At 43.6% G+C, this 142,864-nt stretch overlaps 5 protein-coding genes across 16 annotated transcripts; 2 read left to right on the top strand and 3 right to left on the bottom strand.

Moving 5' to 3' along the window:
- Window positions 1–9,702: 9,702 nt before the first annotated feature.
- Window positions 9,703–15,353, bottom strand: OLFML3 (olfactomedin like 3). The gene is made up of 3 exons (XM_028734544.2): window positions 15,132–15,353; window positions 13,733–14,018; window positions 9,703–11,190 (listed from the first exon to the last, which is right to left on the bottom strand). The coding sequence occupies exons 1-3, from the start codon at window positions 15,237–15,239 to the stop codon at window positions 10,406–10,408; spliced, it is 1,179 nt and encodes a 392-aa protein (XP_028590377.1). The 5' UTR covers window positions 15,240–15,353; the 3' UTR covers window positions 9,703–10,405.
- Window positions 15,354–24,407: 9,054 nt separating this feature from the next.
- Window positions 24,408–68,816, bottom strand: HIPK1 (homeodomain interacting protein kinase 1). 6 transcript variants are annotated; one of them, XM_028734540.2, is made up of 16 exons: window positions 68,643–68,816; window positions 58,680–59,757; window positions 56,147–56,270; window positions 54,545–54,664; window positions 53,487–53,573; window positions 52,870–53,054; window positions 52,063–52,225; window positions 51,330–51,552; window positions 49,981–50,102; window positions 42,417–42,551; window positions 36,369–36,511; window positions 34,817–34,999; window positions 34,173–34,388; window positions 32,934–33,166; window positions 31,760–31,896; window positions 24,408–30,627 (listed from the first exon to the last, which is right to left on the bottom strand). In XM_028734540.2, exons 1-16 carry the CDS (start codon window positions 68,710–68,712, stop codon window positions 30,157–30,159), a joined length of 3,690 nt encoding a protein of 1,229 aa, XP_028590373.2. In that variant the 5' UTR covers window positions 68,713–68,816; the 3' UTR covers window positions 24,408–30,156. The 6 variants fall into 6 exon arrangements, with proteins under 6 accessions (XP_028590373.2, XP_028590371.2, XP_028590370.2 ...); XM_028734538.2 differs by lacking the exon at window positions 68,643–68,816 and adding an exon at window positions 68,448–68,553 and having other exon boundaries at window positions 36,369–36,508; XM_028734537.2 differs by lacking the exon at window positions 68,643–68,816 and adding an exon at window positions 68,448–68,552.
- Window positions 68,817–83,485: 14,669 nt separating this feature from the next.
- DCLRE1B (DNA cross-link repair 1B) lies at window positions 83,486–104,162 on the bottom strand. The gene is made up of 5 exons (XM_028734534.2): window positions 104,027–104,162; window positions 102,737–102,936; window positions 102,479–102,644; window positions 100,744–100,926; window positions 83,486–99,608 (listed from the first exon to the last, which is right to left on the bottom strand). Exons 2-5 carry the CDS (start codon window positions 102,923–102,925, stop codon window positions 98,365–98,367), a joined length of 1,782 nt encoding a protein of 593 aa, XP_028590367.2. The 5' UTR covers window positions 102,926–102,936; window positions 104,027–104,162; the 3' UTR covers window positions 83,486–98,364.
- Window positions 104,128–118,852, top strand: AP4B1 (adaptor related protein complex 4 subunit beta 1). 6 transcript variants are annotated; one of them, XM_028734532.2, is made up of 11 exons: window positions 104,128–104,264; window positions 106,092–106,239; window positions 108,004–108,228; window positions 109,479–109,609; window positions 109,989–110,136; window positions 111,459–111,955; window positions 114,304–114,387; window positions 115,138–115,241; window positions 116,058–116,265; window positions 116,603–116,887; window positions 117,123–118,852. In XM_028734532.2, exons 2-11 carry the CDS (start codon window positions 106,127–106,129, stop codon window positions 117,548–117,550), a joined length of 2,223 nt encoding a protein of 740 aa, XP_028590365.2. In that variant the 5' UTR covers window positions 104,128–104,264; window positions 106,092–106,126; the 3' UTR covers window positions 117,551–118,852. The 6 variants fall into 6 exon arrangements, with proteins under 6 accessions (XP_028590365.2, XP_028590362.2, XP_028590360.2 ...); XM_028734529.2 differs by lacking the exon at window positions 104,128–104,264 and adding an exon at window positions 104,303–104,430; XM_028734527.2 differs by lacking the exon at window positions 104,128–104,264 and adding an exon at window positions 104,803–104,976 and having other exon boundaries at window positions 106,106–106,239.
- A 130-nt stretch (window positions 118,853–118,982) lies between these two features.
- Window positions 118,983–133,720, top strand: BCL2L15 (BCL2 like 15). Of its 2 annotated transcripts, XM_028734535.2 has the most exons (5): window positions 118,983–119,526; window positions 127,939–128,034; window positions 130,728–130,846; window positions 131,115–131,330; window positions 133,532–133,720. In XM_028734535.2, the coding sequence occupies exons 1-5, from the start codon at window positions 119,400–119,402 to the stop codon at window positions 133,568–133,570; spliced, it is 597 nt and encodes a 198-aa protein (XP_028590368.2). In that variant the 5' UTR covers window positions 118,983–119,399; the 3' UTR covers window positions 133,571–133,720. The 2 variants fall into 2 exon arrangements, with proteins under 2 accessions (XP_028590368.2, XP_028590369.2); XM_028734536.2 differs by lacking the exon at window positions 127,939–128,034.
- Window positions 133,721–142,864: the final 9,144 nt, after the last annotated feature.

The following is a 142,864-nucleotide window of genomic DNA, read 5'->3' as shown; positions in this document are numbered from 1 at the left end:
ACCTTTACCTATGCTTCCCTGGCAGTTACCAAATGCTGAAAGAAACCACCACCCATGTTTCTGTCACATCGATCAGTAGCAAAGGGTGCAAGCACAACTCATGGCCTTTTATTGTAGCAATAAAGTCTTGTGCATTTTGCTTACTCATGGGCTCATCAGGTTCAGCTTCAGAAAATGCTGAGGAGCAGGAGGCGGGAGGGACGGCAACCAGACCATTCAAACCATTGCTTCCTGTGTTGTCCGTCTGCTGCTCTTCCAGAGTGAGCAGGAGAAGGTGGGGGGGGGGAGAGCAAAGATGCAGATAATTGCTTACTTGTGCACATTTATTCCTTTAAAATAGCATGCAAATTTTAAATTGCCCAGTGCAATTGATGGGACTGTGTGCAAGCGCCTAGTTTGAGGAGCAAATGGCTCTCTCCTGCTGCTGACTTCTGTAGGTCCAGTTAATTTAAATGTTAATATCACGTGATTAGTTCCCCTGCTGCGTGTTAAGATATTCATGAGAAAGATCTAAATAGGTTGCAATTCCCTCCCCAATCACACCCACCCTCCCTCACCCACTCATGCCTTTGATTGCTTAGCTAGGATTGCTGGATGAAAGTGTGAGCAATTTACTAAGCAAAGATTTCTTTGGAAGTCACTGGCAGCACAGCTCTTTTCTTCCCTGTCCCATCCCCACCCACCCTATTTCACACTTCTGCAGCAATGCCCACAGACAGCCATTTATGATTTATATGGTTTTGAAGACTACAAGGGAAATGTTTCAAAGACAGGATGCTAGTAACCCAAGGCGATCCTTCAGAGCCAGACCTGAGCCTATGTACACAAGACTGGCTAGGGTTGACATCATTCAAAAAGTAAAATTCCTGACACCTGCAAAGTCGTTGTTGATATATATATTTTTAGGGAACCACTCAAATTGTTGAAATCAAGGAGGGGGCTAGGCCCCCTCAAAATTCCATGGTTGCCGTGCACGTGTGTCGTGCTGATGTTTGGAAAGTGATGGGGAAATGCACTGTAAGGTATGAGATGAACAAACAATTAATGGGAAGATGTGTTAACAAATCAGGATGCAAGCTAACCAGAATGAATGCAGGATAAATGCTCATTGTCATATAACCACCCAGAAAACAATTGGAACGATTGTTGAACAAAGACTAGGCACGGTCTAACCGCTACATAAGCTTTGTGCAAGCAAATCAGGAAAAAATACTGAATAAACAAGTCAACTGGAGAAGCCCTGTGTGCACACAGTATTATTAGTACTTCCTAGAATGACATTGTTTGGCAACTTCCAGAAGGGAGGCCATGTACCCTATCCCTCTGAAGCCATTCCTTAACATTTCCTCCACTACTGTGATATATATATATATATATATATATATATATATATATATATATGCTTTCGTAGATTTTCACGGGTACAGGAATGCAGGTTTTGGTGTCCTCGGGATACCCGAGGACACCAAAACCTGCATATATATATATATATATATATATATGCTTTCGTAGATTTTCACGGGTACAGGAATGCAGGTTTTGGTGTCCTCGGGTGTCTTCCCGTGTAAAAGTTGGGGTGTCTAGGCGACGTTTCGACGAGGTCTCACTCGTCATCTTCAGGCTGGTGCTTTCGGCTTCTTGTTACTGGAACAGAGCAGGATCTCAGTGTTTGAGTTCCTATAAATACTGTTGAGGAGGTGTGGTGTATAGCCTCCAATGTTCTGGGCAGAGAGGAAGTTCCCAGGCTAGTGTGCCTTTTCTTCTTTTGTTCCTTAATTGCTTGAGGGATATCTTGAGTGATTTCTTGAGTGATATCCTGAGTACCACTTAGGTGGGTCATTAGGTGTGGATTAGTTGCTAAAGCCTTTGTGTCTTGACCTCTTGAACTTTGTGAAGAGTTTTTCTGAGAAGATGGCTGTACTGCACTTAGTTGTGCTCTGGTTTGGCTTCGTGTATAGGGGCGAGCTGTGGTTTTGTGGCCTGTGCCAGCCAGATCTGTGTAGGGATTGCAGGGGGGTGCAGCATCCGGAGGTGCCACCATGGTTTGGCTACTGGATGGTATCTGTAATTTATCTGTGGAGAGGGTCTGGGTTTGGGTCTGGTGTGGTTGATTGGTGATGGCGTTCTGTGTGCCTCTGGATCTGGTGTCAGTTTTTGTGGGGAGGGCTAATTTCCAGATGTCTGGCAAGCGGGATGTGTCGTCACGCTTGTTCATGTTGTGAGGGTGTTTCTCTATCTGGAAGCCATAGAGATAGAGAAACACCCTCACAACATGAACAAGCGTGACGACACATCCCGCTTGCCAGACATCTGGAAATTAGCCCTCCCCACAAAAACTGACACCAGATCCAGAGGCACACAGAACGCCATCACCAATCAACCACACCAGACCCAAACCCAGACCCTCTCCACAGATAAATTACAGATACCATCCAGTAGCCAAACCATGGTGGCACCTCCGGATGCTGCACCCCCCTGCAATCCCTACACAGATCTGGCTGGCACAGGCCACAAAACCACAGCTCGCCCCTATACACGAAGCCAAACCAGAGCACAACTAAGTGCAGTACAGCCATCTTCTCAGAAAAACTCTTCACAAAGTTCAAGAGGTCAAGACACAAAGGCTTTAGCAACTAATCCACACCTAATGACCCACCTAAGTGGTACTCAGGATATCACTCAAGAAATCACTCAAGATATCCCTCAAGCAATTAAGGAACAAAAGAAGAAAAGGCACACTAGCCTGGGAACTTCCTCTCTGCCCAGAACATTGGAGGCTATACACCACACCTCCTCAACAGTATTTATAGGAACTCAAACACTGAGATCCTGCTCTGTTCCAGTAACAAGAAGCCGAAAGCACCAGCCTGAAGATGACGAGTGAGACCTCGTCGAAACGTCGCCTAGACACCCCAACTTTTACACGGGAAGACACCCGAGGACACCAAAACCTGCATATATATATATATATATATATATATATATAAGCTTCAGGATTACATTTCAAGCATCCGATGAAGTAGACTGCATTCACAAAAGCTAACGTCACAAAAAGGTAATGTTAGTCTTTTAAGGTGCCGCAGGGATTCCTGTTATTTTCCAGCAAAGCTATGGGAAATATTAGTATAAATGAACTATAAGTTGTTCATGTCACATATGGTTATATATTTATTTTTTAAATGTATACCCTACTCTCCGAGGAACACAAGCCGGTGAAAAAGTCACAGTCCCAAAACAATATTTCAAATTAAAACAGCCCCCATGTTAATCCCAACCATGAAAGCCACAAGAAGAAACAGCATAGTAATAATTCTAATGCAGCTCAGCACTAGACAGAAAAACAGACTCTTTTTTTTTAAGCCACCTCTTTACCAGCTGCCTAGAACCATAAAGTGATTGAGCATGGTGCACCTTGCTTGGCAAGATATCTGCAGGTGGGCAGTAATTCAGAAAATACCCTATCCCTGGTTGTATGAACCATGGCTCATGAGATGAAGAGAACTGGAATGAGGTCAGGGATGCTAAATGGAGCATACAAGAAGGAACACATAGAAGAAGGCAGCCCTTGGGCTATCCAGGACTGAAGCCATTAAGACTACCAGCCATGCCTGAATGATGGTTTATGCTTCCAACAATGCCATTGCTCCAAGAATTAAAAGATAAAAGTAATCAAACTCCTAAAGTCATCAGCCACAAGAGGTCACTGTAGACATGTTTCAGAAGTCCAGTCAATATGTGCTACACTTATGGCAGCTTGCTAAATTCTGAACTTTAAGGGGAAACTTTTCATTGCGACAGGCTTTATCACAGTTCAAGGACACATTCCAGACAGGCAAAAAACATTCAAGGAAGGTGCTAAAGATGGCCGAAGATGGCTGTGGCTTGGAGAGAGTCCCAAGGGCGAGACAGAGAGGCTTTGAGGGCTACATTTGACCCCTGGAGCTGAGGTTCTCCAGACCATCTGATTAAAATCTGCCATAACTGAATTATGGTGAATCTATGCTGCTTCGTGTCCCATTTTCTTTTTTCCTTGTTAATTCCATCTCCCCTTGCCCCGCATTGCAAAGTCATGCCCTAGTTGCTTGTGTCAGTATTCCTGCATGTAGGGAGCTCAATTAGCAATTTCCAACTACATGGAGGGTGCCAGCAGTAGACCAATTATTTCCATCATAATGGGTCACAAGAACCTTAGAGTGTGGGTGCCAACAACTCAGAAGTGGCAGTGTAGCACACAGTGCTAATGAACGGCTGACTTCTACTGGGAACTGACAGAAGAAAAGAAACACCAGCCTTTTTTTCATTTTCTGTCTATCCATATTAAAAGCATTTTGAACCACTGCATTAGCCACCAGCTCATCACTGAAGAGAACAACCCCACAAACAGCAGCCTTTTCCTGGCCAAGCAGAAGGTAACTTGCTAAAAAATTCATTTGAAGGGATAGAGCTTTGCAGCAGTTCTAATAAGCAGGCTGGATTAAGCTGCAGAGCAATGAGTCTGGATCCCTGACTGGGAGCGAAACCAGCTCTTTTATCTAAACATTTTCTCCCCTGATCGACAAAATGCTGAGCTCAGCAATTAAGAAGCTCCGAGGTTGGGGAGGGAGGTGGTAGATGTTGCTCTTCTTTCCCTCTGTGCCTCAAGGCTGGAAGCGCAGAAATTATTTGGCCTCAGGCCACTTGCCAGCATCTGTTTACAACATGACAAAAGCCCTTGACAATGCTGTCAAAGAGCAAACTTTAGCCTCGAAGGACACAGCCCCAAGAGAAACAGAGAAGTGTGTTTGTTCCTATTAGAAGAAAGCTAAGTAGGATTGCAACCTGGAAACCATGCCTGTCTAAAGTCCTACCAGCTACAATTCCCTGCACATTTAACAAACGTCAGTTCCTAGGATTATTTAAGGTGAGCGCTTTAAATGTGCACTAAATGTATAGTGTAGATGTCTACCCCATCAAAGGCATAGGTTGCCATACATCCAGACCTAGCCAGGATTTGGCCATCGTAGAGAAGCGTCTGGGTGGGAAACGCTGCAATTTCCTTTTGAAAAGCTCAACAGCTTTGGGCAAAAATCTCAACAACTTTTGTGTCAAGATTTTCACTTTTTGAAATATGGCAACTCTAGCATAGAAACTTCTGCCAGGTTGGAAAATATAACAGGTAGTGGAAGGTGGGGGAGAGAGTTTTCTTTTTACCCACAAGCACAAGTGGCCATTTCCCTCCTATTTTCCCCTAGATGGAAATTCCTGGACCACTTATACTCATGGGGCTTAGAATACCAAAGAAGGAATGGTCATTATCATCCTGCTCTCCAAGCTTCAAACCCACAACAATCTCCCACCAGGCCCCAGAGTCTGGGATGCACATAAACCCTGGTCATCCTTTTTTACTGAACATTTGTGATTATTTTGTGCTCTTTATGCAATTGAGGTAGCCACATGCAATCTTGCATTCAATGCTTTATGCACTTGAAAAAGGTTTGGGCGGTCACACTGCTTCACTTCCAGTCAGTGCATATCCCATAACTTCCTGCAGACTTTATATACCACAAATGTTCTGGTTTATTTTTGTCCTGCTTTTCTTGTGTTATCACCCCTCCAGACAGCAATAATGTGCTGCTCGATGAACAAAGCAAAGTAAAATAAGTCCACCACTAATGCACTATTATTTGTGTTAATAACATATTGCAAAAGACATCCACAATAAGACATTAGTCTGGAGGGGGCCTGGGGCACACCAAGGGAGTAATCCACACTACGTCTCCACACTTGCTGGGAATTTCTTGAAGCCAAGCAATTCTCCAGCCAAGCTGTTGCATAAATCTCTCTCCCCTCTTCTTCCCTGCCTATGTATTTGCAATCAGACCTTAAACTTGGAGAAACTGAAGATGCAGCCAGCCAAGAAACTGTGGAAAAGGTCCCATTGGAACTTCTGCCTAAAGTTTGCAAAATGCTTTTTCTGAAGTTCAACCGGTTCTTCTACCTTGCTAGCCCATCTCCACCATCCACCCATCATCTTTTCTTCAGCTAACTTGCCTCTTTTGTTTTATTGGAGTATTTTTTGTGGTTTGTTTATAACCTTCCATTCTTCCACCATGGAAGCCAAGACAGTGTGCATGTGGTTCCTAGGCAGTCTAGGGCTGTGCCTCTTTGGTAGAGCATATGCTTTGCATGGAAAATGTCCCTGGTTCAATCCCCAATGTCTCCAAGTAGCAGAGGCATAGCATGGGGGGGGTGCCTTGGCCCCAGGTGAGATTTTGAGAGGGGGCACAAACAGGCGCCCCCACAGCAGGCTCCTTCATTGGAACCCAGCTCTGTGCTAGAAGGAGTTGTGCCATGACTGTGGCACTTGTGCCTGGCACAGCTCCACTTCTGACCCGACAGCGGAGAGCAGCCCTTCTTGGTCATGGCAAGGCGTGCCCAGCTGCAGCAGCTCTGTCACTGGGTCAGGTGTGACCCGGTGGTGGAGAACAGGAGAGTTGGCTGCAAGGCACCTTGCAACCAGCTGCAGTAACTCTGCGGCCAGGTCACATCTGACCTGGCAGCAGAGAGCATCCCACCTCGGCCAAGGCGAGGTATGCCCAGTCGCAACAGCTCCACCTCCATTGCCAGGTGAGGCCTGGCCCAGCAGCAGAGAGCAGGGGGAGAGGGAGCGACAAAGCTGCCACCTGCTCTTCTCGGCTGTGCCCCAGCCATAGCAACTCCGCTGCCGGGTCCGCTGCCCCTTTCCTACCCTGAACTGTGGCGTGTGGGAGGGCAGCCTCTGGGCCCTGCTTCCCTTGTGGTCGCGCCCCAGGCAGCGCGGGCATACGCTCCGCCGCTGCCAGGTAAGGCTCAGACATATCCCATCTGGAAATCTGGAGAGCTGCTACACATCAGTGTAAACAATACTGAATTAGACAAACCAATGGTCTGACTCTGTTCCTACTGTATGTCCCTCCCATCCAGGTACTGACTCCAGCCTGCTTAGTTTCAGCAAGGTAGGACCCTCACAGTCCATATCATACACAATTTTTCCATTCTGGGGTCTGCGGTTTTGTTTTTATGTTGTACTTCATCCTGGTATATGTACAGATGACGAGCAGGTTAGAAATATTTTTAAGGGAAAAAATATGGCATAAATCCTATTCAGTTCAGGAATCCCTACACACGATTTAATCCTTTTATGGTTTGGTTTGCAGCGATTTTCCAAAACTGACCTCTGCTTTTCTAACTCTTGTTAGCCTGATGGGTGCAAGGCCTACTCAACCCACAGTTTGGAACCTAAGAGTTTGGCTGTTTTGCCTTCCTGGGAGGATGAGCCATCTATTAGGCAAGCAGAAGTAGTCAAGCTGGCAGGAGATTCTCTCCCATTTGTGGTTGCATTTTTAAGACAATGGAATGATTCAAGCCAGGACTTGGCAGATGTGAGCGAGTGTTTGTTAAAAAAAAAAAAATCTTGCTGAAGAGAGGGGGCTGAGCCCTACAGCTATTTCCCTTCCTCCCAGCAGGGAAGGGAAATACAGTCTAAGAAGAAAGTTGAAAGAAAACTTCTGTATATTCTGAAAGACCTGATGCAAACAACGTGTCGATAAGCTGAGGCAGAAGAGTCATTCTTGGTGGCTACAAACAATCATTTGCCTACCATGCAACATACCATGGTGTGCTTTTGACTATAGGTAATGCTGACCGTCTGTAGCAAATGGCCACATGGTGAGGGAAATGTTAACACATTTCCTTCAAGTGCAGATGTGTCATAAAATTCCTCCTCCCAATGGTCAATTGTATGAACATTGTACTTAAGAAGCAAACCAAATGTGGCATGGGCAATCCGTGCTTCGGATTTTGTGTAGTTTTCTTTTACTAATTTGCAGTCTGATATGGCTACATTGAAGATCATGGAAGAAAGAAAAAGTTCAACTACAATTTCCAGAATTCTTTGAGGAGGCGTCATGTGCTTTAAATGTATGGTACACACACAAACATAGTCAGTGTCCACAGGTTGGGCAAGCTGGAGCACTCAACAAGGCCTCAGCCAACAGCCAATAGCATCCAGAGGTCACATAAGGTCCATTCAGGTTAGAGGCCAGACACCTTGCTTTCAACCTGGATTTGCCCCAGGTGAAGTGGAAGCATGCCCAGTGAGAAATCTGGAACGCCCTCTTACCCCCACCCCCACATCCCCCACTCTGTCTAGGCCAGGGGTGTCCAAACCTTTTTCAAAGAGGGCCAGATTTGATGAAGTGAACATGCATGAGGGCCAAAGTTGTTGAGCTTTTTTTAAGGAGTTAACCCCAGAGTTATTGAGCTTTTTTTAGGATTTTAACCCAGAAAATAAACGGACTTTAGACATGCCTGGCCTAGGCCATAGCCATAGCTGTCAACTTTTCCCTTTTCTTGCGAGGAATCCTATTCGGAATAAGGAAAACGTTGACAGCTACGGCCACAGCACAGGACACAATCATTGTTAGGTATAATTGTTGAATTGCACACTGACATGGATAATGCCAACATGTGTAATGCTGAAGGGTTTAACATTGGAAAATTCCATTGTGGTATACTAAAGCTAAAAAAGAGCTTTCTGAGTTTCTAGCTGAGTCGATGTTCTCTCCTCCTTCACGTGAGTGTTCAACCTTAGGTCACATGATTAAGGTATTCAATTGCAAATTTTGAAGGGAGTTGCCTTTGTCTTTTGTTCCCAGGCACAGTGAGAGAAAGATGTGCTAATAATGCCTCTCCAGGAGAAACAGCCTCAGGCTGGAATGTAGGCTGTACGTAAAGAGAGAGAGAAAACATGGAAGCTAGGTCTGTTTAGATTTATATAATATTTCAGAGATGATGTGGAGCCTACGCTATGTCTTATGGAGCTATTTGGGTGTATCATTGATTTGTTCTTGTACCAATTATGAAGTTCTTGTTAGTAAAGCTTTGAATCATGTTTACGGGCCTGGACCATTTTTATTCCCAAAGGAGTCAGCATTTATGCATCCAATTGCTTCAGGCAGCGCAATATTAATATCTGCAATAATCACACCCTACAAGAGAGTTTTAAGAGGTTTCCTTGTTAAAGGACATATGGAAACCACATAACTAGCATTAGGGACACGTGGCTTAAAACACATTTTCTCAACACTTATCAGAGCTGGTTTGTGGGAAAATGCATCAGAATGCAGTATTTCAGAAGAAATGACAGGATAGATGTGGATGATGGCAAATGTTGGAGATGTAGTGCTTCCCATACAAGTGGTGGGAGCTTAGTAGATGCAAAAGTAAATGGGAGTGTGTACACAGCTCAGTTAACAAAGAAAGAACCCAGAGGCAATGGCATGAGAAACAGAGCCAGAATTAGACAAATCCAGCAATTAGTAAGAAACTGTAATACAAATGGAAAAGGAGGACAACCTGAAACATGACCAAAGGCTCTGAATGCAATCAATTCTCATTGACTTTTGGAGGGAACAGAACAGCTAGATAGGAAAGCTGGGAATTGGAAGAAAGCTGACTTTGTTTTCGTTGTGAGAGATTTCAGGCAAGCCAATCTCAGTAGCTTTCATGAGCGGCTTTCTGTTTAGACTAATCTTTAACAAAGCACTAACTTTCAGGCAAACAACAAGAACCACCACCTCAGAAGAGGGCCACAAATCAGAGAGATCTCAATATGAAGGCTGGGCCAGAGCAGCTCCCTCTAGTATTTTCAGCGGCATATGAACAAAACAAAACTAAAACCGATACAGACATATTCTGATTTATAGAAAGGAGATTTAAATAGAACAACAGAAATAATAAGGTACAACAAGCAAGGAGGAAACTGCCACCTGGACTGTCCAATTAAAGCTTCTGGAGGGCAAAGGAAAGCAATAAGAAAAATACGTTTTACATTCTTGTTAAATTAACCAAACCCTATGGGATTATTATTATTATTACTGCAGTGCCTGGCCTTAGAGTTATCATGAGTGCCTGCTCACTGCCTCATTTGGGCAGGCAGTTTAAGATCCTTCTGGGCTGTCATTCTGAAAAGGGAGGCATCTATGAAATAGGAGGGCTGCCGGGGTGATGCCAATTTGATTTCTAAGGCAGTATGGAAATGTAGGGGGGGTGCCCCTGCTTCAAAAATAGAGCTGATTAACTCTATTCCCCAGTGCTTTTTTATGTTTTCAAGCATAAGGTTCCCCCCCAGCCTAAAAAATAATAATAATCCAATTTTAAGTGAGCTGGGGGAAAAGAAAGAAATGGCGAGTCCTCCCCTCCTCAAATGCAGGCAATTTCTGCATTAAAAATGTTTCATGTATCAGGAAGTCCAGTCTACTCCATGCTTGCTGGTTTTCTAAGGAGCTGAACATGCTATGTGCATGAGTAGGCAGCTGAGTCGTATCTGCAGGGAGGCAATGGAGCATGTATCTGATGCGCTGTCCACCAGAGCTCTAGGCCTTTCTCAGACTTCGGTCTTCTTCTTCATCTCCATGCGGTAAATAAGCTGATAGCCATCATCCCAAGCATAGATCTGCCTCTCTTTGGGGTTGTACTTCATGCTGGAGTGAGAGCCGTATCGCTTGGGGAAGTAGACTAGGGGAGCATCTTCATTTGCCATTGAGCCGCTGACGTCAAAGACACACTGGATACGAGATCGGCTGGGCAGTCGCGTGTTGTACACCACATAGAGCGCACCACAGATGACAAAAGCGCTCTCTGCATTCTCCCGGGGACATGGTGTGTCCCACATTTGCTCAATGTCCAGGGTTGCAGGGTCTAGCTTGGCCAGTTCAATGTTTCTTTCATTCTCTTGTGTGGCATAAATAGCCCAGATCCCTTCCTCGTCGGCCACCAGATCAATGTAGTTATAGGATGAAAGACCAAAGACAGGGATCTGCTCCTCGGCAGGGAAAACTGAACTATCCACAATAGTCTTGTTGGCCAAGCTAAACTTGATGACCTGGAAAGTGCCGTGTCTTCGGATATAATAAAGATGGCCCCCATATACCAAGTGTCCAGTGCCGACCCATGGATAGGGTAGCTTGATGCGTGCAGCCTTTCGTGTAGCAGAGAAGAGCGTGAACTCTCTCATTCTGGGGAAGACATACACGGTGTCATTGCTAGTGCCATCAAACACATAGATCTTCTCTGAATTTCCCACTGGGTCTTTGGTCCAGAGTCCAGCAGTGCTGCCAAACCGCTTTAGGATTTTCATGGCTTTCACCTGGGACACTGTGTCACTGCAATCTATAAAGAATAGTCATAGGATAGTTAACAGTGTGCTTTGCTCTCATTCTCAAATCTATAGCACAAAACTGCAAAGGAATCGTTAAAAACAGTGTACAGACATGTGAGCAAATCACAAATTCCAGAATATCTATCCTATTCAGAACCTGATGCCTTAATTCCTACTGCTCCCACCCCTTGCTAAATCTGAGACTGATTTAAAATTGCATTTCCATTCATTCAGTTGTATTGTGAAGAAGGTTGGTGCCTGAAAAGCAGTGTGTGCATAAAATACAAACATACACACATAAAATGTAAAATATAAAATATACTACCACCCATCCTCTTTGTAAGCTTCTTGCAGACATCTGGTTGACAAATAGCACTAGATAAGACCAAAGACCTGTCTTCAAAGTGTCTCTTGCATTATGAAAATTGCAACTCCTAAAGTGGTAGAGACATTTGTATTCGCATTATATTCACAGAAAGAATTAATCCCATGTGGAAGATATTCTCCCAGTCCTGCTAATTCTGCACTTTTCTCTGCATGGCTCTCCCACGTGAAAGGGAACTCAATAGATCTTGCCTCCTATTCCTCCCCCCTCAAAAAACATGCACCCTTTGGTGGACCAGGGGAACTGCCCTCAAAGTCTCAAATCACTGTTGAATTGAGTCTAGACTTGCTTGCTTAAAAAGCAGCCTAAACAAGACTTGGCCTTTTAGTACTAATATAGCAAGCTGTTCCTGATTTATTTCTGGCAAACTGAATTGATTCTCTCCTGGCTTTGGCGTCTCTACTACATTGTGCAGCTTAGCTCTAGCAACAAAGCTTTCATTACTATCTGTCTTGCAAGTCACTTATTTCAATAGCTGATTCTGCAGCAGAGCATACAGTTTCCATTGGCCGTCGCTTAAAACACTGAAGGTTGGGACTGAGTAGCCTCCTTGACCAGTTCTCCTCAAGGGCTAAGCTGCAGGGAGAAGGTGGTGGAAAGTTGGGAGTATATTACATAGCTGTGCAGAGTTTCACAGCTGCTCCTTTCCTGATAAGGGATCATCACTGCATGGATGAATTATAGGTCTATCAATGGCAATCTTCTATGGCAGCAGCATCCATATTCAGAGGTTGAATACTGCTCATTGCCAGATGTTGGAGGAACAAGGATGGCTCACTCTATCTTGCTCTGTTTGCTTGCTTTGCAGATGCAGATAAATACTGCTAGCAATGCTTACTTGAACCAAGAACATTTGTATAGAAATTTATGTTTTGTGAGAATTATGTCCCCAGAAATGTATTTATATACATGTTTTCATGCAGATGACGTGTGGAATATGGTGTGATTTGTCTCAAGGGCGCACAACAATGGAGTCTGTTCCAGCAGCAGAAGAAATATACTCTCCCAGCTTCTCCAATCACTAGCCCAAATGGAAAAGCCTTTCACAGGGAAGTCAGATTTGTGAAAAGCATTGGAGGAATCGCATGACTCACAAAACATTATGCCTGGGAGGATTGCTCACTTGCAATGGCTGGGATGTGTTTTAGATACCGCAGCTGCAATCCTGCTCACAGTCTGCTTAAATCTGATTGAAGCCAATGGGACTTCAGCAGCCTAACTGTGTGCAGGATTCTAACCTGCTATGTCACAAACTAACTTGTTCAAGTACGCTAGTCCCTTATTTTATGGGAAGTAGCTGCTGCACATATATTGCAAAAGATCTTCCTTTCTATGTCAGGGATAACACATTGTCCCAACATTCAATCTATAATATTTTCCATCCATCCAACCCAACTGCTCAGCCATTGCTATTGAAATTCCTGTGTAGACTGTAGTTGCACCGATGTCACAAATCCCTATTGGACAGTGCCTGTGACATTGTTTAATAATGAATTACCCTGCTCTAACCTACTCCACTCCCTACATCATTTGGCGAGCATTAAATGTTCATTTGTTGTTGTTTTTTTAAAAAATATTTAAAGGCTTTGCAGTTCCTCACAATGCATATCCACTTCCCTCCCTCCCTCCCTCCTGCTGCAGCAATGCCTCCCCATTTTGCTGCCCTCAGGACTCTTTTGCCCAAAAAAGGGCAGGAAAGAAATGCAATAAATAAATAAAGGTTTGCTAAACAGAAGAGTCATTTTGCGAACAAAGAGACCCCTTCTTCCTTTTCACAGAACCTTCGCAAATTTCATGCTGCCATTTTTAAAAGGCCTATCAGTTCACCGCTTCTATCCAGAGGGCGGAGGGTGTGTGTGCGTTGAAATAGAATTCCAGCTCTAGACTTCATGTGATCTAGTCCCTTTTAAAAAGTCACATAGCAATATGGGCTGTATTCCTCTCCCCAAAACACAGCTCTCTCCTCTGCAACTAATCATGGATGTTTCGGCCATGGGGACAAAATATAGCACTGATGGTCAATGCTGAGGGACTTGTAGAAGAATCACACAAAACAATAACAACAACAACAACAACAACAACAACAACAACAACCATTGAAGCCTGCCTTGCAGGATCATCTGGCACGGCCATTAGTATGAGTGCATGCTGTGAGGTTGACCACTCACCTGTCATTTTGTCATACTTCTCATTCTTGCGCATCTTGGCATTGGCAACTTGATTCTCCATTAGTTTGTCATCCACCTCCACACAGGGCGGGGCAGGATTTTGAGTTTCAAGGTAGTCCACCTCTCGCTCCAGCCTGTCCACTCGCACTGCAGTGTTTTCCACCTCTGAGCGAAGTGTCTCCCGGTCTTTCTCCACTGACTCCAGCATGGACAAAACCTTGTTCTTGAAATCCCTCAGCTCAGTGGAGTAACGGCTGCTCTGATCATGCCACTGCGTGATCCGCTCCTAAGAGAAGGAGGAAAGAAGAGAAGGCACCTTAGGAATGCTTTGGAATGCAGCTGCATGGGGAGCAATGCTCTATCCAGAGGATTGGGGGGGATGTCCATCCTTGACATGCTAAACTATTATTTATTATTATTATTATTATTATTATTATTATTATTATTATTATTATTATTATTAAAATTTATATCCTGCCCTTCATTCGAGGATCACAGGGTGGTTGGCAGTATTAAAAAACACAAAATTAACCTACCCAACCTGGGACTCTGGTTGCCATGTAGAGTCCAAGTTACATTTGTCTTGACAGATTGCACAAACATCTAAAATCAAGAATCAGGCTCTCAAAATTGTAAGCTTGGCTTTAAAGTCCTGGCGTGTTAAGATGCCTGTTCATTTTGAGATGTTCTCATCTGCCTTTTGGATTCTTAGCCATCCCTATGCACTCTGCAGTTACATTATCAAGACTTTCTGCAAACACATGCTTGTTCCTAGAGATAAGAAAACGCCATGCCTTTATTTTAGATTTAAAAAGCCTTTGTCTTGACACTTTTATTACCCTATCCTCCCAGTCAGTGAGTGCTCTGCATCCAGCTACCGATGCTCTGGATAGCTGCTGCAGGATTCTCAGATGAAGTTAGCTGATAAGCATACAGAGTGCTGTAGAACCAGTGAGTTTTGAAACAAAAGATCCAATTATGTTCTAAGGAGCTGCGACACTATGGAATGAGGAGCAAGGCTTTAAAGCCTGGCAAAACGTTTTCAGAATGTCTTGCATTTCCACACAGGGCAGCCCAAGAGTTCCAGATCTACTACCCCAGACTCTCAAAGATCAGACCACCTGCAGGCAATAACCTTCCTTAATGGTCAACAGATAACGGACAACAGACCATTATGGTTCCTTAGCTCAAACTCCAGTTCAATAATAATTTTCAAACCTCTGCAGCTCTAGAGGAGCCTCCCTGCCCCACCCCAAGATAGGTGATTGCTTTTCTTCTGTCAAAGTTAGATATTCAAGTAACTGCAGAGCCAGCACCCTTTAATCCAATCTGGAACGCACTTTGCCCTGTGCGCACACCAGGCCCAGAGGAGGAGACCATTCTGCTCTCGTGCTCTCACCTCTAAGACAGCGAGCCTCCTCTCCATGTACTCCATTAACTGATGTTGTTGCCCGTCAACGGCATTGGCGACGATAACCAGCAGAAGCAAGGCATGTTGGGGAGCCATGGTTGCAGTACCTGGTGTCCTGCGCTTTGCCCGCGGTCTGTGCGCTGCAGTCGAGCTCACACCATTGGAATGTTTTGACAGTTTCTCCGTAAAAAATGGGGGAGGGAGCACAGCCTCATTTGCTGCACTTTATTAAAACCAGATGGCCAGTTCTGGAGGAGAGAGGCCGCTCTATCCCATGAAGAGAACAGCTGTGAGACTTAACTCTTTCACTGCCAGAATCATTCAAGCACCGAGGATGTGTGGCTGAGCAATGCCTCAGTGATGGCAATTCCACTGCCTTCCATTTCAGAAGGCTTTTCCTTGACCATTATTTGATCATTCTTGGTACCCTTTTTTAAAAGTGTTTCTTAATCTGCTACTATATCGGCTTCTTGCTTTGGTTTCTTTTCTTGCTTTATTATTATATTTTTTAACTTGCAATATTAGCCAACATGAATTATTCCTTTTTCTGAACCAGAAAAGGGGTGTGTGTGTGTGTGTGTGTGTGTGTGTGTGTGTGTGCGCAAGAACTCTCCATAAGTCTGGGTCTAGAAGATGGTAGGGAACCTCTGGTGCTCCAGAGATTGCCAGACAAGAACTCCCATCATCGCTGATCATTGGCCACATGGGCTGCTGCTGTTGGTGTCCAGCAACAGGCTTAACCTGACCCTTAAGAACAGACCCTATTTCTCTTTATTTGAATTCCCCAAATTCCTGCTTTTATTTGTTTCACTTATGTTTATTGGTTTTACATTGTGTTTTTTTAAAAATGATATTTAATATATATTGTGCATTGCTCATAGATTTACAAATGATTAAGCAGTTTATCCATGCTTTTGACTGAACAAACAAACATCCGGAAGGCTGTTGGTTCCCACTCTTCATTCAGAACCTGCAGTGCTATTAGCAATGAGATATAGACTAAACTCTTTCCTAGTATACTTGATTTATTTTTCAGCAGTAACAACCCCTAAACAAATTTCAGCTGTGATTCCTTTTTTCTTATTTGACTTGATTATGTAAAAACAGCATTTCCGGATGGTCGAGTCCCTTTTTTCACAACAATCGCACATACGCTGTAGGTGTGAAGGTGCAGAGATTTCTCACATCCACTGGCCATGCTCCAAACAACATGCCACAGCTGAACCTCAACAGAAAAGACAACTTGTAGGCACATGGGCTCTGCATATGCAGTCCAGAAATCTCAGCCACAGGACTATCCACCAGGCCAGTTGGTGGTGGTGGGTGGGTGTTTAATACTACAATCTCTCAATATAAAATACAATAATTATGTTCTAGTTGACATAATTCCAGGATTAAAACTGCTGAGTCAAGAAAGACTGATCTTGAAGTTCCTTCCCCACCCACCTCCCTTGCTCATGGGGTTATCTGAGTGCCATTGATAGAAATGTCCATCGTATAAGCCAACCCATGTACTGAAGCAGAGAGAAAGGAGTGCCAAATGAATCCCAAAGAAAGAATTAAATTCAATCTTCTAGGAAGTATCTAGCAGCTATTGCTTATGTACTAACGTCAAAGCCCTAGTTCTGTGTACTTACTTTGACATCAACCGGCCATCTCCTCTGTCCCTTCCCTGATCTCATTCCATTTCTTGTTGTGAAAATCACATACTGAAAGAAGCAAGAGCAGAACACAGAAGTCTCTCCAAAATTTTGATGCTGCAGCCAAAGTAATGACTAGAAAACCACAGGGATGCTGATTTCTGGAACTAGAGTGAGATGCTATACATGGGGCAAGCTCAAATCTCTCTCTCTTACTTACGGTACACACATGGCTAGAGATAGAAAAATCACTCAATTTTTGTTTCATTTCAGATACTGAATCTTCAGTTCTCCACATTTCTGCAGCAATTTGAGATTTTTTTTATTATAAAAAATCATTAAATTTCATCAGCATTTCTGCTGGTAAGTAAGCATATTTCTGCAAGCAATTTTCCCTGTTATAATGTGTTTTTGTATATGTATTTGTGTGCACAAAGTCTGGGTCTGAGAACGGCATCACAAAAATGTCAAAGAATAGCTGTGTTTCAGTTTGCATATTGGCTTGAGAAATGTGAAACAAAATCAAATTTCACCGCTTTCCTAACCCTTCATTTTGCAGGATTTCACACAGTGGGCTGTTGTATGTCTCGTTCTTTGAAAAATGTGTTTTTCTCACCATCCCTCACCAAAGTCCGCCTCGGGGGCCTAATCCGTCCTGCCGGTCGATTTAATCCAGCCCCCATGGCAGTATATGTCCTGGGGTAAATCCGTAAAAAATGCTCAGCAACTTCAATCCTAAAAAAAGCCGTCATGCATGTTCACTACATCAATACATCAAATCTGGCCCTCTTTGAAAAAAGTTTGGGCACCTCTGTTCTAGAGGGTCTCATTTAACCTGTGTCCCAGGGAGCTTGCTTTGACATTTCATAGAAAAAATGCCCTCTGGTCCCCAACTGCTACGGACATTTCTTGACTCTCTTTCTGCTAGTGTGGAGTAGAGATGTCATAGGCTAGGGGTTCCTCAAGTGAGGAACCAATCTGAGGGGTTTTCCATTGTTTTAAAAAAGCGCACATGAGGTATTTCCAGTGAGGGATGGCTAACAAGGAGTTCAAAAGAAATAAAGTTCTTATTGAGTGTCACAATTATATGGGCAAGTCTTCAACCAGGTTCTGTGCCCTAAGAATGCCCCAAAACAAAAATATTTTGCAGTACTGGTGAGAAGTCATAGTGGGCTTTATTTCTGTGCAGCCCTTTTGCTGCTTTCTTACCTTACCACATCCCAGATTATCCTATTACTTTCCTTACATTTTGAACTAGTTTATTCAACATGGAATTTGATAGTAGATAATGAGATCTGAATTGAGTGGATACATTTTGTACTCAGAATCTGATTCCCAAGTACAAAATAAATGCACACAGTGTCATTTATGAAGGGTGCCTAGGTACACAAATCTTGGCTTTCGCATGCTAACTAATCCTGAGCAACAACTGGGAAAGTATTGGTCTCCAGCCATATATCGTTTGCCGGTGCCATCCACAATTTATACATATACACAGTTAATAAATGATGCCATCACACATAAATTTTATATAGAGGAATCAGATCCCAAGTACACAGTGTATCAAGTGGCAAAATTCTTGAGTGCTCTGATTTGACATAAGCAGCAAATTCTAAACATTGGCTGAAACAATATGACAGGACCCACACATTTATGAACACACATTTATTTAACAAAGATATTCTTGCTACTCATCCTTGGGAAGTGAATGCAGTGGTGATAATTCAACCGGACCATTTAGGCCATCAATGTGGTTCAAAGTCTTGAGTTCCAAGCAGGGTGCAAGTAGGACTATTGCATACAAGTTTTATGGAGTAAAAGAAGTAATGGGGTGCTGATTGATGAAGTGATTATGGGAAAGACAGAAGGCCCAGGCATTCATTTATTCATTCATTGCAGTCTTTAATACTACCTGAGCTACTTGAGAACACTCAACAGGTGTTTGATAGATTCAGTTGCCTCACCTGCTTTCAGAACATGCCTCCACTTCATATGAAATGCCAGAAGTGCTGGTCTTTACCCACTCGGATGCTCTACAATGGTCAGAATATGTTTTCATAGGGAATGGACCTCTGTTCTCTTTCAGACATGGAACACAAAGCAAGGCTTCCCATCTTGCTCTAAGGCTTATGGCCAAATTAGTTTATGGTCCCTGCCATGTTGCAACTCTAGAGGAGTTTTCAAACAGAGGTTCCTAGAGTTTATCTATTGTTTTTTCCAGAGAAACTCATTAATAGCAAATAAACTTCCCTAGTGCCTGCCTGCAATATGTAGATGCAAGGGAATAATCTTGGTAGCTTTAATAGGATACCCTACTAGAACAGTACACCCTATTCATTCCTATGGGTGTCCAATAGACCCAGCACCAGGGATAGTGGTGTTCCCTAGAATATGGCCCAAAATCCTTTGTTAAATTGTTCCATAGAAGTCTGGTTAATATTGAACATGTTATCTGAAGGTAGAAAATCTGAAAAACCCTCCTGCCCACCCTCCACCGCAGAATCCCTTTTGCTCAAAGAAAGAGCATCACTGAAAACCAGGTTTTTTCTTAATTAAATGGTTTTTGAACCATTTTCTGGATTCCTTGGTCCTATTTTTTATTTTATTTATTCCTTGTTGCATTTATTGCAATTACATCCCGCATTTTTCTCCAAGGAGCTCGAGGTTCTTCCCACTTCTCATTTAATCCCCACAAACTGAAAAAAGGAAGACTTGAACCTTTATAATTGAGATTAAGACCACTAACATTAACTGACATTGAAACAGTAACCAATGGAAAGAGGCCCGGAAACATTTGAGTTCAAATGCATTGCATTTGATTAAAGTGGGGGGTTTTTTAATTAAAAAACAACAACCCTCACTGACAAAGACAGTTAGAAATGAGCTACTGCTTGCCTGTATTAGCAAAGCAATCAGGTCTACAGCAAATCTCGCAATAGATCAATATCTCTCTGACAGTCTAGTAGCATTATTGTAGAATGCAAATAGTTTCTGATTAATTTCAGGAAAGAACAAGTTCCCTTTTTCTGGAGCTTCAAGGTCACATGCCCTGCCATTGGACAAGCTAGAATGGCTCACAAAGCTTGCCTGTAAGGAGCAGCTGATTTGCCCGCCCAAGAGAGAAGTCAGGGCTCTACACCAAATCAGATCAGTGGCCCATCTAGCTCTGCATAAAGGTAAAGGTAAATGTACCCCTGCCCGTACGGGCCAGTCTTGACAGACTCTAGGGTTGTGCGCCCATCTCACTCAAGAGGCCGGGGGCCAGCGCTGTCCGCAGACACTTCCGGGTCACGTGGCCAGTGTGACGAAGCTGCTCCGGCGAACCAGCACCAGAGCAGCACACAGAACGCCGTTTACCTTCCCGCTAGAAAGCGGTACCTATTTATCTACTTGCACTTAATTGTGCTTTCGAACTGCTAGGTGGGTAGGAGCTGGGACCGAACGACAGGAGCTCACCCCGCCGCAGGGATTTGAACAGCTGACCATGCGATCGGCAAGTCCTAGGCGCTGAGGTTTTACCCACAGCGCCACCCGCGTCCCACTCTCTGCATAGTCTGTCCTAACTGGCACCAGCTCCTGTCCTGTTTCCAGTTGTACCTGAGATTGATCCTGGATCTTCTGCATGCAATGCAACTGCTGAGCTACTACTCTCCCTGCGAGGAGAGAAATGAAATGGCAGGTTTGCTTATGTAGATAACTCTCCCCACACTATTACTCCCACCAACAACCCATCATCACAAGGGTCGCACTGCATTTGAGTTCCAAATGTTCATCTTTGGTAGGGAAAAAAGAAGGGGAAAGTAGTATATCCAGTGTTTCTTTCTAGGCTGTGCTATAAAATCTGTGTGTAAAATGTAACATGAAATGAGCTAGGGATTCATTTGGTCCCCTGCAAGCAATACCAAACCACTGCTGCTCTTTTTGGCGTGCATTTATTTTTCCATGATGGGTCACTTGCCTTTAAAGCAGCGTTACTGGGCAGCCAATTTTGTGCACTTCAGCTGTTTTAGCATTCCAGCTTCCATTCTTCCCACTGATTGGTTATGCAGAGTTGTTTTCCAACAGCTTCTGGAGGCCACCATGTTGGCTACCCCAGTCTGCTGGGTAAACAAAGCAGCTCTACATTTTTCTACCTCTTTGGCTTTTGTGTAAGAGAGCTTTGACTCAAAGGCTTATGGTGCCACCTAGAGGCTGCACCAAAATCATTTCAATATTATGCCATCTAAATAAATGCAAACTTTAGCAGAGGCTCTGTAACTTGCTATAAGGACAAGATTACTTTTCATTAGGTAGTCTTGCCTCTTTTCAAGCAGCTGAAAAGGCCCTTTATGTGTGGTATGTTTTTTTCTTTTCTAAATGTACTGAATAAGGTGGTGACTTCCTTATCTCGACAACAGAGGAAATGCATCACCAAAAATGACAAAAAATGAAATGAAATGTTCATATGCTAATTGATATATAAAGATGCAAATTTAGAAATGAGTAGAATCAATTTTGGGTTTTTATCTTGCAATTTTATGCTGCGAACTTCCCTGAGATCTACGAATATAGAGTGGTATGCAAATTTAATAAATAAAACAAATTGAAAAAAATTGAAATACATCTCACATCATAGTGGAATGACCATAACCAAATGGCCTGTAATGCCTGCTCATTCTGCTGCCCAGGTGTTTTCGTTTAGTCTTGTCGGACTCTTCGTGACCCCATAGACCAGAGCATGCCAGGCACACCTGTCTTCCACTGCCTCCCGCAGTTTGGTCAAACTCTTATTCAGCTTCGAGAACACTGTCCAACCATCTAGTCCTTTGTTGTCCCCTCCTCCTTGTGCCCTCAGTCTTTCGCTGCCCAGGTACTAACTGCTAAAAGCAACTTCTAGGCCCCTCTCTTCCTTGTATGGTCCTTTATCTTCAAGCCAAACTCAATTCAGATCATCTTTCAAACAGGTGTTTGCAGGGGATGCCCTCAAATACAGAACAGTCTTATGTGAAGTAGGCCAGCCTAGCACTAAAGCAGTGCTGGGTAGGCTTATGACAGGTAGATGTAATTAAGCAAGGCTTAATTTGAGCCAGGGCTCCAGACTCCCAACTTTCAGTGTTAGGGCACTTGCATGCATCTGCCGGACAAGGCACCCCCTACAAACACCTTTTCCTTACACTGCTGCGACAGTTCTCCACAGACTGAATATAGAAGCACATGAGATAATACACTAGAAACTGTTCCATTAGCTGAGACCTTAATGAGGAACATAGCATTCTTCCAGCTAGCTTAACGCGTCCCGGGTAACATGGTTTACCTATCAGTGTTTTTCTCAAGATCCCATATGCATTGAACACCACAGTCTGTTTCAAGAACTGGTGCAACATTGTGAAATTTGGAGCTCCTTTACACAAGATTTTGGAGGTGTCCCCCCCCCCCCCAGTACAAATAGCCTAACAGGGAATTATGGTACTTCTGAGAATGAGCAGAGAGGGGCAGGGTTGACTAGACATTGTGGTTTCCAGATCTGATCCCAATTTCCTTTCATTATATGTAGTGGAAACAATTTGATAAAGGATTAGAGCAGGTGGGGGCAAAGCCATGCCCTCCAAATGTTGATGGACTACAGTTCCCATAATCCCTGACCACTAACCTTGGTGGCTGATGGGAGTTGGAAGTTCAGCAACGTTCAGAGGGCACCACATTGGCTACTTCTAGAGCAGAGGAATGGCCAGATTTGGGAAGGGGGGCAAGGGAGCTTGTGCAAGTAATTACTTCTAATGTAAACATCTGTTCATACACCTCCGTAAAGAACAGCACACATTCACAAGAACACAAACACACAAATGGTAATTTCCAGCTTATTCAGTATAATGCTCAGAAAAGCTAGGCCGGAATTTCCCAGGCATAGCCAGTATTCAGCCCTCTTAAACAGCATCCGGGCGGAAATTGCTGAAATGTCCAGGGAAATCCGGACTTATGGCTGCCCATGTTGGAAGTGTAGATTTTGGCGAATTTCGTTAAAAGTAGCTCAAAAACTCTTTTTCAAAGAGATTTTGCAAAAAGAAAAAAGAAATGCCCGAAACAGCTCAACAAGGTTTAATAGTCCTGATATTTATAGCAATGTACCCCAAAGTTCGCCAACCGAAATAAGCAACAAGGACTTTTAAGTATTTGCTGTTCTCACAACTTTGGTGTTTGAACTACCAACTCTCAGCCTAGCCTACCTCTCAGGGCTGTTGTGAAGATAAAAGGGGAAAGGGAATAGGGAATACTGGATGGAATCCCATGTCACAGTGTGACAAATACCCCACCTGCACAAATATTTCAGCTTGCCAGACACAATGATCCCCATTCCTCTCTGCCCCCAAACCACTGTAAGCTGCTGGAGTTATAAGGCATTTTATTGTTTTTGCCAATCCATTTTGTATGCATATTTTTGTATTGTTGTGTTTAATGATTACCCGCTCCTCACTTGCAGGTCCCTGGGCATGTTACCAACATTTAAAGGTCAATGTTAGAAACAGTTAAAACAGTCACAGGAATAGAGTGGGTCCTGAAAACCCCACCTCTCAGATGTTGAAGGCCAGATTAAAGATGGTTACTGTATATTAATAAATAACAGCTTATTAATAACAAGCAGACCAGTAGTGATGTGGCAGTGGGAAGGGAACACAGAAAATCAAAGGGGAGGGCCTGCAATAGCACAATTTTCTTTTCTTGGTAGGAAGGAAACTTCATTTCAAGGAAGCTGCATCTGCATAAAACATACCGAAACCAGACATTTCTGTTGTGTTCTGTAAAGTGCAGTACACTGGTGAATGAATTAAACAACATGGACATGAAAAAAGTGCTTCAACAAACCTACCCCAGTATCCTCCCCCATCCAGCTTCTCCTGCTGCTCTGGGAGGGACATGTGTGGGTCTGTGTATTCCTTCCTTCCTTCCTTCCATTCCTTAGCAACAATGATTAAATGTCCTTAGCAATGGTGTTGCCTGCCAAGTGTTCAAACATTAGAGCTGTATCTGTGTATCAGGAAGTTCGGCTGGCACCTTCATTACACACCTGTAGGCGCCTGGTGAAAATGTTCCTCTTCAACCAGGCCTTTGGCTGATTGGCATCCAATGCCCTATTGAATGGGTTGTTCTTGTTTTGACTATGCGTTTTGTAGTTTTTATATTGCAATTTTATGTTGTGAACTGCCCTGATATCTGATGTAGGGCAGTATACACATTTAATTGAAACTGCAGCAGCCAAGAATCGGGGGGCGGGGAGGGGGCTCCTGGCCTTAACCTCCCCCCAATATTATCCAGCAGCCCTGCAAACGCATACAGGGGCATGCACAAACCCACCCACTCCCAAGACAATATTTAGGGCTCCACATCAACTATCCAGAGTATTAGCACTCTTTATTTTGGTACACAGGAAGCTGCCTTATACAGAGCCAGACCATTGGTTCATTCTAGCAAAGCGCAATGACTATCAGTTGCCCTCTGGGGTTTCTTGCCCCAACAATACCTAAAGATGTCATAGACTGAACTTGGGACCTTATGCATGCAAAGCGGATGCTTTACCACTGAGATTAAAATTAAGATTAGCCTTTGGGACTTGTAACCATAAAACACGAGTCATAAAACAGCAAATGAATAGAGTACAGAAAATTAACCCTTTTTATTGATGCATTGCAATTGTTCTACATTTTTACCATATTATGTAGAAAATACTTAAAATACAAGCTACTTTGTAAAACCAAAGACAAACATTGAATCCAAAGATAAACTATGTTTTCACAATGGACCATTTTCCCATATAGTTAGTATTAAATTTTTTTAAATATCTGTATTTCCTTTTGTTAAAATGATTTTTACATTACCCCCTAAGTACATTGGCAATACAAACATAGATCAGTAATTGTCAGAAACTACCTTTATCTAGCGGATTGTAAAAAGGAAGAGCACAACCAGAAAAAATTTAAATTCTACACAGTAAACTAGCATATCAAATACATTTAATAAAGTAGGAATTCCATTGCAATACCAAGGATTCAAGCAGAAATACTAACATTACATATAATGCACTGCTACATGTAGTGAGTTAGATAATAGTTCAAGCTGAATCTGAAATCACACATTATATAAAGTTTAGCAACAAACAACTATGTCAACATGCGGCACCATTCATAAGTTAAAAATTAAAATGAAAAAGCAGGGCTGTGCCAATCCAATCACCTAGAAGCAATTTAATTTCATGTATTTTTTTAAATTAAAAAACTGAGTCAGAGGTATAGTGCTGCACTGGTCAACTATGTGCAAGCAGTAAAGCTCTGAAGTACATTTTGCAGTGGAGTATCAATAGCTGTGAGATGAGAGTTCAGCTGTCAGGGACAACGCTAAGGAATTGGTTTAATTCATCTCAAGAGTGACTAGGTGAAACATTTCATCTTATTACCAAAAAAAGGCAAATTACTGTGCAACCCCCACCAACGGCTGCAGAACTGAACAGTTGCACACATGCAAGTCCCACAGATTTCAACAGGACTTGCACACATTCAGCTGCGTGCAAAAATGCAGCCCCAGCATTTAAGTGTTTAATTTTGCGTAAAACGTTGCTTTTGCTAAAATAGTATGTTCACATATAGACTGCACAGCTATTGCCTTACATCTCTCCATCCGCAGGGAGGCAAGCTGGATATTGCAATGGGAGAAAAGGATAGGGCCTAAGGCCTAATTCTCACAAACAGCAAATGCAGTTCAGTGTGTGAATTGAGACTAACACGAAGCCAATGTTGTGTCATACATCATTTTCTGCATGCTTGGGGGGGGGGGAGAGATTATAATTAGCTTGACACTTTTTATGTGCAGGGAATTATGCTTTTGGGGGTGTGGAGGTGGTATGTCAGAACATCCCATCATGTGCACCCCCACCTACAGCCCAAAGAAAGAGGAGTCCAGGCACAGGCTTTGCAACCACATCTGCTCTTTGTGAAAACGAGGCCTTGGTCGGGCAGAACCATTAGAATAGGCCTGGCTAGTTTCAGAGCAACAAAATGTTTTTTTATATATCTGGGACAATTCATCAAGGTCAGTCTAGACCAGGCATAGGCAAACTGCAGCCCTCCAGATGTTTGGGACTCCAACTCTCATCACCCCTCATCACTACTCCTGTTAGCTAGGGATGATGCGAGTTGGAGTCCCAAACATCTGGAGGGCCGGAGTTTGCCTATGCCTGGTCTAGACTGACCCTTGATGAATTGTCCCAGATGTTAAAAAAACATTTTGTTGCTCTGAAACTAGCCAGAGCAACAAAATGACCTTAAATGGTTCTTATCCCTTAAAAGGACAATTAAAGCCCATCAGAGTTACCAGATAAAAACCATTTCTAAAGATTGTCTTGACTCTAAACCATTAACTCTGATGGGCTTTAATTGTCCTTTTAAGTCAGGGGTAGGGGACCTGTGGGTTTCTTGCATGCAAAATGTTTAAAGCAGGAAGGGGGGGAGGCCTGTAGCAACTGGGTTTTAAAAATACTCAAGCCGTGGATTTCCAATGTAAAGAAGGCTTTCAGTTAAAATTTTAGGGAAACTTTCAAACCAGCATTTTGAATTTACTTCCCTAAAATTTTAACTGAAAGCCTTCACTGCTTGAGTGTTTTTAAAACCCAATTTCAAAAACACTCTTCAGGATTTCTGCGAGGTGCATTATGATTTTATCTCTTTGGGTGGAAAGGCACAACTCTGCCCTTAAAGGTCTTGCTATAGAATTTGGGGAGGAAAAATTAAAAATGGGCGTGGCACTAAGCAAGAAACCATTTTGATAATGTTACAGCAACAGAAAGTGTTGTTGACACCAATGATGTAAAAAAAAAGAAGAAATGCCTTTTTACTCTTTTCCTCTGTATTGATATCTTTTCCTCTGTATTAATCTTGGAAAAGATTAAAAAGAACTGAGAGCAAAAGTACAGTAAAAGGTTCACAGCTAGTTACGGTGTTAACCAAACACTCTCCTATTGCCAAAAACAACAGATTCCTCATTATAAAGGAAAACTGTAAGGCTTGTGGTCCACAAACTTAATGCCACTTTCCCCAGTAGGACTAAGATCACTGAAGGAAGGAAATGCACACCATCAGCAGGCCAGTTTACGTGTGCTTTTGTACCACACTTTGATTTTCTGGGTTCTGTCAAACTACTGTTCATTTCACCACTGCCCTTATATAGAGGATGATCTTGTCCAAATGGAGAATAAACTGGCCTGGAGAGTGATATTGCTGCAGCAATAAAAGGCTTTGACAGCCTTGAAAATCCAGTTCGTATTCTGTTTGGTCTGGATCATAAGGCTAGTTAGTTTTGGTACGTTACAAAGAATTCAGAAATGAAGAGCCCATTTCTGAAAAATGCATGATAGCATGCTATAGCCTGGCCCAAATGTGAACAGCTTGTATGATGATAGAGGGCAATAACCCTGACCCTACTGTTTCAGAACAAGATCCATTTGGACAAGATCATCCTCTATATAACGGCAGTGGTGAAATGAACAGTAGTTTGACAGAACCCAGAAAATCAAAGTGTGGTACAAAAGCACACGTAAACTGGCCTGCTGATGGTGTGCATTTCCTTACAATACCAAGTGCTACAGCTCTCAAATCTTCCCCAAAGCGCCACATTACTAGTGGTGTTAAATAAAACTTCAGAATATTATGTGCTTTCCAGCAGGCTCTCTTTGGTATAAAAGTTCTTAACACCAAACTAGTAATATTTTACAAGAAACAATCTGCTACACACAAGGGGGAGAAATATAATGTCACAATATAATTTATGGGAAAGTAATTGCACATGCTTAATTACCTCTGCAACATCAGATAAATTTCCCAATGCATTCCCAGCACAATACCCTATTAAAGATGCATCGACAGCTAACAGTATAGGTAATATCGGGGGTGGGGTGGGGAAAACTTTACTCCAAATAAAATACCTAGGACACAAACATTCGTGCATCACCATAGTTTGTAAAGCCATGGTTTCCCAGATTCATGTATATGTAGATTTCCTCAATTGCTCAGCATCGTTGTAAAGCCATGGTTTCTGATTCCCTGGTTTACTGACCGATAGTCAACCATGACTTGTCCATTCAGACATAACACCAACCCACCGTTAAGAAACATAGTTTGGCAAAATGAATGGAGACAAGTCATGGTGATGCACGAATTGACAATGGCTTAGTCACTGCTCTGCCTCCTTAAGACTGCTGAGCAATTGAGGAGGAAACCTACATATACATGAATCTGAGTGCACAGAGGACAGAAAATAAACGCAGACAAGCAGCTCTGTACCATCAGTTTTAAACTATGGTTAGCAGAAACCATGTTTGGCTTTGATGTCTGTACTGAGGCTATCAATTTCAGTTGGAATGTGTTTAGCACACCCTTAAATTTCTAGCTGAAATCAACAGACGTGAAATACTTAGCTCTGGCCAGATCATTTATGTTGGCATTGAAACTTAAAGCAACCTTTTTTTACCACTTATGTATCCTCAGTTGGATACGCTCAATGAATTGCTTCAGTTTGACGGAGAGCGGAGGGGCTTGCTGGTCCATCATAAGGCAAGCTCACTGTAAACTCTAGTCACACTACATAATCATTTAAGGCACTACAATATTTGGGGGTGGGGGTGGGGGACACACCAGTCACACATACCTGTGCAAAACAAATCAGAAGGTATCCTTGTCTCTCATGCGGCTCCATTTTTCTCTCTCTCAGTGCTACAGTGATGAGCTCTAGACAATTGCATTATTTCACATACATTCCAACATGTATCAACTCATTTTGGTTTAAATACAAAGGAATAGATAAATTTCATCCCCAGAAACATTTAAGAGTTAGACGAACACTAAGTACAGAGTTCAAGTATAACCACTACACATTTTGATTACAAAGACAGAACATTTGGGATTAGCAGGAAATTTTGCTTGTTATATTTTGTTCTAATCAATATGTACATATTTCATTTTCTGTAAAATATTAAAACACCACCATTACAAAACTTCTAAAATAGTTTTAAATTCAGTAATAAACCTTTAAAATCTGCAATTTATGTGTCATGTTTTTGCAATTCCTACATGCACTTACTGTATACAAGTCTTAATAAGAGCGCTTTAAAGTTTTCTGCCAAGAAGATCCCAGAGGGATATGCTTGCAGGAGTATAAAAAGTTGTACATATCAGTAGGTTGATGTTTTGGTGAAATTCGGATTCCTCAGATAACTAGATCAGGAAATGAAAGATATGAAGGGAAAGAGACCCTTGCATTTCTGGGAAAGGAATCCAGCTCCAAATGTTATTTTAAAAAATCAAACTGAAAGGGTGTAATTGTCTGAGCTCCTGATGAAGTCTATGGAAATGAACAGGTGACGCGTTATCTCCTATTCAATTCAGCAAGTCCCAATCAGAAGAAGTTCCCAGTGGCTCCTGCCCTCAAGTCATAACGCAAACCTATGCATTTTCAGCACAGAACAAGAGCTTTCTGGCAAAACAGTCAAAAACCATATTCTAGGCTGTGATCACACATACAACAGAAAGTAAATTCATACTTTCTGTGGTTGTTGTTTTTTTAAATTCAACTTTATTTTAGCGATTCATACATTAAAATTTTAAAACAAGAGGGAAAAGATTTATGGTGTAAATGGAGACTGATAATAAAAATTGCTACACTAGCTTTAAACAAAAGACAATTAAAACCAAGAAACTGGGGAGCGAAATATATAGATATATATATATATACACATATATAAAATATACACACAGAGAAATGAGAAGGTAACTGCTTTTGCAGAATTCAGCTATTGCCTATCAAGAATGTGAATTACAAAATTAACTTTAAAATACTAACTCAAGTTTATAAATCTGCCCTAGCAACCTAGAGTTAAATGTGCATTTTTAGTGGCAATATGGATTTGTGCAAGCTGCTAAAATAATTTAAACAAGTACTAAGGTAAGTTTAAGAGTTAAAAAAATCCAGCCTTTTTCACAAAGTCCTTGGTTTCCTTTCCCTATTTGATTAAGATAAGAATAGCTTTAAATAAACGGGGGTTCAGGCCTTTGATGTTGTTGTTTTAAAGCATCCATGAAAGTTTAACTGTAAAATCTGAATGTGAATATGACTCAAAAGGTTCTGCCCGGTGTTTACCTGAGCTTTCCCCCAAACAGCAGGGCTCCACCAAGTGACAACCAGACTCTAGACAGCATACAGAGAATTGTCAACAAGAGGAAGGTGGTCCCATTATTCTCCTCCGATTCTGCAGATGTTCCTGCTGTGAAGCTGTTAGAATATTGCAAAACCCACTGCAGATCTCATCACTTCTACGATCAAGTTGAAAACAATTACCATTAATCCCTGCCCAAGAGCTACAAGTAAGAGTACTGATTAATCTTGGTAGGACTCAGTGGGTATCCAGTGTAAATAGCAGATCCTCTGGAAGCACCAATATAGGATTGGGTGGCAAACTGATGCTGATACTGAGCAGGTGCTACATTGGCAGAGGTTAGCAAGCTGGGCCCCACACTGACTGGGACCTGGTGCACAAGAGTGCTTGGGTGGGTTGTGTATGTGGTGTGCCGGGAAGAGCCCTGAGGGGAAAAGAGATGCGCGATGGAGTTGGTGGAGCCCAGACTGGCAGCAGTAGTAGGTGCGTAGGTGTACATGTGAGGCTGGCTCGCCGTTGCTGCTGCCAAGTGGGGATGCACTGGGCTACTATGCTGGAACGTGTAGGGAGCCTGAGCGATCGTTGTTGGCAGGGGAGCGACATAGGCCTGCTGTCTCCGTGGAGCTGGGTTTCCACTTCTCTCTTGTGAAGCCAGTACAGTTCCTTGCTGGTTCTGCAAAGCAGGGGGGAAGTGCAATGGATAAAAACATTCAGACGGACATTATTCCAAGAACCCGTATTAGGAGCCATCCATGTAGATGAATAATTTGAAGGGCTAAGATGGAACAGACTTGTTCTCTGTTGTTCCAAAGGACAGGACAGAAATTAAAGAGCAGCAGATTTTGGCTAAACATTAGGAGGAACTTAAGAGCTATAAAACAATGAAAAGAGGTTCTTTGCGGGAGGGATTTAAAGCAGGGGCTAGACAACCATTTCTCTGGGGTGCTGCTGTTGCATCCTGCATTGCAGATACTGCACTAAGAAAGTGGTTGGAGTAGATTACCTCCGAATTCTAAATATTCTAAAATTATCAATGCTTATACTGAAGCAACAAACTAATGGCACAAGCCAACTTGTTTCAGCTCTAAAGAGAGATAGATATTACTTAGAACTGCTCAATATGGCATCAAGTTGTAGCACAAAATGTTTAGCTGGAAACACGAGAGGAAGACAGTATGATGGCCTAGCTTGAAAACCAAGATTCTGTGACACTGCGCTCTCCCCAGCACTGAATCTGGCTCAAAGCCTAGATACCACAGCAACTCAAAAACCTTTCATATAGTAGAGGTTCCTGGAATGTGCTGGAAGGAACAATGTGTGGCAGATCTGGTGCACAGGCCTTATTTTGGCCCCAAACTGTAGGGACATGAAGTACAAACAGAATTGACAACTGAATTCAAATCTGCCTGAATACAGGTGACTCCCCACTTATGTGGGGGTTACGTTCTGGGCCCCTGTGTGCATTAAGTGAAATGGCTCACAAGGAGACATTCCTCGTGGTTCCCAAGGAGCCCTCCCCAGAGCCCAAAGAGGACATCCTCTTCATGCCCTGGGGAGGGTCTCCTTGCAAGCCATGAGGGCACTCCAGTGCTCCCCACTTCCAGGTTCCCCGCGCCATGCATGTGTGGTCGCGCACAAATGGGGAGTTGTCTCTACTACCCCTTGCAATTCCCATCTATAGCAGCTCCCTTGTGCTTCATCATTTGGAGTATTTCTCACTGTTCAGCTTCCCTAGTCATTGCTAATGTCCAACACCACAGCAGGATCTACAGCCAGTATTCATCTGAAAGGAGAGCCCTGATTACCTGGCTAAGGTTGAGTGGCTGTACACCATTTGTCACCACCCGGTGTTGCCGGTATCCTGTTGGCGTGATACAGCACCCTGATGCTTGTCCACTTACAGACGCCACCGGCTTGGTCTTGCTCAGGCTACTCAGGACACCTGCAATGTTAAATCAGCGTTTAGTCCACAAGATAGCCTCACTTTGTAAAGGAGCTGAAACTAGATATTGTGGCTGGAAACCAGCATAAACTGTATGAATTCCCCCACCTCCTTGCCACAATAAACAGCAGATCCATGTCATACTTCTGCTAGTACCCTCCGTTTTAAAACTGATTTGCCATGCAGCATGACGGTAATAAATTGAACTGTAAACAGTATTCCAAGTGTGGTCACACCACAGATTTCTATGAAGGTATTACAAAAATAGCAGTTATCAGAACTTTTATTACTCCAAAACTGCTCCCTCCACAAAACAAAGTTTGAAACTGGGGAATATTAAATTCACCTCTGTTAAAGATGCATAGCAACCAGTTACTATGGAGGGAAATAATTGTACAAGTGAAGAGGATTATCCTAAAATGACTTGATAGCTTTACAAGCAAACAAAGGAGCACCTCCCCGGGGGGGGGGGGTCTGCAAAGTTCCAATTTCAAGTTCAGGATAATCTTACTATTTTGAATATTTAAAGGCCAGTTCTCTGGGCAAATACCCATCCAAATAAGAAACCTATGTTTAAATTGCTCAACATAGCAAGTCCTCTACTCATCAAGAGCAACCATACATCTATAATGAACACATGGCTGGATAACTGTTTTAACTGTTTTTATGTTTCATATATGTTATTATATTGTATATCACTTTGGGAAGCCTCGTGCAAAGTGACACAAATACAATTAAAATAAATAGAGAGGTAACTTAGTGAATGACGGCGGTAGTAGAAATACTCTTATATTGCAGGGGAGAGTTGTACTGGATAGATCTTTGCCCCTCTCTAGTAACAACTTTACTGTATTTTAAATATATACAAATGGTCACAAAAGATGAACACATACAACAGAGTGCTGTCTGTGTTGTGTGTATGTATGTATGTGTGTGTGTGTGTGTGTGTGTGTGTGTGTGTGTGTGTGTATAGCCAACAGACTAAAATGAAAATGAGCTCCATGATGGAAGACAGTTTTGCTAGCAACCATTCTTACCTGAGGCTTGGGTGGCTACGATACAGTCACTGAGCTGTGTTTTGAGAGGCACAATAATGGTGCGGGAGTTGGAGCTTTCAGCTGCCCCTCGGCTTGGCTCTAGAGTTCCCCCGGAGCTCCTGAGCGTGGAAAGCGCATTCGATGCATAGGGGCTATTCAGCGAGGAGTCTGAATCAGGGGAGTCGTTAACGGTAACGTAGCTGATGACATTGGATCTCTGCTTCATGCCCAAGCTAAGAGAAAAACATTCAACTGCTTTATTACAACATTTCACCAAATGTATATCCAGGACATTCAGACACACAAAGGAGCCAAATAAAGGGGTATAATACTACTTGCTGTAAGCTTCACAATTCTAAGAATTGCATTAGGTATTACATTCGTACCCCATCTTTTCTCCCCACAGCATACATGAGGACTACACCATTTCATTCTCAAAACTGCCCTATTAGGCTAGGCTGAGTGGGTGCAGCAGGCCCAAAGTGAGCTTCAGGGTGAAGTAGGAATTCAAACCTAGGTGTTTCAGTCCAAGTCCATCATCCTATTCACTGCATCACTCTGACTCAACACATTTTCCAAAGCACAGCCCCCCAACCACCCCTTAGCGTTCAAGTCAGGGGAGACAAACCCAGCAGGTATTATGTCTAAATTGGTTCATACAACTGAAACTTCAAACAACATTTATCCAAGTCCATGCAGATGCACTGCTGCTTTTTCTCTCCCACCCTTTCTCAGCTTTATATTTATATTTAATTCTGTGCCTCCCTCAATTTTCTTTAGCTTTTACCCTTTATAAAGACAAAGAAATTTAAGGTTTGAAGGCAAAAGTTCACATTCCTCTAAGCACCGTTTCTGATATCCCCTGGAGTGTGCCAGCTCAAATTACAGTGGAATTAGTATTTTATTACACTATCTTTTATGTTCACTTACTGTTTAGTTGACTCATACAGAACAAACCTATGCGGCATAATCCACAACTTCCTTGCATGACTAAAAATGGTTGTGTATTGCTCCCTAGCCACCAGATCTAGAATACTGTCCAGAACATCTGACTAGAGCTATAAAAGCAGCGTTCAGTTATCCACGTCCCAAGAAAGATGAACAATCCAATGGCTATCCCCCCAACACTTAAAAACGAACCTGCTCAAAAATTCTTGAGTGGTATTCCTGACTTATCTTTGGAATTCCCTAAAGGACTGCATTAGCAATGGTCCCTTAGGAAGGAGCTAAAACCTCTACCTTGCAGGCTTGTATTTGTTGTCCTCCTCTTCATCAGTGTCACTGCGGATGGTGATTACACTGACTGGGGGGCTGGGAGTGTCTGGAATGACTATGGGCTGGTGCTGCTCCTGCCCCGGAAGGAAAGCATTGGAGGAGGAAGATGTGGCACGCAGTGGGCTGCTCCCAATTAGAGAGTAGACTTGAGATGGAATTGCCTCTAGTGTAGATGCAGGCCTACGGAAAAATACAATGATGGTTATCATAAGCAAATCCATTGGTGGGCAATATTGACACTCCCTTGTTTTAAAGGGATTTGTACTAGCTTGACTAGTGAAGCTTAAAGGACAATGTACAAATCAGTACAAAATAACATCAATTAGAAGTCACAGGAGGCCCATATCAGTGAATGTCCCAAACACCGCTTGAGATCTTTCATACTCCACGTTTAGATGGCTTATATTAACTATTTCTAAACTACAGAAACATCTGTAGGTGCCAATACAAGACAGTTCTCAGGAACAGGACTGCCAAAGTAAGATTTAACCCAGTTTTAACTTTACTGCTATTAGGCAACACACAGAGTCTAAATAATATGGGCCTTTTTGAAAAGTGCTTTCTCTCTATTTTGTTCAAGAACCATCACAGTGGGAAGAAGTCCTTACTTTGTGGCACTATGAGATGGCTGTTTGTTCTTCTTTGCTGGCACGACATTATTTTGCTGCTGCCTCACAACATGAGCCACTCCAACATTCAAAGGCTGGGTTGTAGCCAGAGTCACATGGTTGGTCAGCAAAGATGGCTGCTGCATGATTGTGCTGTATTGATTTCCATGTGAATGGGCGTTTCTAAAGGCAAAAGGAAAGAATGCAGAAATGCCCATCTTAGGTACCGTAGAAAAGACACCAACTCATTGAGTAGCTTTCCCCATCCTTGTGCCCTCCTCCAGATAATGGTGGACTACCCCAGCCAGCCTGGCCAAGTTAGAGGTCACCATAAGGTAGGGGAGACTGCCCTAGAATGCATGATCTGATGTTTGTCCTTGGTTTGCCAATCTATCTAAACAGACAAGCACCACAAGCTTCCCAAGAGGGATGAGGGGGGGGAGAATTATATCCTTAATCCTAGTAGATTATCAATAAAGTACAGGACCATTTTCCCAAAAGCCACAAAAGAAAACAACCCAGACAGGTCTTGCATAGCTTTCAAAACATACCTAAACTTCACCAAACTCAGGAGAAGGAGTTCCATTGTCTCACTGCCAATTCTACATGCACTCATTATAAAAGTAAAGGTAAAGCGGACCCCTGACCATTAGGTCCAGTCGTGACCGACTCTGGGGTTGTGGCACTCATCTTGCTTTATTGGCCGAGGGAGCCGGCGTACAGCTTCCGGGTCATGTGGCCAGCATGACTAAGCTGCTTCTGAAGAACCAGAGCAGCGCACGGAAACGCCGTTTACCTTCCCGCCGGAGCAGTACCTATTTATCTTCTTGCACTTTGACGTGCTTTCGAACTGCTAGGTTGGCAGGAGCAGGGACCAAGCAACGGGAGCTCACCCCGTCGCGGGGATTCGAACCGCCGACCTTCTGATCAGCAAGTCCTAGGCTCTGTGGTTTAACCCACAGCGCCACCCGCGTCCCTCGCACTCATTATACACACACATAAAACACTTGTGTCAGGCATACAGGTATCAGAAGGCAGAGGTCAATACAATGCTATTAAACAAGTGATATAAGCATGGATGGGGCCATCAGCCCCAGCCAGTATGTCAGAGATGATGCACGCCTAAGAAAATCTGGAGGACCACTGGTTCCACACCCGTTATATAGAAAATGAGATGAAGTTTCACTGCTTATTTTACATCTCAAAATGGTGCAAGAGTTCAATCATTCATTTTGGACAAGCCACTCCTGAGGCTCGGGAAACTCTGCTGAATGGAGCAGGCTGCGGAGGCAAATCCTTAAATACTGGGTGGAAGCAACATCCAGACGTGGAGCTCCCACTTGCGGCATTTGCCTCCACTCAATTTTCAGGGACTCCTCCCCTTCTCACTGCACTACTGTTCACCCCAGAGACTGGGGAGGGAGGGAGGGAGGGAGGAGGTCCAGTCCATGGGAAGCCAATTCTTTTGGGTCCAACAATCTACCTGCATCTCCTTGCGTTTCAAGCCTCAAAACACAAAATGTGGAAAGATTACGTCTACTTTTCTGCTCACCTCCAGTCGGCCAACTGCTGGTTGCTTCCAATTGTCTCTGGAATCACAGCTGTAGGCTGAACAGAATTGTGCAGTGCAACCCCTGGAAGCTGTTGCCAGGTAGAAGGCAACAAGATCTGCTGGGTGCCTCCTGGCCAAGCCTGCTGCAAGACAGCAAACAGAAAAACAAAAGGTTTACTAAGATTAACGTTTTAAAGACTGGGGAAGAAAAATCAATTTGTTCAAAGTAAAAGAAGTAAGTAGACTGTTAACTTGCAGAGATAACGGCATGTGAATGCATTTCTACAAATAACTTTACAAAAGGAAGTGAACAAGATATTCAGGGATAAAACACCCCCATCACTCTGGTTACGTTTACATCACAGAGTTTGATGTTCATATTGTACTGCAGAAAATGTATCAGAATGCATCTAAGCAGCTTAGTGACAGGCTCAGGATTCGGGGGGGGGGGGATGATTTCCAAATTATTGGGGTGGGTGAGCCTTGGGGACTTCAGGGCATGGGTGTGTGGGGAGAGGGAGGATGAGTTTTTAGTATTATTTTCTTCCAATGCCAGTGGGAAGGAAGTAAATGTTCACAAAAATATTTTCAGCCTGAAATTTGCCTTTTTGGAGTTACCTGAATACCTACCCTGCTCACCAATTAACTTAGTATACAAACTCATAGATGCTTGCACAGTGGAGCAAGTTTGTTGCACACAACCCATGCAAGGATCTCTGCATCCACACTTGGAGAACAGGTGTTGGTACAGGGCAGGAGGGAAGTACAGCAAGATTGGCTGAGTCCAAATGGTTGGGGAACAACTGCTTTGAAGATCACACATTACAGAAATAAAAAAGTTGTGGGTATTCCAAAAGGTAAAATGAACAAGAATTGAGAGTTTCCTTGTCTGCGTATGAAATACTTTGGGCAAATACCCTTAAGAAATTGATAACTTGCTATTACAGTGGCTTTAAGCATATCAACTGCACATAAGATCCAGTTGTTAGAATTGCAAGAGAATACAATTATTTGGCTCTCAGGGTTTTTTAAGTATCTTCAGCATATATTTTATAAAAAGAATGGCTATAGATTACAAATGAAATTTAACTTCTTACAGCTATTTCTCAGTTACCAGGGTCTACACATTTTAGACAGGCTTTAGAGGCAAACTTTGTTTCTAGTAGACTCTGGACTCAGCTGCATTGGCAAAGAAAAAGCGCTTTATATAAGTTGTTTATGCATTCTAACACTACGACATCAGATGGTGCTGTGGAGTTCCATTTTTGCCAATCCAATTTCTCCTAAAGTTTGCAACGCATTGAACTGAAACGCTTCTTTGATGTGTCTAGTGTTAGGATTCTTGCTCCATGTTTGCAGTCATGAGATTGTTTTCTATCACATGACTGTGTATGTTTTCATTCCACAATGTGGGAAGTGACAGAGACAGGATGTTTTGATGTTACTGTGTTCTGTGAAGTGGGACATTTGTCCTTTGTCTCTTTCTCTTTGCTGTCTGATGAGAAAGAGGAAGGAGCTAAGTCAGAATGCTCCAATTATATTATATGTAAATAAAGTAGATTAGCCAAAATGCTGAGCTATTGAGTCTGTTACGCGAACTGTGAATACTCTGCAGGATCGCTAAGCGTGCTAATGCCTTTTGGTATCAGTCACTGTGATGTTTGGGCTGGAGAAAGCTTTTGAAGCTCCCGAATGACCGACCAGATGCCCTACTTTTGAAAATTTTGGTAGTAGTCCCTAATAGGCAAAGGATTTTAGGTATGCTTAAAAAAAAGACCAGGGCTGAGCGATATCTGGTTTTCACCATTGTGGTATATCAGCAGCTAATCATCATGATATTCCAATATATCACAATGTTGGAAATTGGAGATCAGGGTAGGAGCAGTCACAGAGATTGGGCGGGTGGGGTGCTTGCAGGTCAGGTGTGGGCATGAGGGAAGGAGCAGCTGCAGGGATGGGATGGATGTGCTGAGAAGAGGAAGCAGAGTCACCTCCACTGCATGTAGTTTGAGTGGGAGAGGACTGGGGGGTGCTTCAAGCTGCTGTCAGGGGGCAGCCAATGAACATGCATATCCACTGTGGCTGCTGCAGCTTTCCTGCTAAGTAAAGCTGCTCTACCTCAGTGCCAGGGGAAGGTAGTGCCACGGTGGCTTGAAATGAGGACCGTCAGCTGCCCTGTTTTCCCTCGGCATGAGGCACAGGTGCCAGGTGCAGGGGGGGCTAGGTGCTCCAGGGCCCCCTGCACATCCCTCATGAAGTGGCCAGGCACCCACAATTTTCTGCACCAGGTTTGCACACGCCATGGGGCAGCAGGGAAGAGGGAACCCGCTGGGCACAGGCCAGCATGAGAATACTGCCTCAGCAGCAACACTGCTTTGACTCTCCTTTCCACCTCCAGGGTCAGACCTGACCCAGGACCGGTGCTGTGGCTGGACACAAGGGAGCTGGCGGCTGCCGCACACAAAGCCCTTAACACAGTGGTGTCCAAACTTTTTTTCAAAGAGGGCCTGATTTGATGAAGTGAAGGGCAGTGAGGGCCGACCAAAGGGCCAAACAAAGTTGTTGGACCTTTTTTTAGGATTGAAATTGTGAATTTTTTTAGGATTTTACCCCAAAGCTGTTGAACTTTTTTTAGGGTTGTAGTTGAGTTTTTTTAGGGTTGACTCAAACGTTGAGATGCCTTTCGGAGCGAGGAGCCAGGCTCCAATGAGGAGGTTGAGCCCCATCTCAAAATTGAACCCAGGCGTGTGGCATCTGCATACACCACGGGCATGCTGACATCAAATGCACTCAATCATGCAATATTGGTGTTGCCTTGAAATCGGCTGCCCTGCTCTCCCTTGTGCAAGGAGTGGTATATTGCTGCATATTGCTAGGTCAAAATTGTTATCACAGTGTGATTTCAAAACTGATTTTGGCAACATATTGAAAAATCACACAGCCCTAAAACAGACCATAACATTTGTGATGTTACCATGAAAAAAGGGACATAAACTTAGTTGAGGGGCAAGGCAAGGGAGGGGGCCCTGGACCCCATGGGTGCGTTCCGTGGACCCCTAATTGGGAACCACTGGGATCCAGCCTCTGTGGCTCCACTACAGCACTTTCTGCTCTGCAGACAAAGCAAGCAGGGGTGGCTTGTCTGGTGGGACACAGAAGCAGCAATAGCCTCCTGGCAGTGGAGTTGCTGGGATGGAAAAGGTAGGGATTGTGTGGATGCACCAGTAAGAAGGAAGGATTGGCTCTGTAAGCAAGTCCACACAACCCCAACCTTGCAGTTGCCTTTTCCTTCCTGGTAGATGGCACCAGCTCCATGGCTGAGAGGCTATTGCTGTGCCTCTGCCCTACTGAGCGAGCAACTCTAGAGAGCAAGAGATTCTGTTTTGTGCCCACTGCTAAATGAGTTTACAAGGGAAAGGTGTGGACAGAGTATATGTTTCTAACAACTCCTCCCCCTCCAAACAATGACACAAAGGCTGCATCCTGGTGCAAGGCATAGCCTGCTAAGATTTTCTTAACTTAAAAAACAGATTAGTGTTTTATAGAGGGTAGTTGCTTTATTGATAATTTGTTAATTATTTTTTATAATTTATGTTACATTTGTGATGTAACATAATTTCTACTATGTTATTTATTGTACGAAAGCCACTTTGCAACTCATGTGAGTGAAAAGCGGCACAAAAATACAAAAAAGCGAAATCTCTATTGACAGCTTCTTTAAAACCTACTCCTATGGTAGACTTCCCCTGCTCATCACAATTAAATGTGTAGTGATCAGTTATAAGCTTGCAGCACTTTCCATATTTAAATTCAAACCCATCCAGTAACAGTGGTTTCCCTACACAGAAAGTCTTCTTAAGATACATGTTCTGCAGTATGTATATATATTTAGAGTTCCACACATATGGTCAAACTGTGAAACCATGCACACATGCCATTTTAAGTTGACATATTTCTGCAATTAACAGATCCACATTACTGGTTCCAAAAAGAAGCCTTCAAGCAGAGAACTGCTAACCCCTCTGCCAATACAAGCGGAATAATTAAAAAAAAGAGAGAATTATGTTAAAAGTCACACCATGCCTCTTTCCAAAAGCCAACACCTGCACAAGACAAAGCAGAGAGTTTAATACAGTGCGAGATCTAATGTCCCACCAGGAGGCAGAAATCGGGCCTTCCAAGCGACGAACTGCTTGACAGAGGAGGGACAAAAATATGCAAAGCTGAGCAAATGGCTAATGCAAACTTAGATGAAGCGGCAAAAGGGAGAAGTGTTGAAAGCACTAAAGGTGAGCACTTCAGGCAAAAGGCTATTAGAAGCCAAAATTCAGAGAGAAAAGCAGGATACAAGTAGGCAGGTGGATTTAGTCGGGAGGTGGGGGGTGTAAATTCGGTCATTGCACCACACAAGTACAGAAATTAGTATGGGGTGCAAAATTCAACATTCCAAGAATGTAAAGTTTTGTCTGTGTTTTTAAAGCTAGTTTTTAGACCTTAAGGCTGCAAAGAGGTTTGAAAGAACACAGGCAGTGCCTGGTGAAATCCAAGAAAGAAGTGGGGGGGCCAATCGCAAAAGGATTTTCAAGTTGTCAGTGCCTTGCAGAGCTCTTCTCCCCTTCCCATGAGCCAAAAGAGAATTGAATATATATACAAAGTGCTTAATTTGAATGATTTATACAGATCTTATACAGCTTTCCTTGTCAATGAATTTTGATTAAGAGTATATACAGTCGAGTATATACAACGCTGGATTAAGTATTCTACAATGTCCAAAGAGGAATGTACCAGATTACTGGATGAGAAACTCAAGTCTTTTACAGCAGCTAGTCACAGAACATTTAGGTTCTGCACAGGCATCCATGTTTCCACAATTGAAATTCAATCTGAATTGAATGAGGGGAGGCAGACAGGAGACCTATGAAATCTTTTAAGTTGTCTTTTCAGCACATGCAATTATATAACCTTTAAGATCCCATCCTGTCTGCCTTCTTACACTCGCTATGGGGTAAACAGCAATGCCAAAAGAAGCAGTTCCTCATCTGGTGAGACTTTGGTTCTGACCAGAGCCAACAATGCTCCAGAATGTATCTATTTGAAGATAAAGATGCTCATGAATTATCACTTTAAAGCCACAAAAGACAACGATGTATGTAACAAATGGAAGTGTGCTTTGCAAGACACGTGAGGACACCAGGGTTTCAAGTGCACTGCAATGTTTCCATAAACTTCACTGATCTGATTCTGGAGTTTCCAATTGACTGTTTTTTGGCACCTACAGTGTGAATTCCACTGAAGGTACCAGTCAAATTCAGAGAGAGAAAGAAAAATTTGAAAATGGACACTTCCCTTAATATCTCCAGCAAGTTTAAGAGCAAACTATCCTGAGAAACAGTTTAGAAGGTAAGAGCTCACCTTTAATCTCAACCAAGAAATGCAAAAGGAACTAAAAGTATTGGTGGGAAGCAACATCTCTCTGAGGATGATGCACGCTGCCAATGATTGGTCAGAGGTAATGAAAAGCCAGGGAGAATTGGAGGTCAGCATTGTTCAACAGAGGTTAAGAAATCTGTACTGTTAAAGCCGTTTAGTAATAAAGTATTTGCCGATATTAGAAGTTTTCAGTGCCTGAAACATTTCTACATGCGAAGAAGCTTTAAAAAGCTTAACTTGTCAAATCCTGGCTGCCCAGATGCGTATGGCAGAGTCAACCTAAGGGCCATACCCCTTGTTTTCAATCAATAAAATGTTAAAAAAGATAGGAGAGTAAAGAGAGAAGAAATACAATTACCACTCTTCTCAGACTAGGAGAAGAGATTGATCAACACACTAGGCTAGTAAAGAACAACAGTCAATGGATCTGGATTCTTTACAGAGCAACACTAAACATCAGAGTCAGACAGTGCTTCAGCAATGTTGGGGAGGAAAAACAACGAGACATTAAGATGTAGCAAGAACACAGCCACAAGATGGCACATGCTTCCATGCCCTCTGCAAGTCTAAGTTAAAACAAAAACTCCGTTAGTGAACACAATCAAGGGAGGCAATTACCAGTACTGCAGCCGTCTGTTCTACTAGCGCTGGCCGGCCGGCTGCGCAGTTCAGAGTAAAAGGTACCGCATACTGCGGCGTGATGGTGGCTACTTGAGGATGAAGAGTTGCTACCATTAGTGGTGTACAGCTTCCCTGAAATGTAGATTAGGCAGTGAGTGAAACAAATGTACTGAGGAAACAGGCCCAGAAAGGCTTTCTCCGCAAGGAAACTAGTGGCGCTTTTGAGTGGCTTGCAGAACTCATGGGTATGCTCTGATATAAATATGCTTTTCTATCAGCTTAATTCAGTATCTCTTGCCTGAAGTGATATTAAGTGATATTAAGTACTCCTGAATTTCAGTGAACAAACTTTTGTGTTTACCGCACCTGAGACAATATTAATCCTGAGGAATATCTAAACTAGTGCAGGGAAGGCTTGGAAAGACTAATAGCCTCCAAAATGTCCTATTGGACATGTAAGATTGCAAAACCAGTGTTCTGGTATTTTAAGATAAAAACAGCAATACCTGCCTGTCCATTGACTTTCTGTTTAAATAAATAAAAGGCAATTCAATGATCAGAATAATTTCATTAAACATCTCCACAACCAAACTGACTTAAAACTTCACTCTCTAATAGAGAAGAATCATTTTGTTTTGTTGCACTTACAAAGAATACCATATTGGATTTCTGTTGTGCTAGTTTGCGTAATTCCAAATGCCTTCCACAATAGATATAAAAAAGGACAAGTTATAAAGTGCATCTTTCATTTATTCATGCCTGACCTGAACATGTTTGCAATGATATCACCCAAGTCCCATGGCAAAGACCACAAAATTATATTAGCCATTTATGTAACCATTAGGCTTTCTGGATCTTCTGGTCTGAAACAAACAGGACTGTTGGTCTTACCTGAAATGTATTTTTCCTTTAAGTGATAAGGTGTTCTCTGGTGGAATACGAGTTCCCTCTAATGCTCAGAGGCAGAATTACAGCTTGTTTAGAAGATTCTGCTCACATCCAAATAGTTTATGACTGTCCAATGTGCTACAGCCCAAACGAACCACAAGAATATAAAAACAAACAAGGAAAACGTACAGGAAAAACACTGTTCAGATGGGGTCTAGGGGCTTCATTTTGAAGTGCCAGAGAGCAGGTTCTCTCTCGGCAACCCACTGTTTCTTCACTACAGTGTTGTCATACATGGTGAAAAGGAAACTACAGAGAGAAGTGCTGAATAGCAAGGCAAGGGACCCGAAGTTTGAGTCTGGCATCAGTTAAGATTAAGAGGCTGGCATCCAAAATGAATGATGTCCACTGTGGCTCCCTTCAACGGTACTCCCTTCTCTACGTTGCTGGTCCACCACAGACAGAAACTTACGTCACTGAAACTGGCACCTGTCCACGCAGGAAAAAGATTGTTGCTTCCTTATATTCATAGCCAAGAGCAATCTTTCAAGCTGGAAAGAATCACCTGCATGTGACTCTTTGGAAAACCTAGAACAAGACCGAAGTGACAGAATAAAATGGCTGGTATTGGTTGCAAATATCTGTAAGAGTGTCAGTCATCTCTGTGGATTGAACCTGGATTCGACTAAAATGTCCTTTACTACCTTCTTGCCAAAACGTTTTCATCCCACACAGGGTTCCATGGAGAGGTTCAGATGAGAAGCTTGATCCACATTCCAATGCCACAGCCACAAGGTGCATCTCATTACCACACCAACCACCAAAGTTCAGGACAAAAAAATGTAGAATCCACTGAGTTGTCCGCTATAAGTACACCTTCAGCAGAGTCTTACAGCGTCACACTGGATCCTGTTGAGAATTGTCCAATAATTCTGTACAGCCACAGAGAAGCATGAGAAAACAGGTGCAGCAAAAGCACAGTTGATGCACTGGAATCACATTCCTTCCTGAGACCAAAGTCCAATTTGTGCATGTGAGAGTCTTCAAACTGGGCATCCCACACAAACTAAAGCAATTATAGTTCCAATGGCTGGGAGCTTTAGCTGATCCATTTAAGTCTGATCCATCGTGGAAACTCATTGGCATACCGGACCAGTTCTTAGTATAGTCCTTTAAGTCTGATCCATCGTGGAAACTCATTGGCATACCGGACCAGTTCTTAGTATAGTCCTCTCTTTTTTCCAGAGTTTCGAATTTCATTTAATGGGGAAAAGGGACAGAACTGACATATGATTGAACACATGCAAACATGAGGAGTACTGAAAATAGATTGGTTCATTCATGTTCCATAAGTTGGAAATAAAAGAGGCAATTCCAAAACATTTTATTATTTCAAGGGAAAGAAAGTTCCAGAATATACACAACATTTGCTGTTTGCAGCATCTAAGCCATGGAAAATACAGTTTCCTTCCACTGGAAGAGTCAATACTTCAGAATAAAGAACCGCTTAAGATTCAAACAGAAGTTTACAAAAATTGACAATGCATTATAGTACTTTTTCATTAACAAACACTAGTCTAATATTGGGACTAATCTTTGAAACAGTCCTTAGCCACTGTAGGGCTTGCACTTCACAATGGGTAACTTTATGACCGGCTATTCTAGCATCTCACTGGTTCTTCTTGAGATGCTCAGAACAACAGGACTTTTGAGACCAATTTGGGGCCTAGCACAAGCACCAATTCCAATCCTTCTGGGGGACAGCAGCGTATCCTTTTCAGATTTAGCAACTGATATCAAGGATGGGACACCTACAACCTCCCAGCAGCAGGTTCCCCATCCCTGGAAATAAAAATGTTTATTTTTAACTAGCATCAGCCCCTCTTTACTTCTTGAGCAATTTTCTGTGGACATTGCAGAAGTGAGGTACAGTGGTACCGTGGTTATCAAACTTAATCCATCCCAGAAGTCTGATCCAAAACCAAAGCGTTCCAAAACCAAGGTGTGCTTTTCCACAGAAAGTAATGCAACATGGATTAATCCGTTCCAGACAATTAAAAACAAAACAGCAATTTAACATGAATTTTACTATCTAATGAGACCATTGATCCATGAAATGAACGCAATAGACCAGGCTGCAATCCCAGTATCAAAAACAGGCAGTGATCTGCCCATTGCCATTGGAGGGGGGAGTTTAAATGGAGGGGGAGGAAAAACACTCAAACTGGAGGGAGGAGGAGCGCGTGTGTGGGGTGTGTGTGGGGAAGGAGGTGGCTAACTAGATGCGGGAGGAGGGAGTTTAAGGCCTGGGAGGAAAAACACTCAAACTAGAGGGACGAGGAGCACGTGTGGGGAAGGAGGTTGCTAACTGGATGCAGGAGGAGGGAGTTTAAGGGGGGTGGAATCTTAAAAAGGAAGCCCTGTTAAACAGGTAAATCTTAAAAAGGAAGCCCTGTTAAACAGGTAAATCTTAAAAAGGAAGCCCTGTTAAACAGGTAAATCTTAAAAAGGAAGCCCTGTTAAACAGGTAAATCTTAAAAAGGAAGCCCTGTTAAACAGGTAAATCTTAAAAAGGAAGCCCTGTTAAACAGGTAAATCTTAAAAAGGAAGCCCTGTTAAACAGGTAAATCTTAAAAAGGAAGCCCTGTTAAACAGGTGAATTATGAAGGAAAATCTTAAAAAGGAAGCCCTGTTAAACAGGTGATTTATGAAGGAAAATCTTAAAAAGGAAGCCCTGTTAAACAGGTGAATTATGAAGGAAAATCTTAAAAAGGAAAAGCAATAAAGTGTCTTGTAAACCAATAAATCTTTAATAAAAACATTTTTTAAAAAACAGTCGTCAAGTGTCCTTTGTTTGAATAATAAGGGCAGCTAACACCAATAAAATCATAGTAAAAACATAATAGGGGAAAAGAGAGGGGGGAACCAATTTAAAATACAGGTTAAAATGCAATTTAAAATGCAGCCTCATTTTAAAGTACAGTGGTGCCCCACAAGACAAACGCCTCGCAAGACGGAAAACCCACTAGACGAAAGGGTTTTCCTTTTTGGAGGCGCTTTGCAAAACGAATTTCCCTATGGGCTTCCTTCGCAAGACGAAAGCCCATAGGGAAATCTCCGGGACAGCGGGGAAGCGCAGCGCGTCTTCCCCACTGTCCTCGGACCTCCTCCGAAGGCTGGCGGCGGGGCGGAGAGACCTCCTCCCGCCGCCAGCCTTAGTTTCTCCGCTATCCCGGACGGCTTTTGAAGGCAGGCGGGGGGGGGGGGGAGCAAAGACTTTCGCCCAGGACCTCTTCTGAAGCCCGGCGGGGGGCAAAAGTCTTTGCTCCCCCCCTGCCTGCCTTCCCGGGGGGCTTTTAAATCGCCCCGGGACAGCGGAGAAGTCCTCCACTGTCCCGGGGTTTTTTAAAATGCTGGCGGGCGGCAGCGGAGGCTTCGCTGCCGCCCGCCAGCATTTTAAGATCGCCCCGGGACAGCGGAGAAGTCTCCGCTGTCCCGGGGGTTTTTAAAATGCTGGGGGTGGGAAGAAAAGCCCTTGCCCCCCCCCCAGCCTTCAGAACAGACTGTCCCCGGACCTGGTCTGAAGTCGGTTTCCATAGGAACGCATTGATTGATTTTCAATGCATTCCTATGGGAAACCGTGCTTCGCAAGACGAAAAACTCGCAAGAAGAAAAAACTTGCGGAACGAATTAATTTCGTCTTGCGAGGCACCACTGTAGCTGATAAATCTTAGCCTCTAGCCTTCCTACTTTCTGAAGGGCAAGCGTCATCATAACGCAAATCATGGTTACGAATACCAGTCCTAGGAGTTTTCACAACAGGTAGAGTAGCCTGCATAATGCAAAGAAACAGCCTAGGAGAAGCAGCACATTGTTTGCTTTAATCTTTGGCCATCTGAAAGTAAATGGATCTATTCTCTTCCTCGCTTACAACACAGTTTAGCTGAGATAAACAGTGCAGTTTACAACAAAGATGGCAACTCTTTCATATCCATTGTCCATGTTGCTCTTCCTTTCATAATATTCACAGTATCTGCCAGTGAAGTGTTGGGGGCATGCACAGAAGCTGCCCAGGATTCAAGTTCCTCCATTTTGACAGCAATGCCAGTTCAGTTTTTTACTTTCAGTAAGACCAATGAAAGGCACTGTTGGCTTACTGAGCTGTTTCCTGCTCTCATAGCTTTGGTTCATCTGATTGAAGACATTTACCAGTAATATGGTGTGATCCTTTGGGACTGTGGCATCAGCAATTTCTTCAACAAGTCTGTGCTCTTGTCTGGACCTGTGCACGTGAAGGCAGACTCCCTTCGAGCAAAGTCAGACTTCTACAAATCCACCAGAATAATTACGGCAACAAGTACCCTCTCCTCATACCATTGTGATTATTACTTATATATTACTGAAGCCTTTTCCATTTGCCTTCTCTCTCGGGTGAAGCTGAGGCGACGAGAAGAAACTCAAGCCAGTTTATCCATAGGCTTGTTAAGATCCAGAGGTGTCATAGGTTTTCAGAGAAGAGGCAGGAATGGTGCCTATTAGAAGGAACTTCCTCAACCTCTGGTCCTTCACTGCAGTCATCAACGTCTGAAAACTCCTCTTCAAACACAGCATCCTCAATCTTCCAACTGCCTATAGGCAGAAAAGCTCTTACACGTCTTGTGTGCCTTTCCTTCGGGCCACTTGAATCCCATAGCTCAGCTGGTACAACAGCCGGAACTGCTGGAGCCAGAAGTGATACTGGAACAATAACTGGCTGAGGAGCTTGAGCACACACTGCCAGGAGTGTGAGGCAATGACTGCAGGTTGTTGTTAGGCACCCAACAGCTCTTTAGCAAAGTCACCTAACAAGGCTCCTTTAATCTGGAGCAGCATTTGAGGAGTCAACTGAAGCTGCACCCAAGTAAGATTACTGAAAGTGCTAGGCAAAGCCTGGAAGAGCGCTAAATTACAGGGCAAACTTGGATTAGAGGTCATGATAATGTTACAGAGAGCAGCTGTGAACAGGAGCCTTATGAGGCACAGAAATGGCCTGAGAGAGAGAAGCAGCAAAAAAACAACCCCAAAAATTCTGTTCCACAATGTGCCTTCAGCCACCTCCAAATCAGCAGAGCCATGATTTGTTAAAGCATGCTGGAACTTAAAAAGGAAACTGTCACCGCAAGAGGCTGGAAGAATATGATGCTTTTAGCTGCCCTAAAGACTTTGGCTTTAGATTTATGTAGGTTTTTGTCACTGCCGCCCCCCCGCCCCGCCCCGCCCCGCCCAAATGTGGCTGAAGTTTTCCTCAACTGCTGCAGCACACTGACTCAGAGCGAATGGGGATCATCTCCAGTGGGGGTGGGAAACAGGCTAAGCTTCTTTGCCTTATGGCCAATAGCTTTGCCAAACGGCTACTTAAAAATGGTGCACTGCTTTGGCACTGGCTGGAGCTCTGGGGAGAGGCAACAATGGCAGGGCGCCAGCATAAGAACCCAACAGCCACTAAAATGCTGAGAGGAAAAACTGGTCTGTTTAACTCCCAAGGGCCTGAAGTGGTAAGGAAATGGCCACTAAGGAGGAAAAAATGAAAGGGAGTCAAGTGACAAGGTGAAAAAAGCAAATGTAGAAGTGATTGAAACAGTCATGGAAAGATGCAGGAAGGGGACTGCCAACCAGACCACACAGAAAAAGTCCCCTCCCCATAAAAAAACCCCAAAGCGAAGTTTCTTATTTTATATAAAACTCACAAGAACTTCCTTTCCCCTTTCATTGAAGATGTGCCAATTTAGTTTTAGAATTCTTTTGTTCCAGCATGGGGGTAGTGGGTTCTGTGAAAATAACCACACGCTGAATGGAAATCGCTTCCAAAACACAAGCCTGAGCAAATCTGAATAGCCGAGTGTGAACCCCAACTGCCTCAGAGTGAAGGCAGGAGAAAGCCACGTAAAGTGAGTGGATGTGAGCAAAATCCTTTCAATAAGCTGCGATTCTGCCTTTGAAGGCTAGAGGGAGCTTTCACCCCACCAGAGAACATGTTCACTCAAAGAAAAAAAAATCGCCATTAGTTTTTAGCAAAATACAAGTATTCCTGGAAGCAGATATCACTTTGGTTTTTCTAGTAGGATATAAAATGGGATTAGAGTACCAAAATAATATATACTGAAATCTAATTATTTGATATCATCTAAGCTTTTACGAATACAACATCACAAAATGAAACAATGCAGTTGTAACAAGTATTCTTGCTATGAATGGGGGCAGCGGAGAAAGAGTGAGGAAAAGGGAAGAGGAATCGACTTGGGACTCAACGTAGCCATATGAAATCTTGCACTTGCACTTCATTTATAGCTAAGGATTTAAAAACCACTCCGCATTCAGATAATATGTGAGTGGTGTAGAAAAACAGAGTATCCATAATAGAACAGTATTATAAAAACTGAGAAGAATTTAAAACAACTTTATTTTAGCTAAATAGGTTAGCCCATTTATTACGGCCAAACCTTTAATGTAGATAGATGATTAGATTAAAAAACAGACTAATTTCCATGCTTTCTTGTCTTGTCTTTGGTATTGGAAGGCAGGACTCTGCCACCCAACTTTGAGTAATTTCTGGTTCCCAACTTTAATCTAGAACAAACCAGTAATTGTATTCGGGGTAATTTACTGACATTCTAAGGGCTCTCCTTACGTTTACCTGTGTGAGAACTCCGGACTGGATCTGTAATGGCTGAGCTGCTGGTGCCTGTGGCACAATTGGAACAGTGTTGTCCATCCTAACAGGGAAGCCAGAATGCTTTGTGGTTGCCTGAAGACCAGCTGTAGGAAATAACGAAAAGAGAACAGTTAATCTACTGCTTTTAATTATCTGAACACATTTCAGAGCCCACTTACCAACAAACGAAACAAAGACAAAGCAAATAATTACTGACACCGAGAAATGCCTAAATCTATCTACACACTTGGTGCAGCAGACCAGCTGTACAGTCTAAGCAGTATTTTTCTGGAATACCACCTATTCAAAAACACCTTCCTTTGTGGCGGTGGATCGCCACAAACCCATTTAGTGATTTTGCTCTTAACATTCAGGTCACAATGGCATTTGGATATTGGGATGCCAGCTGTTGACTGAGAGGCATCTGTATTGTTAAAATAAAGTTTTTCCAGCTCCGTGAGAAGCTTCATCCCAGGCTGCAGCTACTGCAATCTGGAAACTGGTCATCTACTGGTTGGCTACTGGCAATATCTTTGTATTTTCCAACTTTACTGAAAGTGTTTTTTTAGAGGCCAATATGGAGTAATGCAATGTAATAGGCATATCTATAGATAATGTAGCTACAGCTCTCTTTGGGATGTACAATGTGTGGCAATGCATTTTGAAATAGATTTCAAAACATGGGGAATCGACAACAAAGCACCATTGCTCTACAAAATAGAAATGTAATTCCATACATACTACTGATGAAGCCAACTTGGGCAAGAGGTTGGTTCTATCAGCAGGCTACTGCAGTTGAGCTCATTCAATACCTTGTCTGCTATATAAAGGTCTGTAATGGAGACTCATGTGCCTACTTCAGTAAAAGTAGCTGTACATCCACAAGCGCCCTGTGCAATACTCATGAAGGAAACGGGGGACCACAATATCTGCACCCTCCGTGGACTTGCTCAGTAAGAAATGTGTGATATAAATTGAATAAATAATCCCCCAAATCCAACTCTATATGAAACAATAAATCCAAGTTTGTCTGCAGCAACCCTCAAATTATCTTGGATTCCTTCACTTAGCCTAGAATAAGCGTAAGCGAATCCATTGCTCAGCTGCACATTGTATCCTATTTTACTTATTTCAAAACTTTTGATTTTCAGAATTTGTATACTGAGCACCATGCTAGAGTTTTACTGTTAACTCTTAAAACATGAAAAGTGTCAAATTATACCTTAGTGGCATACATGTAATATATGTGCACCTTAGCTGTTATAGCTTTAAAACTACTATATATTATTTTTGTAAATAGTATGGAAAGACCCCAACACACACACACTTACTTTGAAAAGCAGGAGGACACACAATGAAAGTTTGCTGAAATGGGTCCGTTTGGGTGCAGATCTGAGTGGTTCCAGGCTGTAAGGAAACACTCTGCTGCGCCACACCAGTAACTGGTGCTGCAGATGATGGGTAGAGAGCCGACTGATAATTCAGCAGTGAAACATCTGAATTTGCCAGAGACAGAGTAGCAGCAGCTGTAGAATTTGAAGCCAACACACTAGCCTGGAAAACAGGAACACTCATCATTAGAACCAAAACATGTCTTTTGCTCAAGCATTTGAAAATCAACCACAAAAACCAATACAAAAGAAACGCTTCAGGCTTTCCGCTCACTTTAACCCAACTTTCCGTCTCGTTGACATATTTTACAGACCAGCTGGTGAGCTGTATAATACTAAACAGCTAGTTAGCTACAATGGGAAAGGGTGAGGGATGAAGGCAGGTCACAGGAGAGCTGCTCTGAGAGGTCCAAGGCCATGGTGAGCTTTAAAAGTCAATGCCTGGAATGGGGTATGGAACTCATAAGGCAGCCACTGCATAGCGGCAGCTGCCGATTACATATAGCATTGATTTCAGATTAAATTCATGATTAATAATCTAGAATAACATCTAGATTAAGGTGAATCACTCCAGGAAATGACGGAAGCCGTTTTTATTGGTTTTCATTCCTCAAAATAATAATAATAATAATAATAATAATAATAATAATAATAATAATAATAAACTAATTACCTGATGGTGCACAGTATTGAGCTGGTTGTTGAAACTCATGGTGAGGTTTGTGCTTGTGTTCGGTGCAACATGTGTTGTGAATGGGCTTTTTATCTGATTAACTGTGTCATACATATTCACTCTTCGCTTGCATATCTCCATGTTCTGAAAGCAGGATTTCACACTAAAAGGAAATGAGATGTCGAAGAGATTTGTGTGGCTGTGAAACTGTAGTTAGTTACCAAGCATGTAAGGCTACGTGTGCGATGCTTCTGCACCTTATTTTAACATGCATCAATATAACCAAGAGTGCCATTCTCCCACCATCAAAATCCCGAAGTTCAAACAGTAATGATCAGGGATTAGGAACCTGTGTTTATCCAGATGTTGCTGGACTCCAACTCCCATCAACCCCATCCAGCATGGCAAATGGTCAGGGATAATCAGGAGTTGTAGTGCAACAACTTCTAGAAGGCCAGACGCTCCCGATCCTAACAGTATACTTTTGGGGTGGCTGCCAAGCACCTACTTTATATCTGGGATATAAAGATTCTGACTGTGAGAAATCAAAGGTGTTGGTGGAATAAGTAGCTGCAACAACTTTTTTTTTTAAGTTACTCCATTGAGGTAATAAATACACTTTGGGAATTCCTTTGATTAAATCAAGTTTGCTCTAATTTGAATTTATTTTGTGTTAATGTGAACTTCTAGAATGCTTTCATATGCTTTATTTTTTACTTGTCTCAACCTTAAGGGAGGGACAGGCTACAAGAGTGAATGAATAAATGAACAAACAAACATTGTTTCAAACATCTGTCAGAAACTTACTGGTTGCTATGTGGGAAATCCAGTAGATGGTTCATTGTCACAAACTGATGGTTCAAAGTCTTCAGCGGAGTAATTCTCTTATCTGCATCAATTGTCAACATTTTCTTTAACAAATCAATGTACTCCCTTCGATCTGCCTTCTCTGCCAACATGTCTGTTCCCTCCAAATCTGTAGACATATTTACCTTGTAGGAGAAAAAAATTGGAACTTGATCTCTGTTGCATAAACCATTGATTTTATAGCAGGGAAATTACTAGATATACAATATACATTTATTCTAGGCTCTCAGAATGCAGAATCATTTCAACTTTAGACTCAGGATCTCATTCCTCCCTCTTCTAGTTTCTCTAATATATGGATGTTGGGGGGGAAATCACACTGTTATATAGAGCATGTTGAATAGAAGTGAAAATGAAATCTTACTCATGTTTACTCAGAAATAAGACCCAGTGAGTTCACTGGGGCTTACTCCCAAGAAGAGGGCACAGAATTGCAAACTTAATTCCTGAGGAAGGGGATATAATTGATTCCTATGTAGAGCAAGTGTAAAATACTACTGCTCTGGGTAATTATGCTTGTAGTATAAAAGGCATCATTATTTTTCTCAGCAGCTCACCTGCGCCATGTCATCCAAACAGTTGAAAATGTACTTCCGAGCTTCCTTTGATTTTATTCCCGTCTCTAATTCATGTTCCTCTGGAGTCTATCAAATAAAATACATGTTACAAGCAACTCTAACAGGGTTTTAGAGTTCAGTGCAATAAAAGCAAAGCTAGGTCAACAAGCAATCAGCCATTGACAAATGGAATGCCCTATGAAGCAGAAATGATAGGCCATCATAACCTTGCTACCTAAGCTTGTGAAAAATGACACTGTGCCAAATTAATGTTCTCATCTATATTCTCAAGGACAAATACAAGCCAACCTGAGCAAAGTATCATATATTTTACAAGGCAGCCATAATATGAAGCTTCAGATGTTTCTAAACAGTAGTTCAAACTCTGAAAGGTGATTTTAAATCACTGGATGGCTTTACAGCAAAGGGGATTGCAAAAGTGATTTTCTGACAGTATATCTTTTAGCAAAAAGAGGGTTTGTTACTGAAAAATTTTCTGAGAACTAATGTTAATGGCCTTAAATTTTCTAATAAGATGTTATTTTGCTGGTGACAAAGAGAGCCTTCTGTGTGTGAATCTTTGTAACTCTCTAAAAGTGCTCTCCTTTCCTATAACATTCAGCTGAACAAGTTAGTTGTTTTAAATTGTTTTTGACATTGTTTTGAAAGCTGTAACCCACCATGGGACCTTATGGCAAAGGGCAGACATTAATTAATACTAAAAAAATGAATGTAATTAAAATCAAGAATATTTTTTTTAAGTCCAGCCAAACGGAAAAGACTCGCTCCTGCATACAAATTAGTCACACCAATAGGTAGCTCTCTTTATTGTAACTGTTTCACTGGATGTGCCCAGAGAAGAAATACATTTGCCATTTGCTCAGTAGTTAAGTCTCACTGAATTTAATGGGGCTTCCTCGTAGGTAAATGGGGTTAGGTCTCCAACCAAAGTTATCTTAACCTAGTGGTGAACATGCAATAACTAAAGGTTTTTCCTCTACACAAGCTGCAAATACTGCTCTTAGACAATAAATTGAATGTCTGAAAAAAATAAAAACCTTTAGTCTCCACAATGGGTATCCCAAGTTTGGATCTCTGTTAAAAAACCTGCTTGTTTTCGTTCCTGCACTCAGTAAGTACTCAGCTGGAAGTCCTTGCGTTTGTGAAATGTAACGAATCTGCAATGGAAAAAAGAAGTAATCTATGATAAAGGCGAATGCTGTGTCAATAGTTAAATGCATTTCCTTCCAGAGGAAGGAAAACATACAGTGGGATCTTTTCTTTTTTTTTAAACTGCCTGTCAATATTCACTTAACAGATTACCATGCTGAAGCAAATACATTTCTTTGCAAACCTTAGTTGTTTAATATATTTTACTGCATTATGCAGTTCCAACCATATCTTGCATCAGATTCCCAATTTCTGGTTAGGGATGAACTGATTTCTAGACTGGACCCAGGAAACAATCATTTCCAGTGGATTCCAGTGTAGTGTCAATGAACTCTGATGGCTCCACAACATCTTGTGCAAGCATCTCAGAGATGGCGCGTTGAGAAGGCCTTGTCCCACAAGCAAGGCATAGAGCTTAAATGCTCTCATGTGCTGGATAACCTGAGCAGACCTGGTGCTCTACTTGCCTGCATTTAATTTGTGCAATTTTAACCAGCCTACTTTCAACAGCATATGATTAAAATCAATTGTACTGTATGTCCAAACCAGGGGTCATGGGTTGTTTCACTCCAAGCAAACCACGTCCAAGGTTTGTTCATTGATGCCACTATAAAATGTAATTTGTTTGTCCTGAAGAAAAGAATATAGCCCAGACCAATGGATTCATGGTAAACCATGAACAATGGTGTAATTGGAAATGGCAGTGAAAAATGTGTGTGCCTTGATCAGAGGAACCACATGACCCCCATCTACCCACCCAAATGAACATTCAAAAGAGCTATGGGGGAGAAGTGCTCATTGAGCTGATCCCACCAAGATGGATAGGCCAGGTATCTTGAACTGCAACTGTCTAAAAGTATGCCTGTAGTCACCTTAAGCAGAGGTAGGAGGGAGCAGCACTGATTCAGGCAAAGCACATCATCAGTGAATGTGTCCCATCCTCCTTCATCAGCAGAGAGGTGTTGTCATGGCCAGGGCAGAAGTCAGAATGTCAGCATATTATGTTATCTACCAGTAACCTATCCATTCAAAAGAAGTTTATACAGTTGGGTGATTTATATAATCCTGTAATTTCTGGTCTTGGGTATTGGAACTGAATGGGGCAATGCAAAGCACTACAACTAACCAGTGCTTCTCGCATGTGTCCATCTGAAAACAGTAGGACTATTGATCTAATCCAGCTCTCTAGATCAATTGTACAGTGCTCATGAATTAGATGTTTATAATCCAATCACAAATGCATTTGCAGTGCAATCCTAACATTATTTCCTCAGGCAAGCCTCAATGAGTACAATGGCACTTATTCCTGATTGAAGCTGCTTAGGACTGCAGGCTTAAATACCATGAAATCAGCTTAGGGCACCTTTTTGTTTATAAGAGTGTGGCTAAATTTGGACAGGCATTATCAAGTGCTAATGTGATATTAAATCCAGTTCCAAATATGAATTTAGATTTGAATGTAAACTATATAAATATCTACACAAACTTGCCTGGTCATATTCTGATGCTCCCGGGTACAGTGGCCAACCAAGAAACAGCTCAGCTATCACACAGCCCAGCGACCACATATCAATAGCTTCACAAAATGGCAAACCAAGGATGATTTCAGGAGCTCTGAAAAACATGCAATAGTATATTTGATTACTAACAACTTCACAAATCCCACAAACTTGACTGAATTAAAAAGTTTAGATTATCAAATGTATAGCCAAGAATGAATGAGCAAAACTGATTGCAAAACCAATAATCAGTGCTATGGCATCTTAAAGACTTTGATCCAGAGATGCTCTAGAGGTTTGAGGAACCCTCTGAAACAGGGTTTGAGGTGGCACCAGGTGCTGCCGAGGGGACTGCCAAATATCGCTTCAATCCCCATTCTGCTGACAGACTGTTCCTCTGAATCAAAGAGATTTGATACAACCACACTTCCCAAACTTCAAAGTAAAGCTTTTATGTTCGATTGTGTTTACTCTGTGGGCACAGAATCATGACTTTTCCACACAATCAACCTTTGGCTATATACTAATGCACTCACATTTGGAATAACTCAATGAATTAAATTCAATAGGAATAGCTCCTAAGTAATTACTGCTAAGGTATAAGATCCGCCTGTTTATGTTTTAAAGGCAATACAGTGAGAAAATGATCTGACAAATTTAGCACACAATTCACTACAACATTTAATTTCATATAGCTTAAGTCCAACGAATAAGACAAACATGGCTACATTGGAAAATAACAACTTCATTGCCAGATCTATAGGATTAAAGGTTTTATACCCAAAATAGAAGAAATGTGGTCATAAACATAAACTGCAGTTGACAACCAGGTCTAACCTCTCTACCCAGCTCCATGTTTCTTTACCTAGTTTCCTTTCCTTTAGGAAAACAGTGGTTATCCTATGTCACTCAGTGAGTTCTAAGGAGGAATTTGAACCTATACCCAAATTCATTATCCAGGGAACCATACAATGACCACACAAAAATGACAAGAGATCCCAGTGTTGGGTTGAAACACTACCGTAACACACACACCCAAGCATTGTAGGTATTAATCATCTTACAAGCTAGTCATATTCTCCCAGCAAACACAGGAAAATCAACAAAGTCACCAACTCAACCACGTGTGATATCAAGATGGACAGCAGTTGCCATTGAACTATTTGTAGTAAGTAGTAGATCAAATTTCCCTCCTTGTTCTAAATATATTTTGTTTAGATAACCAGCTGCATATTGTTATTTTCAGAGGCTTAAAAAAGGAATGACGTGTTTATACATGAATGGTGCTGGGAGGAAGTAGATCACAATCCTTGTCTTCGCAGTACATTTGAACAGGGGATTATGGATTATTGGGACTGAAAATCAGTCCTTTATTCTTATCTTACTAATGATGACTTGTTGGGAACAACCAACTCACAATACTGTTGGATCAGTCCATCAACATCTGATGGATAATTTAGAAGGATTGGGTCCAGCATCACTTTCGCTGTGCATGTATGCCAGTAGCCATACTCGGCAGAGTTACATCTCAACACAGCTCCTTCCTGGGAAGTGTTTTCGGGGTTGAAGGTACACACAGTAGACAATAAACACTCATGGATGCCATATAGATTCATTGAAGTGTATAAGTTTACTTGACAGGCATAAAAGCATATTGGCAGCAAACATATATACAGGCATTCACCACTGCTGTGGTCAAGGCAGCGAAAGTGATGCCAGACCCAATACTTCTAAAACATTCAACAGAGGTTGATGGATTGATCCAACAAATATCTGGTTCAGAAATAACATCAATCCAGACATCATGGCTTTCTTTTCCCAAAAGCCAGGAAGAGCAATGCAGGCATGATTTCACTTGTGCACAGCAAGCCATAGTTTATGCTTATGACAACATGACTACTGGGTACCCATTTGAATATCGCAGCTGCCTGACAAATCTGATACAAACATCTGAGCTTCCCAACACTCCAACACAGATACCACAATTTTAACGCCAAGAGTGTGGCTTACAAGTGCCAACGGCTATATGCCAGGTTGAACTCAAACTTGGGCACATCCAGAGTGATCTCAAACCCTTAAAATGTTTTAAGTGCTTATTCATGTGGCAAGGATGACTACCATTAGAGAAAAATGAATTCCCCTTGGGGATTTGTGTGGGCTTTTGAATTCTGGCTATGTTATTCAATCTACTGCATTTTACATCCCAAATGCTAGAAGCATAGAAGTTCCTTTTCTAAATGTCAAATAATGACATCCCCCCCCCCCGGCATCTGCAGTCTGCTTGAAGTAGTCAGGCTTCTGAGTTCCCACTCAACTTTAGCAACCTAGCTATTTGCAAAATATTTGTAAATATCTTTCAAGTTGAAAACTCAATTGGAAAAGAAACAGGAAAGGATAAATGGGAAGGAGACAGAAAGCTGACAGCCATGATTTCAGGAGACAATTTACCTATCAAGTGCCACAGGATGAATGCCGTGCAAAAAACAAAAAACCTGTTGTTTAAATAAATGAAATGGGTACTTACCTATAATAGCGTGATTGCAAGTAAGTAGAACACACAGCTTTCGACACATGACTTGCAGAGCCGAAGTCTATGACCTTCACCCTATATGGCTGGCGTACAGGATCAACAAGCATGATGTTTTCAGGCTTCAGGTCAGCATGTATTAGACCCAGACTTTTCAGTTTCATCAAGGCAGTGGCCACCTGCTGCAAAATTGGCCGAATGTATTTCAGAGGCAGGGGGCTAAACTTATTTTGTTTTAAGAAGTCGTACAAGTTTTGTTCCAGCATCTCAAACACCAGGCATGTGTGGTTTTTATGTTGAAAACACTCATAAGAGCGGACAAAGTTGTATTCATCAGCATTCTCACTACTCAGCCGGGACAGAATACTCACTTCAATCTGCCCCTGCCTGGCATAGGAAGGGTGGTTTTTCAGGATTTTGATAGCTACAATCTCCTTGGTGCTCCGCTTCCAGCATTTTGCCACCTGCCCAAATGTCCCTCGGCCCAAGAACTCCAGGACTTCATAGCTGTTTGTCATGGAACAAAGGATTTCATGCTGGACCAGCTGGTAATCCCCTTCGCCACTGGAACTACTGCTTTTCGTTGTTACAGTGGTGGTAGTGGCCGCAGCACCCACCGCAGGTCTGTTTTGCAGCATGAGAGGTGGATGTTCCTCAATAATTTGCACGCTACCGTTGCTGTCAACTTCCTCACTTTTCCTTTTTAATCCACATTTTTGGTACGGTTCCAGCAAAGCAATGTTAGCCCTGTGTGTTAGGGCCTGGCTGCTTTGGAACGACGTTGTTCCACCACTGCCTGTGCTGTCGGCTGCTGTGACCACAATGTGCTCAACTGAAGGAGCAGGGAGATGGAGGCTCTGGTCATAAGCAGGGATGCTGAAGTTTGCTACCTGGTGAGAGGAGCTGGCTGGCCCTTGAGCACCTGGGAGGTTTTTGCTGTGACTGTAATACTCGTCACCGTTACTCGGTCCTGAAACATCCCAGCTAGAGGGCTCCACTTTCAGTTTCTTGGCACTGCAGAAGGCACTCGAAGATAGTGATGGGGGGGAGAATACTTGAAGCTGAGAGGCCATACCTGAAGAGTAAACAAAGAGCTAATTAATGAATAAGCAATAAATATATCACACAACAAGAAATCACACTTGGGAAGAAGATCCAGATTCACAGCTCTCTTTTTACCCACTAAGTAATAATGGCGAGTGTGTGACCTCACCAAATGTTTCCCAAAGGTAACAAGGGAGATAGCTCTTTCCATAGATTGCCTATAGCTACACACAAACTGCCACATCAGCAGCTAACAATATTAGATTCTTGGTCACCCTGGCCAGCGGGTATCCATACATAGGAGGATCAGGAACAAAGAACAACAATATTTTTTGGGAGGGTACAACTTTCCTTGTAAGTGGTCAAATGCCTAGTTACAAGGAAAACTGCTGAAATGTTACTTTACATCAGGTGTAGGAAACATGTGAGTTAATAAAATGGCTTTGAGTAGATGTGCTGGTTAAAGTATTGTGGAGTTAATATTTGCATTAATTTGCTGTTTTATAGGTTCTATCATTTCCTTTATGCTCTACTACATACAACATGTGTAATCCACCTGACCACGACCAAACAAGTTGTCCATCCTACCTCTACCGAAATACAAACCACCTACAATTAAGGACAGAAGTCACCATGTTGTCCCAATAATTACTCCTATAGACTGGTCATGCTTCCCAAAGGATACTCCCCAACCTCACTCCTAGAAGCAAGTCATCGCTAAGGATACTTCCCAGATCCACAGCTTGACTGCTGAAAGTTTGTTTTTTTTTTAAACCAACTGGCTTTTAGTTCATTTCAAAGGTGCCTTGAGAACATGGAAGGGGGAAAAAAATTTTAAGTACAACTTAATGAAAACTAACACTGACTAGAAAACACTAACAAGCAGAAGGGAATATGCCTGACTTCACCATCAGTATTGCAAAAGGGACACCAACACTGCCTTCAATTAAGCAATGTCAGGATCAGATGCTACTCATGACTGGTGCTGATGAGCTGATATTTTCTTTTACTGTAGCTTTACTGTTTATATCTTGCTAAATTTCAATGCTGTGGTTCTATGTGATAAAAAGCAATATACATTAAAGTATTAGAAGTAAACACTAGCAATTTCATTATGGCAGGTTAAAGGTAAAGTCGCGGACGACTTTGAGGTTGCATGCTCATCTGGCTCTATAGGCCAAGGGAGCCGGCGTTTGTCTGCAGACAGCTTCTGGGTCATGTGGCCAGCATGACTAAGCCACTTCTGGCAAACCAGAGCAGTGCACGGAAACGCCGTGTACCTTCCCGCCGGAGTGGTACCTATTTATCTACTTGCACTTTGCCGTGCTTTCGAGCTGCTAGGTGGGCAGGAGCTGGGACAGAGCAATAGGATCTCACCCCATTGCAGGGATTCGAACTGCCGACCTTCCGATCAGCAAGCCTTAGGCTCAGTGGTTTAGACCACAGCGCCACCCGCGTCAGGTATGGAAGGTTACCTTCAGATAAAAACATAAATGGTCTAACCATTTATGTCTCAAGTGTCACAGAGAAAAGGCGGCAGGCTCCAACTGGCCCTTCAAAGTCCAGTCCAAATATTTGCTTGTTGTCAGGCCTATTTAGGGGGACAGATTTTAATCTGCAATGCCTTACAAAACAGGTTATGGACCAGCTACCAGCAGCCCAACTAGCATGGCCAATAGCTGGAGGTGAGGGGAAATATAGTTCAAAGCATTAGTTCCAAACATTCAGAGGGTAACCTTTTGATCATTTGCTTTTACAGTGAAAGGAAAGTAAGGCTCAAGAAAGGAGACTGGCAAACACTCTCTCCAACTTGCAGAGCCTGAATTTTAGAAACACGTGTTTTTAAAGACTAACAGAGCATTTGCCAACAGCTATTCAAGCCACGTTTCCTGCAAGACCTTAGTAGTAGTATGACACCAGAGACCACAGCCAATTCACACGTTTCTTTTGACTGTGACTAAAGTTTAGATGCTTTCATAACCGTTCTCATTTTGCAAACTAGTTTCCCCATTTTGAAACAGTGGTTCATTCACAGAAGTGTTGACACTTTTGTGCCAGCTAACACTGAAAAGTTTGCTAGGAGTAGAAACAATGCCAATGAAGCAACTTATTCCATCAATACAATTTGACATTGTCCATAGAGGACACTGACAAGCTTCTGCTTGTGTCATCATTCATAATGGCCCATGTAAGCCGCCGCTCTTTTACTCACTGACCTGATTCACACAACACAAAGCACATGAACAAGCAAGCATGCAGGTTCCCAAAGACAAGACTGGTTGCTTTGCTCCTCTTCTGAGCCTGATACTGTGGTTTGGCTTAGCCATTATGTCAAAATGCAGGCTTGCCGTTTTATTTCAATCCAGGCAAACCATGAGCCATAGTTAATATTTATAGTTAATATTTATTCTATGGCTTACTACTCATGGTTTGTCTGGGGAGATAAGCAGCAAGCCTAGGTTTGGACATAATGCTAAGCCAAACTATGGTTTAGCTCAGAGCAGTGCAACAACAGCGTTAGAGAAGCAAAGGAGCCATGTTCTTCTCTCTGCGAATTCACATGTTTGCTGTTTCATATTAAGCCATTGTTTGGCTTACTGCTACAAGTAATCTGGGCAGGTCAAAAGAGCAGCTCTGAAAAAAAGTGTATCAATTTACTTAGTAGGGAGTTTTATGTAGGATTTTGGGTATGTCACTACATGCAGCTATGAAGACTGCCAAATTAACTCATTGTTGCCAGCGATGATGAGACACTATCCAGAGGAAGTTACACACACTTGAACAACCAATTTAAAGTATGCTTTGGTCTCTTCTAGAATGCACATATAGAATTCAAGTATGTCTCATCAGACATGTGGATTACCCCAACATGAAAACAGGGTGTTCCTTAAAATCTTTTGTGATGTGCTGGAAGACCAAGACAGTCAGAAAACAAGAAAACATGACACAGGACAAAAGCCTGAGCCAAAGCAGCCATTTCAAAACCCTGCATCAGACTGCCAACTGAAGTGACACACACATTACACAATATAAAGATACCAATTCCTGGAAATAATAACTATCCTAAGCACTGGCAGCCTAATGCTCAACTGGCTATTCCATTATCAATTTGAGCTTTTAATGCAGGATGGCAAATGTGACCTAACAGGCATTGCTGAAACCTGGTGGGATGAGAATCATGACTGGAATGTAAAAATTGAGGGGTATCACCTATTCAAAAGGAACAAACCAAACAGGTAGGGAATAGGAAGAGCATTACATCTAAAGCATGTATACACTTTTTAACAAATCCATGACCTGGAGAATTTAAGGCATATTGAGAGTACATGGATAAAAATTGTAGGAGGGGAACAAAAGTGACCTGACTGCAGGTGTCTGCTATAAACCTTCAAGCCAAACTGAAGAGTGGATGGTGCCTTCCTACAGCAGATTACCAAACACTCAAAAAGGAGAGTTCTAGTAGTCATGGGAGACTTCAACTACCCTGATATATGCTGAAACTCTAACTCTGCCAAGAATGTATGGTTCAACAAATTCCACCACCGGCAATTTCATTTCCCAGAAGATGGAAGAAGCAACATCTCTTGGACCTCTTTCTCACCAACAGGGAGGAACTGATTGACAAAGTGGAAGTACTGGGAGGAAGTGATCATGTCCTCTCATGTTTCATTATACAGAGGCAAGGGAAAGCTGAGTGTAGTTGGACATGCACTCTGGGATTTCTGAAGGCTGATTTCAAAAAGCTTAATGAACTACGGGGAGAGATCCCATGATCAGAAATTCTAAAAGGGAAGGGAGTCCAAGATGGATGGGGGTTACTTAAAGGTGTAATACTGAAGGCACAAAGGCAGACAATTCCAACAAGAAAGTAAAGTAGGAGGCATTTAGTGCGGCAGCATAAGATCTTATGGATGATATTTAAGAACAGCATGTATTAGAAATGGAAGAAAGGAGAAATAATGAAGGAAGAGTATACAGTTGCAGGGAGAAGTCTGGTGGGCCAAACCTCAGAATGAGCTCAGGCTTGCAAAGAAAGGTGAAAAATACAAGAGGGTTCTTTGGCTATGTTTGAAGCAGAGAAAGAACAAAAAAGTAGTAGTCCGCTGCATGGAGTAGCGCTATGGGCGATAGAGAGAAGGTGGAACTGCTTAACACCTACTTTGTCTCGTCTTCACCCAAAAGGAAAGCAGTGCCCAACCTGGTGATAACAAAATAAATGATGCAAGGAGAGAGCTGAGGCCGAAGATAGGAAAGAACACCTAGCTACTTTAAATGAATTCAAATCTTCAGGGCCTTGGAGAACCTGTGAGGTTCCTGCAGTCTGGGGGCAGGTAAATGTCCCCACCTTTAAAAAGCAGGGGAAAGAAGACCCAGGTGATCAGCTTAACAGTGATACCAGGAAGTAATAGTACCACTGTATTCTACCTTGGTCAGACCACACCTGGAATCCTGTGTCCAGTTCTCAGCACCACAATTCAAGAAGGATATTGACAAGCTGGAACGTGTGCAGAGGAGGGCAACTAAACTATTTCTTCCAGATACCGAGAACAGTAGTATGTTTAGTTTTTCTGAGATCAGCTAATCCATTTGTTCAAGCTGCCTCAGTGGATTAAATCGGGAGAGGTCTTCTCTTCCCCGCCCCCCAATTATGCTTTAACCACTCACTGCAAACATCTTTCATATCTTACTGTAATTAAGCCAGGTTGTAGTAAAAGTGACTGCTCTGATCTCTAAACCAAGATAGCAATGTCTTGTACACACTGTGATTCAAGGGCAGATTAAAGGAACAACATGAATGTTTTCTCTGTGATTTTGGCAAAGACTCAAGTGTTTTCAAGAGCTAAAATCCTTTCCAACAGTTTATTCCAACTCTGTCAGGAGCATGTGGCATGTAAAAACCAGTAGTTAAGAAGGGATGAGTTTGGCTCCAAGAGATGGCCCTTCAACTTCTCACTCCCAGACAACATCTGTCCCCAAGGATAAATGCTGTACTAAAAACATCATATTAAGTTTCAAAGAACAACCACAACACACGTTTCAATTTCAGTAAAACACTTTTATCAGTATCCAGGAAACTGTTTTAACTCCCACCCCATTTTGTATGTAAGCTAGGTCAGATGCCACAATGGCAATGTTCATGTTTTATAAAAGTGATCTTAATGCAAAATGCTATCAGTAAAAATGAGCACATTTTTGCTACCACCAATTCTTCAGCCATGTCAACAAGTTCACACTAGCCACTCATCTAGTTCTAAAAAAAATATTAGGGTGTGATCTCCACAGTGGCAGGTTCTGCATTTCAGGGTGTTGTGACCTAGATAGCTTTAGAGGTAGGTGGGACTGCACTAATACAGTGTTACCTCAGATTACATACGCTTCAGGTTACAGACTCCACTAACCCATAAATATTACCTCGAGTTAAGAACTTTGCTTCAGAATGAGAACAGAAATCGTGCAGCGGCGGCGCGAGGCCCCATTAGCTAAAGTGGTGCTTCAGGTTAAAAACAGTTTCAGGTTAAGAACAGACCTCCAGAACAAATTAAGTTCTTAACCCGAGGTACCACTGTATAGCAGATTTCTATACAGATCTCTTCATTTACTACATCAACACACATCCAGAGCTTATGAAGATACCACAGTCAGGACCTAGGTAAAGGTAAAGGTACCCCTGCCCGTACGGGCCAGTCTTGCCAGACTCTAGGGTTGTGCGCTCATCTCACTCTATAGGCCGGGAGCCAGTGCTGTCCGCAGACACTTCCGGGTCACGTGGCCAGCGTGACATCGCTGCTCTGGCAAGCCAGCACAGCACACGGAACACCGTTTACCTTCCCGCTAGTAAGCGGTCCCTATTTATCTACTTGCACCCGAAGGTGCTTTCGAACTGCTAGGTTGGCAGGCGCTGGGACCGAACGACAGGAGCGCACCCCGCCGCAGGGATTCGAACCGCCGACCTTTCGATCGGCAAGTCCTAGGTGCTGAGGCTTTAACCCACAGCGCCACCTGTGTCCCTAATAGTCAGGACCTAGACTACATAAATATTTGGTTCTGTACAAGGCATTTAGCTTTTGTTCATAAGCAGGAAGTAAAATTAAAGCTATATTCTGCTTCAAGCAATGTAGTACAATACTTGCTTTAAGATGTTAATATAAAGCATGTTATCCCTCATGCACTTTGTGGGGTCTTAGAAAATATCTTTAAGTGCACATGCATCAGCCTCACCAACAAAATATCAATAATGAATAAGAGCATTTTTAGAACCTTTACTCACTTCATAATGCCTACTCCAATTGATGATTTCAAGGCCCAAGTTGTTTCCTATGATAAACTCAGAGGCCCCGTTATAGATCTTGCAAGTAAATTGACAATTGTTTTATAGCCTGAGGAACAAACTAAGGCCAGTTTTTTCTACAGTTGATAATATCAGGTTTTGGCTTTAGTCTAGCTACAGAATTTTTCTATTTATACCTGTACCCATCTAGGAACACTGAAACAGGTTATCTGGATACCCTCTGAATACAGCACTAAATACCTGCTTTGACTCCAAGCATAATCATTCTGTGATGTATTTAATAATAACATTTGCAACAGAATGCCACAATGCATGCAAAGCATTTGAGTTTATCAAAACCACCAGCTGTAAACCAAGAGTTCACTTGTTCAGCTACTAAAATGTCAAGTATTCTCATAGTGAAAACTTTTGCTATGGGAACAGAATCACAATACCACTGAGTGGAATTCATATGAGCACATTTTACTAAAGAATGACTTACCGTATTTTTTGCTCTTTAAGACTCACTTTTTCCCTCCCAAAAAGTAAGGGGAAATGTGTGTGCGTCTTATGAAGCGAATGCAGGCTGCACAGCTATCCCAGAAGCCAGAACAGCAAGAGGGATTGTTGCACAGCGCTCCCTCTTGCTGTTCTGGCTTCTGAGATTCAGAATATTATTTCTTCTTGTTTTCCTCCTCCAAAAAATAGTTGCGTCTTATGGTCTGGTGCGTCTTATAGAGCAAAAAATACTGTACACTTTGGTTTTTCTACTTGTTAAAACACGTTAACATTTTTGCTAAAGGTTCTAGTTCAGTTCAACAGAACCGCCTAGCAATCCCCCTGCAGCTCTCCCTCACAAAAATCTCCAAGTAGGGCATCCGAAACTCTGCTACAGGGGAGGGCATTCTGCTACAGGGCAGGGTGAGGAGCAGCAGAAGTCTTTTTAATATGTTGATTTTCTTTAGAACGTTTTCTTAAAGCGTGCTTTAATATTTGTATAATAAATGTGCTTTAATATTTCTGATAAGCCACCCCACCTTGGAAGGATATATATCTTGAGAGGGACGATAAAAACGATGGTAATAATTAAATGAAAAAGCACAAGTACAGGAAAGCTGACGATGGCGGTAGAATATGCCTCTGGAGTAAGTTCTTAAAAGGGACTTATATCAATGAACTGTAGTTTAAACTTGGCAGAGGCGGAAAGCGGGGGGGAGAGAGAATATGAAAATGCCCTGCCCACTCACTAACCGGAGGCCCCAGCGACGGGCGTAATGGGAAAGGATTACACAGCGCCCCACTCGCTGGACATTTGTTTTTTACAGTGGGGAGGGGAGCCTCGTGAATTAACAGGTTGTTACGGAGCGGGGGCCGCATAAGCAAGAGAAATACAGGAACCCGAATCCCAAGAGCTACGCTATCTGGCTGGTAACGCTCGGCCTCCGCCTCCCCAACCAGGCCTCAGCGGCCCTCGAGTGCGATGATGGCGGCCTCTGAACCCGAGAAGCGACCTGCCCACAGCCCACGACAGAGCGCCGTCCCCGCCCGCTGCATCCCACCCCGAGGCCTCCCCGCGAGGGGCCGCGCGTGCACTTACTCGCCGCCGTTGGGGGTGTCTCAGCCACGGGCCGGGCCGGGAGCTGCCTGCCGGTGCCGGGGGACGAGCGGGCGCATCCTAGCCCCGGGACACGGGGCCGGCCCGGGCAAGGGGGAGCGCGACCGCCGCGACCTTCTCGAGGCGGCCGGCACAGGGGCAGCCCCGGGGCCTCTCGGATGCCGCTGACGCCAGGCTTCGGCCCCCGTCGCCCGCCCGCCAGCGAGCCCGGCCCGGCCCCCGCTGCTCTTCCAGCCGCCGCGCCCTCTGGGCCCCTCCGCTCAGCCCAGCTGCTCCCGCTCCGTTCCGCGCCCCTCTCTCGACTGAGTCAGGCGCAGCCAGCCGAGCGCAGCACGCCAGCTAACGCCTCACGCTCCGAGCGCCGAGGCGGAAGCAGCCGAGCGCCGAGGCGGGGATGCGAACAGCCGCTTTCTTTTTTTCCCTCCCCCCGCTCTCCACGTGATCAGCGGCGGTTGAGCCGCGCCGAGGAATCGGGGCTCGCCGTCGTGACGGGAGACATTTTCTCCGATTGTCGCGGCCGCGATACGTTACAAAAAACGCAAATCATAAGCACGCAGCCCCTCCCCAGGCACCCGGATCCATCTTATTTGGGGAGGGGGTGGGGGAAAGAGAGATACAACCCTGGACAAACAGAGCCCAGATACTAGGTGCGTTTCCAATGGAAACGGCAAACCCCGCTGCCCTTGAAAGGAGCGCCTCCATGTTAAGTGCGCCAAGGCACAGGCCGAGAACATGGAGGGTTGGCTTCCCCGAGCCTAAACCCAGGAGACGGGCCCTGGTGGCGGGACCTGCCGCCCGTGACGCAGCTGAGCACGGCCTGAAAGATCAGCCGGGGCACCTTGTTCGGGAGCGAGATCCGCCGGCCGCGGGGGGAGCCGCTTTGGGGCGCGCAGGCACGGGCAGACCGCCGTCCTCTTCCGCGGCTGCTTCGCCTGCAGCATCCTAAAGGAAAGGCTCCCCTTTGTGGCTTCACGCGCCACGTGGCTCCCCCGCCACAGCTCGACCCCAGCAAGCTGCACAGCGCCGCACTTACGTTTTTTCCATTTCGACGCGGTTATCACCCCGCTATATTCAGTTCCTCGATCGCGCCTTTTACTTGCCATCTTCACGCGGGTTAAGATCAGCTGAGCCCAAGTTCCCAAGTTTCTCGCCTCTGGATCGGCACAGGTCCTCTCTCTGTGTGTGTGATCAAGCCCAACCGATCCGCCGAAGTCCTAGACAACGACTGCAAGGGATAGGAATCCACTCCGAACTTGCCTTCAGGATGATTCTAGAGTTCTTTGCGCTTCCAAACGGCCAACGAAGTATTTTTACCGGTCCTGAGAGCAACCGCAACCGGTGTTGGAAGAAACACCAGGCCATTTCTGGAGAAGCCAGCCTTTATATAGTCGACTCTGATCTCACCTGGCCAGAACAATACAATTCAAATGTAAATCACATCACGTTTTAGCGCCTTTGTGAATAAAGTTTTAAGTGCTTCACGCTTAGTCCTACGGTCCAATCAACATTAACGCAGATCAGCCTTTTGAGGGGCAAATCTAATCAGCAAGAGTAGTTGCCAAGAGGGATAACGGAATATAGTAATATAATCTGTAGTTGCAAAACACTCTTAATGCTGTGATCCTGCAGTTTTGCTAAGGCAAGGGAAGTTTAACGTTCTTGTAAATTGAAATCTGAAAGGGGCTAATGGTCATGAGATAACATGCTCATTTATCATGGCTTCTACAAGCATTTAGCAATTCAGTACATTTGCCTAGGGCAAAGTTAAATAAAGTTTACTATCCTTATTTTACAGATGGCTCCAACAAACAGTTCAACATTTCAATAGGGTACAAGTATACAGAACAAGTAGGCTCAATTTTAAGTACAAAGCCACTCTGCCTCCATTATTCCCCTCTAAACAGAGTCAGTATCTGCAATAAAAATTAACAAAGATATTAGTTTCAACTTAGAATTAATAAACACTGAAGGATTTGCACTGGCTACAAAGGAACGCTTTGGGGTTTTTTCCAGCTGGGGCTGGATGCTCTCTAGGCCAAACACCAGGACCCTGCAGCTCAGGGATGCCCCAAATGACCACACAGATGATTGGGCAGCAGCAAACAGGGCTAGTTCAGAGCCCATCAGGGCTGACACTATTCATTGCAGAAACCTTTCTTTCTTACTATTTTATGGCCCAGAGACAGCTGGCCAGGCATGTACATAATGCTCTTTAAAGAAAAAAACTTTTAAAATGTATTATTCTTTTCTACTACAAAATGGTGCTTATTCCCAAGTGAATTTATTTACCACCCAGGCAGGAGAAGCAATGCTCATTTTGTTCCTGCAGTCATGATGCTATGATTTAAGTGTGTTTAAAATGCAAAACTGCACATGCTCAGAGCATGTTTTTAAAATGAGGGTTGGCATGCTTCCCCGCCCCCCTCAACGTGATAGCAGTGTGGGGGAGGACAAAAAATAAGTGTTAATTTGGACCTTCACAACTGAAATATCTTTCCTTACAATATACGGGCTCAAGAGGAAAAGGGGGGCATTCTTCCCTTTTCTACTTTCCAGTACCATGTCTAGTAATAAAAATGATCACATTTTAGTCTAGAAACCTTTATCTAGTACAGCAGAGAAATGTTTGTGGGAATGGGAACAAAAACACTGTCCTTTCTCCCTCCCCCAAGGCCTGCACAGAAGTATTTTATTATATATCCCCATTAGTGCTAAACTGCCCATTTTACTGTAACCTACTATCCTCTCTTGAGTACATCTCTCTTTTATAAACTGAAACATTACTTAAGAGTTTCAGGTGGAGTCTGTTAGGCACAGAAATAGCTGGGTTACTGAAGCTTAAAATCCCATTTCTCAGGTTGCTTTTAGACTTTACGCATGAGAGGAGCAAAGGCAAATGCCTTGTGCTTCCTGGGTCTGCCCCTCTCTGTCATGTCTAAAGTAGAAATTTGATGCAACCTTTTGCTGTGAGATGTACACGCTATCCCCAAATTGTCTCCACACACCCCCAGTAGAGTTCCTTCTTTTTAATAGCTGCATGAGATGCTAAAACGGTAAAGCTTTCCTAGCATAGGTATATAGTAGTGGAGGAGAAAGCATCACCTATTTAGTATCTTGCTGCGCAGCAGCTAAAGACACAAGGCCCAGCTACTACATGCAACATAACACACCAAGCAAATGGTTTCCAGCTCAGTGTTAGAGCATCTACTTTGCATAATAATAATAATAATAATAATAATAATAATAATAATAATAATAAATTTTATTTATATCCCGCCCTCCCCAGCCGAAGCCGGGCTCAGGGCGGCTAACAACAATAAAACAGTACAAAAGTACAACATAAACAACATTCTAAAATCATTCATTATAAAAATTAATTAATTCAAGGCACTAGCAACCATTGGGCCAGAGGTCTGCGAAGATTGCCGAGGGAGGGAGTCAGGCTGTGCCCTGGCCAAAGGCCTGGTGGAACAGCTCTGTCTTGCAGGCCCTGCGGAAAGATGTCAAGTCCCGCAGGGCCCTGGTCTCTTGTGACAGAGTGTTCCATACTAGAAAGTCCTGGGTTCAATCCCAGGCAGCTGCATGTAGGGCTGGGAGAGAACCAGTTCTGAAATCCTGGGGAGCAGCTGCGAATTGGTGTGGATCATACTAATGCGAGAAGGATCAATGGTCTGACTCAGGATAAGGCAGTTACCTTTTTGGCTATTTTCTAGTGTTGGTATAAAAAGGTAAAGGACCTCTGACGGTTAAGTCCAGTCGTGAATGACTCTAGGGTTGCAGTGCTCATCTCGCTTTACTGGCCAAGGGAGCTGACGTTTGTCCGCAGACAGTTTTTCCAGGTCATGTGGCCAACATGACTAAGCCACTTCTAGCGAAACCAGAGCAGCACACAGAAACGCTGTTTACCTTCCCGCCAGAGTGGTACCTATTTATCTACTTTTACTTTGACGTGCTTTCGAACTGCTAGGTTGGCAGGAGCTGGGAGCGAACAACAGGAGCTCACCCCGTCGCGGGGATTCAAACCACTGACCTTCCAATCAACAAGCCCTAGGCTCAGTGGTAGCAAGTTTTATTGATAGCAGAATTAGTGGCTGCCCTCCAGATCTTTAATAAACATTCAAAGCTCACACACAGTACACCCCAAGGATTAGGAGAATTACAATTAGTTAAGAAAGGCATTTTAGGTCTGTGAGAAGTAAAGTACAGTTCCCAGGATTCTTTGGGCAGCGGTAAATATGCTTTAATGGTATGGTGTGTATGCAACCAGTGTCACATTCTTGCAAGGGATTCTTAACTTTGTTTCCCCTAAATTGGAGTAAGACATGTCAAAAGCATCTGAATAGTAGCCTTTTCACCTTCCTGAAAGCCGTGTTGTGACCAGAAACAGTATTTTACAGGGGAAAGTGGCTGAAAGTTAAACCCTTAACAAGAACACATCCAGATGCAATCTAGGGATTGCAGAGGGGATCAGGGAGCTGCTAAGAAAACTCTAGAACCATTTCTAGTCTCTAAGAGTCAAAGTCCTAAACCAGGGGTAGGCAGCCTAAGGCCCGGGGGCCGGATGTGGCCCAATTGCCTTCTCAATCCGACCTGCGGACGGTCCGGAAATCAGTGTGTTTTTACATGAGTAGACTGTGTCCTTTTATTTCAAATGCATCTCTGGGTTATTTGTGGGACCTGCCTGGTGTTTTTAAATGAGTAGAATGTGTGCTTTTATTTAGAATGCATCTCTGGGTTATTTGTGGGGCATAGGAATTCGTTCATATTTTTTTCAAAATATAGTCCGGGGCCCACCACATGGTCTGAAGGATGGGGGACCGGCCCCCTGCTGAAAAAGTTTGCTGACCCCTGTCTGAACCTTTGAAATTCATAAAGTTTCCTTCCAAGCCAGTGCTTCACCTGGGATTGAGGCATTAACACGATAAAAATAAAAAGGGGTTGATGGCCCATCTGAGAGGAATTCTTGGGCCTGGGCAGACAGAGGTTGCCATGGTGATGAAGTGTGTGTTTGAGGTGACAGGAAAAGAGACTCTTTAGAGCAAGGTGTGTTGGGAAGAAGAAAGAGAGAGAAAAGACTGAGATCCATCTTGTATAGGTTCCCTGAAGGCTGGCCGGGAGAGATGCCAATGACGCCATTGCTGATGGTCTGGGCACTGGCCAGATCCAAACCTGCTTTCCTTCAGCAAACTGGCTGCATCATGCTTTTTCAGAGTACAGCACATGAGTGTGTTGTAAATGAAAATCTGCCCTCTTCCCTTATGGGGTATCCAAGAGCCCATATAGTGTCCTTACGTAGGTTCCCTATTGGTAGGAGAAAATAACAGAGGCCAACCAGAGAATATTGAGAAGCAAAGCAGCTAGTAAGCCTGGTCTTTATTCTTCTGTTGCAACAGGGTCCTCACTCCCCACACGCAGGAGGGAGGAACCCAGAACAATGGCGCTCAAGGCCTTATATAGACATTTTTAATTCTCTGCCCTGGAGCTCAAGACCACCCCTCCATACATCACAGAAGGGGTGTAACCCAAGACGGGCCCCCACAAACATCATATCTGCATCACAGAAAAGGTGTTGTTTTTCCTGTCCGCCAGGTTATCTGATTGCCTTTACTGATAGCCTTCTCTGATAGTCTATCACTCATTGAAATGCTGATTACTCTATTCCTGAGACAATGGGAAGGCTCCCTGACCCCGCCCCCTCCTTGCAGAGAAAACATTTGGTCGGTTTGGGAATCAAAAATGATTTCAGGTCAGTCTTCCTGTGCTGATCTATGTAAATGCTTGGTTGGTACACTTATGAACATTAAACATATACCGTATTTTTCGCCCTATAGGACGCACCGGCCCATAGGACGCACCTAGATTTTTTTTGGGGGGGGAATAAAGGGGAAAAAATTATTTCCCCCCACAGGCACGGGGCTGGTGTGGGGGAAGCCCGAGCTTCCCCCTCCCCCCAGCCCCCAGAACAGGTCCCAGAGCCATGCCGAAGCTGCGTGCAGCTTTGGCATCGCTCTGGGAGCTTGCGGGGCTGGAGGAGTGCTGCGCCTCCCGCTGTTCCCCGAGTTTGCGGGGCTGGCAACGGGGAGGAGCAGGCTTCTCCCCCCGCCAGCCTTCTAACCAAGTCGGGGGACAGCGGGAAAGGCGCGCTGCACCTTCCCGCTGTCCCCCGAGCTTGTGGGGCTCGCGGTGGGGCTCTCCTGAAGCCTGGAGAGCGAGAGGGGTCGGTGCGCACCGACCCCTCTCGCTCTCCAGGCTTCAGCGACATCCTGCATTCGCCCCATAGGACGCACACACATTTCCCCTTCATTTTTGGAGGGGGAAAAGTGTGTCCTATAGGGCGAAAAATGCGGTATCTAAGACCTCAAAATTCCTATCACAATATCCCTCCTTTGAGGCTAGAATTTTTCTTTAAAAATTTTGCCCCACAAATAATAACATGGTACGTTGTAAATGGATGCCTTTGTGTAAATATAGGATATCGCATAAAAATAACACATGTTACATTTTGCTACTGAATTACTTGCGGCATTCTAACACTTTGGAAGAAACATTTACTCAATAGTGGTCTATGCTTTTCACTTAGCAGGAAGGTCCAATAACGATTGGAAATGCAGTTTGTTTTGTTTCTGCCTTTTTTGTGTGTTCTCAGGTGTCAAACTTAGCTCTCCCCCATCATACCACAGCAGGAACAATCCCTGGTGAATCCGTTTAGGGCTTTCATATAGACCATGTCACCTTGCCATAGGTTTGGACATGTCGTGAGAGAGATGTCCTGCCTTGACCTTTCTATGGGATTTTATTGTTATAGGCTCTGGTCTTCCACTATGGGGAAGTTGCTCACTTGGCCTTAAGGGACAAAAAAGGTAGTTGCAGTCTAGGTACACTTGTCGAATTCAATCTGAGTCCAATTAGAATTTAGATAGCACCATGGTTTTCAACTTTTCAAACCAATCTGTAAAAAAACATTCTAAAAAGGGCACCTGTCCAAATTAGTCAATTTAACTCTATAAGGGATCATTCCTGCTAAATCAAGGCATATATACCTTCATGCATCTGCTATTTCATGGATCCTGAAGCTTGCCTTTTTGTGTGTGAAATGAATTAAAATAATTTAAAAATGGTTAGAGAAGGTTGGCACACTTCAGAGTGCCAGGTGGAACATGATCTAATCTAAATACTGGATTACGCAATAGCCTGATCTATTAGAAGGCTCAAAATGCATGAGAATCCTCCACTGGTGTAAGCAATAAGACACTATACATTGAACATAAAAACAATTACAGGACACACAATAATTGGGTCCCCCCTTTGTGGAACTAACATACTGTCAGACACATTTTAGCATTCCTACATACCGTAATATCACACAACAAACTAATGAAATATCAGTTGCATATCTTGAGGCAATCGTGATCTTTTACATATCTTTTCAATCCTGGAGCACAGAATCTTGAGGTTTAAACGTGAGAGAGTGTCCTTGCAATTCAACTTTTCCCCCTTTGTCAGCCCCCCTCCCACGTCAGTCTATATCCTTTGGAAAGAGATAGCTGTGGCCACTCTGGTGTCTTTTGTTGTTGTTGCTGCATGTAATAAATAGCCTTGTAATCAGGAGGAATTGGGCTGAGCGTTTTCCATCATTGGGTCTGCATTAACATTATGTAGAAGGGATATCCTGTAAGGGTTTTTCAGGGGACTTAAAGCCACAGTTAGAAAAGTAAGGGGGGAAAGCCAAAAATATATATATATATATCTCCTAGAGTTATCTTAGGAAACTACAAATAATAAAATCTTACTGTGTTAAGCATTTTATTCCTTTGAATATTATTATCACATTTCCATATAATTATTGTTATTATCTACTAAGTTTGCTTTCCTTCACTTAGTTACTCCACATAGACAGGAAGAAAAGGGTAGAAATACAAGAAAGGTGAAAACAAAAATATAAAATTAGATTACCAGTCAGATGAAAACGGACTTGACACAAAGACATCAGATTTAGAGAAGAATTATTATTAAATAATACAAAGATATTATCAAAACCACACAGATTATTACTGGACTGAAAAATGGGAAAAGGCTTAAAATTCACCATGTGCTATCTGATAAAAGAGAACTTCATGAAAATAGCTTACATATGGTACCTGATCCCATCCAAATCAGTCAGAATAAATACATATCAGCAATAAGTTTTGGAGATGCAACAAAATGAAGGAGCCTTATTCAACATGTGATGGACATGTCCCCAAAGTAAAAAAAAAAAAAGGACATGACCTATGAGGAACCAAAAATAAATAAATGCTAAAACACACAATTGTTAAAGAAGTAACTCTACGCTTATCTATTTTGGCATTCTAACAATGAGTATCCCAAATGAAAATAAAAGTGTTTCTTGATGTGACAACATCGGCTAGAATGTTAATAGCAAAATACTGGAAAATGAGTTAATACCAAGAAAAGATGAATGGCAATTTAAAGTTGTGCAAGTACCTTGAACTAGCCACAATGACAGAACTAATAAGAAATACTCAGGCAAAAAGGTAAACAAATACCATTCCACAAACAATGTTTGGTTGTGCTTAGATTAATAAATGAAAACAAATTATATGTAACTTAAAAATTGTCAAAGCCACTAACACAAATGCAATTACTTTTCTGAGAAACTCGGATATAGAATATTTAAATTACTGTTTGTATCCCCTCATTATTATTTGTGCTGTGGGAGAAAAGAAGGGAAAAACACTTTTTAAATTGGTTTAGTCTTCTTAGAGGTTCATGTATCCTGTTTGAAAGGAAAAATTATTTCATGTCAAAACCTCTGTCAGGAAATGCTGTTCCTAAAATGCATAGGTATATACACACAAAACAAAACCTATTATAAAATTCATTAAAACCCTTTTTCCTTTTTCTTGTTCTTTTTTTTAAGAAAAAACTATTTGAGAGACAAACTTATAGTAGGAGTACTCTGATATTTATACCTGTGGAAAGAATTTGGCATGTTAAATTTGGAACTTGGCAACCTCTTGACTTTTGATGGTCCAGTACTTAACGCCTTTTGTTTTGTTTTTTAAGTAGCCCCTGGAGCAAAGGACACATAAGGGTGATTTCCCTCAGTGGTTCCAAGTTTTTACATAAAGAAATTTGAATATTTTTTTTCCCCTGCAGGGCAGAGCTTTATCAGTTCTTGGTTTAAACCTTTCCCCCAACCGGGCTTCTTTCCCATCAGGGAAGTAAGCACCAACCGGGCTTCTTTCCCATCAGGAGTCTGCGGGTTCATTTCTTTTGAATGAGGTGCACCCATTTTCTAAGACTGACAAACTCTGAAAAGGGGAACCTAGAAAAACTCCTTAACTGGAAACGTGGGTAAGCTCGAAAAGGGGTTGGACCTGGGCAAACTCTGAAGGGTCTGAAACAAGGGGAAACCTGGACAAACTCCGAAGGGAAAAGGACCTGGGGAAACCTGGACAAACTCCGAAGGGGGAAGGACCTGGTCAAACTCCGAAGGGTCCAAAAGGGAGAAATCTGGACAAACTCCGAAAGGGGAACCCTCCCTCTTTTAATTTCTGTTCATCCCAACCCACTACCCGTGTTTCCTACTTATACTCACTTCCGCATGCGCTGTCCTGGCGATCCTGGGATCTCTTGACAGGTTGTTTAAGGCCGGCCTGATCAAGCTTTGCTTCCTCCGGTTAACCCCGCTGGACCTCCAGTTATTTCCAGACCCTGGGATCGCTGGAGGACTGGTTATTCCTCCTGGCAAACTGCCTGGTGCACGCTGGATCACCAGTCCTTCCTCGCTCCCAGAATCCGGGTAACCAAATGTCTCTTCGTGCGTCGCCATCTGTTGTAAACAAAAATCTGCCCTTTTCCCTTATGGGGTATCCAAGAGCCCGTATAGAGTCCTTACATAGGTTCCCTATTGGTAGGAGAAAATAACAGAGGCCAACCAGAAATTCCTATCACAAGTGCAAGATATGAACTTTCCTGTTATTTGTATGTTTGTATGTATTATACATACATTCACAAGGGCTAAATAGGTATGGTAACACTACGTTGGGGTTGTCATATTTCCAAAAGTGAAAAGCCAGACACAAATGTTGTTGAGCTTTTTTTGGCAAAAAAAAGGAAATTCTGGACATATTTTCCTACTATGTGGATATTAGAACATACGTCCCATGAGTAGAAATGAGTACTTTTCCCAAGGTATTTGATTGGTTGTTAAAAGCCACCAAGATTAGAATGTTATGCACATACTTACATAGGTAAAATTCCTGTTGAGTTTAGTGGGACATTTCTGAGTATGCATATAATCGAGCTAAAGCACAGGAAAACTACAATCAATTTATATAGGTCAGAAATTTAATTGTAATCATGGCTTCAGGGGACCCCCAATAAGATTATTATTATTATTACCGTATTTTTCGCTCTATAAGACGCACCAGACCACAAGACGCACCTAGTTTTTGGAGGAGGAAAACAAGAAAAAAAATATTCTGAATCTCAGAAGCCAGAACAGCAAGAGGGATCGCTGCGCAGTGAAAGCAGCAATCCCTCTTGCTGTTCTGGCTTCTGGGATAGCTGTGCAGCCTGCATTCGCTCCATAAGATGCATACACATTTCCCCTTACTTTTTAGGAGGGAAAAAGTGAGTCTTATAGAGCAAAAAATACGGTATTTAGTATGCAGTTGGACAGAAAATGTGGTGGGGGGGAATGCAGTTGGAAAGCTGATTATGTGCAGTCTGAAAAATGGGAGGGGGGTTACATATTAGGCAAATGTGTTTATTAAGATCTTAAATAACAGACAATTCAAGGAACAGCATGTACATAGATTATATAAGTGTAAAATGTTCTCAGTTTTCAGATTTAAAACAAACTGCCAAAGCCATATTAAAACACCACCTTTTTGGCCAGATCCTCATCTTCTTCACCTTCAAGCAGGTTGATATCATAGTTTGTAGTAGAGGCAACTGCTGAACTGATCAGACCAGTTTCTTTGTTAAGCTAATGGCCTTAGCTCGGGCTATAAGCACCCCCCATGTGGATGGCCAAAGACCTGTTGGGTCTTCCTTCTATCCCACCTGGCTGAATGGCAAGTCATACTTGAAGTAGAAGAACACTAGCCAGGGCTTAGCCTTCTGTCCAAGTCTTGGGCTGGAAGCTGGGAAGAGACACAGAGGCTTGTCTTGCGCTGTGTGCAGAATCCAATGCTTATAGCTATGTGAAGGAAGAAGTTAGTGAGAGGAAGTGAGAAGGGGTGCAGCCCCTAGTCATAGATCAAAATAAAGAGATCAACGTAAGCAACTGAAAAATCATGTCTTTCCTTTCCAGAAAGCAAAGCAAACTTGTCTGAACCATAATGCAGTTTAATGTAGCCTTTGTTAGTATGGACTGAATACTGTGCAATCAGTGTGATTACTAGCACAGCCAATGAGCATTCCTCTGTCAGTCTGCAAGGGCAACAGCAAATTCATGTGTCTATAGAACTTCCCCAGCTTTGCTGTGTTTTTCTCTCCAGGGTTGCAATGGCAAAACCCCTCTGGGGATGTGCTGCAGAACACACTAAATGCTGTTTGTAGCTCACATGTTGTGGCTTTTGCCATTATTTAAGCGGCAACAGTAGTAGTTTGATGGCATCAGGAGCTCATGGGGGTTACGGGGAGAAAACCAGAGGCTTGATGGGAGATGTGGGCTAACAGCTAAGTATATGTATGCCATCTTGGGTTTAATGACAAAAGGAAGGAAGGATAGAATTGTAAGGAAAAAACAATCTGCAAGCAGTCACACCTCCAATGAAATCAAGCTTGTAGATGATTCCTCCCCTCTCATTTTCTCCTCACAAACAAATGAACCAGGGTAGGCTGTGAGATGACTAGCTCAAGGGCTGTGTACACACCACACATTGAAAGCTCATTCCTGCCCCCTGAGAATCCTGGGAACTGTAATTACTTCTCACAGAACTGCAATTCCCAGCACTCTTAGAAAACTACAGATTCCTGGATTATTTGGGGGGTTACTTTTTAATGTATGGCGTATACACAGCCAAGGTAACCCGGTGAGTTTCATGGCAGAGTGGGGATTTGAGCCCGAATATCCCCTTTTCCGATCCAGCACTCTAAAGCACCATGAAGTGCCTGCTGCTGATCACATCCCTATAATCATTTTGAAATTCATGGCACTTAAAAATACTTTTCTGACCAAAAAATTACATTGAAATGTATCAGTTACAGATAGGTAGCCATGTTGGTCTGCCATAGTCAAAACAAAACAAAATTCATTCCAGTAGCACCTTAAAGACCAACTAAGTTAGTTCTTGGTATGAGCTTTCGTGTGCATGCATCTGAAGAAGTGTGTGTTTCAGTGAACAAAAATATCTATAATGTTTTAAACTTGCATGAAGGAGAATTTACATATAGCCAGCTCTTATTTAGAGGCTGATCCAAGCCCTGTTAAAAACTGGAGGATGTCTCCCTTTGTGCTAGTTACAGGTAGGTAGCTGTGTTGGTTTGCCGTAGTCAAAACAAAATTTAAACCCCCCCCCTTCCAGTAGCCCCTTAGAGACAAACTAAGTTTGTTATTGGTATGAGCTTTCGTGTGCATAAACACTTCTTCAGACCCTTATAGATACTGAGAGGGTGGGGAGGGGTATTACTCAGAAGGATGGTGGGAATGGGTGATTAGCTGATAGATGTGGTAAACCTGTTAACGACTGTTAATGACTGCAATTGGTCTTACAGGAAAAAGCAAGGTGTGAGATGGCTAAAAATAGCTTTATCTTGTATAATGAGATAAGAATCCAATGTCTCTATTCAGACCAGGTCTCTCCATGGTTTTAAGTTTGGTAAACAGTTGCAATTCAGCAACTTCTCTTTCCAGTCTATTTCTGAAATTGTTTGAAGAAGTTAAAACAGTTCAACACATCATCAGAGATCTACAACCTCTCCTAGACAATGACAGTTCTCTTTCTCAAGCTCTGGGAGGAAGATCTTTCATTGCCTACAGACACCCACCCAATCTTAAAGAACTCCTCGCCCACAGTAGGAGAACACTTCAATCTCCCAGGACATTCTATACAAGATCTCAAAGTAGCTGTCCTATTACAAAACAATTTCAGAAATAGATACATGATAAAGCTATTTTTAGCCATCTCATCCCTTGCTTTTTCCTGTAAGACCAATTGCTGTCGTTAACCCTCTCACTATATGTAAGGGTCTGGTGACTTCTGTTTCAGTGTATCTGAAGAAGTGTGCATGCACACGAAAGCTCATACCAATAACAAACTTAGTTGGTCTTTAAATTATTATTTTGTTCCCTTTGTGCTAGTTTCAGGAAGAGATTTTTTAAAGCTCCCTTTAAAGTTCCTAAAGGACTTGAGCTTTTCCTTTAGGAAAATCAGACAGAAAAAGAACCTGCTTTTCCTGCTGCTGCTGCAATGGTAGGTCAGCACTCCTCACTCTCATATGACAAAGGACATTGTGCAGCTGCCTCATCTCCACAGCATAATGATTTAAAATAAAAACAACCTCCTTTTACCTTCAGTTCACCCCTATCCCCCATTGTTACCCAACAGGAACAACTGGGAAACTTATGTTGTCACTCAGTGCAACCCTATTATTAACAGAGTTTGCACATGAAAGGGCGGGGGGGGAATACATCCCTTATCTCCTTTGTCAGATGTTCCCCTGACCAGTGTTCTGGGTAAAACCCATACACTGCTGTCCTTTCTAATGCATATGTTTGCATGAAACAGTAAAAATTAATTTGACTAAGAACTGTAATTTCATTGTGAAATACAGTAACTTGAAACTAGTATCTTATTGAATAATAAAACATGTAGAATCAGACTCAGAACACAGTAGGAGGGGGAAGGATTGCCATAAAACGCTTCACCCTCGTATAATAAACTATCTGTAATCATTTTTCTTTGAGTGTGATGGGGGATGGAGAATAACAGCTTAATTACCTACTTGGAATGTGCAATACCTTAACTACCGATTTCCAACGTTCCAATGAAAATGTGCTGAGAAACACAGGGAAGCACTTTCATAATAAAAAATGGTGACTAAATATGCATTTACATCTTGATTTTAGATTTCATGCCTTAGAATGTAAACACTTTTGACCACACTGGGAAACATTACTGTTTGAGATGAGAAATGCTTTTCTTTCTTTCTTTTTTTAAAAGTAACCTTTTGTCTGGCTGCTGTGGTAAGTGGAACCATTTCTTTGTAGCAAGAGGCTGTTTTCAGTGTTATCTGTAGTAGGACTTAAATAAGATACCTCTCAAGAACTTTCATGATTCTCTCTATATATGGAAGTGAATAGCTTCGGTACAAAAAATAAGGTCAAAGTGCTTTTCTGAATGTGAGCCCAAACCAGGGATAAAATATGTAGGAAATTTTGTAAACAGCTCAAATCAGTTTCCTTTGCTGCTAGGTGGGGGAAGCGTAGGTCTTCCTGTTACACAATGTTTGTGTCAACAGCAGGAAAATGTGAGGCTATTTGACAGCAGACAGCAATGAAGCAGCCAAAAAAACCGGAAGCTGTCTATTACCGTCAGTGGGGCTACAATTTCTGCCCAATTGCAATGTATAAAGATTACTAGAGCCATAACGAGACTGAGTGACTCTCAGAACCAAGTATTTAAAAAGGGAGATAAGAATATCATCCTAGAAACTGAGTGATGAATATTTCTCATCTTCTAATGTAGGGCCACCCCCACCAAGAAAAACCCCACCACCCTATCCTGGCCTTTAAAGTTTGAACTGCAAAAATGAGCAGGGGGTTTTAATGCCATTGAGCTAAACCTGATCACACACTAAAAGGCTGAGGAGATAAGGAATCTATGGCCCTTCAGCTGTTGTGGGACTCCAAATCCCATCAGCCCCAGTCAGCATGGCCAGATACGAGGGATGATGGGAGTTGTTGTTCAGCAACATCTGGAGAGTTCCAGGTCCCCTATCACTGGTTTAAAGTGAGGTCCTTCATCCAATATAAATGGTGAGCAGGCAAGCTGCACAGACTGCTGAGAAATCTAGTCCTGAGATTTTCAAGCTCCTGGGAGCAGCCCCAGGCAGAAGTAATAAATCAAGGATAGTTAAAGGAAAAACAATTGTCAAATAAGGAAGATGATGAAAGCAAGACTTGTGATTTAAGAGATTTGTTTATAGACAAAGGTATAATAAGCTACCGAACTGGGCACTATAGACAAGAGATAGTAGACAAATCAGCCAGACACTGTGTCATTCTTGTATAATAATAATAATAATAATAATAATAATAATAATAATAATAATAGCATTTTTTTTGTTTTAAGAACAGCAACAACAATATTTAAGTTACAGGTACAGTAGTTAGCCATGTTGGTCTGCCTTAGTCAAAACAAAATAAAATAAATAGAATAAAATAAAATAAAATAAATCCTTCCAGTAGCACCTTAGAGACCAACTAAGTTAGTTATTGGTATGAGCTTTTGTGTGCATGCACACTTCTTCAGATACAAAAGGGTGGTGGGAATGGGTGATTAGCTGATAGGTGTGGTAAACCTGTTGACGACTGTTAACGACTGCAATTGGTCTTACAGGAAAAAGCAAGGGGTAAGATGGCTAAAAATAGCTGTCTCGTGGATTCTTATCTCATTATACATGATAAAGCTATTTTTAGCCATCTCACCCATTGCTTTTTCCTGTAAGACCCATTGCAGTTATTAACAGGTTTACCACACCTATCAACCTATGACCCATTCCCACCACCCTTTTGAGTAATACTCCTCCCCACCCTCGCACTATATGTAAGGGTCTGGTGACTTCTGTTTCAGTGTATATTGTTAACGGAAAAATCCGAGGGCTCTCTTGGACAAAAACAAAGACACCAACCAGGATAACTTGGAGCAAAACAGCAGCCTGTAGGCTTGGCCTTTATTGAACTGTTGCAACAGGGTGTTCCCCTCACTAGCAAGAGAGAGGAAAAGACCCCGAAAAATGGTGTGCCAGACCTTATAAAAACTTTTGAAATTCCCATCCTCCCGGTCAAGCCCACCCCCCAGAAACATCATGCATACATTACAGAAAGGAGGGGTTGACATCATGCATACATTACAGAAGGGGTTGACATCATGCATACATTACAGAAAGGAGGGGTTGAGGGAGGAGTTGTCACCTGGCTGCTTCCTCCTTTCCCCCTGCCCATGAGTCACTTCCAGAAGACAAAGGGGAGTTTGCAGTTTCCTGCCCCCAGAGGGGAGATCTGATTATTGTCCTTTGTTTCAGTCCGTACTGAATCCACTACCATATGCAAGTTCTTTGTCATTTTGATTGTCTTCTGTCTGGGATTATCAGGGCTGACTGGGCAACTGGGCAGGGCTCCTGCAGATGTGCTGAGACAGTGAAGGGATTATGGCTGACCAGGACAAAGCCACCCCCCTTTGATAGTTCTTGTCATATGGAGTAAAATAAAATGGAACAGTGCAAATCCGATGTATGGTTGATTTTCTATGAATTTATAACAGAAATGTGGCGTATGTAGTGTGTGAGTGTGTGTGTGTGTGAAGTTTGTACAAGCAGAATGATTGGGGTGGGGGGGTTCCTGCTACAGTTCCCCCCTTCGGAGATAAGATTGCAAAGGTGGCTACTTTGCAATCCTTTTCTCCGCACAATTTAAGGTGGTAAATATTAACCTGCTATTCTCCGTGTGTCCATGTGAACGTGAAAGGGACTTGGATGTCATGCTTCTTAAGGATATTTGCATAGAAATATAATGGTGTGACAGTGCACATAGTTAGACATAGGATATCATGTAAAATTAATATTTTGTTGCTCAGTTACTTGTGGCATTCTAGTACCTTGGAAGAGATATTTTCTCAATAGTGGCGTATGCTTTACATTTAGCAGGAAGGTCCACTAATGACTGAAAAATGCAGTTTGCTTTGTCCCCCGCCATTTTTGTGTTCTCAGGTGTCAAGGTAGCTCTTCTATGGTCTCACACCAGCATGGTGTCACAGCAGTGGCAATCCCTGGTGAATCCACTTAGGGCTTTCATATTAACCGTGTTGTCTGGCACTCACCACAGCTGGCACAGGTTTGGGCACGTCCTGAGGGAAATGTCTCCGCCTTGGCCAGTCTATGGGATTTTTTATCATAGGCTGTGGTCTTGCACTCATGGGAAGTTGCTCACTTGCACTTAAAGGACCAAAAGCTAATTGCAGCCTGGATACACTTGCCCAATTCAAACTGAGTCCAATTTGAATTTATCTTGCCCCATGGTTCCCAACTTCTCAAACCAATCTGTTAAAACAAAACCATTCTTAGAGGGCATTTGTCCAAATAAGTCAATTTAACTCTATAAGGGATCATTCCTGCTAAACCAAAGCATATCCACCTTCATGTATCTTAGAAGCTTCTCCTTGGTAAAGCGAGTTTTAGCACATTTTTTTTAAAATGGGTAGGGAAAGTTGGCATAGCGCCAGGTGGAACAACGAAATATGGTTATGAATTTATCTAATTCTAAACATTGGACTACATAATAGCCTGGTCTCTTAAAAGGCATAAAATGTATGAGAATCCTCCACTGGGTTGTAAGGAATAAGACATTAAACATAAAAACAATTATACAGAAAAATAGCCCCAAAAATAGCCCCCCCCCTTTTAGAACGCATAAAATGTATGAGAATCTTCCACTGGGGTGTAAGGAATAAGACGTTAAACATAAAAACAATTATACAGAAAAATAGCCCCAAAAATAGCCCCCCCCTTTTAGAACGCATAAAATGTATGAGAATCTTCCACTGGGGTGTAAGGAATAAGACGTTAAACATAAAAACAATTACACACACAAATAGCCCCCCCTCCTTTGTGGAAATAACACACTGTCAGACACATTTCAACATTCCTACGTAATAACACATAATACAAAACAAACTAATTAAATATCAGTTGCATATCTTGAGATAATTGTGATCTTCTCAATCCTGGAGCGCAGTCTTTAAGGTTCAAAAATGAGAAAATGTCCTTGCAATTCAACTCCACCCCCCTTTGTCAGCCCCACTCCCCTGTCAGTCTATATCCTTTGAAAGAGATAGCTGTGGGCACTTTGAAACTTTGGTGTCTGTTGCTGCTGCAGCCGGTGGCTTTTTCATCATAGGTCTGTAGTAACACATCTGTAGAAGTGATATCCTGTAAGGGGCAGGGTTTTGGAGACTTAAAAGACAAGAGTTAGGAAAAGAAGGGGCAAAAGCCCCCTCCCCAAGAAAATCTCCTTGAGTTATCAGCTGCAAATAATAAAATCTTAGCATGTTAAGCATTTTACTCATTTTAATATTATTATCACATTTCCATATAATTACTGTTATTATCTGCTAAGTTCGTTTGCTTTCCTTCACTTTGGAGAGAAAGAGAACTGAAAAAAGATACAAGGTTAAAATAATAATGAAACACACACACACAATGACTTATGAGGAACGAAAAATAAATAAATGCTAAGACACACAATTTTAAGAAATCTGAAGTAACAATGAAAATAAAAGAGTGTTTCTTGATGTGACAACATCGGCTAGAATGTTAATAGCAAAATACTGGGAAATGACTTAATACCAAGAAAAATGAATGGCAATTTAAAATTGTGCAAGTACCTTGAACTAGCCAAAATGACAGAATTAATAAGAGATGCTCAGGCAAAGGTAAACAAGTACCATTTCACAAACAATGTTTGGTTATGCTTCGATTAACTTCATAGACATCATGGAAAAACAGATTAAATAAATGAAAACAGATTATTTGTAACTTAAAAGTGTCAAAGCCACAAAGAGATGGAAATTACTAATATAGCAGGGATTCAGACTTGTTTCACAGATCAGAAAGAAAGTTGCTGTGGGAGGAAAAAAGGGACAAACACTTTGTTATTGGGGTTCACATATCCTGTTAAAAGGGAAAATTATTTCATGTGAGAAGCCTGTCAGGAAATGCTGTTCCTAAAATGCACACAAACAAAGTCTGTGATTTAAATCCCATTGAGGGGGGGGGAATGCTTTGATATTTACCTGTGAAAAGAATTTTGGCATGTTAAGATTTGGAACCTGGAAAGCTCTTGACTTTTGATGGGCTAGTTTTGTTTTAAACCCTTTTGTCTTACGTAGCCCCTGGAGCAAAGACACATTAAGGGTGATTTCCCTCAATGGTGTGTGTGTGTGTGAAGTTTGTACAAGCAGAATGATTGGGGTGGGGGGGTTCCTGCTACAATATGAAGAAATGTTTATGCACACGAAAGCTCAACTAACTTAGTTGGTCTCTAAGATGCTACTGGAAGGATTTTTTTTTTAAAAAAAATTCAACAATATTTAAATCAGTCCAGCCCTTGTTTGTAGAGTTAGCAGAGTTGGAATAGCCCCTGAACTCTCTCTTGTCCTTTTAACAGCAGCTTGCTTGCATAATTCACCAGGTGAAACATTTCATGGCACATATATAACACCATCAGGGACTAATAATAGCAGGGTTCCTGTGCCACTAAGAAGTTGGGACAGGCAGAAATTCAAGAGGTGCAGCTTTCCATTCCACTGATGGGAAAAGTTGTAAAAGTATTGCCTGTCCCACAAGAGTACAGGAACCATGCTTGGCTGGGGTTAGATAGTTAGGGCAGGAGTGTCCAAACTGCTTTTGCTCATCTTACACCAAGCCCAAAGGAGACAGTTGATGGCCTTGGCAGAAAGAGCACACAACAGCAATTGAGGGTAGAAGTGTCGTTTGCTCTGTCGCATAGTGAAGGACTCAGCTGCCAGTGATAAGATTCAAATATAGAAACTGTGCTAAGAGCTCAGTGCAGACAACTTGACAGGAGAGGTTGACCTTGCTCCTGAGCTCCGAGGTTGTCCAATTGAAAATGAGGCCTACAGCACTCAGAAACACTATTTAATATTTTCAGTCTTCCTGTAAGCCTTGCTTCTGGAAAACCATGTTCATTATATAATGCTGATAAAAGTGGTAGAGCCCAAACAGGTAGGGAATGGAGCTGTGAGCCAAGAAAATTCTCAACAGCATGCCTGAGCCAGCGCTTCTCGTGAATAGTGCTTATGTGGAAGGATATGAATGACCTTGTGATTTGCCAGGCTTGGTAGCTATACAGTGGTACCTCGGGTTAAGTACTTAATTCGTTCCGGAGGTCCGTACTTAACCTGAAACTGTTCTTAACCTGAAGCACCACTTTAGCTAATGGGGCCTCCTGCTGCCGCTGCGCCGCTGGAGCACGATTTCTGTTCTCATCCTGAAGCAAAGTTCTTAGCCTGAAGCACTATTTTTGGGTTAGCGAAGTCTGTAACCTGAAGCGTATGTAACCTGAAGCGTATGTAACCCGAGGTACCACTGTACCTGTGCTCCTCAAAGAAGTGTGATGTGTTCTTTTGCATTCAAAGAGCAGAGGATGAGGTTCAATAGTCTAAGCCCAGGGGTCAGCAACCTAAGGCCCATGGGCCGGAAATGGCCCGTGGAGGTCGTTTAACCGGCCAACGAGCCACCCCCAAACTGAGCTGCCTGTGGCGCTGGAAATCAAGTCTGTGCAGACGCCGAAAATCATGGGTGCACACGCGCAGATGCCAAAAATCACGGGTGCGGGCGATTATGCACGTGTGAGATCTGGCCCACAGACGGATCTCAGCAGGACCAATCCGGACCAGACAAGATAAACCTTGCTGATCCCTGGCCTAAGCCATGGGTAGGCAAACTAAGGCCCAGGGGCCCAGATCCGACCCAATCGCCCTCTAAATCTGGCCCGCGGACAGTCCAGGAATCAGCGTGTTTTTACATGAGTAGAATGTGTCCTTTTATTTAAAATGCATCTCTGGGTTATTTGTGGGGCACAGGAATTTGTTCATTTTTTTCTTCAAAGTATAGTCCAGCCCCCCACAAGGTCTGAGAGATAATGGACTGCTGAAAAAGTTTGCTGACCCCTGGCTAAGCAGCCTCAACCGGAAAATTTGCATACTGAGGCTGGCACGAAGTGGTTCATTGTTTGTATAAGGATTTGAGAAATAATTACATGTTGATTGGCCCATACCTGGGGGAAGATTGCTGTTAGGGTTTTTAAGAAAAGAAACAAGTAAGCATGCAAGTTAAAACAAACCAAAGGATTTTAAAAGCCACAGTCATAACACAGATGCAAATTCTTGCCTTGCTGATGCAGCAAAGAAAGATGAAAGGGAACTCAAAGCTAGAGACTGTATCTTCTATGGAGGTCTCACTTTGCACTATTTTGTGTTCCTGGCATCCCCACAGAAGGATTTCATAGATTCAGTCTTTCTTGATCCAATTTTAGACAACTGGATAGCTCAGTCAATAGAGTATGAGACTAATAATCCCAGGTTTGTGAGTTTGAGCCCTGCGTTTGGTGAAAGATTCCTGCATTGCAATGGGTCGGACAGGATGCCCCTCATGGCCCCTTCCAACCAATTCTATGATGCTATGATTCTATACGCCATCTCCTTGGCTTGCAAGGACTATAGCTCAATGGTAGAGCATTTGCTTTGGATCCAGAAGATTCCAGGTTCAATCCCTGGCTTCTCCAGGCGGGGCTGGAAATATCTCTTCTGCTGTAAAATTGAGGAGTGTTAAGATGTTAAGGAACTAAGAAATAGAGAATTGCAGCTGTAATCAATAAGTTAAAGAAAAAAAAGAATTTAACGAAAGTGAATTCAATAATTAGTTAATTGGAGGAGTTGCTGAAGAAATGTAAAACAAGGATGCAGAAAAGGGGAGGTATGGGGAAGTCCGGGAAGTAAGGTGTATGAAAATAAGATCATGAAATTATACATGTTTATATGTTTTTGTTTTGTGTATTGTTTGTTTTTATTAAGTGTTTGGAAAATTAATAAAAATTTATTTAAAAAAAAAAAGGAAATATCTCTTCTGAAACCATGGAGAGCTGCTGCCAGTCAGTGCATGCAATGCTGAGCTATATGAACTAGCGGTTTGTGTAAGTATAAATAGCTTCCTATGTTGTTGTTGTTTATCCATCCTTCATGCTAAGGTCCCAGGCCAGGTTCCTATTTCTTGACACACTTGAAACATCTTCATAACTTAGGTTGCTTCCTAGTAAAAGTGTTTGAAGATATCAGATGTGTATTCACATGATGCTTCAGTTCATGACTGTCATTTAACACTTTGTTTTACAATCTCCTGCCTAATGATTGTCACAACAGCCATGTGAGGTAAATCACTATTAATCCCATTGTACAGATGTGGGAACTAAGACTGGCAGCAACTTGCTCAACCCTCCCACATGGAATTAGATGCTAGAACATGTATATTGAATTCTTAACAATTTATTGTAATTCCCTCGCCCACAATCCAGATTGCCATTTGCCCCTGTCATCCACTGCTTCCAGTTCCGGATGATACATTTTAAGAAAGACGTTGACAAAGTGTGCAGAAGCAAACCAAGATGGTGAAGGGTCTGGAAACCAAGAATAATTTCAATGGGTAGACTCAATGAAATTAATGAAGCTAAATAACTTGTGTGCATTGATTTCAATGGGTTTGTTCTTTTTTAAAAATGTATTTTTATTAAAGATTTCCTTGATTTACAAAGGCATGTGCAATGTCTCTCTCGTATTTTTTTCCGCATAACACTTTTTTTTTTTTAACCAAATCGGTTTCATTTGTTGAGACATGGGTTTGTTCTGAGTAGAACTAACATTGGCTACAACTCCAGGTCCTCTGAGTAATGGTTGAAAAAGCTGGACAAGTTTAGCCTAGACAGAAGAGAATATTAAGGCATGAGAATTTTATTTAAATATCGGAAGGTCTGTCATTCCGAAGGTGAAGCAGACTCAGTGGGTAAAAATTTAGTGGAAGCACGTTTCAGATAAACAGAGGAGTAGCATGAGCAGGTAGAACAGACCGCTTCCAGGAGATGAAAGGCTCCTACTGATTTAAGCAGAGACTGGGATTGGTGGCCATCTGTTGTGAATGTTGAGGTGGCAAGTTTTCTTCACTGAGCAGAAGGTTGGACTAGATGATATCCAAAGTCCCTTCCAGTTATTCTATGGCTCTGTGTGAAATTGTTCCGGCCATGTCTTCTAGCTGGAAAGAGGCAATTCCAGGTGAGTGACTCATACAGAGGCACACAGAGGGTGTGGGTTCCTCTAAAGATGGGTTAATCTCTATTTCTACATTGGGAGCTGCTGAGCAATCTAAATAAATGCCTGGTTTAGAGTTGAGAACATAAATTGCTGCACCCAGCAGAGCTGAATGAATAGAAACAGTTTCATGAATGCAATAACTCATAAAGAGACACAGTAGGCAGGCTCCCATGATTTAGCTGTACAGGAGCCCTCAATTGTTTCAAGAATCAATTTCTCATAGCATAGTAGCAGTTTTATCATGCCAGTTTGGGAATTAATTCCCGGCTGCAATAGTCATGTTCTGGTTACGTGTTGTTATTAGGCAAAGTTTTTGGTGGTGGTGAGAAACGCTCTGATTTGATTTTTCCTAGAAGGGGATGTTATCACAGTGCAACAATCCTATGCTCTGATACAGTGCTAAACCTTAGCTATTTGTTTTTAAAAGTGAGATCCAGAGTCACAGATGACTGCAGAAGAAGAAATGCGTTTCATTTGAAAATGACTGAGAATACAAATGAGTTCTGTCTACTCAAAGTCACCCAAGGCAACAGAGAGATTAAAAAAACCCTAATAAAACTGATTACAGCATAAAGTAATTAAAATATAACATAATCATAGAGGAGGAAGATCCACACAAGAAAAACTCTTGAATAATATTTATCAGTTGCCCAATAATAATAGATCTCTGTGCAACGTACACAAATAATAAAAAAGCAAACAACAAAATTACGAGCAGCAAAAAAACAGTAAGCACACCTTGCTGCTGTTGTATTACTACTAGAATAATGCCAGGGTGACAGTACAGGGAAGTAAAGGTTAGTTTAAAAAACAGCCACACTGCTAAGAAGTTATTTGCATCACCTTTTCACAGATCAGAAAACTGCTGGGTGCATAGGCACATGCAAGCATGCTCACACGCACACACGTACATGATAAAAAAAAATCGTATCTGCTCAAGGCCGTTAATGAGGTTGAGTCTTCTTAAAGCAGTTAATGTTCTGGTGGGCAAAACTAATGTCGCCTGAGGGCGGTTTTAGCATGGGAAGAAGGATGTTGGTGGACCAAGAAGTCAATATCTACTTCCCAATACGTACAATCGCCCGCTGTCAAGTCCCATTACAGTGGTACCTCGGGTTACATACGCTTCAGGTTACAGACTCCGCTAACCCAGAAATAGTGCTTCCGGTTAAGAACTTTGCTTCAGGATGAGAACAGAAATCGTGCTCCGGCGGCACGGCAGCAGCAGGAGGCCCCATTAGCTAAAGTGGTGCTTCAGGTTAAGAACAGTTTCAGGTTAAGTACGGACCTCCGGAACGAATTAAGTACTTAACCCGAGGTACCACTGTACTGCCGAAAAGGAACACATGCTCTTTACTTCAGCAGCTGGCAACTTTGGAACCAAGTGCCATCACTCTGGGGGTTGGTTTGGCCAGGCACTACCAGTTTTTCACTTTGCTGCCAAAGTTTGGATATTTAATGAATACAGTTAAGGATATGCATAGGTTCTTAACTGTGGATCTGTTTAATTAAACAACTGGCAGATTTTTGAGATGGGCAGACCAGAACTGCTATTTAATGTTAAATTCGGAGACATCACATTACTTATATAATCTGTGCCGCCCATTATTTTGTGAAAACCACTCTCCTTTGATGTCAGGGTTGGGTTCAGAAATAGGCCAGCAACAAAACGCTAAATCACCCAAGGCCAGTGAAGTTAACTCTTTATTCAAGGAAACATTCCACAGCTCTAGCCTAGTGGTCTCAGCAACTCTTTCTAGGTCTTGCCTGATGAAGCAGTTGAAAGGACTACAAGGACTGAAGTTCCCTGCCTTCCTAGTGCCCACTAGGACTCCTTCTCTCCAGGGTCTTTCGCATGCAGTTTCAGGCTCTGCTGGTTTCATTTCTTGGCATGTTCTAGGAGACCAGGAGGGGAGGGGAGCTGGTTGCAGCAGGAGAGAGAGAGAGACTGAGACTCCTTGGCTTCTTCAGCATCCTTCCTGTCTCCACCCTCTCCTGCCCTGGTTTCTGCCTTGGAGTCTGAACTGTGCTCTGCCGCAGCCTCTTCCTGTTCACGAAACCCTGGCACCTTTTCAGCTTCCAACACCACCTCCTCCCAATCTGCTCCTTCTCCCTCTGACCACTCATCGTTGTCCCACCCCAGTTTCCTGGCTCTGAACCTTCTCCTCCTGGGGTTTCTCCAGCTGGTGGCTCCTACCACCTCAGCTAGCCTATAGCATTTGAGCAGCCTTCACCTTGTGCCCTCCAGATGTTTCTTCTACAACTCACAACAGTCTCAGCCAGACCAGAGAATGTCAGGTTGGTGAAGTCTGCCACCACACGTGTCTCAATAAACTTAGCTGTAGGCACACCTGTTCTCTCTAGCTTTTGGTGGCCAGTTTAGATTTTCAGCATTTCATTTCTTTTTGCATTGCTGTATAGATTGCTGTTTTTGTCATCCGATTGTAAACTCTCTTTGGAGTCGCTGCCTCTGAATGCCTGCTGCTAGGAACCACGAGTGGGGAAAGGGTGCTGTTGTGCTGAGGTCCTAGGGTTATTAAACACCAGCCACCAAGCTGACATTTCCAATGAGTGTCCTACAGCCACAGTCAATTTAGTACAGTGGTACCTCGGGTTACATACGCTTCAGGTTACAGACTCCACTAACCCAGAAATAGTACCTTGGGTTAAGAACTTTGCTTCAGGATGAGAACAGAAATCGTGTGGCGGCAGCAAGAGGCCCCATTAGCTAAAGTGGTCTTCAGGTTAAGAACAGTTTCAAGTTAAGAACGGACCTCCAGAACGAATTAAGTACTTAACCCGAGGTACCACTGTACTCATCTGTAAAATTGGCATTTAGCTTACATTGAATATCATCAGACTCCTTGTTTGGAAAAACCCTTTTGGAAATCTTTAGAATGTGTCTGGGATTTGGAGATATGTAATTTGGTGTGATCCTCAAACTTGTCCAGTTTATTGTTCAGTGCTGGTCCTGGTTAATATAGGAACTAGGTAAATAACTTCAGTTGCCATGCAGAACTTTAAGGGACTCTATTCCCCTGCACTGTGAAAACTATCACTTTAAAAAACAGGAAACCAAAGGCAGGAATAAACAAATTTTCAGTCCGTAAATCAAAGATTTTTAGAAAATCTGTATCTGTCTATGTTTGTTAACACATTTAAATAATTTTAAGACTTGTGTTACATTGCATACCTTCCAACCCACTGGAAATAAGGCTTTTTGTGTGTGATAAATTAATAGTCCAGCAGTTGTGTTAAGAAAAAAGGGGTTTATGCCATTACTTTTTAATTTGTCTAATATTTCATCACATCTATTTGACATATTTCTCCAGCTGCACTGCCTGGCAACACTGGTTCAGAGGTATCTTACCAGCATCTTCTCCAGCAAAAACTAGGCAAAGAATTTGTTTTGTTTCCCTGCATTATTTCAGGATTCCCGTTTTCATTTTTCTTATGTATTTTCTACTGCACATACAGCGTTCTGTGTCTGCTGCTTCTGGGTGAAAAAGAATCATATTGATCTCAATTAGGTTCTCACCAATTATCTCCCACTCCTGCAAAACACTGTGTCTGATGCTGCTAACCTTCACCTATGACATACTCACCAGAGGTGCATTTACATAACCCACCCCACCTTCTGCAGCATTTTGCATGCTGTCCTAGTTGTGGTTTTTGCATTCAGCTTGGAAAGCTTCCTCATTTGCTTTATTACAAAACTGGCTTTGAAACAAGAGTCAAGCTCTTGCAACAGATGCCCTGCTATGCCAAACCTCCACTGAACTGTGAGGGGTAAAGGAGCAACCCGCTTAAAACTGGTGAGAAACTCAGCAATGGAAAATGCTAGCAATAGGCAGGAAAACTCCTACATAACCCTCAGGCTTCCCCCTCCCCAAGTGCCACAAGGCGTAATTAAAGAGGGCCCACCTGGGCTGGGATCGGAGGCTTTCATTTCTGAGCTGCCATTGCTTTGAAAGCAATGATTACTTTAATACCACTGCTGATTACATAAGGGATATCATACAGCAGGGTGTGGTGTTCTGGGAAAGAACTACAAGTACTAGGAAAGCAAGCAGCCACAAGCAACGCCAGACATGCTACTATCTCCCAGCAACTCTCTTGCTGATCTTTTTCTCCTTCTAAAGCACACTGGTTTTGTGACAGAGAGGATGGTTTATACATACTGTTCTGTCCTGCTGTTGTAGCACACGGGTTTTAGTGTGCCAGATGGCTTCTGACCAGCAGCTATTTTGCAGCCATCGCAGTGACAAAACACTGAAAAATCGTATTTTCAAGGGCATGGCAAAACACTAGGCATATCACCAGAAGATGGGATAGTCCTGGAAAGCAGGAGATAATGAACCCATCTGACTATCTGCTTCAACAGGCCTCTCCGTAATGGCAATCTCCTGGGAGGTTCTTCCATTTGCTAGCGAACCATCATGGCTGCACTCCATTTGACTAAACTCTGAAACAGAAACATTATAGAGCTGGTACAGAGGGCCAAATAGTTCTAGGGCCAAATAATTTCTTAGACTATCAGTGCAAAGACTGTTCTTCTTCTACAGCATAATAAATTAGCCCACGTGGAGACCACGGCAACTGATAACCCTGTCTGCTAGAAGTGAACATGAAAGGCAGCTCATTTATGCCTAAAAGCAGCAGCCACTTTTGTTATCAGCTTGTCCCTATACAAGCCGACTTAGAAGTAAGCATCTCTGAGTTCAGTGGGACCAACTCCTAAGAAAGTCTGTAGAGGATTGCTATGCACAAGTCCCCTGAACAATCTGTGGCTTCTTGTAAGTCGTTTAAAATATAAGTAGTACTGCTATCAGGGGCATGGTAAACAGGAGCCTTCTAAAGGACACAGTGAGACCAAAGTATAAAGCAAGTTTCATAAAATCGCTATTGGCCCTGTTGTGGCAAGGATAACATCAAATGCAACACCCCACTGTCACAAGGAGCTTACATAATATGGGGTTTTTTTTCTTTAAAAAGTAATAAACAAATTGTTACTGATTTGTGAAAGGATTCAGACAATGACCTTCAAGGAAACACTTTTGTTGTACGAAAATTCCTAGTACGGTAATTGTCTTTGGGAAATAGCAGTTCTTCCCCCCAATAGGTGCACCATAGCTCTTGCAAATGCCTTCTGGAAAGAAACTCTAGCCTGCTTGCAAAGCCTGGACACTGGCCATGATAACACATGGTGATAAACAATTTAACAATGTGTGTATGCCTATGTTGTTAAACCATTCTTTTAGAAGTGTTTTAATTTTACATTTACTTTCTTTAGAGGCTGAGTGCACCTCGAAGGAACCACTCAACCATGGGAGCGTTCACCTAGCCCAAGTGGCGTAGCGTGGGGGGTGCCAGGGGTGCCGGCCGCACCGGGCGCAACATCTGGGGGGGGGCGTGAGTCCAGAGGGCCCAGCCCCGTCGTGCCCTTGGCCCGCCCCTATTGTCAGAGCTGCCGGCCAGCCTCCGCCTGCTCCTACCTTGCCCACCCAAGGACTGCGGCAGTGCCCGCCCCCGTGGCCACCTACCCCCGCCTCGCCCATTGGCTTGCCTCCCTCGGCCCTGCCTCTCTCTGATGGCCGCGGGGGTGTCCTGCTCAGCGCCATCGCCTTTTCGCCTTTTTTCAGGAGGTAGGGAGGCTGGACGGGGAGGTGGGGTCGGAAGCGGGCAGGGAAGGAGGGGAGCTCGTAGCCAAAAGGGCTGCGCCGGCTGGCAAAGGGCCGGGGAAAGTTTGGAGAGGAGAAACGCACCGTCATGATTTCCCGGTGGAAGCGGCAGGATTAGGGATGGCGAAGCGTAATTACACACGAATTTCGCTGGGTGACAGCTTCGGGGATCGATTGGCGGAAAAGGGAATCAATTGGAATATGAGAAAGAGAGAGAGAGGGACCATCATTCATAGGCATAGATTTGTAGGGTTAGGGGGCGCAAATCCACGGGTTAGGGGGCGCAAATTACTTGCCTTGCCCCGGGTTAGGGGGCGCAAATTACTTGCCTTGCCCCGGGTGCTGACAACCCACGCTACTCCGCTGCCTAGCCCTCAAAAAGGAAAATGACAAGTCCCAGCAATACCCCACCATTTCCTAAATTTTATGAGTCGGATGTGCAACAAAATGATGTGGTACTGAGTGCCCCTGTTCAGTATTCCATACAATCATGTCTTCTTCTTGGGTATTCCATTCCCCTGCCTACCTAGTTTTCAGGATTCCACCCCCCTCCCACCCAAAGAGACACTCAGCATTCTGTTGTGACTTGAGTATGCTCAGTCCTCCAATGAACTGGAGGTGTTTGTAGAGGGGGATGTCCTGTTAGGTCACCCCCCCAAAAAAATATTTTTTGTACTTCTGTAAATCTTGGAGTTTCCCCAAATATTCTCTTTCGCATCGATTTTGCCTATAATTCTGGTCAGTGGCCTAGTTAGCCACTTGGGTGCCTGGGGCAGGGCATGCCAGAATTCTAGTGCCCAGGCCCCATTCCACTCTGGTGCTCTGCAGACCCGCGTTGCTTTTTTCAGCAACGTGGAACCTGCTGGGAGTCCACCCGCCACCTCCCCCTCGGCTGTAGAGCCTGCAGGTGCCCGAGCCACCACATCATTCCCAGGAGAGACGCGTGGCTCAGGTGTAGTAAGTACTGCCCCCCACCCCCCCGATTCTGGTGGTACTCACCAGCTTTATTTACTATCAGAAGGAATGCTGGGAAATGCTCTCCCCTCGCTAACACTGGTGTGTATCTTTCCTTTTAAAGCCCTGAATGGCCTCGGTCCAGTATACCTGAAGGAGTGTCTCCACCCCCATCGTTCTGCCTGGACACTGAGGTCCACTGCTGAGGGCTTTCTGGCGGTTCCCTCGCTGTGAGAAGCCAAGTTACAGGGAACCAGACAGAGGGCCTTCTCGGTAGTGGCACCCGCCCTGGGGAACGCCCTCCCACCAGATGTCAAAGAGAAAAACTACTACCAGACTTTTAGAAGACACCTGAAGGCAGTCCTGTTTAGGGAAGCTTTTAATGTTTAATAGACTATTGTATTTTAATATTCTGTTGGAAGCCGCCCAGAGTGGCTGGGGAAACCCAGCCAGATGGGTGGGGTATAAATAATAAATTGTTGTTGTTGTTGTTATTCCTGATCTTTGTAAAAACCCATGGTTTGTTGGTAAAACCCAACAGGTTAACCCCCCCCAACACCCACCATAAAGCGTTTATACAATATTCTCTTGTTGCCAACGGATTTGGGCTAAGGTAAAGATAGAGCACACGCTGGCTTTGATCATTATGTTGATAAGCCCCAAGAATTAACAAGCAAAGCCTCAAACTTGGATGCAGAAGTTTAACACTGATTTTACCAGTGTCTCTTATGGCCAATAAAACCTTTTGTGCAAAATATGAGACCACTTCCCCCAGCAGTGTTGAGGAGGAAACAACTATCCTATCTTGAAATTTATATACCAGCCATACACTACTGGAGTTTTGCACAGTTTTGTTTTGTTTTTTAATTCAGAAGAAAATAAACTTTACTAGAAAACAACAGTGGGTGGAATTCAAAGTAGTGTTAAGGAGATTGCTCCCATCACCGCAAGCATTTCTGCTTCTCCCTTTCCTCCCCTGCCCCACACACTGTTATGGGGGTTCTCCTCACCTCCCAGAGCCAATTTGGGGAGGGTGCGAAGCTGAGAGAAGCCCTTTTGCGTTAGCAGACGTCCTTGCACTGGCTGCTGCTAGTTCTGCTATCTCAATTGCAGATTTGCCTTCCTCATTATTCCATTTTCTGTCTTTTCCTTTTTTCAAGTAGTTATCGACTTGCCAGTCGAAGTGTTGGAGAGAAAGTTGCTTTGGGATGTTGAGCGGAGATAAATCATATTCCTGAAGGAGACCTTGGGGAGCCTGTTCATCGGCAGGCTGGTATGTTACATCTGCTGGAGAGGCGAACGGGTCATGTGTATCAATCTGAGCAGCATGTGATGTTGAGGGTACATGGTTCTCCAAGGCCAGATTCCCCATACATTCACTGCCTACAGAGGAACAAAGCGTTCTTTCTGCATCCCTTTCAAACCAGGACAATGTATTTGTGTGTTTCAATGTCACAGTTGCCTGGCATTTTTGACACTGATTGACACCACTGCCCTTCAGCTGATGTTTGGAAGATGTCGTAGATTCAGACGTTATTGCTCTCTGGCTCTCAAGGTTTTCTGGTTTTCCCGTTATGTCTATTTGGTCTTCCTCAACACAGGCAGACTGAGAGCAAGGGACAGCTTTCTCCATGGGCTCTGGGCAGCTTTGCTGGGAAATCTCTGCATCACAGCCATTTTCACTCTCACTGCTACATATTTCTGGGGGGTCAAACAAAACCCCTTTGGGTACATGGTGAGAGATACTCAGTTTCAGCTGTTTTGAGGGCCTTTCCCACTTACTGTTTCCTTGCTGCATGAATATTTTCACTGATTCGGGGACTTTGGACTCCAGTGGTGTGCAGTTTTTAGCTGTCAAGTATTGTTGGAAATACATCTGACATTCTTCTTTCTTTACCACCGGGATTATAGAGCAGGGCTTTAGCCAAGCTACAAATTCCAGCAACTCTTGGAAAGATGAGTGGTCTGAGTAGGGAACAACGTGGATGTCAGGGTGCTGGAACTTCAGCGGCCGGCTGGTAGGGAGAACAGCTATGGTCGGATGGCTCTGGTTCCAGCAATTCATATTTGCTTGGCGGATTTCTGAAAAATCCACAGCATGAATCCTACCCATTCCTTCTTCAGAGGTGAACACATCCTCCATCTCCAGCAGTTTCATAAGTTCCAGTTTCTGGGGACTTACCACAATCCAGGTGCCAAATTCCTTGGCCAGTTCCACCAACAGCGACTCTTTTCCTAAACTATAAGTACCTAGAAGAGGACAAAGAACTGTAAGCATTTCAAAGGCCAGACAGCATGAGGCACAGTGAAGTTTAGTCAGCAGCTAATAGTACCTTAATCTCAGGGCTTCTGATACAGCAGCAGCTTAGCTGTTACTCTGGAGTTCAAGGCTGCGTATACACTATATCTTTAAAGCACATTTTGAACACAATCTTTTCCTCAAGAATTCTAGGCACTATTGTTTACCTCTCAGAGAATACAGTGATACCTCAGGTTACATACGCTTCAGGTTACAGACTCCGCTAACCCAGAAATAGTACCTCGGGTTAAGAACTTTGCTTCAGGATGAGAACAGAAATCGTGCTCCGGCGGTGCAGCGGTAGCAGGAGGCCCCATTAGCTAAAGTGGTGCTTCAGGTTAAGAACAGTTTCAGGTTAAGTACGGACCTCCGGAACGAATTAAGTACTTAACCCGAGGTACCACTGTAATTATTCCCAGCAACCCTTAAACTACAGTGCCCAGAATTCATTGTAGGAATGTACATGGGTTAAAGGTATAGTGTGTACATTTTCCAAGTAATTCTACCCTGTCCCCAAGTGAGTGCCTGCCCCAGTGGTTAATGATCCTTGCGCTACTAAACCCAGCTATGAATTTATCATCCAGATTTTATGGATTCACATCCTTCAGAGTAATTCATTGTACAGGATCAATTTTCACATATGAATTTGGGGAAGATGTGCTTGTAAACCTCACTTGAAAAAGGTAAGATTTCTTTAATGTCCTAAGTTTAAGGATTCCCAAACTGTGGCCCAAGGACCACCAGCAGTCCACAAATCCAGGTAGTCTGTGGTATGTCTGTAAAAATGAAAAATCTTTAATTGGTTCATAAAGACCCTCAGCAAATTTCAAGTGGTCTGTGGGGGAGAAAGTTTGGGAACCGCTGCATGAGGTCCATACTTGTGTTCCTTTCTGAACAGCCGCTGAAAATTCCAGTGTGTTAGCCAACACAGGGATGGAGAACCTGTTGCTGGACTCCAGCTCCCATCAGCCCCAGCTAGCGTGGCCAAAGATCAGGGATGCGAATTATAGTTAAGCAACACCTGGAAGGCCTTGAGTTCCTCACCCAGTTTAAGAAACGTCTTCCAAACCTATTAGGACTACTTACCAATCTTAACCTGGTGATGAGGGTGGGCTCTGATCACCTCTTTGATCTGTTCAGTGGCCTTTTGCCGGGATGGTATGACAATATCGGGGTGGCAGTTGGTATTGTCCAGGTAGAGGCTGCTGATAAGCTTTGAGTTCTTCAGAGCTGGTTCCTGTTGCAGGCTGGGAGTGTAGCGGAAATCACCTGGTGAGGCACAGATGTCACATACCCGTCAGGGGAAAGCCACTTGAAGGGTTAAAATGGAAATTATGGTTAAAATTCCAAAGGACTAAGCTAAGGATAAGCCAGCTTCTTTGGTTACTGTGGAAGAAGTTGCTGCAGCAGAGTTTATTATTAACTGTTTCTATACAAATTTCAAGTCTGAAATTATTGCTTTGTTCCTCCTTGTGACACAACCAGAGTGGAAACCCAGCCAGATGGGTGGTGTATAAAAAATAAAATAATAGTAATTATTATTATTATTAACCATGTGTGGCTAGTAGGCTTGGGCAATATATCAATATATTGCCCCGGACCGGTATCAGAAGCAGACTGTGGTGTTGGTTTCACTCAGCGGTATATCACTGGTGAAACCACCACAGCTCCTGTGTCCCTCTGGTAGCAGCGTCTGATGGAGGGAGTCAAGAGTTCCTTCCTCCCGTGGGCACTGCCAGCAGAGGGACTCAGGAGCAGTGGTGGTTTCACCAGCGATATATCACTGGTGAAACTGCCATCCCACTCTGCCTTCATATGATGGAGAGGGAGAAACAAAGGGGCAAGTTGGAAAATAATGGGAGAGGAGAAGCAGGAGCAGCAGCTGGCTGACACGTTGTCACTAGAAAGCATTCCAGACCCACCATCTCCCAGAACCCGGCGGGCCTTAAAAGTAGGAGAGCAAAGAGCTCAAAGACTGAGGGCACTTAGCAACACCTGTAGAGGAGGTGATGATGGTGAATGAGGAAGTGGGAGAGAAGGGGGGTGGAGATTCACTCAGAACAACCCCATTATCCGTGAGGCTGGGTTCTATAGCCTCTCTCTGTAAAGTCTGAAATAAAAAAGGACTGTAAGAAACTTTCTCCCTCATCTGCCTCTGAGCTGTGACCTGGCACAAATCACTGTCGTAAATCTATACTGTCCTGCTCTTCCTCTTCCCTGGAAGGGTCAGGATGGGAGGCTGTCTCCACCACTCCTCCTCTTCTGTCCAGCCCCCGACTTCTCAACAGACTAACATGTCCCAGGATATGGAAGGCACATGAGGCCAGCACCTTGCTGAAACTAAGGTCTGCTTGCTACCTAGCTGGAAACCATGTCTTGGTTCCATGACACAAGACAGGCAAGGGGTGTTTCTGCCTATCTATCTCTCTGTGTGTATTTCATATACAGTCATACCTCTTGTTACGTTCGGTTCAGGTTACGTCTTTTCAGGTTGCGTCCCGCGGCGACCCGGAAGTACCAGAAAGGGTTACTTCCGGGTTTCACCGCTTGTGCATGCACAGACATGCAAAATGCCGTCATGCGCATCCGCATAAGCGGCAAATCGCGACCCGTGCATGTGCAGACGCGGGGTGCGTTCCTCTCAGGTTGTGAATGGGGCTCTGGAATGGATCCCATTCGCAACCAAAGGTACCACTGTATATATAAGCAAGTAATTTTAAAAATAATTTCTGGAAAATAGGCAAGGTGTTTGTGCTGAGAAACAAATTAAAAGATAGCAAAAAGCACAGAGGAAAATGTTAGATGTCTCTGCTCAACATACCTGTGTAAAGGATGACACCAAAGTAACCTTCAAAAAGGAACATGACAGATCCAGGACAGTGGTTAGCATCTATCAGGGTCACAGTCATAGTCTCTCTCTGCATCTCATCTAAGGCCAGGACATGGCTGTCTCCAACTTCCAGAGGGTGGATCCATTTTTCAGCCACCTAAAAACAGAATGAAGGCATGGCAGAGTCAACTGTAGGCATCCTCTAAGTTAAAGTGGTGGAAGATCGCACATGTGTGTGTAAAGATCTACCTTCAGTCTAAGATGCAGAATTTGACCAGTAACCGGAGAACAATAAATAGGTCGGTTCCACGTGCTGGAAAGCCCCACTGTATGGTCACTGTGCATGTGAGAAAGAAAGAACAAACGAGCCCTCCCAGCTTTTCTGATATTCCAAAAATCCACCGCAATGGGTGTGCCTGCGATGAGAGTTCCATTCATCAGTCCAGCTCCTGTTAAAAGAAAGGGGGAAATTCTGAATACCAAAAACAAACAAAACCATCTCAGAAAAGTCAAGGGTGGATGGGGGCATCAATAAAACTACTAATGGCCATAGAATTGGATCAACAAGAAATAAAATCTGAGATACATGTTTTAACAGGAATATAAAGATTCACAAATAAAGAGATAAAAGGAGAGACAGGGGTTGGAATAGTGGTGCTTACAACCTGATCCTTAAATGTATTCAGAAGTCCTACTAAATTTTAGCAGCTGGTAATTACTTAATTTTCTAAATTCAGGGAAAGTTAAGGCGTAGTTTTATCACTGCCTTCTTCAAGAAGGCCTCTCTCACAAGTAGGCATTCATCAACTGCCACATCCAGGTGTGCTCCCTCTGCTAGTTTTTATCAGCCACGAGGGGCAAAAGGACAAGGGACCAAGTGGTTGCTCGGAACAAACCAAGCATCTTGTCCACATCCTCAAGCGTTACCAACTAAAACTCATCCAACGCAACAGGATGCAAGTGAGTCACAAACCACTACCTTTGGTAGCTACCACATCCTTCAGGCCAGACTGTGAGAATGAGAAAGGGTGGGAAGAGGACTGGCAGATAAGATTATAAGAATATGAGCTCCATAGAACTTTGATACAAACTAGTGTGACGGCCTAACAATTTGGATTGAGAAGCAACAGCAGGTAAGATGAGGAAGCAGGATAGTTGCAAAGGCGACTCTAAAATTACAGGAAGGTACTGTACTGGAGTGACACCTACTACCCTTTGGAACTCCCTGCCTATGGATACCAGGCAGGCACCTTCACTGTACTCTTTTCAGCGCCTGCTAAAAACATTTCTATTTATACAAGCCTACCCAGCTGTTAAGTTTTAATCTTTTTTTAGTCTCTTCTTGTAACTTTCCCAAAGTTTTAAATTATTGTTAATTTTATCGTTTTATGTTTGTAAACGGCTTTGAGGGTGCATACATTTTAATAAAATAATACACGTTTCACATCCGGTCCCAGAAACGCTTGCCCACTTCGCTCTCGCGGTCCTGTCTCCCACCCCAAAAACCAAAAACTGTAGCGAGGAGTAAAGGGAGCTTACTGTGCTATTTTGAAGGCCTTCGGCACAGAGAGCAGAGAAAGGGAACGGGCGTCTCCCTCCCGTTGCTAAAATGCTTTGCAGTCAGCGGGTTGAATCGGAGCGCCGGTACTGGAGAGCTGCTTTCATTTTTGCTTGCAGGGAAGATCGCCAGGCTCCCCGCCGTTCGGATCTCCCTCTGCACCGTCGGATTTTCCCGCCGAAGAAATCAAAACAACTCTCCCGCTCCCAAGGCGCCAAGGTATTCGTAGAAACACAGCGCTTTCTGCGAAAGGGAAACAGGACTGCGCCACATGCTGGTGGAGACCGGCTTGCTAGGAAGCAAATGCCCCGTGTCCTACAGTTTGGGGACGCGCGCAGGAGTAGATGCGCATTTATTACCGAGCAGCCGTTTGTTCAGCTACTCGGTGCGTAAAAGAAATCTGGCTGGGAGGCGAACTCCCTTGGTTATTTTGGGGGACGGGTCCCCTCTGGGAGGGCAAGGAGGGAGCAGCTGCCTGTAAGGAACAATGGAGAAATTGCAGTTTTAGTATAGCTGTGGCTTTACTATCCTTGATGGTAACAACAAGGGAATATGCTTCTTTCTTGAAGCGTTAGTTTCCACCCGCCTAACGCGCTTTGCCGTTCCGCTCCCATTTATTTCCTAAAGCCTAGACCAACACAGGTAGGCATTTCACAAGGGAGGAAGTCTTGTTTATTCTTCGCCTTGAGGGCACTTCCAACACAGGAGCCTTTTTGTTTTAAAAGCGTGAGAAGGCAGGAAGCCAGCGTGGTTTAAAATGCAAGCGAGCTTTCCTCCGCTCGGCTTCGCGCTCGTTCCTGCTGACGCTTTAACCCGGCGCTCATGGAGGCTGAAACCCGGAAGGAGTCGGGAGAGAACCAGGAAGACGCCGGCCCCTTTTGTTGGTCGGTGCGAGACTGAGCAGCCGTGGGCGGGCGAGACTCGCGCCAAGGTACGTGGGGAAAACGACCGACGACGCTGGCCGGAGCCGATGTCCCGACTCCCGCCCCACCTGGCGGCTGCTTGCTTCCTTCCTTCTCCTCTCCGGCAAAGCCCAGGGACTTGCAAGTTGACTGCTGCGCTGCAACTGCTAGGCTTCCGAGCGCGGGGAAGGGCGCTAGCCCAAGGCGCACTTTGCGCACAAAAGGGTCCCAGGTCAACCCCCTGAAATCCCTAGGTAGAGCTGGGACAGACCCTCTCTTGAAAGCCTGGGGAGCCACTGCGAATTATTGGGCAATAGAACTAGTAGGCATGTTTTGGCTGTATGGCATCTGCGGTACTTCTGAGTGCCAGTTGCAGGAGAACATTGTTTCGTTTCTTTATTATTGCATGCTGCATTTACTCCAAAGAGCTCAAGGCAGCATACGCATTCTCCATTTTTTATTACATTTATATATCACCCTCCGTCTGAAGATCTCGGGGAGGTTCACAAGATAAAACTGCAGGGTAAAAGCACAAATAAATAGAACAAAAGCAGAACATTAACTTCCTCCAAAACACATTTAATCTTTGCATCCCTGCGAGGTAGGTTAGGCTGAGAGAGGGTGACTGGCCCAAGGTCACCCAGTGAGCTTCCTGGATGAGTAAGGACTTGAACCTGGATCTGCCCAGTCCTGATTTAGCACTCCCAACTGGCTCACGATTACTCCAACCTGTCTTACTTCTAAGACTGATTCCCAGAATGTGGAAGGATATTTCATGGACTAGAACCTAGGAGGCCAGGGTTAAAAACCACTCTGTGAAGGTCCCTGTGTGACTTTGTCTTGTTGAGAACCTAAGAGACTGCCTTATACTGAGGCAGACAATTGGTCCAACTTTCTCAGTATCATCTGACTGGCAGCAGCTCTCCAGAGTTTCTAACAGAGTTATCTACCAGGAGATGTTGGAGATCAAATCTGGCACCATTTGCATGTGCTCTACCATTAAGCCAGAGCCCTTCCCAATAGTAGGAGAGCGCTGTTGTCCTTATCTTCTGCCACCGTGACAAACAGGTTGCTGTACCAAGTTAGGCCTCTTGTTTGATCTGGCAGGGTTCTCTCTCTGTTCTTACTACAGATTTCTCCACAGTCTTTTCTCCCTAGGTGTTTAGGAGCCCATCAGAGATGCCATACTTAGGCTCAGAGGATACAGTGAAGGAGCTGAAGAGAGCACTGTCTAACCCTCATGTGCAAACTGACCGTCTCCGCTACAGGAATGTTATCCAGCGAGTGATCAGGTCTGTGGCCTGGACTGCTACTTGGGCATTGTAGTTGGGGCTCCCAAAATGCTGGGTGCTCAGATGTGTATGAACTGAGTATCTTGTGACCCTAGTAAGGCTGTTGTTGTTGCCTTATTGGTTAGTAGGTTCATGCCGACATACAATAAAGCCAATTAAAACAACCAAATGCAGACTACTAATTAAACGGAAATGGAAACGAAAGAATTGGTAGTATTAAGCAGTATTTTAAATTATTCAAATAAATAAAAAATGCAGCCCCGACACAGAAATTAACCTCACCCATTGCTTGGAATTGAAACAGAAACCTGATCAGAGGGTGAAGACCTTGTACAAGGTAGCACAATTGCCTTTCTCTGTTTGTCTTCTAGTTCCCTCTTCTTATCACTCTGTCATGGACTAAGTTATATTGTCCATGCTCTAAAAAACAAATAAAAATTCTGCACGTATGTGCCTCAAAGTTCATATGAAATATCACTGAACACAATGATGATGATGATTTATTTATTGAATTTATGTACTGCACTATACTCAGAGGTCTCAGGGCGGTTCACAGAATAAAATCTAAATATAAAATCACAAAATACATAATCAAAATAAAAAAAACAACCCAGTAACCTCCCAATAACCCCACATTTTAAAAGGGCATAGGATGTCAATCAAATCAACCAAAGGCCTGGTTAAAAAGGAATGTTTTTGCCTGGCACCTAAAAGTGTATAACGAAGGCGGCAGGCAAACTTCCCTGGGGAGAGCATTCCACAAATGGGGAGCCACTGCAGAGAAGGCCCGTTCTGGTGTTGCCACTCTCCTGACCTCTCGAGGAGGAGGCACACGAAGAAGGGCCTCAGAAGATTATCTCAGGATCTGGGTAGGGTCATATGGGAAGAGGTGGTCCTTGAGGTATTGCAGTTCTGAGCCGTTTAAGGCTTTATAGATCAAAACCAGCAGTTTGAATTGGCCCCGGAAACTAATTGGTAGGCAGTGCAATTGGACCAGGATTGGTGTAATATGCTCAAACTCTTTCTCCGGTGAGTAACCTGGCCACTGAATTCTGCACTAGCTGAAGTTTACGAACTTTCAGAGGCAGCCCTACATATAACACATTGCAGTAATCTAACCTTGAGGTTACTTTACATTATATTTGCATATACTTCTTATTTTGCATAATTCTACTTCTCCTGTTCTTAAAAAGAGACTGAGATACGCACAGCCCTGAAACTCACCCCAACCACTGGAGATTCTGTTTGGGTCCCTTTCTGGCATTTAAGATTTCATTATACCCTTTCAAACAGCATATTGCCAATTTCTTCAATTTGCAGAAACTGTCCTTTAATGGGCGCAGTTTATCTGGGAGTAAACTGCATTGAATTCAGTAGGATTTATTTTTGAATAGATATGCTTAGGATTGCACTATTAGTTTGGTTTTGTGATGCAGAGATCGAGACATGGATTGCAAATTGATTTATCGCATTAGGCCAAATGCAGGTAAACCTTTTCTCTCCTGGAATTTTACCTGCTAAACTTGCTGTTCTCCTGTGATTAAGAACTGGTTACAGTTTATATATTGTCTGTTGCCATTCTTGTCTGTTGTCTGTTGCCATCTTATTGTTTCTTGCCATTATTGTTATATCTTAGGAGTTTAAAGTAGGCTGATACTTTATGTAAACCACTTAGAAACTCTAACAATTAAGTGGTATACAAATGCTTTAACTGATAATAAATACATAGATGCTGTGCTTAAATACTTTATCTCTTACTTGCAGGCATATGACCCAAGGTGTAGATGTGTCCAGTGTGTTTATGGAGATGGTCAAAGCTAGTGCCACAGTGGATATTGTTCAGAAAAAACTAGTGTACTTGTATATGTGCACATATGCTCCTCTGAAGCCCGATCTGGCTCTTTTAGCTATCAACACCCTTTGCAAAGACTGCTCAGACCCCAACCCCATGGTTAGGGGCCTCGCCTTGCGAAGCATGTGCAGTTTCAGGTAACAAAACTATAAGTGGAGTGGTGCTGCTGCTTGTTTTGGCCTTCGCTATAGGCACTTATGGGGAATAGAACTTGTTTCATTCAGGAGTGGGAAACCTATTTCAACCCAAGGACCACATTTCCTTCTGGGAAACTTTCCTGGGGCCACATGCCCCAGACCAGAAGCAAAAGTAGGCCGAGCAATGATTGTTAATTTTACCTCTGTACATAGCTTAGTTTCAACACACACATCCCACTTTCCTATATCCAGACAAGCAAGAAGTCTTGTCTGTGTTCAAGGGCACATTCCAGCCAGGCAGAAACACTTGAGGATGGTGCAAAGTAGGGCTGCTGAAGGGTGTGGCCGGGGAGAGTCCTTAGGTCCAGATACAGAGGCCTGTGGGCCTGGGCTTCCCCATCCCTGTGGCTTAATGACATGAGCCCCTAAGCATGACCAGTCTTAAGTTTATGAGCATAAATATGGTCCTCTCACTAGTTCTGGGGTGCAGATCCAATGCTTGATGAATGGGAAGGAGGTACATTCCCACACTGCGCTTTGTGTCATCACGAGGGAGGGGTTCTGCTGCCACAGTTCACTGCTCTGTTTGCCAGGGATTAGATGCCACTTTAATTACAAGGTTTTGTTGGGCTGGTCCAGCTAAATCAGCTTTGTGGAATTGTACCGCCAGCTGCATCTTATTAAGCAACAAGGGGCTTCAGGATTATAAATGCTTATTATGCAATAAAGTGTGGAAAGACAAGGAATTAACATGAGAAGTAGTATTTTGGGGTGACTCCCCCCCCCCACAGCTGACTGAAGCCATTTTAAAGTGGTTTGTGCATAGAACAGAAGTCCATCTCCTTTTTTAAAAACGAAATCTTTTTTATTCAGTTTTACTCTACACATTTAAATTCAAACATTAGACATAATCATCAACATTTAGGATTCCCCGAATCCTTAAGACTTCCCTCCACCCTTCCATGGTTTCCATTTTCAATCTTTTTCAACTGCATCTTATATTTTCCTCTATTTTTCTTAAACTAATCCATTTTTACCTTAGTTTTTAGTACATTACAAGCGTTACCCAAATCCTGCCAAAGTTTTTAGCTGTCAGAAGTCCCATTTCCTTGCCTTAGCTAACTATTGGAAGCCTGTGGCAAAGCAGCAGTGTCTGTTAATGTAATGAATGGCAGGTTGCAGAGTAACATAAAATACACAAACAAGGATCTAAGAGGAGTCGGAACATGATGGCCCTTTAATATTCCTAGGATGCCCAGCATACAGGAGTATATCCAACAGCCAATCCTGAATGGTTTGCGAGACAAAGCCTCCTATGTAAGGAGAGTCGCTGTCCTCGGATGTGCAAAGATGCAGAAACTGCAAGGGGACTGCGAAGTGGGTAAATATGCATGCTTATTTTTCAGTCTATTTAATTTTTCCCAGACTCACACAAGAATAAAAACGGGAGCATGTCATTTTGGTGCTGTAATGCAGAGACCTCAGCATGACTGCTGTGGAATAGTTTCATTGAGCCCAAAGCCCTTGGAGGCGAGATACCGCTTTAAGAATGTATTTGCCCTGCTGGTTGGAACTCTCCCTATCGCCAGTCACTTGGCAGCAGTACTTTGCAAGAAGCTGGCATGTTATTGAGAGGGTTGAGTTATTTTGTTACATGTGCATGCACATAACACCACCGCTACTTGCAAGAGGCACTCTCCTAGGCAGATGATTATTGCATTAGAGTTGGGGAAATTCTCTAACTTCCATGCTTTTTACAGACGGCGCACTAGTTAATGAGCTATATAGTCTGCTTCGTGACCAGGACCCTATTGTAGTGGTGAATTGTTTGAGGGCGCTAGAGGAGATCCTGGCACACGAAGGAGGAGTTGTCATCAACAAGCCCATTGCCCACCATCTTCTCAACAGGTAAGTTCTTCCCCCAAACAGTTTGTGAACTCCATTGTGCTTTGCTTGTAGATTCGCAGAAGTCAACAGCCCAGCAATTGGTGACGTTGGTATATCACTCAGCTATTGCCCTTCTCTTGCTGTGTGAAGTTGCGGAAATGTCTATGAATTGTGTTGTTGCTGTGCATTTGTGCTAGTGTGTGTTTTTGGGTGTGAAGTAAGCCACCTTGTGGATCATTTAAAAAAGGGCATATGTATTTTACATAAGGGAAATGGATGGTTACCTTGCAAATTCTGATTCTGCTGAATAATACTCGGTTGGCAATCCAGTTTGGGAAATGGCAGGTACAGCACTGAGAACTTGCTTGTTGTGGGTCTTGTGAGGAATGAATGATTGGATATTAGCTGGGGGGGGAGGCATTATTTTGAATCTTGGGGGAATTTTGAGATGCCGTTTATAATCTGATGCTAGTAATGTAATGATAAAATAATTCTAGATTTTTCCTATGAAGGTTTTCTTCAAGCATGTGAGTCATTACTTTCTTAGGCCCTGCCCCACAGTTTCCTGCACTTAAATGTGTTGTGCAAGTATATGGGTGTGAAACTAACGAGTATCAGTATCGAAGGCTACTAAATCACTTACCTTTTTCTTAGTTCATCTCATGAGGGCATATAGGTATGGAATCTTAGTCTTCCGTCCAATCATTTTGCCTTCTGAAAACCCAAATCTTAATATTTTGGGTTAATTATGTTATTTCTGTTAAATATTTGTGTGGTATTTGGGGGTTTTTTTATATTGCAAGAGAGTTCTCTGCAGTGGAGAAGGGGTTCTGTGAATGGGTTCCTTCTCCCACTCACTCTGCTAGGCAAGACCAATCAGAGTTGAACATGTGGACAGCTGAGCAGAAGAACCAGCCTCTCTTCAGTGGCTTCCTACTCAGTTCCAGCAGGCAACACTGGGATGGAGATCCCCCTGCTTTTTATTAGCAGCAGTTATTTTGGTACCCACCAAACTCTTCAACCTATTTCACCCTCTCTTCTTTTCAGTTCCCTTTAGGGAAGGAAGAGTAGTTGTCACACCTGCTGCAGAAAACCTCTTGTTCTAATTAAAACATAACAAGTAGATAAGTTGAGACTCCTATTTTTGCACGCCTAAATTGTAAAGCAATGTGGAAGTGCAGAATTAGTTTTCCAGCAGGTCTCTCAGACTCTGCCTTATAAGTGGTGGGTAAAGATGCAAGTCTAGGAAATAATTGGCCGGCAGATTATGGAAGCCAAGCGAAGGTATTGCAATTAGCAATTCCAATAGCCAGTGTACTGATTTGGGTTTCTTCCCTTGGTAGGATGCCTGACCTAGACCAGTGGGGACAGAGTGAAGTGTTGACTTTCCTCTTGCGCTACAATCCCCGCTCTGAAGAAGAGCTCTTTGACATCCTTAACTTGCTGGATGGCTATCTCAAGAGTAGCAGCTCCAGTGTGGTGATGGCTGCCACGAAACTTTTCTTAGTGCTGGCCAGAGACTTTCCGCACGTGCAGGAAGATGTGCTGGTGAGAGTGAAGGGCCCGCTCCTGTCTGCTTGCACCTCTGAGAGTCGGGAACTCTGTTTCACTGCCTTGTGTCATGTGCGCCAGATCTTAGACAGCCTCCCCGGCCATTTCAGTAGCCACTACAAGAAGTTCTTCTGCTCATACTCAGAACCGCATTATATCAAGTGCCAGAAAATGGAGGTTTTGTGCAAGCTGGTGAACGATGAAAATGTGCCACAGATACTGGAGGAACTAAGAGATTACTGCACTGACGTGTCAGCAGAGCTTGCACAAGGGGCAATCTTTGCCATTGGTAAGTGAGCTAGCAGGATTCCTCCATGCAAATAAATGTTCTCTAAGACTGGGTGACAGAAGGACATATGCTTTATTTGCCAACACCTTAGAAACTGAGAAAAAGATTAAGACCCTCAGAATAGAAATAAGTGAAACAATCTGTTCCATAGTAGTTTCATGGTTGAAGTCTTGAAGCCATGTAGTCCAAAATAACTTGCTGAGGTTTACCAGTGATTTCAGCAATGCCGCTGAAAAGACAAACATTTATTGCTTCTTTTGATAAAGTTCATCTGAGATTCTTCTGATAATACATGGAATTGAATTCTCAACAGTATACAGGATAACATTACTCATGTTCAATGAGAACTCAACAGCACAGCCCTGTGCATGTCTACTCAGAAGCAAGTCAGTGTTCAGTGGAGCTAGTCTGAGGACTGCAGCTTTATTTAACTTTTTAGTTCTGATCTAAGTAGTTGGGAATTTGGGGGATTAGACACAACATTCAAGTCAAGGCTCATCTTGTTGGAATTTGCCCCATTGCTAACAGCAGCATTTCTCTGGCCTGTAGGGGATGTGTTATTCTTCTGAATTTTTAAAATTCTTGGCAATAACCCAATTTAGTGGTATCAGCTTCCTCTTTCTAAGTATTTATTATGCCCAGAAATTCTTTGCTGAGTTTTCTGCATTTCAGTTTTATTCAATCTTCTCCCTTTCTTGCTTTTCTGTTTATGGCCCAGCTACTCTGTCCCTTCTTGGCTGCAATAGAAACCCTGCCCAGGGAGCAACCAAACTTAACAGTGGTGGGCCACCAACATCCACAGTTCTGCCACTCACGCCTGGAAAGGGGGTGGGATAGGCAAACAATTTTCTTTACCAACTGAGCTGGTGCAGCGATCAGGCCTGACTTGTGAGAGAAACAGGGCCAGCTCAGATACAGTGGATTTTGTACCCGCTCATTCTGCCCTGGCCCCAGAGATTAGCAGACCTGGCTAGAGGGACACCTCTGCCAATCAAACCCTCTCGCCCACACGTCCAGCATAAAGGCGATTTGGATTGCAGTGTTAATCTATGAAAAACAGCTTGTTCCCATTTCTCTGAGATGGTCTCTAACAACCTGCTTGTGCCTCTTTTATTGAATCGTTTTTCTTGTTCGCTGCGCACTCTGATCTTGGAGCTGACCCACTTGTGCTTATGTTGTCGTATTTCTGCATTAAGACAGGCATTTAGAAATACTAGAACTTGTTGGTGATTCATTAAGTTAAGAAAATGCTTAGGACCCCCCCCCCAAAAAAAGAGTCTTTGCCTTTTTTGTCTCCTAGAAATCTAGGTCCAGCCCCTCTAAAGAATATACTTCCAATATATCTACTGTCAGGGAACTGCCATCGGAAAGACAGGAGGTGCAAAGGCTCACTGAGGTTGAGAGAGACGTAGCAGCTGAAGAGGGAACCAGTAGGGGGAGATCAGGAACTCCAAGGGAAAGTGAGTCGGAGGGATGGCTCAGAGACGCTTCCAGCGAAAACAGTGGGGAGGTCTCAGGACCTCCTATAGGGACACCCACTCCTCGCCGGAAACTGTCACGCCGAGAGTCCAGGAGACGTGTTTCCGTTAAGGAGCTTTTATGTTGGAAACGATTCCGAAAGCAACCACTTTCGGATTCTGCTAGCGATTGACGCAGCCATGCTGGAGGGGCTCCGTCACAGGCAGAGGTTTGAAAACCTGATCAAACTCTGAGGGACTTGCATTTTAAGCACAAGTAGCTCATCATCCCATCACATCTACATACAAGCCTTATTTTTTAGAAAATCTTGTTATAAAAAAAAAAAGAAGAAGTGAAAAATGTTCCCTCCTTGGTAACTTGATATTTGGGATATGTGAAATTATTCTATATGGTGCCACAAAAGAGTTGGAACACATTGGATCACATTCATGATAGTAGTACTGTTTTTTTCTATTTCCTTCCCCCCTTTTATTTGTTTATTAAAGATTTTGTTGATTTACAAAAGTGATAGTAGTACTGTTGATCCATTCCAGGCAGGGAGATAGAGCTTCATTCAGTGCTAGTCTATACATGTGGCACCGGCAGGGGTACTAATGGTACTAATGAGTCTGAATAGCCAGCTACTTTGCTTGGGCACAGCAGTGTTCCAGGGACACTTCCCATCTTCCTGGCTGAGTGCTCAAGCACCAAACTGGAAAAAAGGACAGCTTGGGTTTGAGAAAACTAAATAATTTTGACTGAAGAAAGAAAGCTGCTTCTTGCTCCATCTCAACTCTCATAGAGGGAATACATTACAGTGGTGCTACTTGGATAAAAGCTTAAGTTGAAGCTGCCTAACCAAAGCTTGGGTTGTTTTGTGGGCTTTACAGGCAACATTGCAAGGACCTACACCGAGCAGTGTGTGAGGATCCTAACAGAACTCCTTGAGCTGAAGCAGGAGCATATAACTTCAGGTAACTATCTCCACCCTTCTGATTGAGATTTGGTTTCCGCCTTACCATTCGGTGGTCTACAGAACACAACTGTGCTATCTCCATTGCAGTTTCCATCACTGTACCATTCCTTACTTGTGCCTCTTTCACGTGATCACTCTTTGCTTCCTTTTCTTCAAATTATCACGTGCTTACAGATGCTGGATCGATTAGACTTCAGCCCACATTGGCATTCTTGTAAACTGGAAAACAGTGTTTGCTGTATCTGGGTTGTGTGAAGAATTGTTTGCTTGAGACAAATACCCCAAACCATGGAGATGAAACATGAAAGTGTTCATAAAGCTAGAGCAGAATGCTATGGCCAGGATAATTTCCATACACCAGTGATGTAGATTTGTAAAGTTTTTGTTTTTCAAGGAACTTACACGTCAAAGAGATCAATAACTATATGACTTTCCGTAGACATTTGAAGGCAGCCCTGTAAGGGGAAGTTTTTAAATGTGTTTTTATGTTCTGATGGAAGCTGCTTAGAGTGGCTGGGGCAACCCAGTCAGATGGGTGCGGTACAAGTAATGAATTGTTGTTGTTATCTTAGTGTGTATTAATCTTGCTTGCTATGGTTTTGTGTTTAACTGTTTCCTTCTGGTTTTTAATGTTGTCTGTTTTTTAAGTATTGAAATTGTTACTATTGCGAACTGCCTTGGAGGCCTCTGTTTGGGCCAAAAGCTCATATAAATTGTTCTCATAAATATTTTTCCCCCCACATTGTAGCTGTAGTTCAGGTGTTCCGGGACCTGGTGTGGTTGTGTCCGCAGTGTATAGAGAATGTGTCCCAGGCTTTGGATGGCTGTGAGGAGACCATCCAGGACAGTGAGGTAAGGGGAGTGTCTTTTTGTGAATGGCAGGGAATGGTACTGATGGAATGACTCAGTCGAGGGCCTATTAGAGTCTTACATGAGCCACGAGAGTTGTGAAATGCAACTTGGAATCTAGAATTGCCCATGAAAACCCCTTAAGATTATGCTTTCGAGAAATCAAAGTTCTAATTTTCAAAACTTTCTGGGATCGTATCAGCCTGCCCTCTGTCTTGCAGGAGGTCTGCACTATCTCTTCCTTCTTAGGTGAACTGTGTATATGTGGTCTATTTGCAAAAAAAACTATGGCGCTTCGACTTGTATTGTAATGTCTCTGCTTTTCCAGTTCGGTCAAGGTAGGGCTCCTGATCGAACCATTCTAGAGTTATGCATTGATATGAAAGCAAAGGGCCAAAAGGGTATCCTTCCACCTTTTGTTCAAGTGAGAAAGCAGGGAAGAAAATCTTTAGCATTTGGCTAACTCAGAAGCTGTTGGCACAGCTAGGTGTGCAGGAGCAGGCAAGCAAGACAAACACTTTATTGATTCAGTAGTGTGTAAACTTAAACTGGGTGAAGGGGTAACCATAGGACAGAGTTGCATTTTGCAACGGGGATACACTTTCAGAATCTTCAAATCAAAAGGGCTTCAGTATATGGGATTTGAATTACTGGGTGAGGCAGCTTCTGAGCCCACTTCACTCTGCAGAGATCTGCTCAACCCACCACTCTCTGTGATGGTCTGTGAACATTTATGCCACTAGCTCTTGGTGGTATAAGTAAGGGGTTCTAAGTGAGATAGTGTGGCCCTGTCTGTGAAGTGTTCTGGTTTTTTCTCAGGGCAAGCAAGCACTGATTTGGCTGCTGGGGGTACATGGAGAGAGAGTCCCCAGTGCCCCCTATATTTTGGAGGATTTTGTAGAGAATGTGAAATCAGAGACCTTCTCGGTTGTGAAGCTGGAACTGCTAACAGCTTTGGTGCGGCTCTTCATAGGACGTCCAGCTGAGTGTCAGGACATGTTGGGTCGATTGCTCTATTACTGCATAGGTAAGTACTAGCCTTCCAAGATGTCACCTGCATTATGAAATAGGCCAATGCATCTCTCGTGAGGATGAGATGTATTGAGAATGGTCTTGACAAACTCTGCAGTTCTTAAAAAATTCATAGATTTCAATGTTAGACTGGTATACGTTGAATCATTTCTTTCCTTGCTTCCCTTACTGCCAGTATCATATACCCAGAGGTGGTAAGGGGAATCGCACACTGTATAGAGGCAGAGGCCTATGCAGCCCTTTGGCATGGAATCACTAGGGGCTGTGATGAATAAAAAGTCTGTGTCTTGATGAACAATAAAAATAAAACAGCGCATCTTTATTTCATCCAGAGGAGGAGAGAGACATGGCAGTTCGGGATCGTGCGCTCTTCTACTATCGTCTTTTGCAAGCTGGCATGGAGGAAGCAAAAGGGATCCTTTGCAGCCCTGCATCTGATCACTCTCTGAGGTTCTTGGAAGGGCAGGCTGAAGGCTCTGTGAATGCGTGGGCCTCTGACTTTAACTCACTGGTGCCTATATATGGCAAAGAGCAATGGGCAGCCATGACAGCCAGCCGGGTTACTGGCCTTCCCCATACAGATTCTCCCTCTGAAGATCCCACAACGGTGGATGAAGGTAATGGATTCACTTGGCCACTTCTCTGGGCTTTACACACTCTGTTTTCCTGAATGAAAACCAGACCCTCAGTTGAATGATGCTGCTTTAAGCATCTGAACCTGCTTGCTTGATGCTTTTCTTTTGCCCTGCTCAGTATGGACTGTGAAGTGTCTTACAGTTCTGATGTTCCTGCTGGATGTAAAGTGATCTGTGTTGCCTAACTCTGCCTTTTGTTTCCTCTTTTTTTTTTCAGAGCCCCTGATACCGGAAAAGGAAGAGGAGGTTCCTTCTGTCAACACCAGTTCGAGCAGCCTGATTCTCAGACCAAGCATTTGCATGACTGCCGAGCAGTTTGAGAGGACGTGGCTAAACCTGGGTTTGGGCTGCCAGCAAGCTGTTCCCTGGCAGGAAACTGTGCAGCCAGACACTGTGCAGGCTGCACTTCAGGTTGTCCATATCCAGACTATTGCTATGAGCAAGGCTGGTTCCCCGCTGTGGAAGGCCTACCTTGTTGCCCAGGATGATACAGGCTGCCTTTTCCTGACAGAGCTGCTACTTGAAGTGGGGGCTGCAGAGATGCAAATGTTGGTGAAGCAGAGTGAAAACAAGCCAGAGGCACTGCAGGCCTTCATCTCAGTCTTGAAGACTGTGTTGGGAACAGTGGCGGAATTGACGTCCTGATTCTTTCAGACCACTGATACGGGTCATGAATAGGATGAGACTTAAGTCTGTTTGCGTATGGCATTCTTCAAATTATGCTGCAGCTCTTATGAACTGTTTGTACAGGAGAGGAACGCTTCCTCACAGGCTGAGCGAGATCCAGATGCTCAGTCCCACTCCCTTATCTTGGAATATTTTGGTGGGAGCTGCTGCTTGGCTTGACACCAGAGAAGAACAAGCAAGAGGGCGGGGAATGCTGCTTGAAGAATGCTGGTTTTATGTTACTTTGGTTCCCGTAGTGGATTTGAGTGATTTTTATTTTGAGAATCTTTTGTAAGCTGCCTTTCAGAGTGGATTGGGCCTACTTTGGATAGTTTAAAGGGGTCGGCACATTCCCAACAATGGGTTTGATGCATCAATCATCTTTAAAGATCCTCTTTTAAGACTTCCTTTTCTCCTCATTCCCCCACCAGTCTCTACTCCCATGAACTCTATTCACCCATTAATGTTGCAGAGCCAGATGTTTCCCCAAAGGATTCAGAATTGATAGAAGGGGATGAGGAATATTTAATCAGAATGAAACGTGTACAGAAATGGTGCACTATGATAGGTGTGTGGTCACAGCCCTAAGGTATCGATTGTAGAACCTTCTGCAAAGGTTATGCACATTTTTTAGCGGAAAGAATTGGTGGAACCATTTAAATGGGAAGCTTGAGTGGGAAAGAAATGGAAGGGGGAGGGGGAATCTTCAGACCAAATGTGAGGTACACACTCTTTTGCACAAAAGTACAGCGGTCTAAATAGGAACATGTATCTCTGGGACGGATTATCTATTCTAAGATACGTATATCCACTCTTGCAGTTTTACCTGAAAACTTCATGGCTATGGTTTGAGCACAGTTTACGCATGCCTATTAAAAAACAAAAGGAAAAGACTACCCCACAAATGACTCTGGATAAAGCATTAAAATCTGATAATACAGTAGAACATTACTGACTACATGGTGGGGAGTTGGTTTAAAACCTGCCCGTAGGTAATGCCAGGAAATACTGAACAACAAAAGTAATAAATGACTGATGGTGGTAAGATTTATTTGGGATCTTGAAAGCCTCCTCAGGCTGCGCAATCATATCCATACCTAGGAGTAAGCCCTGTTGAACTCATTGAGGCTTACAACAGTGTACACATGTGGGATTGCATTGTTGTGACACAGAACAATTAGTACTAAACAGAGTTCTGTATTTGTATTTGCACTCCAAACTTTACTCATTATAGATGGAAACTGATATATAAAATGAAACATAAATCTCTTGTTTAGTGTACAGTGCTAGTCTTTTATCTGCTCCATATGCACATTTTGTTCCTCCATGTCTAACATGCTATTTGGTTTGGAAAGATCTCAAAGTTGAAAAGAGTGATATATTTATATTATATCTAGGGAATACTTCCTTGTTTTGCAAGAAACAAGTAAAAATACTATAATGAACAGAATGTGAGAAGCTAATACATAGTCAGTTGCCATGCACATAACTATAGTTGCTCTTAGAAGAACTTGACTGAGGTTCTGGAAAAGAGGAAGAGAAAGCCGTACTAGACTTTGCTCCCTCATGACTTCCTGGTGGTGACTTTTACTGTTTAAAGCAGATAGCTATGCTAATCCTGATATGGGTGTAGCTGCAGCTGCAACACAAGAACAAGCTTCCTCTTGTAATGTAGCCTGGTCTGAGGAGAATCTAGCTTTAATATATTCTGGCCTGCTAGGAGGCTGGGTGCTAGAAACTTTACATGCGCAAACTTGTGCAGCCATAGGAAGAACAACTGGTGGAAAGCCGTGGCAGCGACTTGTGTTTCGAATAGAGAACAGCTAACATGAAGGACTCTATGACTTTTGAGGAACAGGTGGAACAGATTGCAGAAGCATTGCTTGCTGACTTCCCAGGGCAAAAATCAAAAACAGAATTTCGTGTCCTACAGTACCAGGGTGCAAGTTTTGAAGGTAAGATTATTTGTTCATGGAGAAGTCTGAAGGTTTCTAACCACTTCCCCCTCTTCTAGAGCTGTGTAATCAGGAACTGCTGATTAAAATTACATGCAAGCAAAGAGGCTTGGTTTAAAAGTTCAGCACTTCCGTGTTAAGAGCATAAGGAAAGTTCTTAATAAATCCTTACGTTGTAGTGCATTGCAGCTAGAATTGCCCGCTGGTTTTACGACACTTTAGCTGATTAGCCATCTGTTCACTGATTAATGCACTAAATACACTTTTATTTCCAAACTGTAATTTCAGTAAATATCTCTTTCTAAGAGATTGAAACGAGTCTGTGATAACAGATTTCTAGTCAGAAGAAAAGGGCATATTATATAAACATGTATTTTAGTTCCCCTTTTAGTAAAGCGGGGGGGGGGGGGGTTCCAGGCTTGACTACTGTAATTCGCTCTACGTGGGGCTGCCCTTGAAACTGTCCCAGAAACTCCAGCGGGTGCAGAATGCTGCAGCAAGGCTCCTCACGGGGTCTCTGCCACGGAAGCATATTCACCCAGTGCTTTACCAGTTGCACTGGCTCCCGGTAGAGTATAGGGTCAGGTTCAAGGTGCTGGTCTAGACCTTTAAAGCCCTTTGTGGCTTAGGGCCCTCGTATTTACAGGACAGCCTCTCCTGGTATGCCCCGCAGAGGACCTTAAGGTCCATGAATAACCATAGTTTAGAGGTCCCAGGCCCTAAGGAAGTCAGACTATCCTCCACCAGGGCCAGGGCCTTTTCAGTGATGGCTCTGGCGTGGTGGAATCCTCTGTCCCATGAGACTAGGGCCCTTCAGGATTTAACCTCCTTCCATCAGGCCTGTAAAACAGAGCTATTCTGCCTGGCTTTTAATTTGAATTCAGTCTGATCTTTTATTTCCCTTCTCTTCCATCCCCCTCCCCTTTTATGAAGATTACCCGCTCTGAGACCCCACAGCTAATTCTCCCCTGGCCTCCTCACTGGCCCAAGTAGGACTATTTCAGCCAGCTAGCCCTGGGAATTATCTAATGCTTATTAGATGGATTTCCCCTAAATTTATTTCTGAACTTTGAATTTTATTGTTATTCATGTTTTTATACAGTATTTTATGCTGCTTTTACAATTAAGTGTTTTAAATTTGTTGTTAGCCGCCCTGAGCCAGGTTTTTTGAACCGGGAAGAGCAGGGTATAAATAAAATTTTATTATTTTTATTATTATTATTATTCAGTTCTGTCTGAACCTTTCAGTCCTACAGCTTTAGCTGTTAAAACTTTTAGCTGGTTAATAGTCTGCTAACACTTACAGGTATAAAAAGAGTTTGTTGCTTTGCTGCCAGAATGTCTGCTACAAATGAGGCTTGGTTTTGCATTGCCGTAGTAGCAGTTTGATATTAAGTCAATAGTTAACTGTCAGGGAACTGCCATCGGAGGAACCGGTGGTGGAAGGGCTCACGCAGGCTGGGAGAGACTCAGCAGCTGAAGCAGGAACCAGCAGAGGGAGAGGTGGATCTCTGGTGGAGGGGCTCACGCAGGCTGGGAGAGACTCAGCAGCTGAAGCAGGAACCAGCAGAGGGAGAGGTGGATCTCTGAGGGAAAGCGAGCAGGAGGGAGGGCTCAGGGACACGTCCAGCGAGAATAGTGGGGAGGTATCTGAAGCTCCCATAGGGAGACCCACTCCTCGCCGGAAACTGTCACGCCGTGAGTCCAGAAGACATGTTTCCGTTAAGGAGCTTTTATGCTGGAAACGATTCCGAAAGCAACCACTGTCGGAATCTGCAAGTGACTAGAGCAGTCATGTCTGAGGGGCTCTGTCACAGACAGAAGTTTGTGGGCTTGAACAAACTCTGAGGGACTACGATTTTACACACAAGCAGCTCATCATCCCATCACAGCATTCCGACAGTCTTTGTAAGCTGTTTGTGCAGGAGAAGGCATCATGAGCGAACCAGCCGGAACCGGGCAAGCAGGAGTTGGAGCAGGGCCAAGCCTGGAGGAAAGCTACAGGGCTTTGGAGATCCAGCTGGCGCTGCAGACGGCAAGGCTTGAGGAGAGAAGGGCTCAGGATGCAGACAAAAGGGGAAAAGCCACCCAGTTCCCCAGAAAGGTACCAGGATTGGTGCAGAAGTTTGGGGGGGACCCCAAGGACTACCATGCCTTTAGGACAGAGATGCAATATGCCCTCAATGTGCAGTTTGATGAATTCCCTGACGAGGAATCGCGAGTGGCTTTCGTGATTGGGCATCTTGAAAAGGGAGCGCGGGATTGGGTGAGACCCATGATGGCAACGAATAGTGCCGTCCTAAAGGACACAATGAAGTTCTTTCGTGCCATGGATCTGATGTTTTCCAGCGATATTGAGCAGGGAGTGGTGCGCAGGCAGCTAATGGCTTGCAAACAGGGGAGCCGATCTGTCCGTGAGTACTGGACTGAGTTCACCATGCTGGTTCACAGATTGGGGTGGGACTTATCGGCGGAACCCATTCAGATGCTATTTGAAGAAGGTCTGGCTTCGGGTGTGAAAGATGAACTGGCCAGGGGTCCCAAGGCGGATTCTATGGATCAGCTGAGCAAATCTGCGCTGACCATAGGAGCGCGCCAGGAGGCGAGAGCTTTGGAGAGGCGGGAAGGGAAGGGGGAACGTTGGAAGGAGTTCCGCATTCCAGACATTCCAGAGACAACTTTCCCGCCGGCAGAGCCGATGGAAATCGGAACAGCGCGCGTGCGCGCAGTTTCAAAGCCCAGTGAAGGGGGAAAGAAGGAGGGAAAAGGCGCCCGGAAATGCTATCTCTGCCAACAGCCAGGTCACTTTGCCAGAGTCTGCCCCCAGAGGAAGGAATGGCAAGGGATGGTGGGAGCTGTTGAGGGTAGAGAGGAGGAAAAACCGGAGCAAGTAAAAGCCAACGCCTGGTTGCCACCGTCGGGGCACAGCAGCCAGGCCAAAGAGCAGTAAAAGTGCCCACACCAGAACCTCCTAAACCTGCCCTAGTGATTGAAGTGTCGCTAGAGCTGCAAAACGGATACCCCCTAAAGATAAAGGCGCTGTTGGACTCAGGCAGCTCCTGCAATTTCATAAGCAAGGAGTTTGCAGCTGAACACCAGATACAGACTATCCCTTTAAGCAACCCCCTGCAGGTGACCACGATCGATGGCAGGGAGTTGTTGGGAGGAGAAGTCAGCTTGCAGACAGTCCCAATGATAATGAAGGTGGCAAGGCACACCGAACTGATAGCTTTTAATGTGGCCACCTTGGGAGGAGCCCCTATTATTTTGGGGATGAGCTGGCTAGCGTTACATGATCCGCTGGTGGGCTGGCATCAGAGAGTGGTTTCCTTTAGTTCAGCACATTGCTTAGAACACTGCAAAGGGGGGAAGGGTTCAGCAGGGGCCCAAGCCACCCTAGCAGGGACGGAAGTAATGGAGAAAGTGAAGGTACCACGACAATACGCAGATCTCAGCGACGTGTTCAGCGAGAAGGAAGCTGACCAACTACCCCCGCATAGACCCTTTGACTGTCAAATCAATTTACTCCCTGGGGCACAGCTTCCTGTAGGCAAGTTGTACGCCATGTCAGACAGAGAAATGCAGGAGCTAAGGGAGTTCATTGACAAGAACCTGAAGAGAGGTTTCATCAGAGAGTCCAGAGCGGTGGGAGGTAGCCCAGTGTTTTTTGTGGATAAAAAAAACACGGACAAGCCGAGACTTGTAGTGGACTTTAGGGCCCTGAATGCAGTGTCGGAACCCCTGGCTTTCCCTATGCCCCGAATTGATGACATTTTGACCAGGGTGAGGAAGGGAAAGATTTTTACAAAACTGGACCTGCGGGGGGCGTACAACCTGATACGCATAAGGAAGGGGGATGAATGGAAGACCACCATGTTCACCCCTTTGGGGGCATTTGAATATTTAGTTATGCCATTTGGATTACAAGCAGGGTCGGCGTGCTTCCAAGCTTTTATGAACCACGTACTGGGGCCTTTGCTTTACAAGAATTGTGTGGCCTTCCTAGATGACGTGTTGGTGTATTCTGAGAATGAGGAGCAGCATGTGAGAGACGTCAGAGAAGTGTTGAGCAGGCTGCAGGCCAACCGGCTGTGGGTGAAACTGGAGAAGTGTCAGTTTCATGCCAAGGAGGTGGAGTTCCTGGGGTACCGCCTGTCAGACAAGGGATTGGCCATGGATCCCGGCAAGGTACAGGCAGTGCTGGAATGGAAAACACCCAAAACAAAGAAGGATGTGCAGAGGTTCCTAGGGTTTGGGAACTTTTATCGTAAGTTCATCCGAAACTTTGCCCACCTGACGGCGCCCATTACAGACTGTCTCAGCAGTAAGAAGAAATTCGTTTGGACTGAGGAGGCGGAGCGAGCTTTTGAGGAACTGAAAAGGGCCTTCGCCTCGGAAGAACAACTTCTGCATGTGGACTTACAAAAAAAGATGAGGGTCGAAACAGACGCATCAGACAGAGCCATAGGGGCGGTGCTTCTTCTGCAGCCGGGGAAGGAGGAGTCAGAGTGGAGACCGTGTGCCTTTTTTTCGTGAAAACTGAACAAATCCGAGAGGAATTACACGGTGTATGACCGAGAACTTCTTGCTATTCATGAGGCTTTCCGGAGATGGAGGCACCTGCTAATTGGTGCACAACATAAGGTGCAAGTGTGCACTGACCACAAGAACCTAGAGTGTTGGAGAACGGCACGAGTGCTCAACCAACGGCAGTTGAGATGGGCCCAGGAGTTCTCCAAATTTAACTTTGAGATTTGTTACGTGCCAGGCCCAGAGAACGTTAGGGCGGACGCTCTCTCACGCAAACCTGAATATTTGGAGGGGGAGGGAGCACCCGAAGAAAGACATGTCATTCCAGAGGACCGCTGGGTGTGTGGGGCGGCATTGGTGGGGCAAAGAGAACTGGTAGAGGGAACGGAGAATGATGAATACGCCCAGGACAAACTTAGGGGTCTCAGGAGGGAGGGAGATAAACCCGGAGGTTTTGAGGAGAAAAACGGGGCGTTGTATTACAAGGGAGCGTTATATATACCTGAAGGTGATTTGAGAGAGAAGGTACTCAAGCAGCTGCACGATAGCCCCACAGCAGGGCATTTTGGGCAACACAAAACCATGTGGCTGGTGACCAGGGAATTTTGGTGGCCCAAGGTCAGGGAAGATGTGCGGGAGTATGTGAGAGGGTGTGACCAATGCCAGCGAGCCAAAGGGGAGAGGCGGGCGCCGGCAGGGTTATTAGAACCGCTACCCACACCTGAAAGACCATGGGAAGCAGTGGCAATAGATTTTATGACTGATCTGCCAAAGTCCAGAGGGAAAACAGCCATCATGGTTGTGGTAGACCTGTTAACCAAAATGGCCCACTTTATAGCCTGCTCACATGCTGTCACGGCAGAAGAAACAGCTAAATTGTTTGTAGAAAATGCGTTTAGGTTGCATGGCGCCCCCTTGAGGGTGGTTTCAGACCGAGGGAAACAATTTACTTCCAGGTTCTGGAGGAAGCTCATGAGCTTACTGCATGTAGAGGTCAATTTTTCGACTGCCTGGCATCCTGAAACCAACGGGCAGACAGAAAGAGCCAATGGCATCCTCCAGCAATATTTGAGGTGTTATGTCAATGACAGAGAGAATGATTGGGTGGAGAAGCTAGCGTTGGCGGAATTTGCCTACAACAATGCGGAGAACGTGTCCACGGGGATGAGCCCCTTTTTGGCTAATTACGGGTGCCATCCCAGGGCTTTCCCAGGAGGGGAGGGGGAGAGATGGAGCGTTCCAGCTGCCGAACAGTTAGTAGAAGAAATGGAAGTGATCCATCGCCAGCTCCAACTACATTTAGACAGGGCCAAGGAGGAATATAAGAGGCAGGCAGACAAAAACAGAAGAGAAGGTGAAACCATTAGGGTGGGGGACCAGGTGTGGCTGTCAACCAAAGGGTTACCCTTCAAAGGGGGTTGTAAGAAGTTAAGACCCAAAAGACTGGGCCCATTTGAAGTCACGCAACAGGTCAACCCAGTGGCTTTCAGACTCCGGTTACCGAACCACATGAAGCTGCACCCAGTTTTCCACAGGTCGTTGCTGTCACCGTATAAAGGGGACAGAGAAGGGAGGGTCACTCGGGGACCAGCAATGGAGGAAAGGGAACAAAGCTACCATGTAGCGGAGATCCTCGATTCCAGGTGGAAGGGAGATCAAGTAGAGTATTTGGTAATGTGGGAAGGGGAACCGGAGTCGGAAAACACCTGGGTCATGGCAGAGGATGTCAATGACGAGGTTTTAATGGAAACTTTTCATCAGAGGTTCCCACGTAAACCTCAGCCTGTAGCGAGGTTCCGGAGGGAATACTTTGCCACCAGCGACGAAGAAGAGGAGTTGGAGGGGTTCACAGATTCCGAGGAGGAGGAGGAGTCAGCGAGCCGGAACGGAGACCGATGGAGGGAAATGTTCGAGACGTCTGAAGATGAAGAGGATTCTTTTCAGGGTTTTACCTCCTCACCACCCAGAGGAGAGGGAACGGGAGGGGGTGAAGGGGGCCCTGGAGGGGAGGTGGATGTCAGGGAACTGCCATCGGAGGAACCGGTGGTGGAAGGGCTCACGCAGGCTGGGAGAGACTCAGCAGCTGAAGCAGGAACCAGCAGAGGGAGAGGTGGATCTCTGGTGGAGGGGCTCACGCAGGCTGGGAGAGACTCAGCAGCTGAAGCAGGAACCAGCAGAGGGAGAGGTGGATCTCTGAGGGAAAGCGAGCAGGAGGGAGGGCTCAGGGACACGTCCAGCGAGAATAGTGGGGAGGTATCTGAAGCTCCCATAGGGAGACACACTCCTCGCCGGAAACTGTCACGCCGTGAGTCCAGAAGACGTGTTTCCGTTAGGGAGCTTTTATGCTGGAAACGATTCCGAAAGCAACCACTGTCGGAATCTGCAAGTGACTAGAGCAGTCATGTCTGAGGGGCTCTGTCACAGACAGAAGTTTGTGGGCTTGAACAAACTCTGAGGGACTACGATTTTACGCACAAGCAGCTCATCATCCCATCACATTAACACTGAAGTTTGTTTATAGCATTTATTCCTTGTTCTTCATTACAGAAGGATTTTCTGAGCTCCTTAAAATATGCCTATGCCCATATGTTGGGGGGGGGGGCTATTTCACACAGGTAACTGAGAAACTCAGCCAGATGGGTGGGGTATAAATAAATTATTATTATTATTAAATTTTCCCATGTGTGAAATTATGCAGGGGTGTTCACAGAGAAGTAGTTTTTAAAAAAATGCCTCTAAGTTCTAAACCCATGTTTCCCATCCACACCTAGTGGATAGTCTGTGATGGGGTATAGCCGCATGGTATGTACATGTCCTTATCCCCTCAATTATTACCCACCCTAAATTACATTTCCCCCCCAAATTGTATATATTTACCAATGCATATAGCATACTTTTCCATGTATAAGATGAGGTTTTTTTATTTTAAAATTATGTTAAAAATTGGGGGTCATCTTATACACGGATAGTGCATAGGGGCGATGTGGTATTGGTTGCTGCCGTGAGCAGATTATCAGCGGTGACTGGGCGTGTTATTGGTGGCTGTGGAAAGGGCTGGTGTTGATTGGCTGTCGCTGCAGCGATTGGGCGGGCGATTGGCGGCTACTGCCGGCAAGGGGACAGGCGATAGGTCGCTTTGGCAACGCATGCGAGTGGCCGCATAGGTCAAGCGGGTGAGCAATTTTCGGCAATCCCCCATAAAAAAGCTCCACAACTCTGGGCCGCCACCACCCCAAGCTGAACAACTCTGGGCAATTTCCCCCCATTTTCTTAATTTGGAGTCCCCCAAAATAGGGGGCGTGTTATACACAGAAAAAATATGGTATCTTCTCAGCAGGTGCACAAGAGCACATGTTAGCAGCGTATTTTACAACGGGCAAAAGGAAGGCTTGTGAATTGGGGTGGGGTGAGGAATATGCACTCACAAACATTTATAACCTGTCACTCATTTATAACCTGCCACTGAAAGCAGATTCCTGCAGAAGACTGTTCCTGGATTTGTCACCAGAAAGCTGGCTAAGGAAATCTGCCTGCTTTTCTGCCTCCTCTGATATTTCCCCACTTTCAGCAGAGGTTGGCTCTCTAATTAACCCATGACAGGATGTAACTCTTTTGCAGGTAATTAAAACCTGTTAGGAGAAGGCAATTTTTAACATTCTCCAAGTTGGAAACTGTCCAAGGCTGTTTCTCCTTGAAATTCAGTCAAAACCTATGTGCAAATACAAGATCATTTCATGTATTGCTCTTCTGTGTAATGACTGCAAAGATTGACACCAAGTGAGCTGGGCGGTTGTCATGGTTGCTTCTTACTTTATTATGAGCAACCCAAAAAGGAAAGGCGTTGGTAGCATAGAAAGTTACAATTGCCATGTCTTTTGCCAGGCTCACATCCTTTCCTGCTTGCCCGTGCTACAGCTCAAGGCAGTGAGACAAGAGATGAAGTCCAGCAACGTCAAAGTCAGATCTCACACTTTCAGGGTAACATACATATCATTTTTTAGGAACCTTATGCTGAAGTAACATAGCACAAAGTAAGCTGATGCTACCAGAAGAGCAATGCTTTACATATTACGCAGCACAAATTCAGTTTTCGGCACATAACTTCCTGCGAAGCAGAGAGTTTTGTCTCAACATGCTCTTTGTCACTCTAAAGCTTAGCACAGTTCTAAATACTAACACTCAGTGCGTTTGGACATGGCAGGAAAGTCAGCCCAAGCTGGGCACTGGCAACTCACTTATTCAGTTTATATCTCTCCTTCTGAGGAGCTCAAGGCAGTAAACATGGCTCCCTAACTATTCAAATTTTATCCTCACAGCAATGCTATGAGGTAGGGTTGAGTCGAGAAATGGCAAGTATCCCAAAGTCAGCTAGTGGAAAATTGAACCTGGGTCTCCCCAATCCCTGCTTCAGCACTCATCTCAGTATTCCATACTGGCTCTTGAAATTCCCATGTAAGGCAAGGCCTTTATGCTCACTGGAATGCAGGAATATTTTAATATAGGGGATGTGGTATCACCCCTCCTGATTGAAATGCACAGGGAGATCCTGAGATGAAGAATGAAGTCAAGGAAGCACCCGAAAGAGGAAATGTTGTAGTAATGGGTGACTTAAACTACCCTCACAGAGACTGGCCACATATATGTTAAGTCACGACAGATACATTAAATTCCTTGATACCTTATTGATCGTGGAACAGTCAGGAGGTGTGGTGATGCTGGACCTAATCTTGATTGGTGCCCAGGAGCTGGTGCAGGATATAATGGTTGAGCTATTTGGGAGCAGTTCTTATAGTGCTATTAAATTAAAATTCATAGAAGACATTCGTAGAATTGTAGAGCTGGAAGGGACCACAAGGGTCGTCTTCTGCAACCCCCTACAATGCAGGCATCTTTTGCCCGGTGTGGGGTTTGAACTCATGACCCCAATATTAAGAGTGTCATGCTCTACCAGCTTAGCTATGTATGTAGCCATATGTTGTAAATGGCCAGTTGCAAACAAAATCTGACATGGCCGCATCTGATTTCAGAAGAGGAAGCTTCCCCAAATGAGAAGATTGCTAAACAGGAAAGTGAAAGGCAAAGTCAAGAGGGTCAACTCTGAAATACTTGGGAAATAATGCCTGCCAAAGGAGGGGGGAAAGGATAGCTATGCCACCGTGCATGCATAGGGGCCTTCTGGAGTTCACTGCACCAAGGATGACAGTCCTTGATGTCAAAAGGCCAGAATATGCACATACCCTTGTGTGGTCTGGTCTACAAGAAGAGGGAGCCTTTTGCCTTGGGGTTCTCATGACAGCATGGCTAAGGCTGGGCCAGAAGTCACTGTCACCCTTATCACACAGTAGCAAACTAATGTGCATTTAAGGAGAAGCTGCAACATATAAGTGTTCATTGTTCCTCTCTAGCCTTTATGGATTTTATTATTATTTGGGAACAGCATTGTAAAACTGGGTGGGCAAAAGGTAGGCAATAGGTCTCTGGGTGGTTTGGAGCAGATCATCAAGGATTTCTGACACTGAACTGTATAACAACACATGTTGTTGTTTAGTCGTTTAGTCGTGTCCGACTCTTCGTGACCCCATGGACCAGAGCCCGCCAGGCACACCTGTCTTCCACTGCCTCCTGCAGTTTGGTCAAACTCGTGCTGGTAGCTTCGAGAACACTGTCCAACCATCTCGTCCTCTGTCGTCCCCTTCTCCTTGTGCCCTCAATCTTTCCCAACATCAGAGTCTTTTCCAGGGAGTCTTCTCTTCTCATGAGGTGGCCAAAGTATTGGAGCCTCAGCTTCAGGATCTGTCCTTCCAGTGAGCACTCAGGGCTGATTTCCTTAAGAATGGATAGGTTTGATCTTCTTGTAGTCCACGGGACTCTCAAGAGTCTCCTCCAGCACCATAATGCAAAAGCACCAATTCTTCGCCTATTAGCCTTCTTTATGGTCCAGCTCTCACTTCCATACATCACTACTGGGAAAACCATAGTTTTAACTACCTTAATTCTGGCTTGGGATTCATCCAGCCCAGACTTTCGCATGATGAATAACAACACATACACCACCCCAATCAGTTTGCTGGAACAAAGAGGGGAAAACAGTAAACGGATTTTTGTGTGTTGGGACTATGACCTGAATTCTAATCCTGAAAGCTATGTCGTGAGGCAAAATACATTTAGAGGTGCATTATCTCTTAATTCGAAGCGTATGTCTGCCCTTCTTTTGTATTTAGCACCAGCTGGTAGACATCTGAGTTTTGGGGGTAAGGGGAGTGGACCCACTCCTGTTACAAGAGGAGCGGAAGTTGATGTCTGCTTGGAGATGCAGGAGCTAATGTTTCCTAACAGCCTGCATCCCTGCCAGAATATCAAAGCGAGGTGTGATGACCCAAGATATATGGGCTGGACAGCTGCAGGTTGAGTGGGAATTTCTCTCTAACACATGTAAAATAAAATAAACATTTTCCAGCCTCTTTCCCTCACCTTCCATGCTTGCTCTGTTCTCTTTCCCCCTCTGTTCTGCGGAGTCTTGCCTTTTTCACTTTGTGTTCCTTGGGAAAGCAGTTTTGTGTAGCCCTCTCCAGATGGTGCCTAAAGCTGTCTGGGTTATGCCTAGTTATAATTAATATTACTAGAATGTTACTAGGACTTAAAACATAAGTCTCTGTTTACTTTCTCCCAAGGTGGAGGTAGCGCTGCAAGCCCTTTTGACCCAGTTCCTATTGCCAATACACTGAGACGCCTAGGAGATCAGTTTAATGCAGACTTGGAGAGACCAGCGCGGGAGGTCATAGAGGCAGAGGTAATATACATTCCTACCTCTCCAACAAAAAAACACCACCTCAGTCTCTGCTCATAGGGAACTTCCCTGCTCTGAATTAAAGGGGGTACATGCATGACACACGTGTGACGTGATTATGTCTCGCATGCTGGCCCCCTCAATCGTGGGGGCAAGCCGGCTCACCTGAGTGTGTGTGTTGCATATTACAGCTGCTTCCCCAGTGTATTGGCCCTTTATTTTGCAGTCTTGTGTGTACTGTATGTTAGAAATTTCCATTCTCTGTTTACAGGGAAGGAAATTCAAAGAAAACGTCGAGACTCTCAGCAAGACCTGGACAATTCAGAATCCTGAGCTGGCATATGAAAAAGCTTTCCTAGTTGTCGCTGTAAAGTTGTTTCGATACATTGCAAAGAAAGCTCGTGCTGTAGCCCAGCCGCGCTTACTCACAGAGGCAATCAACGCAGCTCCGGAAGTGAGACACTATATTGAAAGGCAAGGTGGCTGGGTGAGTTAAGTTAGCATTTGGGTACACAGTCCAACCATCTCCATTCAGCAGTTCACCCAGTAAAGTGTAAAAACTCCAACACTTTCTCACTTTCTTTTAGTTTGTTTTCAAGATTTATTTCCTCCCTTTCAGTCAGAAAACCTTTAAGGCAGCTTACAAGGGTTAACAGGCCACCAGGGCTGACCTAAAATCTCCAGGTTTCCCTGGTTCCCTCCAGATGGCAGAGGGAAAGGTTTCAATCCCCAGGTGGGTGAAGGTGCCTTAAAATAATAATAATGAAGAAGACTATGAATGTAGCTTGTAAGCTTCAGTCCAGCTAGAGCTGGCTGCAAATTACTACATACATTCTAAGGGGGTGGTCCGCTCTCCTCTCCCTCTACCAATTAACCTCTGTCTCCAGGGCTCAGTGGTGGGAAGAAGAAAAACTAAGGGCTGCCTCCATGACGTCACCTGGGGTTCCTCTAGGTCTCAGGTTTGAGCCCTGAAATCTTAGGGTCTGGGATGCTTGTTTATTTTTATTTATTAAATTTATATAGTGCCCTTCATCCGAAGATCACAGGGCAGTTCACAATATAAAAATACAAAATGAAAACACAAAATACATTTTTTTTAAAACCCAACCAATACCCCCCGCAACACATTTAAAAGGACATAGAATGTTAATCAGCCGTACGCCTGGTTGAAGAGAAACGTTTTTGTCTGGAGCCTAAAGATATGTGATGAAGGCGCCAGTCAAACCTCCTTGGGGAGAGCCTTCCACAAAATGGGGAGCCACCACAGAAAAGGCCCGACTTGGTGTTACCACCCTGCAGCCGTCTCATGGAGGAGGCACATGAAGAAGGGCCTCAGAGGATGGTTGCAGGGTTCAGGTCAGTTCATATGGAGAGAGGCGATCCTTGAGGTGTTGTGGTCTTGATCCATTTAAGGCTTTGAACTAGACCTGGAAACTGATAGGCTGCTAGTGCGTTCAGGCCAGGAACAGTGTAATATGTTCCAGTGTGCAACCTGGCCATGGAATTGCATACCAGCTGATGTTTCCAAGTGTCCATAGGAAGCCCGCTGTATAATGAGTTGCAGTAATCTAACCTAGAGATTATCATAGCATAGATGGCAATAGTTTGTAATAGAACAGTGCCAAATTTAGGGCCATGTGGGTGGTTCTCCCGCACAGAGTGCTGAGCTGAGGGGGCAAAAAATAACATTAATAACAACAGTAATTATATATTTATACAAGTACATACTGAGAAGATCCATTAAAAAGCATCTGTGCCAAAAGGAATTATTGTGAAAATAAATATTATGGGCTGCCACCAAATTTTGTCCTTGCTCAGGGTATTGTTTTATGAAAATCTGCCCCTGCAACAGAATAGAACAACACGCACAAACACAGCTGATGGGTGGTAACAGTATAATTCCGGGGCAACTGGCCCTTGGAGCTGGGAGGAGGGGAAGCAAGATCACTGCAGCTGCTCCTTCTCTGTCTGATGTATGGAAACAGGATAGCCTATTCCTAAAAAGAAGAGGGTGCAGCCCCCGCAATGGATGGGTGCTGTTGTGTTTAGAGGCCTGGGCCACAGAATATAGATGGAGACGATGTTTGCTAAATCAATAGATTATTGTAGAGCACTTTCCCTGCTCACAGGAGTCCTTGCTTCCAGAATTGCCATACATCCTGGGATGGAGCAAGCTGTGTTTAGACCAGAGCATTCTGTTCTGAATCAGGAATGGATCTGCTCATTTTGTCTGCATGCCCAAAGGGCCGGATTTAGGTTTGATGAGACCCTAAGCTACGGAAGGTAATGGGGCCCCTTATATGTCCAGCTGTCCTTTTTCAACAACAAATTGTTGCTGTTTTTTGTGCTGAATATATGCTATATGGTAATTTAATAAACACAAAACACTATTGCTGTATGTAGGTTTTATTTTATTTGTTTTTATCTTATATTTTGGAAACGTACATCCAGGTTTTGTTTTTCCTTTAATTTTTTTTGGAGGCCCCCAAGAGAGTGGGCCCCAAAGCTATAGCTTGTTTAGCTTATACGTAAATCTGGCACTGCATGCCCCCTTTACTTCCAGTATTTCTTTCACACCTTGTCTCTGTGTGATGGGATCTTTACAAGGTGCCTCTAAGTTAGATCTTCTATTTCCATTTGCTGATTTTTCTTCGTTTTTCCAATTAATACCTTCTTTTTTCATTTTAGGAGATCCTTGAAAACAGAAGAGGACAAAATAATCCCTAATATATCACTTTTAATAAAATATGCCTAGCTCTGCTTTGCTACTCTAAGAGAAATGGAGCTGGAAAACTTTCCTGCACTAGAATTGCACTCAACCTGCCTTTATTTTGTTTTGTTTTAATTTAAATCACCAAATAAAATAAAATGATGATGTCTAGGTGTTGTGTGCCTTCAGTGATGCCAAAAGTCACTCATGTGACCACACTTCTGCACAACATTCCATCTTTCAATGGCTTGGATTGACTGATTGTATGTTCCTGTGATAACTATATAGTTTTGTTTTGAACACTTGGAAAATTGGGCCACATATTTCAGCTCAACTCACTGGGTTTATCTCATTTTGCCATCTGCAAAAATAAGCCTAGTTTGTTTTTGTTGTTTTTTTAAAAAAGCTTTGTAAAGCACTTTAAAAGACAAACAAATAAAATGGGGGGACACCCAAGAGAACTTTAAACTTGCTCACTCTGGTCATCCTTTGTAACAGGGCTATGGAACCTGTGGTTCCTTAAGATGATGATGGATTCCAATTCCTTACCAGGCCCAACCAGCAATGTCCAACAGTCAGGAATGATGCAACCTGTAGGCCAACAACCTATGGAGAACCACAGGTTTGCAATCCCTGCTGCATAAAACGGGAGACCATTTCCTCTCAGTTTCATTTAGTGCCACTTTCCCCTATAGTATAGAGAATAGTTCACTTTGGGATGTTTTACTAAATTTGATATCTCCAAAAATTGATACCTTTTTAAAAAATAAAATAAAAATTTATTGATATTCCTTTTTCTCATCACAAATATGCTTATAATATACAGTTTGCATAACATCTCCCCCTCCCACCCTATGGACTTCCCTCAACTTCCATTTCTGATTTATTATCCTCATTATTATATTCTGCTGTCCCCCGCCCCCAATTTATCATATTTTCCCTTTGTTACAATATTTGCAGAAACAAAGAAAGAATATCAACTCAATGGCAGGATTTAAATAAACATTCACAATTTTATGGATAGGGAACAAATATTGATACCTCCTTAACTTGTTCATGCCATTACTGCGCTCTGCATTCTAATCTCAGCAATAAGGTTGAATTGGTTATGGGGGATTAGTATAAAGGATTCTGGTTTTGCTGATGATTAGGCAGGTGAAAATCGCTTTCTCCCAGGGGTGGCCTGAGATGTTTTGGTGTGTGAGGCCTGAGGCACGCCCCCTTCTGCCCCACAATGAAGGGTGGGCATGAAGCCCTTGCCAAGCCTCTTCAGCCCACTGGGCTGAAAAGAGGGAGGAGCTTTGGAAAGTGGTTCTCCTCTACAGCTTCCTCCTCTACAGTTCTTTGCTTTCCTGGGCCAAAGATTTTCACTAATAAATCCAATATGCTCTTAAATAGACTGTAATAATCCTCAGGGGTAATAGTTGACAATAAATACACTCTTACATTATGTAGATATGATGTTCCAATGAATCACAATGAAAGAAGCCACGAGAAGAACCATGAACACCCAGCGTAGAATACCCCATGGGCTATAATTCCAGTTTCTAAAACAGAGGAGGAAAGGGGGGGAAATCCTAAACAATTGCTCTTACTGATTTTGCAAGAAAGTAAATTACAAACTGGAGTCGTATCTCAACTAAAGGAAATTTAACCATTATGAGCACTGTATGTTGTGATGGGGAAAGACAAGCTTTTGCTCTCCTGGTGATGATACACACCACCACCCTGCCATTTGTATACATCTTGGCACCATAGGGAAATTGTAGTTATGCCTTAACTGTGGACCCCTCACCCCCACAACTGATTGCTGCAGAACAAAAGGTGTTAAATGCTAGTTTTTGCCTCCAGCAAGAAAGCAGATAGCAATCATAAAACACATGGAGCAACTGCTTAACTGCCTTAGGCCCAGGGAAATACTAAGCACAACTTGCACAACTCATTTTATCAATGCAAATAGCAGGTGCATGAGTGGGGGAGATAAGGTTTGGAAGTGGGTGTTGGTGGCTGAACTTCCCAGTCCTTGAAAGTGATGCTTTGAAGTCACATAAAAGTGATGCATTTAAGACACATAAATAGTTATGCTAATTATGGTCAGATGTTATTCTTCATGCAGTTTTAACCCTCACTGATTAAGTCAAAGGGAACTTACCAAATTTTGTGTTCAAACCCAATCAGAGTATCCCCACCCCCAAACTGGCAAGTACAACATTTTTTCATTCTCTCCTTTATTGGGAATGTGGCAGATAATGAACTGGGGCTCATTGTTTCTAGTATGTACACCAGAGCAGAAATAAAAGGTTGATTTAGAAACAAAATGTGGATTCTGTTTATGCAAAGTTAGCCAGCAAATATAATCTTATGATTAGATGGCACTTACCTTTCTGTGACTCTATGATGACAAGTGGCATTGGAAGACACAGATGCGTTTAAATTAAAATCGGAAATATCTGGGAAAGCTGTAGTAACCTCAGCTGTAGATGAGGGAGTGGAGGGAGGACTGGTTTGCACATGGCGACGTGTTGTAGGAGCTGAAAAATAGCAATGAAATATAATTTGTTATATTTACAGTCCTGGGCAAATTGCTTGTGCTATGAGAAAGGTAGCACACCCTTTACACTGAAAAATACTATAGAAATGATTTGTGGTTATTAGCTGTGCAAGCAATGAATAATGAAAAATAATTCTTGGTTTAGGGTGCGATCCTAGAGTCTCTGGAACTGGCATCAGAGTGGCCATAAGGTAAAGTGGATCTTTCTAACTGTCAGGGAGAGGCAGGCAGAAGAGGATTTTTGTTCTGGCAAGTCTCCCCATTGCAGGCATGGAAGCTCTGATACCTCGCTGTTCTGTCATCAGTGGTCTGTCATCAGCAAAAAAAGGGGACAAGCCAGAGTAGACTTAGGTTACCAGACGTCCCCGTTTCCCGGGGACAATCCCTGGATTTACAAATCAATCCCCATACAAAATCCACTGAAGTTGAAAAGTGTCCCCAGATTCATTGAAAAAAATCTGGTAACCTTAGAATAGACCGGGGAAGACATTGGATTGCACGTCGTGGCCTGATAAGAGCTGGGATGTGGGTATAGTCCAGGGCCTAGCTACTCAGCCAGCAACCAAACAATACCAAACACTGCAATCAGCCCCACCTCACCCCCCAAAAAAACCCTCACCTGTGGTTAATATGAAGAACATGGCATGTGGGAAATTAAACACTTCCTCTCCCCATCAGTGGTCATGATTGCTCCTCCCCATACAGCAATGGGGGTGGGAGGGAAGAAAAATTATAAAGAACATGTTTTTAAAAAATTAGTAGGATAACATGCCATAGAGAAGGAAATGGCTAGAGCAATCAATACAGGCCAGAGTAGCAGCATGACAGCCATTCCACAGCCATTCCATTAGCTTGTATTCCACCCTGAGGCTGTTTTCTCCAGGAGAGACACATTTGCACATCTTTGTCTTTAGTTGCTTGAGAACAAGAGACAACTCCCACAAAATGGAGATTGAAACAAAATAAAAAATTCCTTCCAGTAGCACCTTAGATTCCAGCTAAGTTTTTTATTGGTATGAGCTTGGCAGACCAACACAGCTACCCACCTGTAAAATGGAGATTTGCAACTGAATACCTTACTCATGTGATCTAAAGTTAGGTGTGTGACACTTTGTTATTAGCAGTATGAATGAGAACAGGCGAAGACTGCTTGTATAAGATTGCACTGTAAGTGCATAAACTACTGGGAAGTTCTATGCAATCCCTAATTGCTCCAGTTATATATGTAACTGGAATGTCAGTTTGGGGGTGAAACTATGCATACTTTTCTTGGCCTTCCTAATGTAACATGACTGGTGCCTACTGAGTAATCTAGCCTTGTATTTAACAACCCTCCTGGTAGCCCTAAGTGCTCAGAAATTCTATGCAGATGAGCACATGAAATTCTATGCTGGCAAGGGAGAAGGGTTACCAGTGGAAGGATACATTGTTCTGTCCTTTTTCTGCCAGCCCTCTTGGTTTCAATTCCAATTGTAGAGGAAGGAAAGTTTCTTTGTCCACAACCAAGCACAGAAATGGTGGAGACTTGCAGAGAGGGGAGAGATCACTTTGCCATTTTGTCCCTCCTCTACCAGTCTGCTTGGTAGAAGTCCTTTTTAAAACAACAACCAGGCTTTAATGCTTACCACAGAGGAAAGGACATCCCTTCCTCTTTGACCAGCATGAAAATACAGGGTAGTATAAAAAAAAAAAAGGAGGCTGGTAACTTTTGTGTAGTTACTGTATTTACGAGGCTGACTTACTCCATCAGAGCTGGCAACAAGAACTTTATTTCTATTTGCATTATAACAATAAAGGTGGTGATGAGACTCATATGACACCTTACCTTTATTTACCTTCAGTTTCACTGAAGTCATTATGTCAGCAAAAGGCCTTTCAATTCCACACCAATATGTTCCTGAATCATCTTCTGTCAGTTGGTGCATTGTCACCCAAAAGACGCCTTTCCTGTTATCAAGGAGTGTCAATCTGCTTTTATAGTTCCACTTTACAAACTTCTTTGTTTCTCCTAAAATATCACAAGATGTTCGGGAACTTCCTCGGCACCAATATTTATTGTCAAATCTGTATTCCATATCATAGAAGCAAGTTATTGTTGTGCTTCTCCCCTCTGTGGCTATCTCTTCTGTATTTTTCTGAATGAATGCTGTAAAACAATCTGTTGGGGGAAAAACATGGGGCGATATGTCAAAAATGTAACTGGGTAATTGCATCATACTAAATGTGAATGAGCTTCCATTCTCCTGCAGCTATATATTAGTCCTCTCATGTTATAATGTTTCTTAACGGCTCCTTACGGAAAAAACTGAAAATATATTTACAGCGTGTGTGTCCCATTTGGTCCTGCTCATTCAAGGTTGCTCAATTTTTTCCACTAGGAAAGCCTAGGTGGTCAGGTACCTGTGGTCCTTGCTGCTGGACTACAACGACCATCATTCTTGACCAAAGGCCATGCTGGCTGGAATCAAAGTCCAACTACAATTGGAGGGCCATTGGTTCCCCACCCTTGGGGTAAGCAGTAGAGTGGAACAGTCAGATTTTGGAACTAGAACCATTTTGAAATACTCTGTATTTTCACAATTGCATTCTATAAATTGAAAAAAAATATGAAAATATATTGACCTGTGAGAGATATATTTTCCCTTCTGCATTTTTATGTTGTGAAGCTGCTCTGAGTATGGGCCTTGGCAGATATTGAATGGACTTTAAAATATAACAGTGTCCGATTCAATCTAAAGTCTGGTTTGAAGTATTACTCTGGGGGGGGGGGGGCACCAGAAAACATGGTGTTTGTGCTTCAAAACACAGCAAAGCAATTGTAAAACTTTGGCACAGGTTTGGAGTAAATCGGGCAATGTTGGATTTGGGGGGGAGTTAACTATGAACCCCGGTTTGATGCATAAATTTCTCAGCTTGGGGGCTCTGCAGAATGTGGTGTTTGCAGCATTTTATGGTGCAAAATGGTTGCAGCACTTTGGCCTAAGTTTGGAGCAGATGCCAGATTTCGGGGTTCATATGCTGAAAATTTTTATCTTCAAAAACACCATCAAAAGATAGGATGGAACAGAAAGTTGCTTAAAGCTAAATGCCGCCCCCCTCAATCCATACCCACCCTACCACAAATGTGCCCTTGCTTGTGCCACTGCAACCTCTCTGCCTTGTTACTGCCACCACATCACAGGCATGGCAGGGAAAGCACAGTGGTAGGAGGACCGTAGCAGTGGGGGGGGGGGGGCAGCCGCATTGGCCCAGGCACAGTGGCAGAGGAATCAGCAGCAGCGATCGGCACATTCCTCTGGTCCGGATCTGCTTCTTGAGGTGACAGCCTCACCTCGCCTCATGGGCAAGCCAGCCCTGCCATTTTTTTCTGTTCTGTTGTTGTTGTTGTTTAGTCGTGTCCGACTCTTCATGACCCCATGGACCAGAGCACGCCAGGCGCTTCTGTCTTCCACTGCCTCCCGCAGTTTGGTCAAACTCTTGCTGGTAGCTTCGAGAACACTATCCAACCATCTCATCCTCTGTCGTCCCCTTCTCCTTGTGCCCTCCATCTTGTGCCCTACCAGTGTGGTGTAGTGGTTAAGAGCGGTAGTCTCGTAATCTGGGGAACTGGGTTCACGCCTCCACTCCTCCACATGCAGCTGCTGGGTGACCTTGGGCTAGTCACACTTCTCTGAAGTCTCTCAGCCCCACTCACCTCACAGAGTGTTTGTTGTGGGGGAGGAAGGGAAAGGAGAATGTTAGCCGCTTTGAGACTCCTTCGGGTAATGATAAAGCGGGATATCAAATCCAAACTCTTCTTCTTCTTTCCCAACATCAGGGTCTTTTCCAGGGAGTCTTCTCTTCTCATGAGGTGGCCAAAGTATTGGAGCCTCAGCTTCATGATCTGTCCTTCCAGTGAGCACTCAGGGCTGATTTCTACCAGTTTAATATTCCTTTGCTCAGGATTGCAGTGCCCTTAATATCCTTTCATAATTTGGTTGACTGCATCGACTACCCATCTGGAAATCAGAGTAAATGAAAAACTTTCTGGATAAGAGATGTTCCAAAACATTTTTCTTACCCACATACAAAGAAATCCAAAGAGTGAAACAGCGATGAACAAACCCGTACAAGAAGAATCCAGGCATTGATGATAAGTTTTTCTTGCTTTAGGAAGTAGGCACTCTCTTGTGCTGCTCATCTAATGCTCCTCTGACTCTGTCCAGATGAAGTTATACCTGATAATTCACAGAAGTATGATTCACAGAAACACCAACCACAGAGCCACAGCATCTTCAGAAGGGAAGTGGGGCTATCAAGTCTTCCTCTCTGCCAGATGAATTCTCCCTGCCAGACATATAATGTCCCCTTAAGTTTGCACCAGCCACCAGGGCAAAGCCACTTCTATGTATTTTTTGCAAAACTTAAAATCAAACACACATACAAACACATGCTTTTTTCTTCTTCTTTCAAAATTGCACTCAGAAATGCAGATTGCAAACAAGGAAGGGGGGAGGAAAGGTAAACTCTGGGAATAATTCTGGGTGCTGGCTGTTACCCATGAATCCCTAAATGTATCTGACTATTTGGAAGACCTTCTTCTTCAGCTGCCCATTGTGTTCATCGTTGGAAGCTCTTGCTCCACTGCTCACTGACTGGGATGCATTATAGGTTTTCCTTGATAGTTGGTGGAGCCAAGGTGATGCAACTCCCTCACTGAAGAAGCTTATGTTGTTACTTCTGTGTTTGATTGTTTTTCAGTTCTCTGTTTTAAACTACTTCTTTGCTGTGATTTTACAGTATATCGCCATTTTAAATTTGGAATAGGGAACCTGCAGTTTGTTCCTTCAGACGTTGTTGGACTCTTGATGGCATCTGTCCATCTGCTGCGCCTTTGGGGGTAAAGAAGAAGAGAAGAGTTTTGGATCTGATATCCTGCTTTATCACTACCCTAAGGAGTCTCAAAGTGGCTAACAATCTCCTTTCCCTTCCTCCCCCACAACAAACATTCTGTGAGGTGAGTGAGGCTGAGAGACACCAGAGAAGTGTGACTAGCCCAAGGTCACCCAGCAGCTGCATGTGGAGGAGCGGAGACGCGAACCCGGTTCACCAGATTATGAGTCTACCACTCTTAACTACTACACCACACTGGTGTATGTGTCAAAATGCTGGAGAATTACAGTGCCTGTTGTGGCTGTAGAGACTGATGTGGGAGAGACATGTTTATTGGTTTTCGTGCTACAAGTACACCATGGCATTTCTTCTCTCTGCTCCTCCCAGTAGTCATTCCACCTCTGGTCACTGCCTGCGGATAAACGACCTGACCGTGTGTCTCCAGGCACTGCGATTGCCATACAGCGGGGATAGTGTTGCCCGCCTTCACTCCCCCTTAGCTTCTTACACAGAGGGCCCCACTCTGTGCTAACAGACTCTCATTTCGTGGCTTTTGAGCTCCATAACACCTTTCACGCTTGCTGTACACTCCAACCCATCTAGGTTCTCACCCACAGTGGTATGAACTGCTGAAAGACCTCTTGTTAATGTTTACATGCCAATCTGACATTAAAGGCACAGTTGCAGTGCCTTGTTTAAACATGTCCCTACCCTACCCTACCCTTGTGGAAAATACGAGGTCCTGTCCTGTCAGGATTCATTTCCTGACATGAGGCCCATCTTACTGGTTAGGCTCAGCTGTATCAGGTATATAGTTTCTTTAGCAACCCTAAAGAATGAAACAGGATAAGTGACTTTTCTGACCCTGGATTTTAACTATTCCTAGACAGCTATCCTTAGAAGGGCTGGTCCAATACATTTTGCTGCCCTTTCACAACACCCAGTATCAGCTGCCTGAGGCAGATGCCTCAGTGTCAAACATTAGGGCCAACCTCGACATTTTGCACTGGAAATGGGGAAAACATATCAAAATTATACCATGCCCCTCTTCATTTATAACTTTGTTTCGTGATATGCAGAGATGAAAGTTGAAAGAGCTGCTTTCCAATTAGAATCTGCTGCCCAAAGTGACGCCTCATCATAAAATCACTCCCCTTCCTTCTACCAAGTTATTTCAAATAGGACCGGCTCTGCAGTCCCCTGTGAGCTTCCTAAGCTCCACATGACCTAAGGTAGCCTGCTATTCGCTGTGGTGGACACTGTCTGAGGCCAGTGATGAAGTAACTGCAGTCCAGATTCTGCGTGTGGCATAAGGGGAGGGCACAGTCTTGTCCTTTGCCCCCGGCAACAATATATCTTGGTCTGGCCCTGGTTTCAAAGCACACAGTAAAACCGGGTTTGACTCTCAGTCAACCCCTCGGCCTTTTCTGGTGCATCTGAGTTCTGTGGAGACTTTTCTTCTTGCTTCATGAGGTCTGCTCCTGCAAGGAAGCCCTGCACATAGCAAGGTTTTATTGGCTCCAGAGAGAGCTCACTGTTCAGTTGGTTAGAGCGTGGCGCTGATAGCACCAAGGTTGCAGGTTCCTACATTGCATGGGATTGAACTAGATAGTCCTCAGCCTCTTCCAGCTCTATGATTCTATGAGATATGTATAAGAAGTGCACACTGAAAATCCACTTTGTAAGCTGCAATTTAAAACAATCTTTCCTATAGTGGCTAAAATGCAAAATCTGGCAAAGGAAAACTGCAGTTATTAACTTGATTAGAAACCATATTCCCAGTAACAGAGGAATGTGTCAAGCGAAAGTGCACTGCCAATTTGTATTAGTAGTTTATTTTTAGCCTAAGAGCCCAGGATGGCTATACCTGCTCATTTTATCTTCCCAG

Source organism: Podarcis muralis, chromosome 5, assembly GCF_964188315.1.
Source record: "Podarcis muralis chromosome 5, rPodMur119.hap1.1, whole genome shotgun sequence".
Classification (NCBI taxonomy): domain Eukaryota; kingdom Metazoa; phylum Chordata; class Lepidosauria; order Squamata; family Lacertidae; genus Podarcis; species Podarcis muralis.
Note: the sequence above shows the minus strand (reverse complement) of the source record. Positions and strands in the feature narration are given on the sequence as shown.

Bases quoted from the DNA above. Each gene is read 5' to 3' on its own strand.
- OLFML3 (XM_028734544.2), bottom strand. From the start codon at position 15,239: ATGGCTCCCCAACATGCCTTGCTTCTGCTGGTTATCGTCGCCAATGCC. The intron at 14,019-15,131 runs GTGAGAGCACGA...TCCTTCTCTTAG, and splicing joins GGAGGCTCGCTGTCTTAGAG to GAGCGGATCACGCAGTGGCA. The intron at 11,191-13,732 runs GTGAGTGGTCAA...TATTCTTTATAG, and splicing joins GAAGTATGACAAAATGACAG to ATTGCAGTGACACAGTGTCC.
- HIPK1 (XM_028734537.2), bottom strand. From the start codon at position 68,550: ATGCTGCAGGCGAAGCAGCCGCGGAAGAGGACGGCGGTCTGCCCGTGC. The intron at 54,665-56,146 runs GCAAGTTTGTGT...TTTCCATTGCAG, and splicing joins GAGCATCAGAATATGACCAG to ATTCGTTACATTTCACAAAC. The intron at 31,897-32,933 runs GTAAGAATGGTT...TTAACATTGCAG, and splicing joins CGTAGCCACCCAAGCCTCAG to GTGTCCTGAGTAGCCTGAGC.
- DCLRE1B (XM_028734534.2), bottom strand. From the start codon at position 102,925: ATGAATGGAACTCTCATCGCAGGCACACCCATTGCGGTGGATTTTTGG. The intron at 102,645-102,736 runs GTAGATCTTTAC...TTCTGTTTTTAG, and splicing joins TTCTGCATCTTAGACTGAAG to GTGGCTGAAAAATGGATCCA. The intron at 100,927-102,478 runs GTATGTTGAGCA...GTGCCTCACCAG, and splicing joins TGGTGTCATCCTTTACACAG to GTGATTTCCGCTACACTCCC.
- AP4B1 (XM_028734527.2), top strand. From the start codon at position 104,803: ATGCAAGCGAGCTTTCCTCCGCTCGGCTTCGCGCTCGTTCCTGCTGAC. The intron at 109,610-109,988 runs GTAAATATGCAT...TGCTTTTTACAG, and splicing joins GCAAGGGGACTGCGAAGTGG to ACGGCGCACTAGTTAATGAG. The intron at 116,266-116,602 runs GTAAGTACTAGC...TATTTCATCCAG, and splicing joins ATTGCTCTATTACTGCATAG to AGGAGGAGAGAGACATGGCA.
- BCL2L15 (XM_028734535.2), top strand. From the start codon at position 119,400: ATGAAGGACTCTATGACTTTTGAGGAACAGGTGGAACAGATTGCAGAA. The intron at 119,527-127,938 runs GTAAGATTATTT...GTCTTTTGCCAG, and splicing joins CCAGGGTGCAAGTTTTGAAG to GCTCACATCCTTTCCTGCTT. The intron at 130,847-131,114 runs GTAATATACATT...CTCTGTTTACAG, and splicing joins GGGAGGTCATAGAGGCAGAG to GGAAGGAAATTCAAAGAAAA.